Source organism: Gallinula chloropus (assembly GCF_964237585.1).
Source record: "Gallinula chloropus genome assembly, chromosome: 4".
NCBI lineage: Eukaryota > Metazoa > Chordata > Aves > Gruiformes > Rallidae > Gallinula > Gallinula chloropus.
In genome coordinates, this window is record NC_140088.1 from 3,762,357 (window position 1) to 3,885,894 (window position 123,538).

The following is a 123,538-nucleotide window of genomic DNA, read 5'->3' on the forward strand; positions in this document are numbered from 1 at the left end:
AAGAACAAATAGGAACTGGGAGCGTAACAACCTTGTTGGGTCCAGGCCATATGCCTTGAGAAAGGCCACAGGCATAGAGGAGGAGATGGGGCACCGTGGCCAGGCTGCATCGAAGCTTGCTGCCCTTGCTGATAGGAATCCAGTAGCTGCTATAAGATCATAGCAGCTCCAGGGCAGATACACAGAAAAGGGAAAGACATCTCTCTGAGATGTCAGATGTTCTATGGAAAACATCCACTAAACGATCTTGAAGGCAGTGATTCTCAACCAGGAATGGCTGATGATGAGGAAGAGATCAGTTAAATCCTGCACCTCTCTTCCCCAAGATGATAAGATAGAGCAAAACTAGGACTGAAAAGAGACTGTTCAGCTCCACAAGAGACTCTTAAAGCCATGGATAACAAACTTAAAGCCATGGATAACTCCCATCTCCAGTCATGATGGAGATGCACAATGGTCTTACCTTGAGGAGTGCAAGAGGCATATTTGGGGGTAAGAAACCATTTGGGAGGTACCAAAGAAAAAGGTCCTTATTTCTTGGTCTTTGAGTCTACGTCTTTTACTTGTTCCCCTCTTCACTCAGATTCATTCTTTGTCCAGCAGAAAGGACAGTGTATGTTGGAACCTTCTCCCTGCTTTAGTGTGGGCTATAACAGTGACCAACCCACTCGCACCTGAGAGCAATGAAGAAGGATTTATTCTGGGATTAGAAACATACCAGAGGAGAATGATCTCACCATGCCTTTAGGATGGGGCCTTAAGGTAAAGGATGGGATCCCATCTCTCCCCAAAAGTCCCTGGAGGTTCCCAGCTCTGGGGCCATCTGTCCCCCATGGGACCATGTGTTCCCAGTGAGCAACACCCCAGGAGAGCATGTTTATTAAGAGTAGCAGATTGAAGCTTGGCAGGGTCTGCAAGAAAGCAATAGGAGGCCTCTGAATGCAGACTTTCTATTTGCAGTACGTGAAGCGTGCATGCATGTGTTTCCTCCAACCACCCATATACCACAGGGGAAAGCATTCAAAACCAGCCCCAAAAATAGAAGAAATTGTGTGACTCACAGACCTGCCACCCTGAGTTGCAGGCTCACCAGCAACCCCAGGCAAAGCAGCCTTAGGTGCTACACCCCCTCCGCACTCACAGCTGCAAGTGACCCCAAAGGAAACCCTACACTATATACAGAGAACAATATATGTGCTAAAGGCATCTCACTCGGTGTGGTTACCTCTGAGTAGGCAGTGCTCCAACACCACACTCAGTAGGTTTGGTTCTGCTGGCTCCACAGGTCTTCTGGTAAGAAAGAGCTGAGAGAACCAGCTCCCTCTGGCGTGGAAAGCACAGGCTTGGCTGAGTGCAGGGATTAAAGCACGCCACGTTGCATCCTGTAAATGCAGAGGCAGTGACACCACTGTCCTTGGACACATTTCCATTTCCCCGGGGATTTTCAACTAAGAAACTTATTCTTTACTTCTGCTCTTAAAACCTGTTGTGTTCAATAGTTGCCATGCTCCTCTCACAGATATTCATATTTCAGAGGTCGCTGAATCGACTTTTTGTCCATAGAGACAAAAAGGTACATGAGAATTACCAGTTTTTAACCTGGGCAATATCCACTCTCCTGTCAGATCAACAGCAACTGGCTGAAACTTTTTCTCTAGAAAAACACTTCTCATAAAAAGGGTTTTGTCGAGTTTCTTGTTATTTTTTGCAAGGCTGCCCAATATTTGAGTATATTTTGGCCTCTACTGAAAGAACAAAACCCAATCACTTCTTTCTGTAAAGCAAGAATGAAAAAAATAAGCATCTTTCATTTTCAAAACCCTGAAGACTTGAAGACAAGTGTTGGTCAGAAAAGAAAAGTTAAAAATTTAGTGTGGGGGGAAAATGCTCATTTCATGATCAGCTCCAGCCATTGCCTTTTGCACCATGTTGGCCAGGTGGACTTGTGTGATACAAAGAGCAAACAGGTTTTCTGTGTGTACTCATGTCTCTCTCTAGTGGAAAGCCCTCATCACTACACAAATACAGATAAGAGGCATGGGATCTTCAGTTCAAGTAGGGCAGACCTGCTTCCCACCAATGCGCCGCATTTCGGGGGCTGATGCTGCCCCATGGTCAGGGCAGAGCTTTTCTGCCTTGCATGTGAACCCATTCCTTTTGCCCCTCTTCCCCAGGCAGGGCTATGCTATGGATTAATATAACCACAGCGTTTTGGAGAGAGGGAGACGCTCCTGTCACGCACAGAGCTAAAGCAGTACACAAAGAAGTGTTGGCACTTTGGGATTTGAGTCAGATCCATTTGCACTGTGAAGGACAATAATCAAGAAATATTTGCATGTTTGTTATGTGCATTTCCAGGTATGAGCTATCCCACAGAAAGAGAAAGGCATCGTTCACATTCCAATAGCATTGCCCTTAGAAATCATAGAATCACAGAACGACAGGGGTTGGAAGGGACCTGGAGAGCTCATGGGGTCCAACCCCCCTGCCAAAGCAGCTCCCCAGCTCATATTGCACAGGGCGGCGTCCAGACGGGGCTGGAATCTCTCCAGAGATGGAGACTCCACACCCCCTGGGCAGCCTGTCCCAGGGCTCCCTCACCCTCACTGGGGAAAAGTTCTTCCCCATGTTGCTGTGGAACTCCCTGTGCTCCAACTTGCAGCCATTGCCCCTTGTCCTGTCCCCACAGACACTGAAAAGGGGCTGCCCATTCCCCCTGCATCCCATACTTCAGATATTGATAAACATTCATAAGGTGCCCCCTTAGTCTTCTCGTCTCCAGGATGAACAGTCCCAGCTCACTCAGCCTTTCCTCACAGGGGAGATGCTCCAGGCCCTTCAGCATCTCTGTAGCCTCCTCTGGACTCTCTCCAGGAGATCCCTGTCTTAAATGCAGCAAAACACCTATCAGCTACCAGCCCCCTCTTCCCAAGTCCTCCTAACCCTTGACAGGGAGATGTGTCCTGGCAGAGCCCACCAGCCTCAGCTTGCCAGTCCCCCTGCTCACATGCCTACACAGCCACCCGAAGGCTTTGCTTTAGGCTGGAATGCAGCAGTTCTGAGCCCACTGTCGGGAGGCACACACACACACACACACACACACACACACACACACACACCCCTGACCTTTGTGGCCCTGTGGCTGCAAAGCACCCATGGCGAATGGCGTGGAGTCCAGCACGCTGTTGTGCTGCGAGCTGGCAACTGCCAAGCGCAGGCAGCCCGCCGAGCAGATGTCGTGCTTGCACATGGCTGGGTTTCCCATTCCGTGGTGACAATTCAGCACCATCACACCAGCGGAGACGGGAGCTGTACAGCTTCACCCTCTGCAGAGCCAGGGGAAACCAGGCACTATCTGCTTGCCAAGGAATTGCTCCCTGCATTGCCCTGGCCAGCTCAAACACGCTGCCCCCATTTATTCACCAAGGGGCAAGCAGCCCTGCGTTGCTTTTGCACAGGATGACTGTGGAGGGCTATTAATCTTGAAGACATAGAGGCTGCAAAAGGAGTTCAGGGCCCCTCTGGACAGCCTGCATTTGGACTGGTCACAGACTGCTTTCTAGCACTCAGGGACCCTCTCGACAGCAGCACCAGGGTCCATCCCTATGTTGTGCTGGTCCAGAGGGCATTACAGAAATCACGGTCTGGCTGGAGGCTGCAGGAAACTGCACGGGCTCAGCTGCACAGCTGGGATGAGCAGCCTGTGGTGACGCCCAAGACCCAGGTTTCCTTAGGAATACCAAGTTACCTAAAGTTTCCCTGCTGACATGTAGTGTCAACAGGCTGTCCTGGCCTGCAGGCTTCCCACTTGGCTGTTCATCTCCTGCAACGCTGCCCCCGTTTCACAGAGGTGGGAACTGAGAGGTGCTGAATACAGAAAGCCTCCGTTACAACGGTGAGATGCCTAACTAACTGCAAGCTGACTTGATGAGCAGATGTGCAGACCCTTGGCAGGTCCTACTGATGGAGGGGCGTCTGCAGGTGCTCCAGGCTTGGGTTATCACTAAAGAGACACTCCAAATAATGGGGCACTCTTGAAAAATCTGGCTTAAATGATGTGCTGGGATGGCAAAGTGTGTGCAAGGTATAGCTGGGAGCAGCGTCAGCCTTCAGGCAGTTTCCCAAGTCTACTCAGGAAACCTTGTTTTCCTGTGAACCCACCTTTGGCTGAAGACCTTGTTATCAGTTGGTTCCATGCTCACACTAACCTCTGGTTTAGTTCTATATGAATATATAAACACATATTACATGGCAGAGATTGGTATAGTGTTTCTAAGTAATTATATGTATTTCCAAGTATTTGATATATGGTGGGAACAGGGTGCAATGCATGGTACAGACATCAAATCCCTTGAGCTAAGCAGCACCCACAGTGCCCTCTGCTTACACTCAGCAAAACTGAAGACTAATATACTTTACATGGGAGAAACGACTACCACATATCAAACATAAGCTTTGCATCAGCGAGTAACAGGCATAAAGCTATTTACTCATTTCATTTGAGATACAACGTCAAGGGTCCACTCAAAACAAGACAAAAACATTTCAGAGAAGTCTTGAAACTCCCCTTGCCTCATCTGTCAAAAATTGGCAGAAAATCTAAGCGGTACCTTTGATTGCCTAATTTGTAATGTGCCTCTAACACAGGATGACAGCAGTGACTGCCAAGGCGAGTGCCTCCTTTTTTTGAATGCAATATTTGTCTCTTACTAATAAGCCAATTGATTGAGCTTGCCTGTTGGAAGCCCTGAGTTTTGTCCACAATGAACCCTGTTAATATCTATCAGCTAGAGGTCAAAAAAGAGAGGTGTTTTATCTCCTTTGCTTCCCAGTGAGAACAATGTTGAAGCGATGGGTTTCCTCAATCGCTTCCCCACATTCTTTCAGTTACACTTTACCTCCAGCAGGACCTAAGCTGCAGCCATCACGCCTGACTTTAAATCTCATCCAGCCCCAGCTTTCCCTGTGGCCACAGAGGGAAATCTTCAGTCCCAGCCGCTCTGCCACTTCACCTCCTGACACAATATTATTTCATCGTGACCTGTCCAGTGAGCAAATTGCCTCCTTGGCCCCCTCGCCGCCTCTGCACGAGGGCTGGGCTATTGATCGTGACAGCGCGCTGGTGCGTGCGGGGTGATTCCTGGAGAGGAGGGATCGATGGGAGCATAATTGCTGCCTCTACCTCGCCGGCAGCAGCGGGGGTGAAGCACAGCTCCGTGGCAGAAAAAAGCTGACGCTGCTTCTGGAGCATCTTCCTTCCAGCCCTGGGCTGCCCCATCGTGGGGTTGGGGAGACGGCGATGCTGCCGCCACGGGAACAGGCAGGGGTTGTTCCCACAGCAGTGGTTGTGCAGAACCTTGTGGAGAAGTAGGCATGTGGTTCTGTGAAAAAAAGAGTTGTTACTGAAAGAGTTGTCAGGGCTGGAACAGGCTGCTCAGGGAGGGGCTGAGTCACCTTCCCTGGATATGTTCAAAAAATGGGTAGATGAGGTACTCAGGGATATGGTTTAGCTTAGGATGGGGATGGTTGGACTTGATGGTCTTCAAAGGTCTCTTCCAACCTTGTGATTCTGTGAAGTAGAGAACTACAGACAAGGGGAGACAATGGATGAGGGCTTTGCATCTAGGAAGGAGGTACCAAGGGAAGGATTGGTGGAGAGAGTGCCGTGGAGCGGCAGGTCAGTTACTCCTACAAGGTGCATGTGCATTGCAGTCACAGAACACAGGTCTGGAAGGGTTGTGTAATCCATCCGCTTGCCCAAGACACAACCAACTATACTTACATCATTGTAAGGCTGCAACCCAAGCTCAGGACAGCACATAGTGTGTAGAGTGGACCAGAAATGAGCATTCTGATTTTTAATTACAAGACCATAAGCTTCAAAGACTTTTTGTGACCAAAATCATTGTAACATGTATGTGCTGGAGAGGTCCATTTTATAGGCAGCACCTCTACATTAAAGAAAACACAGGAATCTTATCCAATGGGTCCATCGGTCCATCTTATTTGTATCACCTTCCCTGGATGTGTTCAAAAAAAGGGTAGATGAGGTACTTAGGGATATGGTTTAGCTTAGGATGGAATGGTTGGACTTGATGATCTTCAAAGGTCTCTTGATTCTGTGATTCTGTGATCTTCCATGGTCATAAGTACCATATGCTTCAGATGAAACTTCAAACACCAAATAAAGAATAACTATCTAGAAACTTGACTATCAGGAAGATTCTTTCTTAACACCAAAAGAAAGCTAACCAATGCACAGCTTTAGTATAATGTGACTGCAAATATTTCCATGTATCCAGAAAGGCAACTGAAGCCTCGCTCAGGTCTTTGATAGCTAAACAGCTGCATGTCACTAACTCAAAACTGGCCTGGAGTATAAAATAAGGATTCAATTTCTGATGCCTTGGAAGGTGAAGAATCCACAGCGCTGATTAGAGTAGTGACAGGTCACAGGGGGTAATACTGAGGGCCTCATTTCTCCACTTTGTGCTTCAGTTTCCCCACCAAATAAATAGAAAAAAAACCCATGCTCATTGGTTAACTAGAGATGCCCAAATTCTTTAAGTTCTAAAAAACATAACAGACTGATTTTGTTTCCCATATTAATGTAAATAAGAACATCTTTTTTTTTCCAGAAAAGCCTAAGATAAGACATCAGCCAGAGGAGCTGATTTCATCCTGGCTATGGCAACACATCAGAAAGAAATTCTATTCAAGGAGAAGTGACTGGCCTTTGGAAAAGACTGCTTTCTCTTGTGTAGTAGGTATCATGAGCCAATTAAGTGAAAACGTTGGCTGGGTTTTAATTTCTCATTTATTGTCATATTTATCCTCTTAATTTTCATCCCTGCCTATCACCAGAAGATTCTCACTCACTAAATAACAATAAGGCTAAGCATTTAATATAGGACTCTCAAAGTCCTGCATACTAACAGACAGTGTCTTACTCTCACCATCAGACAAACAGGGAAACTAAGGCATGCACAGAGGGAAAACTCCCATTTCACAGCAGAGGCAAGCGTGGAGTCCAACAATGCAGGGAGATTTATTTGGGGAATATTTCTCAACTGCTATGAAGATGAAAAGTCCTAGATGTCATCCTTTTTCATATGATGTGTGGCTCATTGGCTTCAATTTCAAAGGCTCTTGAGAAGACAGGCTTGCAAGCAGTGGTTCCTGCCCTCTGCACCACTGCCACCTCTGCTGAGCTTTCCAAGCAAATGGGCAATCTCAGAACTGCCACACATGTCAAACTCTGGGGAAACTTAGCTGCAGCCAACTCTAGCATATTCCTCATGTTGGAGACACCAGCTACGACAGCCACAACTGATAGACTCTCCTCCCCATTTAGCACCTTTCCACATGTTGGCTTCAATGGGACTGCAGCTCAAGGAGAATCTTTGACATGGTGCCTCCCTATTTGTGGGTGACTCTCCATCACTGACACAGCCTGCTGTGGTACTTCCAGCTTTACAGACTCATCCAGGGAGTAAATGCAGTGATTTATGGTCTGACCACCTGCTGACAGCTGGGTGCTCTCAGGCACTTACACTGTCAGGGATGGAGTATTTTTTCTCACCTCCAATCAATCAACAAAAGCCTCCATTGCAGGCTCACACCCAGACAGGAACGATGGTGGTGGCAGAACAGGGCACCAAGGTACAAGCAGGACCATGAAAAATTAGTTCTTTGCACAGTGTAGTGCCACAGCAAGAAATGATTTGGGCCACAGTGTGGACTCAAAAGTGTCCTGCAGATTAGGTCTCCTGGGGCTGAAATACAGCAAAATTGAAACTTCTGCAGAGTACAGTGTTGGATCTGGAGAGCCAAACTTGACCTGGTTTAGTCAGCAGTTATAGTCATCGAATCTTTGACTGCAAACACCAGGGCATTTCCACAGCTGGAAATGCCTGCCCAGGCTCTGTATAAACTGCTGCTATTTTCAGTGCCTTAGTGGAATGTTTCCAGACTTTGCCTCCGAAATAGGTGTAAGCCCAGAAGAGCTTCCTCTGGAAATGAGGCCTTGCAGGAATCAAACCCTCCTTCAAAGGTCAGGTACAGCTGTGTAGGTTGCACACACATTCTTCTCAGTTTTTAATTCCATTGCAACGTCACAAATTAATTTCTGCCACGGTGATGATGCAAAATAATGGCATTAGTAGCATGATGCCAAAACTCTGAGGCTAGAGCATCACAGCAGCTCTCAAGCCCATGTTGAAAACCATGTCTTCAAAACTCAGCAGTGACCTCATGCCAGCAAGCAGACACCCAGCCAGCCAAGGGCCTGAGGTGACAGTCCTTTCTGCTCCCAGTGCACATTACTGCTTTCCTCACAAGCATCATCCCAGCTTTTCAGAGCTTCATGTACTGCAAAGGCCAGTGTTTGCACAAAGTATTGCCTTTGTCACCCTGGCAGGGACCAGAGGGGAAAGAGCCAACATATTGCTTGTATCTCCAGCTCCACCTGGAAGAGGCAGCACCAGAGGTCCTGCCATGGAGAATTAGGCTTGGCAGAGTGCAGGGAAGCAGCGTTGGGCTCTAACATCCCACTGCAGGAAACACAGAATAAGCTAAGCAAGGAAGGCCAGTATTGAAACAGCAGCAGTGGGCTGAAGGAAAGCACCAAAACTCATGTCTTATCCACCCAGCTTTTTTCCAGCCTGCTGTGCAGCAAGTAGAGAAGAAAACAAGAGGCAGCCAAACCTGAGCTCTGTCAATTCCCTGCTGGAGAGCCTGTGTGCAGGACAGCTTGCTCTGCACACACTGGAAAAGACAGAAACTGGACATGGTGGGTTGCATGAGGTTTAGAGGACTTTGGTCTCTTTACTTGTCACGTCACGTCATCCTAGGGGGTGGCACAACATAGATCCACTTGTGGAGATAGAGATGCAAAGTCACTTGCTAAAAAAGATTGGCTAACTCCCCAACTTCCCCCAGCTTCATCCAGGTCTGGCACAGACAACAGCAGGGAGGGGAAGGAGGCAGGCATGTCACTTCATGTTTTGATCAAAGATTCAAGTTTGTTATTGATTCATCCAAGCCCACTTACTCCCCTCCCGCCCCTGAATTCTTCCCAGCATCACCGACTCTGTCTCCGGTACTTAAACATCAAGCCAAAGAATTTCCTCCTCTCCTCAAAACTGTGTGCTGTGAGAAAGCAGAGGCAATGTATCGCCCTGAGAAACTCTGTCTTTTCCATCACACACTGGCCTCCTGCCTTCAGGCTCAGCTTGCAGCAGAGAACAACTTTGTCATCACTTGTAAACCAAGTGCTCCAACGTGGACATCCCCAAGGGAGAATAAACACGAACCACAATTCTGTTTCCCAGAGTTGCTTCTCTGATGTTCCCAACAATACGCAGCGCTTACCTGGCTCAGAAGAGCTCAAAGCAGCAGTCTTGCCATCAGCTTGATTGTGGAAAGGGTTTTCCCCCACACCTCAGATTAACAGCTTAGCAGAGACCAGATAAGGGCCATTGATGATGATGGACTGAAGGAGCTGATTTATAAGTTGAAATAAAACAAGCTTAAAATAGCTGTAAAGCTGGGTTGGTGTACCCAGGCTACAAGACATTGGTGACAGCAATTAAAAATATTACCATTAACAAACCATATATTGCATATATGATAGAATAAGAAGACAGTTATCTCCAAATCTTGGCAGACTCTCTGGAGAAGAGATAAAGTCTTACAGGAGGGTAAATCTAAATGGAAAAGAACAAAAAGACAGTCATAAAATAACCCTCGGATGACTATTTGCATACATTTGTTGGAAATTCATCTAGTACAGGAATCAGAACTGCAGCACTTAGTTCCTTTATTTGCTACAAGTTGTTATAGTTTCTGAAGCTAAATGCAGAGGAAGCTGCCCAGAGCAAAACAAGTCCCCAGGCTGGAGGGGACTGTGCGCTTCACCTATTAATAGGGTGACCAAGCTGGCTCGGTCTTCTAGCAAAACCAAGCCTAATTCTTCATGGAGATTTGGCAGTGATCTCACACTCAATATCACATCATGTTTAGGGGGAAAAAAAATCCAAATCGATTGCTATTCATATATCAGATGGGCAAACAGACACCAGCTGCAATGTCGCCCACTTACTCTGAATTAGCAACGACTGTATTGCAATTCAGCCTTTGAGCTTTTCTAAAACACAGGCAGGGAGAGACCATCATAATGTCTGTGATAATGACTGGGTGTGTGGAGCTGAAAATTATTTCTCCTAAACTCCTTTTTTTAGAAGAGGACATGTGTTCAGATTTGGCTGGCTGGTCTGAAACTGTGCCTGTGCTCATTCAGCTCTGCTACATATCCAGGACATATCACCACGCTGATTTCAGTTCGACAATATCACATCAAAGAGAGAAAAATCACACCACAACCTCAAACTAACCTTCCACTGCTGCCTTATTAAATAATTTAATAACATTAGAATCTTGACATTACAATTATACCGTGCAGAAGCCTGGATAAGAATGCCAATTTGATCACACAATCAAAATATCTCTGCTTTCCAGAAACACTAACAAGTTTCTACTAGAGATTCACATTATGGGCTGGATCCTCACCTAACAGAAACCAGCAACACCACCCTGCTGCACCCATTTACATCTGCTGCAGCAAATGCAGCCCAGCGGCTTTAACATCATCAGATCAGCAATCCCACCCAGGGCGCCTGGCAGAACCACACAGAGGTGTGTATTACATATGTCCACTCACTGTGGGTTACGTATTTATGGAGCAAGCCCACTGACAGGAGCTAGGATGGGGCACCGTGACACATTGTCCTGGTTTTGGTCAGGATGGAGTTAACTTCATTTGTAGCAGCGGATGGGATGCTGTGTTTGGGAGTTACAATGGGAGCAGTGCTGATAACACCCTGATGTTGTTAATTGCTGTCAGACAGTCAAGGACTTTCTCAGCTCTTCATGAGAAAGGAGGGGCGAAGCCAGGAGAGGTGACCAAGCTGCCCAAAGAGAGTATTCCAGCCAGTTACGTCCTGCCCAGGATATCAGGGGCTGATGGGAGGAAGGCCAAGGGCGGCCCCTGGACGTGCGGTTCTTGGGGGACAGTCGGGTTCTGGGGCGGCTCTGGGTGGCACGGCCTGAGTTGTGGGTTTGGTGAGAAACTGCATTGGGTATCAACAGCTTCATATATTTTTGCTCTAAAGTCCTGTTAGCATTGTTATATTTCATCTTTCTGTTATCTTAGTAAACTGTCCTTATCCCAACCCACGGGCCTCTTAGTTTCTTGGTTTTGAGGTTATTTTCCCCTTTCCCTTCCCTTCCCTTCCCTTCCCTTCCCTTCCCTTCCCTTCCCTTCCCTTCCCTTCCCTTCCCTTCCCTTCCCTTCCCTTCCCTTCCCTTCCCTTCCCTTCCCTTCCCTTCCCTTCCCTTCCCTTCCCTTCCCTTCCCTTCCCTCTCCCCCCCCTTCCCTCTCCCCCCCCTTCCCTCTTCCCCTGCTCTTTTTACCTTTAAGGAGCAGGCAGCTGCGTGGATCTCAGTTCTCAGCCGGGGTGAAACCACGACACACATTCAGCCCTTTGCTGTAGCAACAGGGAGGGTGGCGTTGTGGTGGGAATGGGGTATGAAGGCCCGAGCGCGCAGACGTGGCTGAGTGTGACAGCTGTGCGAATGCTCTGAGACTCACCCAGCCCAGGATGTGGGGGAATTTGTGGCTTTCTGGCACTAGGACCTTCATCAGCCTGAGCTGAAGGCTCTTGGTGGCCGAGGGCAGGGAATCACCACTCTGTGACCTGCATGTCCACCTGATGTCCTTCCTGCGGGTGCGGTGTGAAGTGGGGTGCATCCCCATAACCCCACAACGGCGGTTTTAATGGACACTGAGGCAAATGAAAAGGAAGAACTTGTTCTTCCACAGTCAGGAGAGAGCAACTGATTAGCATCCTGGCCTCACAGGAAAGCTACAGACACAGCAGGCAGTAACCTTTTGCTTGTGCAGTTAGGCGAGCTGAACAAGAGAAGCCCAAGTCTGCCTCAGCAAGAGCACACCTTGGCTCCAGCTCTTAGCCAGGCTCCCTCTCTCCCTTCCCATCCAGCACTCTAGCACCTACAAATACCTGCACAGGCAAACCCCACAGCTTGTAATGTTTGTGCAGGCTGCCTAACCCATTGAAACACCTGGCTGCTCCAAGAGCATGCTCAGGTGCAACTGGGAGTGCTGAGCTTTGTGGGTGCAACTGGGAGTGCTGAGCTTTGTGGGTATAGCTTTGCTTTTGCAAATAATTAACATGCAAAGTTCTACCTGCAGCAGAATGGGCCTAACATGACCCCCCTACTCCCCCCCACCCCCCAAAAAAAACCCCACCACCAAAAAAAATTGGCCTATTTTTTAATGCTCTTATTAACACTGAATGCCTTCCCTCCCTGCCCACACGCACGGCTGGGAGAGCAGGAGACAAGGGCTCTAGCCTTTGTGCATAATCAGGCAGGGCAAGCTTTCTGACCCATGCCTGCCTCCGCCTCCCCCCTTCCAGTTAGTGCTTTCGTCATGCTGAGCTCCTGCGCTGTGGTTTCCAGGCGAATTTCCACTCGGTGCTCAGAGAGCCGAAACCTTTAGATTAATCCCAGATCTGTCAGCCTCCATCATTTTCAAGCAGGGCTGTGAGCTCCAGGGCACTCTGTTACTTTCTCTAGCACTGAGAAGCCTTAAGCCTCTTGCTCTCGCTCGCCTGGAGAGTGGACAGCCCCATTCCTCTCCCTCCCCATCCTGAGATGACCCCAAGTCTGTGACCAGTCTGGTTGCAGCAGGATTCTCAATGAATCAGGTGATTAATTTGTTTCCTCTCCTTCAATGAATTTCAATTTGATCTGCAAAGTTCAAGCCACCCAGGGGCCAAACACTGCCAGCATGTACCTTGCTCCTTTACACATGGTTGCCCCAGCCCTCGAGCTGTAGCCACTCTGGCTGACACCATATCCCCCCCTTGTTTGCTGCAGGTGTGGAAATGAGTCTAAATATCCCACCCAAACTATTTAGCCATTTCACTGATATTATGGTATTCCTCATCAGCTCAGATCCGGCTTTGGTTAGACTGAACCTCTCTGATTTGTCTGTCAGTGATCAATAGCCATGAAAATGTCACCCCCTCCTCCCCCCAACTCCATCAGACCATCACTGCTACCCATCCAGCCCCCATCTCTAAAGCAACGTTCAGCAGTTGTTCAGAGAATTTGCATCCTTTCCTTCTGCTTACCTTCTGCCCTGTTCATTTTGCTGTACTCTAGGCAGCAGCAGTGGCTGCTGACCTGAGGCCACAGTGCCTAGGGCTAGTGCCCAGGACCATACAACATGGTACCCAAGCAGTTTTATGCTCACAAATCATGTATGAACTGTGGGAACCATAGAGAACACCTCCACTGAGCTCTTAACCTGCTGGAGATGCTGCACAGCTAATTCAGCACCAGCAGGACTCTTGTAAGTGGCAGGCATGGCCATCTGGAGGAAGCAGAAAAGAGAGAAGATTTGTAAAATTACTCACTAGTGACTAAATTCTGGGCTCAGCGCTGTACAAAGCACAGGCCAAGAACTGGTCTCTGCCCTGCTGACCTATAATTAGTCATGGCATTTCCTTCCAGCCCATCCCAGTCCATGGTAGTGGGGTACACTTACTCAACATGCAGCTGGCATTGCTGGATTTGCTTCCTTGTGCTCAAGCATGGCACAGGTATGGAAGCACCCTCTGGGAGGCTGAGTCCTGCAGAAGTCACCACTGGTAGAGCAAACCAGTCCTGGTGCTGGCTGCTCAGCACTCATCGTGGCCCACCATCATTCTGGCAGCTGGGAGGCTGGCACGAGGAGCTGGTCTGTACCAGAGCATGTGTGTCCCTGCATGTAATGCCCCCCAGACTACCTCAGTCTTGAGGACTGAGGCCTCACACATCTGTGACAGCCCCGTGCTCTGACCCTGCCATCAACAGGCAAGTGCTGGGCAAAGAGAAGAGCATGATGCCAATGCCCGTTGAGGAGGCAGGGAACGAAGTAGAACACAGTGAAGGGTTGAAAGGCCTGTGCCTGAGAAAAATCCTTGCAGATGCTAAAAAGGCAGATAATATGAGCAGAGAAGTGATGGTAGCTGCTGCCCAGGACTTTCCCTGGACTCCTTCCCTTCACACACACATGCTCTGAGACAGGCTAAGGAAACCTGGGAGAGACACCCCATGACGGGCACCAGGCCACAGCCCTGCCACCAGCACCCCTTGGAAGAAGAACAAACCTAACCAAGGGCCTTGACAGGGAATATGTGAAGGTCCAGACGCCACTGAGGAAGCCAAGACCTGTACATGCTTTGCAGGTTGCAGAGAAAGCCACAGTTTGCTCCGAGCACAGAGGAGCAGGTGACTACCCAGCACTGCAAGGAGGTCTCCAGCCCACAGCCCCTGCAAGCCAGCCCCAGTCCTGCCCTTGGCAGCCCAGCTGACCCAGGGACACCAGAGCTCCTCGAGGTGCCAGCTCTGCTGCTCAAACAATTATCCTTTCTGTGAACACCTCCTCCTTGTGTGTGGAAAGGGGAGATGCTCTGGTGCTGTGAAAAGAGTTTAACCCTTTGGCACGCAACAAATAAATCCCGTTATTCCAGCTCCCTGGCTCACGCTCCCTTCCAGCCTGCACTCCCCGAATCCCTTCCGAGAGCAGCTGAATCAATGTTTGACTTGTACAAACAGCCGCCTGACTGCAATTTGGAAGGGATTCAGATGGGGATTACGGCAAGGCAGTGGATAAAAATCTATTACATGGCAGTATTTATTCTAGATCCCTGTGGCACTCAGTGTGAACTCTGGCAGCGTCGCCTGTTCCTTATTCAGTGGCACATGTGCAGGGGGTTGAGAAGAATCACTTTCGGGAGAGCGTGCTGCAGAGCAGGCAGATGAGAGGACCAGGATCCGGACTGAGTACATATTTCTAAGCCAGACTGACTTGGCTTTGCAGTGCATCCTCACAGGGGTTGGGAACATCTTTAGTTTTGAGGAGAATCTGATACTGGTGAAATGGCACTGCTTTGATAATCCTAAGGACTGTGCCAGCCCTGCTTTATCAAAGACCAGTGGTTCTGGCTTGGTGCAGCTATATCTGGGATCAAAATCTGATCCTGCCTTCCCTCTTTGGGCATAGATCCAGAGTCAGCAGTAGGAGCTCCCTAGGCGTAGGGAGCCTGCCTGACCTCAGACCACAAGAGTGACATTTGCAGCAAGCCCCACTGTTGCTGCTTTCTACTTGTAGCCCAGCAATAAGGGGAACAGTTCAGGCAAGGGATGAGGGGGCTCCAGATGGCAATTTCTGAGACGAGGTGACCTGGGAACAGGACTGAAAACAACCCGCTCACTGCCCACAGGAGTCACCACCAAACCATCACTGTTGGGCCAGCCTGTCCAAGCTGGACAGGAATAGTCTCCCAGGACAGGCATCTGGCCTGAGTACCGTCCGTCCTTTTCCAGCACACACAGAGTCCGCCGGCATGAGGGAGCACGGGGGATGCCAGGGCAGCGCTGCAAGATGCTGCTGACTTAACAGGCTGTGACAGGGCTGTCCAGCAGCAAAGAGAGGCGGAGAAGCCACCGCTCTCAAAATAAAAGAGAGATGGAGGTAGGGGAGGGATCCAATGGGACTCAATTACCCATCCCCAGCTTTGCCTTCTCTGGTGTTGAAATTACCAAATCTTCATCTGCCAGAGGTACATCATGTGTCAAGGGAGAGACCAACCTCTACACTGGTGCTGCGATTTTTCTCCTCGGGGTGATAGTGCTAAGAGCAAAATGACCTCCAGCCAAGGTCCCCTTGCCTTGCTGCCACCACCAAGGCAGCACGCACAGGCACCCTGCTCCCTGGCAGCGGCATTTCTGGGCTGAGCGACGCAGAGATGACAGGAACAAATCGACTGGAGAAGGGCTGGAAGAGCCTCAGCCAGTTCGGGTGGCCCCAGCAATGAGGGACCTGCCCTGAGCACCGCCTCAGACCTCAAAGCCCAAAGTGGTTGTGTCCTAAACACTTAACAAGTCCCTCTGGGGACTGCTCACATGGCTGGATCTGTGCTGCAGTCGCCCTGCGCCCCTGAACGAAGCTCTCCAGCAAAACGTTGATGTGAATACAAGGTAGCTGTGCTTGCTAGCAGGGAGCACCATCAGCCTCCTTTTCCTCAGCTCTTCCTTGGGCTCTGCACAAGTCACTGTCCCCCCTCTACATCTCTACAGGTGACTGCCTGGACAGACAGACTTACAGTTAACCAGCACGGCCAGGGCCTGGGGTACCGGATCATTTTCTTGACTTAGCCATTTGAACTCCCAGTTTATGTTTTGTTATCTGTGAACCAGAGATAAGCCTGACCTACAAAGATCTTGGGAAACTGAATGAATGGAAAGTTTGCACCATGCTTTAAGATCACCAGGGAGAAGATACAAGAGACAGGCAAAATACTGCAATGCATGTAACATTTTATCAGACTGGAACAAATTGTGAAGTACTTCATGCACCAACCTTATATAAAGATGTGCTCTATCATACATTATTTCTTACAGGACCCGCACTGCATTAAAAATAACTACATTTCTGGAGGGAAATAAGGAACTCTCAGATTTCTGTCCCCTAGACTAATCCCCTCCACACCGTCTCTTTCCCTCCATTCCTTCCTCTTTTGCTACAACCCACGCTTCTGTTACCCCGTGTTTCACCCTGCCTTCCTCTGTCTGCTGTTGTGAAGTTATTGCTCACTGGGTTTTGTCTTCATGCAGAAGCCAAAAAGCATGAGAAGTAACATGGAGCCCCAGAGGCACCAACACCGGGACAGCAGCATTCACGTCTTTTCCTCCAGATGCACCGCCTGCCTTTGGGAATCACGACAGGGTTCTGAGTCTGGGACTCCCCCAGACCTGTGTGCTGCTTCTGTGGCTGCACAGGGGTTTTTGTAGGGACCAGGCTGAAGTTCCCCTCAAGGAGAGCTTTGCTTTCATGCCATGGGAGACCCTCCACCCCTGTGAGTGTACAAAGACCCATGCCAGTCCCAAGAGACATGGGTTTACCTGAGCAAACCAGGTTCTTCCACCCAAAGGGAGATGCTCGGGCATGGCCTTATGTGTTACTGCTAATGGAGTTGCTTCCTCTGTTCTGTTGCTTGGGTAAGTCAATGTCTCAAAATGCCTTTTATTAGTATCAGGCTTTGTTTATTAGGTATTTATTTTGCATGATAAGTGTGGATAAGGGGGGCCCTGCTGGGGTTCCTTCTAGAAGAAGAGTGCATCAAGGGTCCCAGAAGATAAAATGGGTATAGAGATCCTGGCTGGGTTCTTATCCAAACCAGCATACAGCACCCATCCTTTCTAGCAGTATAAAAGATAAACAGTTTCACCCTCCAAATTCTTAGGCTTTATCCCCAGCAGCCCAAAGAAAGTAGATCTGACAGGCTTAGGGGTCTTGCATGCTTCTTTGCCTGGGGTCTGACAATCCTTCCCTCCTCCTGGTGTAAAATGACTATGCTTCCCAAAACACTGAAAGGGAATCCTACAGGCTGCTAGATCATTCCTGCTGAGGCAGGAGGGCTTGACAGGGTGGGATGTGATTTTCCTGTGTGATTTAGTCTAGGTGATCCTGCTCTGGCAAGGAGGGGGGGTTGGACTAGATGATCTTTCAAGGTCCCTTCCAACTCCTAATGGTCTGTGATTCTGTGTGATGGCACCAGTACAGGAAGCCTTCAGGAGCAGTATGGAGGGAAGGTGAGAGGTGGAACAGTGTTGATAGAGCACAGCTAGGATTAGCCTGGTCACTGGTGAACCTGCAGGCTGCTCACACACCTGCTGAGCCTTTCTTTGGGTAAGCAAATGGGAACACAGATAAATGCAACAGGTTAAGCAGTTACGATTAGAAGTGAGCACTGTGAGCTGTCCTGAGTCTTTGCAGGGAAGTCAAGACAGCTTCCTAACTCCTCCCCAACAACGCTAACAGAGGTCAGTTGGTCCTGCAGTCAGTCTAAGACTCACTTAGAGGGGTTTTAGAAGTAACCTATCTGCTGCATCCCAATTCCTCTGCTCTGCCCCTGATGCCCAGATAAGAATGAGCAGGCTGGAAGTGGTGCTGATCTCTTGCACAGCCACGTTGTACAAGTCAGAGCGAAGATGCCATCTCCTCTCAGCCTGTGCACGTGGCTGGCATCTGAATCCAACCTTTCTGGTCAGAACCCACTGCAGCTGTTTGCAGCGAGAGGATCACCCCCATGGCATCCTTCTGCTGGTAGGACGACTTCCCTGGCCTCTCTCTCTCTCGGCTGGAAGCAGCTGTAAGGGAGGAATAGCCTTCCTGATGTGCATGGGAATAGAGCTGAGAGGGAGTGGTGTGGATTCAGCCTCCAGCCACCTGCTGTACGGGAACGGGCAGATCATTACCCAGAGAGCTCTGTAATTTTGCTTTGCAAACGCTTGCCCGCTGGCGCGGAGCCTGAGGAGGAGAAGGGGGAGAGGGAGGCTGCTCACAGCTCTGCATGCCAAAAAGGCATTTTACCACGCATGAGGCCACCAACGCTTCTGCAGCCCTGAGACCTGGCAGGCTTAACCCTCTCTGCTGCTCCCCAAGCCAGCTTTCCCTAAGAGGGGAGGAAAGAGCACCAAGAGCAGGTAGAGAGGGAAAGAAGAACCCTGGGGGTGTTGGAAGGAGAGAAGAAAGAGCAACAGGAAAGAGGATATGATGGCTAGGGGAGGGAGTGCATGGAGGCCATGGAGGTATGTTAAGGAGAGGAGTCCCTGCAAGGGTTCACAGCATGAAAGGGACAAGACTCCAGCCCCAAGATCTCCCAGGCAGGTAACCTGTAAGCACCCTCTAGGAACTAACAGTGAGGGTGGGGAAGAGCCTGCTCCGGAGCTTCTGCTAAAAGGAGTAAGCCTTTGCAGAGCCTGCTTCCTGGGGAAGGCTTGCAACAACAGGAATCCACCCTTCCTTCTGCCTCCCCCACCTCCCCATAGCATTTAAATTTGTGGACAAATTTCAGCTAAATCTTTGACACAGCTATATTTCCCTCTGGTATTACATTTTTACAAGTTTGATGAAGACAGGCAAATGGATAGCAGAGAAAAGCCAATTTTCTATGAAGGGACCTGCAAAATGTGTATTTCACAGTATTATCACCCAGCAGAGAACCCAAACAGGAGATTGCTTCAATTAATGAGCAACACAACATTGTTTCAACTCTCTGAAAAGTAGCTTTTCAACCAGCAGTTGTGCAAAACCACCGTGATTTGAGTAAGGTGGACCCCCAGGCTCCATTCCATGCTGGTACCTGCTCTCCTCCTGATTTTGTTTGAGCCCAGTCCCTGGAGATGTTGTCTTCAAGATGTACATCAGAAAAAGCAGCAAGCTGAACCTGCTGAGAGCAAGTGTAAACCCAAGTGCAAGTGTTAATCTTTAAAGAAGCTCTCCCTTCCCTGCAACCACCGAGCCCTCAACACACAGCCAGAGGATGGCTGCATCCTACAGAGGATCCCCACAGAGATCTGTGCAGAGCTTCCCAGGCCAGGCAGCACTGCACACTGTCTTGCATTGCACCAAGGATCTGCTGCAGCATACTGGAGAGGGAAGAGAGGGGCTCTGCTGCTTTCCACATCTCACAGCTAATCCTCTATCCTCTGCTGCTAGGCCTATGCCCAGACAGGGCAGACATTCCCAGTACCAAAGGGGAAGTAAGGCTCAACTGCTCACACCTGCATCCAGCAAGCTGGGAAAGGTGCTGGAAAGCACCTCTAGATGTTCCTTCTACACTCAGGTAGCTCCAAAAAGGGCGAGTTTCATGCTTTCCACATCCCATTCCCCAGCGTTGCCTTGAGGGCTCCAGCTAAAGTAAGCAACATGTCAACCTCAGAAACATCTGAGAACAAAAGGGTGTAAGCCATGAGGAAGCAGTTCTTTGGTATCCATGGCCAGATGCTCTCCTTTTTATAGCAGAACACCTGTTTTCAAAAATACTCTGAATTTTTAATAGGATAAACCACAAGAAAACTAGATCCACCATGACCACCTGATCTACTGCAGCAGCAAACATGCATCCCGATTCTCCTGGCTCTATTACATGCTCCAGTAGCACCCATGACTTAGAGGGTATTTCCAGGGCTGAAAAATCATTTCAAGGAGCAACAGGATAACAATTTTTAATGTAATTTGATGACATTTTCATGAGTCACACCGTTTTATCACAAATTTGCATCAGCCCTTATTTTTTCCTAATTATTTCTAAAAGTGTGCCACGAGTTTTTCAAGCATCTAATTAGGGAATTGTTGCCCTGAAAAGCTCCAATATGAGCCCCTTGATCCTACATGGAGGCTTGACTTTAGCATCAGGGCTTCAGGTATGAAAACGGACAAGGGACAAGGCAGGAAGGGGACAAAACCCAGAGTGACTAAGAGAGCATTCTACATGTTGGCTGTTATGATGAGGGTGGGGTGTTTTTTTTTCCTTCCCTTCTGAATTTTTCATCCAGCTCTCACCCACTCACAACATGGTGCAGTGACAGGTGAGCCTTTCCTTGGCAGAGCTGAGAAACTAAAAACCTTCACTTCAGAGCGAGAGAGTCCCTTCAGTCGTGCTAACGCTGCCCTGTGTGATGTTGGAATACAGCTGGGAATTAATGGGTCAGAACAGAAAATTCTCCCCAAACCAGAAAAAATTCTATATTGCTGTTGAGTGCTTCATTTCTTTCCTAAGTACTCAAGGCAGAGATCTCATCAATAAGATTGCAAGAAAAGGGGGAAAAAAAAAAATAAGAAAATATGCTGAGACTTTCTATATTTAGTAGCTGCTGCATTTTGGCACATTGGCTTGCTAAAAATACCTAAATGCACTTATTGGTGAGGTGGGGGAAATCAGTATTTCTGGGTTTTACCAGCCAATTATCCCAGCAACAAGGGAGGTAGACGATTGCAGTCTGAGATTCCCCCACAGTTGTCTGCCGAGCGTAGAGCACTTGAACGCCCCTGTTTGCAGAAGGTGAGGAACCCAAGCAGACAGGCTGCCCTTGGGGTTAGCACGTAGCTGAGGTGCTCAGCAGCACCCCCCGGGTGTGCTGATGCTCAGCACAGAGAGCCAGCAGCCTGGAGTTAAGTACCACTCCTCACTGGAGGCAGAGAGATACTGCACACATCCCCTTGGGCAAGGAAAGAGGACGGGGCCACAGGCCACCAAAGCCAGGAGCAGGGTAACAAGGACAGGCCAGGAGCAAGATGTCCAGACTCTCAGCCCAGGACACCTCAGCAACTGGGATGCACAACCTGGATGCCCATTCCTGGATCAGGATGCGAGGTATTTCTTTAGGGAATGTAGAACTATGCTTACTGTCCTTTTAAGTGCTGCCCCTACATACTGTCTGCTAGGTGCCCCCCAGTGCAGTTGGCCAGGGAGCTGAAGACCCAAGCTGTGAGCCTCTTCAGCCTCAGGAGGTTTGGTTGCCACATCCAACCCCGTTTGGTGGTTGTATCTCTGAAGGCATCTGCTGATGCTGCTGCAGAGTTACACTGCCCACACACGTTAGGATATGCATCCTGCCTCACCCAAATGACATTTCTGGACCAGGACCTAGGGACATGTTTCCCTGGATCAGTTCTTAGGTTCAAACTTCTTTGTGTGTGACTGATCATCAGGGTTTCATAGGACTCAGTCTTCCCTCCAGAATAAATAATACTCATAGTAAGTAACTACCTAGCGTGAAGGGGATTTTATGAGCATACAGGAAGCTGCTGAGAGCTGTCAGTTTAAAGTGCTAAGTGATATCCCTTCAATAACAGAGGCCCTGAACCTGAGGCAGAAATTATTCCTAAAGAGACACCTAACAGCCAGTGTAGACTTGCAAGAGCAGCTCTAGTCAGTGATCCAGCTTCTTTTTCTAACAGGGTACCAGGGCTAGGGAGGCAGCGAGTGCTATGTCTCAACTCTAGTGAAGCTTTTGACATTTTGACATGTGATTCACGATACTCAGGAAAAAAAAAAAGATTGTCTAGGTGAACCTCCTGTGGGATAATCACATTTGGTTAGAAAAACATTTCTTGAAAATAGCTATCATTATTTCATTGCCAGATGAAAGATGTATTGAGTGGATCCTACAGGTAGGTGTTTGTCGGAGGGTCCGGCACTAGTCAGTGTTTCCATTAATGACTTGGATAATGGAATAAAGAGTATACTTATTAAATCTGCAGATGACATCAAGCTGGGAGGGACTGAATACACTGGAGGACAGAAATAGAATGCGAGACAATCACAGCAAATTGGACAAATGATCCGAGATGAAATTCAACCAGGACATATTCGTGTAATTAGACTTAAGCAGGAATAATCAACTTCATAAATACAGAAAAAGGAACAGTCGTCTAGGTGGCAGTTCTACAAAAAGGAGCCTGGAGGCTACTGCACATCACAAGCTGAAAAGCAGTAAGAACCATGTCTCACCACCACAGGCCAAGCAAGTACCATACTGGGATACGAAGCTTAGTCTGACAAATCTATGATGCTGGAGGTCTTTCCCTAGAGGATTAAGCCCAGTGTTGGGCATCCCTTTCTGAGACAGGGGCTGATCGGAGAGAGCCCAGGAGAGAAGAGGAGGAAGGGTCAAAGGTTTAAGATTTGTGGCCAAAAAGAGTAGACAGGACAGAGGACGCCTAGATAAAGAACAGATGACTGAGGGATGACACCATAACTGTTTTCAAGTATCTGAACAGCTGCTCCAAGGAAAAGAATAATCTGTTTTCCATGCCCATGGTGAATAAGAGGCAATAAATTCAACTTCAGCATGAAAGATTTGGGTTAATCTGTTAAGAACAGGGAAGTGCTGGAATAGATTGCCCAGAGCTCAGCCAAAATATTGTTAAGGGCAAAAGAGGTGCAGCTGAACATGCCTGGGGCAAGGAGATGGACTAGATGATCTCTCAGTGCCCCTTCCAATCCTATTTCCTATAGCTTTTTTCATCAGTAGCAGCAAGTTTAAACAGAAGCCGTTCACAGAACTCTTCACGCCCCCTCCCTTGTATCAGATATTTTCTACAGTGAAAAGGGAGTTTTGAAGCTTTTACAGTTCAGCAAAACACACGCACCAGTCCCTACCCAGCTTCAGAAACTCTGTTTTCTAAATATGTCAGGCAAATATTGAGGTGCTCTCAACCCTTTGTGGAAGAGAGCTTGGGACATTAATCTTTCAGGAACAAAAGCACAGCCTTCTTCTAACAAGCCTGCAAAACTGTTCCTAGGGGCAACTATGGAGCCATAGAGCCCTGCGGATCCCTGCACATGCCTTCTTCACTCAGTAGCCCCGGCTAAGAAAAGTGTTTACATCACAGGCTCATTGATCTGTCCAGTCCCAAACATAAAGAGGGGTTTTTTTTGTTGGTTAGAGCTTTTTTTTTAACATTTCTCTGTGGAAACTTCTCATACATTTAAGTCTTATTGCACCCATCATGTCTAAAATGATGATTAAACTCTAAAACCAGTAGCAGCTTCCTACTCCAAGCACAAGCATAAGACCAATGGAAACTCCTCTTAGCAACATCTGTATTTGAAAGCAGTCCCCTACCTCTTTATGAGGGCAGGAGAAGACCTTTTGCCAAGCATTAGAGCTGTTTCACATCTTGCACAGGCAGATGCTGCACTGTAGCTCCCCACTGTCCTGCTGGAGGGCAGAGCTTGCCCTTGGAAGTGAGGAGGGAGCACTGTACCTGGGGCACAAGTTATGGATCTGCATCCTACCAAGAGGTAAAAAAGTGACCCTGGGAAAATAATTAACAGAAGTAGGGCAGACAAAGACACATCCCTTCCTTCTTAAGTGATCATAAAACTTTCCTGGTGTTAAGATGATGGGGAAACACCCCCTCCCATGCCTTCCATGCACATCAATATGGGCTCACAGCAACCCTCCCCATGCTCTCTATTCATTCTGCCAGCAATGAAGGTAATTAGCACCATTTCTTAGATCATCCATAAAGTCCCAGACCAGCACCTAGCAAAGTCAGTAAGTGTTTTGATGCTGAAGAGCTTCTCTCAGAAGCTGTCACCTGCCCCTATTGTCCCAGCTCCTCCTGCCAGGCCTCAGCTGCCACAGCTTCCCCTCCCCGCGCTTGGGCTCAGTCTCCCTGGCAAGGGGCTGGTCCTGCACCCCCTGCTCCAGGGAATCAACAGGAAAATGGGGGTTTAGGGGCTGCCCGAGGAGAGGATGGAGTAATTTCAGGGCGAGACAGAGCGAGCTCCTGCCGCCCCTCCTCTGGGGAGATGCAGGTCCCGCGGCCTGGCCGAGCCGCTCTGCCTCAGGGCACAGCCGCCTCAGCAAGGCGCCCCTGGGGCGGAGGACGATCTCCGCGGCCGGCCGTCCTGCCTCTCCCATCTCTCGCCCACGGCATCTCTGAGCGATGTTTCCATCGCTGGCTGTGCCCCTGCTGCTTGAGTTAATTACAGTAATTATACCTGCGCTCCTCAGCTCCAGCTCCCTTTTGTTGTCACTTCCCTGCCCGTTCATTTGCAAATCTAATCGCTCAGTGGATTTTTTTTTTTACAAAGAAAAAGGGGTAGAGAGGGCAAAGATACAAATGAGGGAAGAAAGTATGATTCCTGTAGCAACGGCACAACAGGAATTGAGGAACCATCGAGCAGCACCGGGGGTTTTATTTAGTGCCCCTGCCAAGGGCTGCGTGCTGCTCCCAGCCCTGCCAGATAGGCCTCTGCTAGGCCACAGCACCGGACCGGGGTGATGGGGAGAAAGAATGGCATCAGCTTCCCCAAGCACCTGCCAAATCACCCCGGTCAAGGCTCCCAGCAGAGCTCAAGATACTGCCTGGTGCTGCAGAGCTCACTTGCAAGAAGGGCGGGAAAGCCTCCCCAGCACCCAGTGTTCCCAGCATGGATGGATGGATGCCCACACAGGCACCACAAACCTCCAGCAACCCGCACTGGGTCTCCTACCCCTCTCTCAGGGAGGTTTCCCGGGGTGCTGCAGGACCAGCTGTGGGAACAGAAGTCTCTTTTCATGCCCAGGAGGCTTTCTGGCAGTGACCCTGGGAGAGATGTTGCTAGAGGTGAGCTGAGCTCAGATCCCCTGCCTGGTAAGGAGAGATTTGAGGTCAGTTCTCTGAACAGACTGGGAGAAAAGCGTAACCAGTATAAAATGGGCTGAAATGGTTTCCTAACTGTTTCCAGGTGCTCTAAAGAAGAGGAAGCCACTGTTGTGCCCTGCCAGCTAATACTGGGACCGGTGTCACACCACTGTCACGGGGCAGCGAAGCAGAGCAGTGGGTGTCGTTCCCCCAGTGCTGTGTTTACAGTTTGAAGGAGAAAAGTACCAAACAGTGTGATTTTTGTCTTTAAGGACCCACAGATAGAGAGGTGGTGAAATAGAGCAAGGGGCAAAGAGTTGCCCTGGATCCTTTGCCCTGAGCACAGCAGTTACGTTATACTGAACTGAAGGACCTTCACACCAACCCTTACACCAGCTGGACAGCGCAGCCACACACCTCTGAGCTTGTTCACATTATCATCCCAGACCCCAAAACTGCTCACTGTAATCCAGCTCTAGGGCTGGTTTCTCTCGTTGTCCATGCTGGAAGGGCTGCCCAGGTGGCTGCAGAAGTCCAGGAGTTTGAAGAAGTGAAGATTAAACTAAACCTCCCCAGAAAAGTATTAGAATTGTTGGGTTTGTTTTTTTTTTTAGAAGAATGAAAATAGATGTTTCTCATGATCAGAGTAGCTGTTTATCATCATCATATGTTTGTACACAACACATTTATTGTTTGCATATCTACATAGACAAGGAAGCACTTCCAGAGAACGGACAGGAGCAAGAGTTAAAAAGACCTTCTGAACATCATGGGCAGGCAGAGAGGTAGTCAAGGAAACAGGTCAGAACTGTAAAGCGTTCCTATTTTTGAGGTAATATCCAACTGGAATTTTTTTTAGTGAAGTAAGAGCAACAAACTCATTTTAATATAACTGAGGAAACAATGCAAACCCCCAAAAGTAATGTCCTGTTTCCAGGCAAAAAATAGGAAACAAGAGGGCTGCACAGATCTGAGCAACGTGTAACTGGAGCGTGGCAAACCAGAAAGTCTCCAAGTCCTTTGGATGACGTGCTCGAAAGGATTTTCCATCTCCCAGGAGGCTGATTGCTGAGGGAGGAGAGAAAGGACCTGCAATTAGGTTGATTAAAATAGTGGTCCCAGTATGGTCTGTTCTTCACTGTTGCCAGGAGACTAGAAGGCTGCAATGAACTGTTCAACCTTTTTGTAACAAAAATAGGTGTTTACTTCCACACCATAAGATCTTGGCCTTCTTCTGTGGGTTCTCTGTTAGTCCTCCAGAAAAAAATCCCAGCCCAGCCTCACTTTTAGACCCATGTTAGGATGGATTTCCCATGTCCAAAACCACGCCGATTCTTCCCTGTTTCCATCTTCCCAAACCAGTGCCCAACTCCAGGCTCCATGCTAACCATTCAGTGGTTGTTCTGTCACTTATTGCAATATTAACCCTGCCTCTCCCTCCTGAACTGGACCCTAGCCCCATATGGGCAGGTTAGCCAGCCTCACCACAGGATACATGTTGGAAGCTGTGTGGCTCAGCTGGTGGGTGAGGGCATCGAGATGGACAGCCTTTCACAGGTTAAGTGGACACACACTATTCAATGACTCATGCTGGGAAAGGCTACTATAACACCTTTACAATCTCCCTCCCTTTTCCCAGCTGATACAGAAGTGAAAGGAAACAGTATGATGGTGGGAGATGGTTACAGTCTGAAGTGAAGCCCTAGTTTTAACTCCAGGTCGCTTTGGGGAACCATCCTAAAGTCCACTGGGGTGGAAAAGCAAGACAAACCAGAACAAACCAGAACACACCCAAACAAATAAAAAACCCAAAGAAAAAGTCTGCAACAGCAGCTGTTCTGAAGTTAAAAGCCTGAAGACCTCCACGCGTCCGCAGTGTCTTTGCAGGCTGATGTAGGGCATTTGCTTCAATATAAGTTTCATCTTTCCTCAAGCCAAGTGCATTAACGGAGCTGAGCCCTTTTCTGTGGTGTTCCCTTCTTGTATCTGCTGCCACAAAAGCTGTGCCTGCCAGGCAATGCACTTGCCATTTAATGCCCCCGTGCCAGCACCCTGGGCAGGAGGCAAGGGACTGCGGTAGATGGACAGACAGCAGCAAGACACGGCTTTGGAAAGGAAGGGTAATGGTGACAGTGAAGGTGCAAGACTGCAAAACCAGCAGCAAAACTAGCTCAGAGCTCACAGCATTTGTAGCAACTCCTAGTGTACATGTGGGGGAAGGGAGTTTGAATGCCAAGAGAGGATCCTTGCTCCTGTTAACACAGCAGCAATCAGGCAATAGCTGGAAAGAGCCATTTAATCCTCCCTGTGTAGCTGTGTTGTAACACAGCACATAATTACTCATCGTGCTCCTTTCCACAGCCTGTGCAGGCTGCCTGCTGGAGGAGCAGTACTGCGCAGCCACCCCAGCACGGCTGGGCTGCCTGACTCCTGGGGTACCACCCAGACCAGGCAGAGGGGAATTGATCCAGCCTCCTGCCTAAATCACCTGAGCACGTGCAAGGCTTCTATCGCCGCCACACCACGCTCCCTACCTGCTCACGCCTGGGTGGAGGAATGGCACCATTCATGGTGAAACACAGCCAGAGGGTAAGGACAAGCAGCAGGAGGGATCTGAACAGGCTGGACTGATGGGCTGAGACCAATGGGATGAAGTTTAACATGGCAAAGTGCAGAGTGCTGCACATGGGACAGAACAACCCCAGGCAGCACTACAGGCTGGGGGAGACTGGCTGGAGAGCTGTCAGGCAGAGAAGGACCTGGGGGTGTTGGGTGACTGCAGGCTGAATATGAGCCAGCAGTGTGCCCAGGTGGCCAGGAAGGCCAATAGCATCCTGGCTTGTATCAAAACCAGTGTGGCCAGTAGGTCTAGGGAAGTGATTGTGCCTCTGTACTCAGCGTTGGTGAGGCTGCACCTCGAGTGCTGGGTCCAGTTCTGGGCTCCTCACCATAAGAAGGACATTGAGGTCCTTGAGCAAGTGCAGAGAAGGGCAACCAGGCTGGGGAAGGGGCTGGAGGGAAAATCCTATGAGGAGTGACTGAGGGAGCTGGGGGTGTTCAGCCTGGAGAAGAGGAGGCTGAGGGGAGACCTTATCACCACCTACAGCTACCTGAAGGGAGGTTGTAGAGAGGTGGGCAATGGTCTCTTCAGCCAAGGGACAGGAGATGGGACAAGGGGAAATGGCAAGAAGCTGCCCCAGGGCAGGGTCAGATTGGATATTAGGAAAACATTTTTTACTGAAAGAGTTGTCAGGGCTGGAACAGGCTGCCCAGGGAGGGGCTGAGTCACCTTCACTGGATGTGTTCAAAAAAAGGGTAGATGAGGTGCTCAGGGATATGGTTCAGCTTGGGATGGGAATGGTTGGACTTGATGATCTTCAAAGGTCTCTTCCAACCTTGTGATTCTGTGATTGAGTGCTACCAGGGAGTCTAGTTGGGTTCCTCATCTTCAGGCTCTTCACTGGCTGGGACTGGACACCCTGTTAGCCCCTCTCCTCTGTGTTTGTTCCAATTGTGAAGAAGGATCTCCAAAGAGGACACACACACACACACACACACACTGGGGGACTCCAAAGGGGCTCAAGAGGGAGCACAAAGCACAGCCACGTTAGCGAAAGGTACAAACTCACTGTTACTGGCACTAGAAAGAGACCCTCAGGTTTCCCCACCAGCATTTCAACTGAAGTGTTTCTGCTTCAAAACCACCTGGACTGGATGTCAGGGATACATTATGAAGGCTGGTCAATCCAGGGGTGAAGCAGTGTAGCATAGAGATAGCAGTTGGAAAGACGCCAGAAGCAAAAACACCTAAAAACACACCCAAGAACCTTACACCCAGCAAGCTCACTGTGGAATTGCTAAATAAATTGCTTCCTGCAACCTCAGATACTAATTACTTGTGTGTTTTAATTTTTGTGCTTAACATTCTTCTGTCCAAATTAAAGTAAATCTAATTTAATGCCCCAACACAAACAGACTCCAAGTGTCTTTTTCCTTGAGAGCTTCTCCTGCTAGCCAGAACCTAGACACCGTGTCAGAACAGCATCATTTTAACTCCTAAGTGGCATTTGTCTTACGTGTTGTGAACTGGGGAGAGAGAAAAACAATGCAAGAGGTAGAGAATGTGCCTTCAACCTTGTCTACCACAAAGGCTGCTGGGAGGGTTATACAGCCCAGAGGGAGGCACCACTATATGTTAACAGCATCCAGCAGATGCTTCTCAGGTTCATTTCTTGACTCTGCAGGAAGGGAGAGCCAGCCAGAGAGTCCAGAGTGCTTTCCTAGCTTAGCTTCAACACGTCCTGTCTGTTCACAAACTCCTCTTGGACAGCAGCCTCCCAGCTTTGCTTAGACTCCTGAAGCCTCCCTCCTGCCCTCAGCTGCTGTCACACACCATCCCAGACCCACAACCTACATACAAGAGAGGGGGAAGGACCCCTCACATACTCATTGCCAGACTTGCAAAGAAACCCAAGGAGAGAAACACTCTCACACATTCAAAAGCCACCACCATCTCCAGGAGCAAGACTTTCCCTAACCACCCTTCCCTTGGCTTTTTCCCAGCACAGAGAAGCAGGGAAATACTTGCCTTTCTCCCAGTCACTAGGCACAACTCCTTGGAGAGCCTCACTGCTCTTCCCTTCTCCTCTTCCTTCCCCACATCACCCACATGCCACACCAAATGAGCTACCAAAGCCTTCAGCAGATGCACTCGTTACCTCCAGCAAGAGGAAAAGCAACCCCAGCCCAGAGCTGCAACCTCGTTACAGTTTGTAACGAGCTGATGGGAAAATATTTCTGCCTGATTAGAATCCTTAACAAGCTCCTGATTATTATGAGTGCAAGCTGGCTGTCATCCCATTTTGTCCCATCTGTAATGGCAGGACAGCTTCTAGCATCCCCCAAGTACCTCTTCCCCTCAGCCCCTCCCCACCCCAGGAAGAGGGATAGTCACTCTTCACCAATCTGTACTGTACCCTGACAACAGCAAGAGAAATACTACTGGTATTAATGTATCAGCCCTTGCTGTAAATCAAGGATTAAGCTTTCTGCTGCTTGGGAAAAAACCCTTTAGTCACCAGCATGTCACTGGAGACGCCAGCCAAAGACACTGAGTCATGTTGTGCCCCAGAGACTGCTGTGGCTGTGGGTTTTCAGACCTTTTCACGAGTGCTTGGAACCTGTGTACTCCTCTTACGTTGTATTTTGCCTATCAAAAAATCATCCCCCTGGAGGACTGGGTGCTGCCAGGTGATCTCACTAGCAAAGAAAACCTGCAAAACACCCATTTGCAAAAGGGTGTGTAGTCAGTACTGCACAATTATTACAGGGATGGGGTCTGCCCAGGCAGGAACACAGAACAGGCACTGCCACGCTTTCCCCACATGTCCTTCCCTTTGGCAGCTTCAGGGGGAGGACAGAGAGGCTAGGATAGGGAATGTCCCATCCCAAAGAGAATGCCTACAGAGCAGGCTTGTGGTGCATCTGCAAGGCCACTGTCTGAATCACATAAAGAGTTTTCTTGCCTTCTTTCAGCTTGCACCACAGATGATCCACAGGACGCTGCCCCTCGGCAGCTCCATGTTCCCCCAGCACAGCAGTACCGATCAATAGGAGGAACCAACAGCTTCACCCCAACATCTGAATTCTGGGGTATTGTTCCACGAGGCAGTCCTTCACCTTCCTCTCCTGTCCACCTCAAGGCCTTCCAGCCTTCCCTCTCCAAATTCTTCTGCGAAAATCCTTGCAGGATTCTTGAAACCCTCTCCAAAAGCCACAACAGCCAGCAGCTCCTCTCATCAAGCTATTCTTTCTTCCCTAGTGACCAGCAATGTCTTTTCTCTGGCTTCCCAAAAGGCCATTCTACAGCCCAAAGTAAACCAGGCTAAGGTGTGGGAGGGGAAGAAGAAGTTCTCCAAGACCAGCTTACCTTATAAAACAACTTAGTATTGCAGTGCACAGATGGGACAGTCACAAGCAGCATCAGTTTGAGTGGAAGAAAACAAAGCCAAACATTCATTTCTCTGATTAAATATTGAAGATGGAGCATAATTTTTAAAGACCAGCTTTGGAGTTTCCTGAAGGAACTGAACTGATCTTGGGAACTGAGATGTCTCATGTGGTGTTGGTGATTCAACTCCAGCCCACATAACTCAAGTGCCCAAGATGATTTCGTTATGTGACAAAGCCAGGTGACTCATATGACCAGGAGGGCTTGGACAGGACACCCCAGTGACCACTGTGACTCAGTCTTTGGCACTGCTGTGTCACAAGGAATAGCTGGGCGCAGGTAGATCCTGACAATTGGTTGGTAACTATGCCCTGCACTGGTTATGAAGGCAAAAGTGTGAGGGTATTTGGTAATTACTGAAAACAGGCACAGTTGCATTCAATGTAAATAAATGCATACTGATATATATATATAATTTTAAGAAAAGAAACATAAACTTTCTTGGTAAAGGTTTAGACAGAAGTATGGAGTAGGAGGAAGCTTCTCCAGTTGGCAAGTGCAAGTGTTGTCCATTTGTGGGGCTTTTCCAGCTCCCTCTGGGCCAGCCAGGATGGAACTTCTGGACGCTGCAGTCTGGGTTAGATGCAGCATCAGTCTAATCTGGACTTTAGGATTCCAGTTTAGTGTTAGAAATGGTGGGTTTTAATCATGCCTAGTGTTAGTATTTTAATGAGTTGGTTCCATTCAGACATCACCATCACACCCTTCAGTCTGTGCAACACCCAATGTTCAGGGCATGTGGCTTGTCCCTCCAGCAAAGGAGAAGCAGGAGGTTTGTGCCTGGAAACACTCTATGTATTTTCCCTGTACGTGCAGCCCTGGAGCAGAGGTGGTGTAGACCCTGCAAGGGCTCTGTTGGGGACCTCAACCCAGGACCAGTGTGACTTTCCCCTCGAACCAACATTAATAAAAGCCCAAAGCAGGGAAGTGGTGCTTACAAGGCGCTCTCTTTAGGGCCCCTGGCTCTGCCCCAAAACTTGCAAAGCCCTCATGCTTCTCTGCATCTTTCCATGGCCAAACATAAGAAAAATAACTTGCAAGGCTGTGTGCAGTGGGATCAGCCACTGGCACGTGCCTTACCAATACAAACACAGCCTGTCTCTTGACACTAGTTAGGCCTCTTTTAGCTGAGGCATTAACACTCAGCACTTGGAACACTTTTAATCCATACGTATCAAAGCACTTCTGTGGGGAGAGAGGTACTGCATAGGCTGGTAGGAGCCTAGAGATAACCCATTAAGGTTTGGAAATAGTGGCTAATATACTCATTGACCCAGTTGAAGGTGCACAGAAAAGTGACCAAGCCCTGTGCCCAACGTGCAGTTGGTTTGGTGTGAAGCCCAGAGCAGCTTCCCTGGAGTAACCTTGTGTGGAGTTCAAAAACATCTCTCTGCAAATACTGGAACACAGAGCTGCCTTTGTAAGCTATCTTCTCCTGCTTCTAAGCATAGTCTCCAGAAGAATCTGTTCTTTGATTCTTTCAGGCATAAAATACCTGCCTGAGCACTTCTCACTGCCAGCCCCGCAGAGGCAATGGGGACAGAGGTTGGACAGCACTCCCTGCTAGCTGTTTCTAGCCATGTGCCATGTACATCTGGGCAGAGGCTGCTTTATCCAACCGTAGGGAGATCCTGGACATCTGTTCTCCATAAAACACATGAGAAATCAATGACAAAATGAGGGTGCTAGTGGAGCCTGAGTCCTGTCCTGCTGAAAAGCACCCATCCCTCCTAGCCAAGCAAGGGCCCTTGACTTTGTGCTGTATGCTTTTATTGTCCCTTTGTATGCTTTTATTGTCCCTTTTGCTTCCTCTTCCCCTCCAAACCACACTGCTCTCTCCCTTTCCAACTGCTCTCCATGCTCAAAGTGATTAACTGCCCCTTTCTCTGGGTCTCTTCCTCTAAACATTAGTGTGTCGTGTTTGGAATGGTTAATCCATCCCCCAAATGGCCAGTTGCCACCCAGGGGTCTGGCACAGTCCTTAGGTTGGTGTCAGAGGGTCTCTGGCTCCACAGAGGGTGAAGCATGGAGAATGCAGTGCTCTGGGAGCAACAGCAGCACAGGCTGGAGCTCAGTGTTCCAGCCAGCACGAGCAGGCATCAACATGAGCACACGTATGCATGCTCATACAAGCAGCTCCACAGCCTCAACTCTCAGGAGGTGGCCAGAAGAAAAGCCCAGAAATGCCTCCAAAAAGAAAACCAAGATGCCTCCAGCCTGACCACTCTTCTGTCCCAGCCACCCACCCAGGCCCAGCCCAGGGCTGAGTTACACCTCTATTGAACTTTGGTGTGATCTAGAACATACTGACCATCCCTCTGCGATAAGGACCATCGATGAGCAATACTGGCATCTTTTCAGTATGGCCCAACCCACAGCCAGGCCTCCTTCAGCCCACCAAAATGGCTTGAAGAGGCAAACCATGAGTGACAGAAACATCACCACAGAGCAGGCTTCGAAGGCAGGGCCCAGCAAGAACAGGAAGGCTGAAGAGAGGCTGAACAGCGTTGTGCAGCCTCCTTGCTGGGAGAGGGACTATGCTGGCCAGACTGGTGGAATGAATGGAGATCTTGCTGATATAACAAGCCATTCAAGAAGTTCATTTTCCTCTGCTTTTCACTATTTTTTCCTCTCTCTTCTTCCCTTTATGTTTCCCTTGTTAGTTTTTTAAGGGCAGACAGCTTGTCCCATCAGGCTGCCCTGGGAAGAGGGGCTGTGCTGTCTGACCCTCTACCAGTTCCCTACTGACAAGCATTTATTCAAATTCTTCTCAAGAATTTGAGAGAGAGAGAGAGAGAGGCACAGAGATCCCAGAGATAATGAAAGTCCTTTAGATTTAATGAAAATAGGTAGGTGGATAGAGGAGAGATGGCTCTCCGAGCATTCCCACCGCGGGAGAGCTTGCAGCGGGAGCTAAAATACCAAGCACCAGCAAACCTCCATGGGAGAAACCACCTAAACACCCCAGACCACTGGAATCACACCTGCCAGGGCCCCACACTCAGGAGGACACGTGCAGTGGGTCACTGAGCAGGCAGCCAGCAGGCACAGCCCGTGGCAGCGGGATCAGCGGCAGGTCTCTGCTCCTGTGGCCTCTGTGCAGATGGAGGGCATGGCTGGCTGGGAGCAGATCCATCTGTCACACCCGGACTGCCACCCTGGGGATTCCCTTCCTGGCATCACTGGCCAGCACTGCACTGTGCATTAATGCCTGGGGCTGCCAAAAGTGTTGGAAAGGCCGCTCCATCTCTTCCAAAGGAAAGAGCATCCTCATCCCTCTTTACACCTGCCCCAAGGAGACTGTATCCTCTATGAGAAGCCAGCTCCATGATGGGGCCAGGCTCGCATCCTCTGGGCACAAGGAGGCCAATGATCCTGCTCACTGTGCAAACCTTCCCACGCCCCCTCCACAAGGAAGCTCATGCCAGGCCACAGCCTGACTCCACAGCTGAGTTTGCTGGCACGTGAGCGCCCACCAGGTCCTTTGGAAGCTGCTGAACAATGTGAACAGCACTCATGAGGGCTGTGTCTCCTGCCTGCTCCCTGCCTATCTCCTGCACTATGCTTGGGAGATCCCATTTACCCCCACTGAAGGAAGGAGGCAGCAAATGGAAGGGCATTATCCCTCTTCTTCACACTGAACCAGTGGCAGTGCTGGCACATAAGAAATGGAAGGAGCCACATACGTTCCTCCTTTAAAAAATAGGAGGATGCTTTCCAAGCCTAGAAACGAACTTAAGGCCAAGGCTGACGTTTCAGGGATCATTGCCAATTAACTTAATGAATAAAATTCTCCTCTTCAGCCATGCTCTGTGCATGCAGGAGAGGAGCTGGATTGTTTTCCTGCCCCAGTTCTGGATAATAATTTTTGCTGCGTGCACTCAGAGACATCTGTCTGTTTTCATGCCTGCAGTGTAAGCTGGTGTTGAAGTTGCATCTGCCGAGGAGCCTCTCTGCTCCCTGTGCTGGGGGCTATTTCAGGGCAAAAATATCCATTAGCTGCTCACACTGAAGCACACACTTAACAAAAGCATGAGCAAAAAACCATAATGAAGCATCAAGCTCTGCATATAACTCATGGGCTGCGGCCATGCCCAGAGCGGCGGAGGGAGCCGTGGTGCAGAGCAGGGTGGCTGCTTGTGCCGTGGAGGCTGGGCTACGTGGGCTCCCCAGCATGGCACCTGAGCCATGGCTGGGGACAGCAGCTCACTGCCTGGGCATCACAATGCAACTGAAACTTCCAGCATGCATAGTGCCCCCATGCAGCCCCCGTTCCCACAGGCACCGGGCTCTCAAGGCGACTCTCCCCACCGCTGAGTGGGACACAGTGCCAGGAACCGCCACAGCCCTGTTCCTTCCCTGCAGACCCCAATCCACACGTGCACCCTCCTCCCACCACCAGCGAGGCCTGAGCAGCACTTCCCAGCCCGGCAAGCAGCTCTCCCACCAACCACAACGTGGAGACGCCGAATCAAACAGCAGCAAGCTCCCAAACCCACTAGAGAAAGAGAAAGGGAGAGAGAAAGGGCCGGCTGCCGTGTGTGTTTCAGGGTGCACGACTGACTGGAAACAAACCCCAAATCCCTGAAAACTCAGAGAAAACAGGAACAAAAGGTGGGAGAAAAACCACCCAAGCAAGGGGGAGGCGGCGAGGAGAGGGGCTCTGGGTATTGATGTTTGAAACAGGCTCTTTAAAATGGAAGATAATGACACTGAAAATTATTCTGAGCTTTTCAAAGGCATAAATGACCAAACTGCCTCCTGACTCCTGAATTACATTATCCAGAAAGAACTTAATAGCATGTTATTATCGCTTCTCCTCGCTGACAGGATTTCGGCACTGAAAAGACAAACAAGAAGTGCATTCGTAATCGCAGCTGCGCTCACCTCTGCAACGCGCTGGCCGCGGCTAATGCCAGGTAAGTGTCTCCGTGGCCGGGCCGGGGAGCTCGGCGGGGCTCATCGTGCTTGGCAGAGAGGTAATTGCCTTTGTCCCTGCTCGAGGGGGACCGGCTGGGTGTCCCCTGGGAGCAGCTGTTGGCAAAAAGCCTTTTGTGTGGGGGAGAAAGGCATGGCCTGAGCTGGATGGTGACAGGTGATGGGAGCTACGCCCCCAAAGGAACAGCTCTAGCGGGTCGTGGTGGGGATGTGCAGATGGCAGCAGGGTCCCCGTGTCTGCTGCAGCCGCAGCTCTCCTGGCCTGATGGGAGCTTAGAATAAAGGGAGCAAGACCAGAAAGGTGTTCCCAGGGGACACGGTGCTGGGGAGTGAGAGCCAACCTGGCCTGAGCCGTCCAGGGCCAGCCCCAGCCTTCAGCATCTGTCATTGCTCTTTGTGACCGGCAGCCCCGGAGACAGCGGTGCCGCTGGTTTCCGGGCCTGGGCTACCTGGTGAGCCTCTCCCCCTCTGCCCCCACCACCCCATCCTCATGCCCTATTTCAGAGGTTGAAAGGCAGCCCAGTCATGTTGTGCTCCAGACCCACACCGGTGCCCTGGCCGTGCCCTGGGGCAGGCATTGTCCTGGTGTAAGCATCACCTAGCGCCATTGTGCCACGGCCTGAGGAGCACCAACACAGCCGTTTGCTTCAGGCCATTCCTACACCCTTTCTTTACACTTTCCTGGTCGATACCATGTGCTACTGCAGTCTGAAACATCTCTCTGCCAGGAGGTGCCCCATCTCCTGAAAACCCCCAGCAGCCAGAGACTGGGCCCGCTGCAGCAGGGGCAGGGCAGCACAGGGGCCCAGCTCAGAGGGAAAGAGACAGGAGAGGGGAAGAGGCAGAGAGCCATTTTGTGGGCTCTGCTTGGCTGCCTCTGCCCCAGGACACCTTCACACAGGGCTGCCTGGGCAGTGGAGCATGACCCAGCCCCACAGCAGCCCCAGACAGGAGGCTGTCCCTGCTGTGATGCCAGTGTGACAAGGCCTAGCTAAACCCCAGGGGCAGCCCTCGCACTGCACTCTCTGGCCCACACGTGGTTTATGTCCCAGGTTTAACCACACTTCTTTCAGCAGCCATACTCCAACATCTGTGGACCCCTGAGGACGGGAAGGGGGTAACTGCCACTAGAACAGCCAGCGCTGTGCTCTGCCACCGGCTCGCTACACAGGGAGTTGTGATTCTTTCCCCCAGTAGCACGATATGGCAAATCAATAATCCTTCCCCAGTCCCAGCCAGAGACAGGCTGTGGAGAGAGCTAACACAGCGCACCCAGAGACACCAGAATGGGACTCCCCAGCCTTGGCAGGAGGCTCCAGGAAAAGGGCTGAAGGAGCACCCAGTCCCACAGCAAAATTCAGGTGCTGCTAGGGACAGGGTACAACAGGCCAGGATCACCTGAGCAGCTTTGCAGCCCTGTATTCTCTTGAAGAGCTCCTCCAGGGTCTATCTCTTGACTGGCAAGTACTCAGCAGAGTATAAATGCAGCCACCAAAGGAAACCATGGGGAGAAGCCCTCTCCCACAGAACCAACTGTTCAGCCTGCCACACAGTTAGCAGTGCTACCACGCTCTGAGCTGACTTCCCACACCGCATCAATCTGCTTTCTGTCCCCTGTCTTCCTCTGTCCAGCTCACACCAACGTGGATACCCCAAAGCAAATCCCCTTCCCACACCACCTCATTGCTCAGGTCTCTGCGCCAGCTGCTGCAGAACAGCTGTCTCCATGCTGACCTCCTGCTCCCGGGGGCCACGCTGACAGGATCACCCTGCTGTGATTTACCTGACGGTCCCACGATGCAGAGGACCAACTGCAGTCCCAGCGCAGACTGGGTGCAGCACAGGCTGCCACAGGACTGGCTGCCCTGTGATATATGCATCGTATATTGCTGAGTTTTCCTTTCAGCCTTATCAGCATGATGGATAGTTTAGCCACAGTGAAGTCCACGATAGCAATAACAATGCCTGTGATTATTATTCTTCATATTTTCTTTAAGAGCCATATGATCTTAGCAGCCTCTGTGCGTGTGGCTTTGTTTATTAGCTACCATTTAGCAATCTCTTCCATCTTTGCTTTATTAAAGTCAGAGGCACTGTCAGGCTGAGGGGAGAGCAGGGGGCTTTGCAGGGCAGCCACCCCAGGGAGATGCTTGCTCATGGGCATCCACACTGAGCTGCAGCCTTGCAACCCACCAGCAGCCAACATGCATTCTACATGCAAACGTGTCCTGCTAGGTCAGAGCCAAGTCTTGTTCTGCCTCTGCAGTGTTCCAGTGATAGGGAGAGGCTTTACGAGTGTTATTTATGCTGACATGGATCAGAGCAGGGAGAAGTAACCTCAGCAAAAAAGAATCTGGATCAAATGAAAATATAAGTGAAGTAAAATAAAAAACCATAGTAAAACACCAGAGCTCCTCCCTACTCCACGCTGCTTGTGCAGCCTGGGTGAGCAGCTTTTACCAGACAGACAGAAATCACAGAATCATAGAACATCCTGAGTTGGAAGGGACCTGTAAGGATCATCAAGTCCAACTCCTGGCTCCACACAGGGCCAGCAAGGTCAGAGCATGGGACTGAGCATCGTCCAGACGCTTCTAGAACTCAGCCAAGCTCAGTGCTGTGACTCCTTCCCTGGGGAGCCTGTTCCACTGCCTGACCAGCCTCTCAGCAAAGAACCTCTTCCCAGTATCCACCCTAAACCTCCCTGTCTCAGCTTCATACCGTTCCCTCAGGTTCTATCACCGGTCACCAAAGAGAGATCGGTGTCTGCCCCTTCGTTCCCCTCATCAGCAACCCACAGACCATGATAAGGTCTCTCCTCAGATGCCTTTTCTCCAGGCTGAGGGACAAACCAAGGTACTTCAGCCTCTCCTCAGAAGTCTTCCCCTCCAGACCCTTCCCCATCCCTGTTGCCCTCCTCTGGACACTCTCCAATAGTTTCATGTCCCTCTTGTACTGTGGCACCCAAACCTGCACCCAGTACTGGAGGTGCACTGCAGGACAGGGGAGAAGAGCCCTGCTGAGAAACGAGTGGCAAGGCAGCCCGGGGGACTGACCCAAGGAGAGTCCTGTGTGAGGGGAATGACTGTGGCACTGGTCAGGCTGGGTGCTGGCCGGGCTGGGTGCTGGTCGGGCTGGGTGCTGGTCCGGCTGGGTGCTGGCCGGGATGGGTGCTGGCCGGGATGGGTGCTGGCCGGGCTGGGTGCTGGCCGGGATGGGTGCTGGTCCGGCTGGGTGCTGGCCGGGCTGGGTGCTGGCCGGGCTGGGTGCTGGCCGGGCTGGGCGCTGGCCGGGCTGGGCGCTGGCCGGGCTGGGTGCTGGTCGGGCTGGGCGCTGGCCGGGCTGGGTGCTGGTCGGGCTGGGCGCTGGCCGGGCTGGGTGCTGGCCGGGCTGGGTGCTGGTCGGGCTGGGTGTTGGCCGGGCTGGGTGCTGGCCGGGCTGGGTGCTGGCCGGGCTGGGCGCTGGCCGGGCTGTGGGCTGGTCGGGCTGGGCGCTGGCCGGGCTGGGCGCTGGCCGGGCTGGGCGCTGGTCAGGCTGGGCGCTGGCCGGGCTGGGCGCTGGTCGGGCTGGGCGCTGGTCGGGCTGGGCGCTGGTCGGGCTGGGCGCTGGTCGGGCTGGGCGCTGGCCGGGATGGGTGCTGGCCGGGCTGCGTGCTGGCCGGGATGGGTGCTGGCCGGGCTGCGTGCTGGCCGGGCTGCGTGCTGGCCGGGCTGCGTGCTGGCCGGGCTGCGTGCTGGCCGGGCTGCGTGCTGGCCGGGCTGCGTGCTGGTCAGGGCTGGTTTGCTGTGGGAAGCAGGGAGTGATTCATTTGTCAAGCTTCTACCCTGCGCCTGCACGAGGTTCATACGCCCCTGTGAAATGGCAGAGGGCACCATGCAGCCCTGATCTGCCAATCTGTAAGCCACCCACTTGTCAGCACTGAAGTTCATTGGATGTGCTATGGTGGTGTTCAGCCTGGGCAGATGTGCTCCCTGGCTTTTTTTCTTCAGCTGGGTATGAAAAAAGCCCGTTCACTTCATTCCCTTAATTTCTGCAGTAGTTTTTCATGGCAGTGTCACCATCTACTACCTCAATTGCCCCATTTTCCACCTCCAGCCAGCCTAAAGACAGCACATTTAAATGCTAGCTGAAAGGACTGCTGGCTCCCCAGCATCTGAAAGCACTGAGAGCCTTTAGGATGGGAGCTGCTCTGAGGCTACAACACAGTATTTCCTATGACAGGAGCTAAAAGTTGCCTGTCAGTTCTGCAGCTCCAGCTCCAAGCCCCCACTCGTCGGTCCTAAGACAGAGTCGGTGGTCCCAGGGGTCTGCTGCAAGGCCGATGTTCAGCACCAAACTGCAGTCAGTTGGCTTGCAGCTGAAGCTGGGCAGGCAGCAGCCAGCTGCAGGCAGAGCAGCCAGGCCGTGCTTGCTGGTGGTGAAAACACCAGTAAATGCAGGTTGGAAGGAGAGGCCAAGTGCACAGAGCCCATCCAGGTTACTCATGTTTGACAACCATAAATTGGGATGAGAAAGTGTCTTTTCAAAACCCTTTTAACACATTCACCTTTCAGAGCTTTCAGCAAAAAGACAAGGCAGGAATGTTAAAGGGTCAAGCTCCGGGTGTTTGCTTGCTCTTTCCTCAGGCAAACCCTCATTGATTGACCGTGGGAAGGGTGAGAGCTGAGCACAACTGATGAGCAGTCCCACTGCTAACACTGAAGCACACAGCCTCGCAGCAGAGGCCTGTGTCAATGGACAAAGCTCTTCCAAATATACCCTGCTCTCTGCCTGCTGTATGCTGCCAAATCCGAGTGTGAGGGGCTGCTGGTTCCCTGACCCTTTTTGAGCCAGCACCTTGCTCAGGCAGCACGATTAGCACGGCGTGGCTACATTTGGGAGGGGTGAAAGAACAGGCAGGGGGCTGAGAGCAGGCTGGGGGCTCAGAAGTCACTGCCAACATCAGCTGCAGGAGCCTCTCTGTGACGTGGGATCCTCTTCGTGAGGCAGGATACTCTGGAAACCAGGGGTACAGCCAGGGTCTCACTGTGGAATGAGGTTTCACACACAGATATTGACGAGCCCCAGTCCGTGCTCTGGTTGGTATCTCCGGAGGCATTTGCAGGGGCAGCTACAGGATGAGGATGTGCAGTTGGGGACTGTTGCTCCTGGGCTTCACCACGCACAGCTGGGTCAGTTTTTTTGAACAGAACTCTACTTCTGATGAAAAGAAGACAGCCCACCCACACTGGCCATCCTACAAGCTGTTAAGTGCCTAAGCAAGACACTGATTCAGCCGGACTGCTCACATGAGCACAGATTACTCATGTACAGGCTGCAGGACCAATACTCTGGGGCCCTTATGACTCCTTGTCGACTCAGGAATCTCGTCACTGCAATTAACACCACTCCATTCCCTGACGCCACCACATGACCCAAAAGTCAGGGGAATCTCTGGCCTGTCAAGGCACAGCTTGGGGATAAGCTTTGCCAAGACAATCAGTCTTACCAGGGTTTCTTCTTTTTGGCTCTTAGCAAAGATGGGAGAGCAAATCACTCCTGCTGCTGTCCCCATAGTAGGAAGGGCTCAGAGAGCTAATGCCAGGGTCAGGTGATTGAAAGTACAGGAGACCAAACCCACCTTCCTTAACTCCTCACCCACAGCTCTGCAGATCACACACCACTTACGTCTCCACAGTCCTGAGCCAGCCAACTGTGCCCACACGCTTGTGCACACACAGCCACTGCCAGGAGCCACTAACTCATCGTGCCCAAGCACACCTGCAGTCAGGTACCTTTCCTGGATTACATCCCTTCCCTCTCCCAGTCAGCAAGAGAATCTGTTCCTGAAGCACAGACACACACCACATGTCCTCACCCACGCTCTGCCCCTGCTCCCCTCCCCATGCAAGTGGACTCACTGCAAGGTGGGGTCTCCCACTGTGCAAGCTGGGCAGCTGCCTGCAAATGGGAGGAGCAGTGCTCTTCGTGTGAGGAACAGCCCAGTACCTGAGTAATGACCCCAGCTTGGCAAGCTGGCTGAGAGTAGAGGGACGTTCCCATCCTGGCCTTCATGTTCCCTTTCACCAAGACAACTGATGAGAAAGCTGAAGTGATCTGAGCATCCAACTCCATCCACCCTTCCTGGCTTCAGGAATCCTCGCAAGCAGCAGACACATCTCCCAAAATCCCAAATATGTCTCACATTAAGCAGCCCTCTGGGTAAGACTTCCTGGTAGCTGTCCCACAGCTGCAGTCTGGGCAATCATCAAGCAAGTGGCAGGTTTTTGTCTGAGGCAGCAGCAGTGAAACATCACAAGCAGTGATGAGGTGAAAGGCTCCATCACTGGCACAGAGATGGTGACATCTCACAGACACCCTGCAGCGTGCTGCCACTGGCAGGGAGGAGGAAAGCTCAGCATGGATCTGGGTGGCAAGGAGTCATGCATCCTCCCAGCAGAACAAAGCCCACTTCTCCAGCCCAACATACATCTGACACAGCACCAGAGGGCCCAGATGTGGAACAAACCCCTTGGGAAGAGGAAAGACCAACAGGCCATTTCATTTGGCTTGCAAGGAGTTAACAGCCCTGCCTGGCATCACTCACCCAGTGGAGAAATGGAAACAGGCCTGAGGTTAGAGGCCCAAACTGCACCCTGAGCACACAGCCAGGCATCCCACCTCCAAAGGTCTTTGATACAACACATTTATTTTGCTGTGTGGCAGCACTGTACAACAGACATACGTTACCAGCAGTTTCAGAGCCCTGAGTTGTCACTCCTCCTGCCTTCCCTGAAATTTGGAGAAGAGGCAGGACCACTGTCCCTTTCCCCCATTTCACCTGCAAGGAAACGGTCCAGGAAAAGTCCAAATCCACTGAGGCACTTGCTGACAGGACCAGAGACAAACCTCAGAAAGCTGGACTCCCCAGCCACCGCTCTCAGCGTAAGGGTCCCCTTTCCCTGCTGCTGGGAGAGGAAGCCCTAGTGCCAGCTCTCCCCAAGGCCTCACTCCTCTGAGAGACTCTCTGCACATCTGAACAGAAATTAGACTACAAAGACAGAGGAACTGAAGAATATTTTGGGGCATTCTAGGCAGGGTGGGATTCTCTTAAATTCTGTAAGAAAGAGCCAATGAGAGCCTTTTGCTCGCAGTGCAGACCCACTGGAATCTGGGTGGAGTTTTCCCTGCTCAGATGGGGAAAGTACATACCCTGCCCTCCCTGACACACAGTATCCCACCCCTCCTTTTCCTAAACCACAAAACAAGCAGAGCTCCAGCACCAACCCCACCTCTCAGCGCCACACAGAAAGCTAATGCTGTAACAGGCAAGGACAGCACAACGTGTAACATGGTGTAACATGGAACAAGACCCCAAAACCAGCCCACAGAATAGACAGAAACAGTCAGAAAGGCAAATGTGCCACGGAGAGCAGAGGGGAGGGAGGGAACACCCAGGCCTCTCCCACCAGTTTATGTCAGTGCGCGGAATGGTGCATCCGGCTCAGGAGAGCGATGACCCAGCTCCCCAGCCGGGACCCCTTCAGCCACAGGAAGAGTTCATACAGGTTGATCTGCCACAGGCTCAGGGCTTCTGTGAGAGAGATCTGGGCCCTCCTGTAAAGCGAGTGGCTCTTGCTCCTCCGATACCTAGGAGGAGAGAAACAGCAGCATTAGACCCAGTGGGATGTGGCCTGGTGGGAGGAGGCCTGTCCTACATCTTCAGCACTGCTGATCTTCCCCAGGGCAGGGTGACGTCCCACCTCTGCACAGCCACCGTCAGTGGGGACCTGGGAGTAGGGATTTTCTCCAAGTAATGTTCCCCAGGAGCTGGGGACTGTGTTCCTAGCATGAACGTGGCAGAAAAGACAGCCTGCTCCTTTTGGAGCTCAACTCTCTCCATTGTGCATAGAGACCCTGGGCCGTGGCACCCTATACTTCTGTGCCCAAACTTCACTTTAGCTAAGCAGGACAGGTATGCAGCCCTCTAGCCCTTCCTGGTAGCACACTCATAAGAGTCCAGCAATTCTAACACCCTAATTCCAGGAAAACTAATTCTCCACCTTTCTTTAGAAGCGGAGGTTAACGGGCCTTGTAGGTCCCTCATCAGCCAGAGAAATAACTGTTATTTCTTCTGCAAGGAGGAGGGGTCTGAAGCAGAAGTGCATTGACTCATAAGACTCACAGATGGAAATCGCTTGCAGGATTCCTGTTCCTGGCTTTTAAGTGTCAGCCTGATCTTCACTGTCAGTCTCAGCCTCTCAATCAGGCTGCAGCAACTGGCAGCAGTGAACTTGGGAGATCTTTCCTACCCACAAATACTTCCTGTATGATGATGTGATGCCTGTAATAGTCAGGAAACCCCCTCCTCTCCTGTGGACAGGTCAAACCATAACCCCTTACCCTAAAAGCTCCAACTCCATCCCTGTCAGGGCAGACTTGTGCTCTGAAGAGGCTGATGGGCATAAGAATAGTACAGACAGAAGCCAAGATGTGTAACTGAGCAGGGGTAGGACTACGGCAGATCTGCTCATGATGGGGAGAGGTCCACAGCTAAGAGAAGAGATCAAGAGGTCAAGTTAGGCCTTGTCAGGGACTTGATTGAGGTGATCTAATAAGTCTTAATAACCCTGACTGGCCTGGGACCTCCCTCAACCTGGTGCTCACAGGCCCAGGAGCTCCAGTTAATCTCAGGCCTACACCTCCAGTCCCTGCCTGAGCTACACTGGAGGAGCAATGGTCCCCAGCTCATAATCTGCTGTGAAGCACCTTGACCTCAACTCACATACTGACCTCTTGGCTTGACCTCAGCCCTATCTTGTTACCATGGACCTGCCAGACAACCACCAGACCTGACCTACAGGCTGACTCTCTGTTTTGACCTTGGACCTGTGCTGCCACCATGATGTTGCATTATGATGGGGACTTTGGACTGGACCTGACCACCATCTCACTCTGTCCTGCTCGCCTTGCTCAGCTACTTTGAGACTGGACCCTGGCTGGTCTGCTGGCCCTGGGATGCCCCCAGCTCCTGGCCCTCAGGGACAACCAGCCCCCACTGCTCCACTTCTGGTGCCTGGAGAGGAGACTCACGTGGAAACAGCTCTGATGCAGCAGCGAGACATGTTGAGGAAGGAGCTGGCGTTGGCCCGTGTGTGCAGGGCTGACTCGATGCCCCGTAACAGGTCATTGGTCTTCAGCAGCAGCAGCATCTGGCGGGGGACGTTGTTGAGGAGCTGGGTGATCTGGGGTAGGTAAGCAGCAGCGTTGGACCGGATCTCCACATCCTGCAGCCAGCCAGGTCATGTCAGAGAGAAAGGAGAGAGAAGATAAGCATGCATGGAAACCCAGGTCCAGATACAGCTGAGGTCTGGCAGGAGGAGACATGTGTTTTTCAGACCATAACTCTAGGACAGAAGCTAAAGAGCTCTTTGTCCTGCTTTCCTGCAGACTCCTGGCCATCCTGAGCACTCACAGCACAGTCACAGATCGCTCTTGCCATATCTCACCTGCCTGTCAGTGAGATAAGGCCCTGTCCCCTCACTGGCAGGATTAATAGCCTCTCAGGAGAACAGGGCACTGATTGCTATCTCAGCTCTTGGCCCCAGGCAGCCCACAGCAGCCATGTCTCATTACTGCCCTTGCAGCCTTCTGAGTCTCACCTCACCCCAAAGCTGGCCAAGGCTGCAGGTAGCACAAGACCACTCTGGCAGGTAGAGGCAGGCTGCAGTGACAACCCTGTCTTGCTGTGCCATGCAACTGATGGCTTTATGCTACACTGATGAAGCTGTTTCCAAGGCCACATTTAGTCCTCTGTCCTCAACAGAGAAAGCATTATGCAGTTAAGTATCATGCTAATCCAAAAGATTCAAAACTGTCATCTGTCAGACTAAGGGTCTATCTAGATCCATATCCTGTCTGGCAGCAGCCAGTAGCAGACACTTCAGGGAAGAGTGTAAGACCAAGGCAGAGACAGAGTGATCCTTCATGTTCCTTGGTTCCCCAGCTTCCAACAAATACACCACCCATGGTAAGATCCCAGTGATAACTGGGCCTGACCCCACTTTGGGCTCCCCTCCAAACACGTGCCACCATAGCACACGAGACAGCCAGCTCCCACCCTGCTGCCTCTTTTTAGACAGGCGAGTTCCCCCACCATCCCAGTAAATATGGGACCATGTGGTGTGGAGCTGATCCCATACACACAATCATGTCCCTACATCCTCCCACAGAGGACATGGCATGAACTGGCAAATCCAAAATCTCCAGAATCCAGCAGGACACATGCAGAGGGCAGTAAATGACTTACAGGAGGCAGGCTCCTCTGTGGGAAAGGGGAAGGACAGCTCCCAAACCTTGTCTTCTCTGGAATGAGGGATGTCTGACCTATATATCATGATATGGGATCTCACATTCACTCTTTGTGAACTTCAGGCTTCTTACAAAGGAGCAGACCTGCACAAATCAAGTGTGCAGGTCATGATGCTCAGAGATGTATACAGCTCACATACCACCACAGTTGCTTTGCTGCTGACAAATAAATTTGTGTCCTGCCTCTGTCACTGAGCAGATACACAAAGCTTCAGCAAGAAGACACTGAGGTCTCCTAAGTGTCAAATCTTTTATTCCATTATTTGCTGGCAGAAAATTCCTCCCTGATTATCTCTTATCTCTTACCCTAGCCAGCATCACTGCAGAGCCTACTTTTTCTTCCCTACACATAGGTTTTCTTTTCTATTTCTTTTCTTTTTATTTTTAGCTCCAGCTGCTTGTCCACATCACAAAACAACTACATGATCTGTCATCAGAACTGTCATTTTCTGTCAAGGGCGAAGGCTGTGCGCAGAGGGAGAAGCGAGCTCTGCCACAGGACCTGAGAAAAGCCCTTTGGCTGCGATCGCTGAGGCTGCTGCAGGATGCAGCAAAACACACTCATAAAATCAGATGAGATGAGGCTAGCAGCCACCCTGAGCAGCCAGCTGCCTGGCCTCAGCTTACAGCAGGAACAATCCTCACACATTTGCCTAGCCTGCTCCTAAAACTCCCCAGGGATGTGACTCACAGCCTCCCCAGACCACCCACCCCAGCGTTTCACTGGCCTTGCTGTTAGATCCAGCTTTTCTCATGGTTAACCCCAATCTCCTTTGCTGAATTCAAACCCATTACTTCTTGTCCTGTTTGCAGTGCAGGCTTTAACAGGTTTTGGAAATCACTGCTACAACTCTTCCTGACCCACATTTTCCTTCACTTTTCCTGCCCTAACTTGCTCTGACTTCCCTCATGGGTTGCATCTGCTTGACCACTAGTCCTTGTAGCTTCCTACTGGACTCCCTCCAGTTTCAGCAGACCTTTCTCAAGACGCAGTGTTCCAGACTGGACACAGCACTACAGACAGGGTTTTGTTTCAGGAGGGCTGCTTCCTCATCTCACAAGCTACTCTCACATCCATAGGTCCACAAGTGTACTCTCTGGAGCTCTGAGGGTACCTGCCTACACAGCACTTGGCTCTTGCTGCTGATACTATCTTGCAAATTCACCTCTAAACTAAGGGCAAGGAGCTGCTCGTGTCCTAATGCTGCAGCAAATCTGCTCAGCTCCCCATTATCTGCTGCAGGATTAGCCAGTTTCAGCCTTGTGTCATGTAGGCAAAGACAACAAAACTGGCTACATACAGGCAATTCAACCCAACAAGGTTCATCAGCCCGCTCAAGGCCCCATGCAGCCACAGTTACACCTCTGGCATAACCTTCACAAGCCAGTTCAGGATAGACATTGCTTCCCAGCTCAGGTTCAACACCAGCCTTGTTGTACCATAGCCAGCTCTGTGTCGATTTGCTTCGGCACCTCTGAATTTTCTTCTGATTCTACCAGCTCCAGAACTCACTAGATCAAGCATAGATCTGCTAGAGAGTCACTGTATTATTTCTGATATGCAGAAAAATTAACTAAGGAAGGAAGCAATCAAATTACTGGAGGCAGGGGGGGTCCATTACCCGAGGTATCTGACCTACTCATTGCTATGGATAATGGCAAGCCACTGCAGCAAATTCCACCACATCCATCAAAACAAAAAGCCAACTCAAAGGAGTTTCCAGAAAATCATTTCACAGGACAGCATTATAACGCTACTTAACAGGTTTGATCCTCTCTACTACAAGTGTGTGCAGAGAAAAACAAACCAGAGGATACAACATCTTTCTACTTACACACCACTGGCTGAAATCACATCACTGTATGTCCATCTCTCAAAACAGCAGCAGAGTGGCAGGGGCTGCTACTGTTCTTGAGGTGGTGTGTGCGTGTCAGGAGTGCGAGGAGGTGTGAGAAGGTTCACAGCATGCGTGGATAGGAAAGGGTGGAGAATGTAAGTGGCAACTTCCTAGATTTGTAGTGATTGAGTTGACAGGATCTGCAGTTAAGCAACCTTGACTCTGAGTTAATAGGGTTTCTGATTGGGACGTAATTTCCAAGGGTTTTTAGGAGTTTGTATCGGTGCTGATAGTCATTTACATGAATAGTGATAATGTGTTATCCTTCTCATGTCTTCCCACTAAGCCTTTATGTCTCCTCTACCTTAACCTGTCCTCCTTGATGGTTCCCTGCACAGCTGCATTCAACACTTTTTAAAGAAAAGGCTGCTCTACAAATGATTCCAGTGTCAGAACTGGGGAAAACACTTAGCCATTAAGATATTATACAAAATTTAAGCAGCCCATGACAAGTGACATTGGGGAAATTAAGTTCAGCCACTATCAAATCCACTGCTGAAGGAGTCCTGGCTCTTTCTAGCTCAGTTATCAGTGCAGAATTATGCTACAGAGCTGACAGGGGTTGTCTGGCATGGCTGCAGTATCAGTGGTGCAAGTGGTTAACAACAAGGAAAGGTATCTGGTGAGGAGGAAGGGCAAGCAGGACCCACCTCACTGGCTGAGACTGGTGACCGGTCAATGCCCCTGTTGACAGACTCCCAGGACCTGGCGGTCAGCATGCAGGCGAAGAGAGGGTACAACTCCCCTGCCCCGAGCCGCTGGCTGTACTTCTGCACCCTCTTCATATCAGCCTTGATCAGAGCCTGCCAAAGGCAGCAGTAGTCCATGCGGAATGACTCGCTCAGCACCTGGGGAGGGAGATATGGCCCTGTAAGTCCAAGGAGGACAGGGAACTTGGGGGATGGGGGAAGCTTGTGCCCTATCCCCCATCCGTTTCAGAACCAGTAAATATCCTTGGAGGGCTATGGGAGTACTAGGAAGAATGTATTCATATGGGCTTAGGGGGACAAGGCTCAGGCTGGGTGTGCTCTTTCAGCCTGACACCCACAGGCAGCCTCATGAGGCCCCCACAGCTACGTACCTGGTAGAGTCCATGGTCCAGGAGGATAATGTGGGCCTTGCCTGACACAGGGCACTTCTTGACTAGCACGTTGCCTGGGTGTGGGTCACAGTGCACGAAGCCGTTCACAAAGATCATTTCGCTGTAGAGCTTCCCCAGATTGCGAGAGATCTGTGAGGGGACATGAGATGGTCACACGCTGCCACCCACAGCAGGGTGCCTGCCAGGGAGGCAGCCCCTGCGTGCCAACACCACAGGGAGGGAGGGTCTGCTCTGTGCCAACGTGCCCATGCAGAGCTCTTGCAGCTGCTCACACTGACAGACACACAGGGTGGCTGCTGGCATCTCCCGCAGGGTGACCCAGAGCACTCGGGGAAGGATCCGTGCAGGAGGCACCAATGAAGGTGTTTGTGGAGTCAGGGGTTACTTAAGGACACTTGCCTGACATAAAGAAAATAAAGTACCTGTGGATAGGAAAGGGGGATTCTGGTAATGAGCAGGAAAATCAGACAGCAGGTTGGGGCAGACAGCCATTCACAGGGAAGGCATGGAAAGAGCTGCTGGGCTGGGTGAGAGATGGCTTGGAGGAAGACTCAGGTGTTTCCATCCATGGATGACAGCAGGACGCAGTGGAGAAGGGGTGCAAGGAGACTCAGCCTGTCTATTTGCTTATCAGAATGAACACAGGTTTCCTCTCCCCTCCCTCCATCACACTGCCCCCCACTTTCTCCTTTCCCTTCCTCAGAACCATGATAATCTGATTTGCGATGTCTGTGAAGATGAAGCAACACAGAAAGGCTGTTTAAATCATCCTGTCACTCCTCTGTCCCTCCATGCCGCTGCTCCTTATCACCAAGAGACGTTATTAAAGTTAGAAACCCCCTAGGAGCAAGCAAACATCCCCAGGGCCCAGGATCAATCCCTTGCCATCCACTACACAGCAGCGTCACCCTGACACCCCACGGCTGGCCCCCCCTGCCATCAGAGAGCGGCATGGTGCTCCACAGTGGAGTGCTGAACAAGCAATTAAAAGACAATCATTATAAATGATTCTAAGCATGTCCCCAGACACACAGAGTAAGCAGCAAACAGGCAGCTGTCCCCATAAGAGCTAAGAGGGATGTTACCAACAGCTCGTCCTGCAGAACGCCAGGGAAAGGCTTGCTTTACCCACCTCTGAGGAAAGCGTTTGGTATGAAGAGTGCTCAAGTTGAGGAGAAAGATGAGGAGCAGATGAGGAGAAAGAAGGGGAACCCTTCCTGCAGCACACCAACAGGGATAGCAGCAAGGCTGGGTGGGACAGCCCTCTGCCTCTGGGGTGGGACCTGCAGCCACTGCTGAAACACCCACACAGGTGGTGCAGCACAGCCCTGCTGCTCCTGTAGCACAATTCCCCTGGTGCCACACAGGGGTTACACTAAGTACTGACTGAGGGGCATGGTGTTTCCCCTCTGAATCACCAGCAGCGATCACTGGAGCAATGAAGTGACCCTTGCAGGCCTCCTAGATCAAGAAGCTCTAAAAGTGGATGGGACTAACTGCTCTGACCTCCTAGAAGAGCTGAGAAACACTTGCTGACAGTCCAAGGACATGCCAGACAGTCTTTTAAACCAGTCACTCATTCATGCAGCCTCCCAGGGACCTGCACATCAGGGGGAATGGACTTGGACACCATGACTGATCTTAGCATCAGGCATGAAACCTGTGCACACACTGAGCAAACTCCATTTTTCAACCTCTGCCTCAGCTGTTTGCCCTCCAGGGACCTGGAAAAGCACAGAATTGCTGAAGATGAAGACTGGGACAATCTGGGCACAACATGATGCCTCATACCCATTAAACATATATCCAGTCAAGGGCTAGCAGTTCTCCAAATCTGGTGGTTGGTCATGGCTAAAGCCTGGAAAGTTACTAATATGGGTCACTGGAGTATGGGCTGCTTCAAAAAAGAGCAGACTCTCTTTCTATGCTTCAGTAATGGCATAGGTTGGCAAAGTCAAGCAGTGGCACAAGTGGCCCATAGGGGTTGTGTAATCTCCATTTTTGGTGGGCATAAAGATCTGAGTAGAAACAACCTTGAGTAAATTGGCCTGACCTCATAACTAACCCTGCCTTAGCAGGAGATTTGATAGGAGACCTCCTGAAGTCCCTTCCAGTCTCAAGTACCTTAGGATCCTACAAAAACACCTCTCATCAAGCTATCTGTGCCACCCTCATAATGGCATTTTATGGTATGGCTGTAGGCTCTAGGTGCAGAGAAAGTGTCACCACCAGCCAACAGGTTACTAAACAGATCTGTGGTCACAGCCTTTTGCAGCCCACAATGCGACACAAAACCAGCTCAAGATTCATCTTCTCATCTTACTGTGGAAACAGAGGGGTCACAGCCCTGTTCAGACCCACAGGCCAGGCTATGGGTAAAGGACAATCTTCACTGCAAGATCCCCTTCCTCCCTCCTTCTCTGCTGTACTCATACTTACCTCTTCCCCAGCACGCAGCCAGTGCATGCTGGAGTTGTTAATTCATTGAAACTAGACTTTATGGCTTCTTTCAGAAAGAGGAACACATTCTGTATAATTTAGTTAGCATACAGAAGGTATGTTACAGGGATTTATGATATAACCATATAAATAGTCTTTACTTTAGGAAAAAAACTACCCAACCTAAGAGATGGAGCCACGCTGAACACTAAAGCATTTTCACATATTTTTGCCTGCTGGTATACCTCTAAAATAGGATTAAAATCAAATTAAGATAGAAAGCACCAATACTGTCGAGTTCTAAACAAAAAAGGAAGGTTGTATTTCTAGGGTTTAGAGTATTATATGTGAACAGCAACCTATCATTATAATTCAGACAAAGGCAGTTCATGCTTCTAGAGAAAAAGTTTAGGGGAAAACTACAAAACCTTTATATGCATCAATTCTCCAGTACTGTGCCCCATCTCTGTGGGTCTTTATTCCACTCTTACTGAGAAGGCCACTGGATAAATGACATATACTGAGCTGAGTTTGGAAGAATTCAGTTAGGTGCAGTGAGAGAACAAATGTGTGAAAACGTCTGCTTAGGAGAAGGGAGGAATTCAGCACGCATTTAGGCTGTGCAAGACCTCAGGGTGAAGGTGCATTACAAATTAGACAAAAGGTTGCAGTGATTTATGGAAGCAGAGACCAAAGTAAGTACACAGGCATTTTCTTATAACACAGAGAGGTCATCATTCCTTTCCCTGTTTATCATCCCACACAATGAGGTTCTTATCATTACCAGGGTCCCCCAACACTGTTCTGGCCTCACATCATAAAAAAATAATAATCACCCCTAGAATCCTGCATTCACTTCCAGATACCTCATTAACAGAGAGATGGAGACTAGGAAGACTGAGTTCAGAGAAAGCAGATAAATGAGCAGGATGCAGGAGGAATTTACTTGGGCAAAAGATTAAAAGAGCTCAAGATACCAAAGCTGGCTAAGGAATGGCAGAGGAGGGACAGTCTACCAATGGTAATAGGTCTGAATAGCAAAAAAGCAGAAGCAGTTGTAGCACTGGATAAGCTACAAGAAATACCACCAGGCAGAAGAGGGCATGTAATCAAGAATTGCATGAATTAGGTATAACACATAAGGAAAAAACCCCAAACCCATGCCAGTCAGCAAGCAGAGCTGAGCTTGGGATTTCGAGGTGACACCAGACTCTGGCTCCAGCCAGAGGGATGTCCTTGCCTATTGCAAGAAGATGTATCATTGCCTAAAAGAAGTTCAATTTGTCTGCCTGTGCTGCAGCAGAACATGAGGACTTGTGCTGGGTTTGGCTGGGATAGAGTTAATTCTCTTCACAGCAGCTGGTGTGGGGCTGCAGACATGCGGCCGATGGGAAGTGGTGAAGGAATCCTTTGTCTTGCTTTGCACGACTTTTGCTCTGCCTGCTAAACCATCCTTACCTCAACCCACAAGCTTTCTTACTCCGACTTTTTGGATTCCCTCCCCATCCCACTGAGGGGAAAGGGAGAATGAGGGAGTGGCTGTGTGGTGCTGAGCTCATGCCCCCACCAGTCCATGCAAAGAGCAGCCTGCCATCACTCCACTCCCTGACACAACCATGACACTGTCTCAGGCAATGGGCACATTTTCAGCCCAAAGCTTTCATTTGGAAAAAAAAAACCCCATAGCTGAGGAATAAGCAGATTGGAGACAACAAAAATGGAGAGTCAGCAACCTGTGCAAAACCAATGGGGTGACAGACACACGTGTACCAGCAGGGCTTGGAGCAACTCTTCACCAAGCTAAGCACATAAAGCCCCCTTTAGCTACTCAATATGGCAAGGATGCTGCATATCACAAACTACCCTACATGAGTTACAAGCCAATGCAGAAGAAAGTAAGAATGCAGTGCAGATATTAAGGATTGTACAGTCACAGTCTCTCCATAAACTGGTCAAGTTCGCTGGAAAAAAAGACAAAGCATGATTTTGGAAGCTGTTCTAAAAATTCATGCTTTAGTTGGCCAGAACTTTTCCCCTAAGTCCCAGCCTAATTGTAATGATGTCCAGTTTAAATAGCAGAGCCCAAGAGTTCAATTAGTTCCTTCCCTCTCCAGTATTTACTACTCCAGTAAGAGAATTATCAGTATAAATACAGCATAAATAGTGCCCCGTTTCTACAGGATGCTCCTTTATCTGATGTGTCCTAGGAGCCACCCTGCCTTTTACACAGTCACACTGCACTGGAAATACACACTTAACTGTGACTGACTAATATCCCAAATTTAATTCTAATATGCCACTTCCCTCTGATAAACTCCCAGCATATTTAAGAAATTCTTATTATTAGTTTTTAAGTGCATGGCTTTCCACTTGCTATTGCTCATTTTTATCCCTCTCTATCACTTCAGTCCTCAAGGCCACAAGTGCTATTGCTACTGTGGCCCTCCTCTACAATGACAAGAGCCTCCCAACCTGGTGTCATCAACATCAACAACCTCCTTCACACCATTCTGTTTGTGTCGAGGTCATCACTGAAATTATTAAAGATCAGTTTAAAGAGCAAACCTCACAAAATCCCACTATGGTAATTTCTCTCCACCATTGCCTCTATGAGTTTTTTTACCTCATCTCCACCTTTTCTAGTTAACCAACTCATATCCAGCCTACCAAGCATCTTACCAAGTACACCTACTGCAGTTCTGTCATCTAACTCAGAGGACCCCAAATGTAGTACTGATAGCAGCAGTGATACATTTCTTCTTGTGTATGTCCACAGCACCAAATTGTTGCTGCCATCAGTTCTGAAAGCCTAGGACAACCCACCACCCTCACACAAATCCTCCAGGAGCTACTTCTGAGGAACCCATCACAAGTGAGTATCTTTCCAAACACTAATAGGTTAGCAAGAAACCTCTCAGAGAGGAAAGGCTGGCGTGCAAGCTTGAGCCTGCAAAGGCTCCCACAGTGAAAAGATGGCACGTAAACCATGCTGGTGGGTAGCTGCAATGGAACAAAGGAGCAAATTGTCCAGGGAAAGTCACTTTGTAAGCCAGCTGGAGTGCTCCTGGCTCCGTGCCTCCGACTGGCATGAAGAAAGGCAAAGAAAGAAATCCCGTGACATGGTCCTGTCGAGCTGATCTCACTGCCTGCCCCAGATAAGTCCCAGATGAAACTGCTTGATAGGGCACCATCCCTTTCTGTCCCACCTCCATCTGTGACTGTCTCTTTAGATCAGGAACAGATACCAGTCTCTGGCCTTAATTTGGCTGTAATATTTGCCAATTATTTTAAGAGATGGCGACACTAACTTCTATTGATCTCATTAAAAGTAAAGGTCGTTGTGCAGCTCATTTCTCAGGGCTCGATATTACCTCCTCAGGCCAAAATAATAGCATTGATTTTGGAACCTTAATCGAAGGTTAATTGGATTGAAGAGTGCATTGGGTTTTTGCTTTCCTTCGCCGTCGTTATTACAGCCATCATCTAAGGGCTTGCTTAATCCTGCCAGGGCAATCCTGCCCAATTAAACTGGTGTCCAATTAGCAAAGGGTATGGATGGAGTATAGCCACAGTTTGGACCCTGCTCCCTATCTCTGCTCCGAAGTGGCTCTTGTCCACAGCAGGTTACGATGGTCACACACAAGGGATCCGATTTCACACCCAGCCCTCTGCAATCCAGTTGTGAAGATCAAAACACAGTGCTCTGTAATGCAGTGGCTATCTCTATGTGCTATCCAGCATCATAGCAAGGTGATGTCTGGACACACACAATCTCAGTAATATACAGGAATAGTTTTTAGGGCTCCTGGAGTGTTCTCCTAGCATACCTCGTACTCTCTGTTGGGGACCAAGGAAATTGCTTTCCTGCTCAATGCCCCATCTTCCATGGCATTTAAGTGGGGAGAAATATTCTGACTCATCAACCCAGGGAACTGAGGGGCTACCTTGATAAGTTTCTATAGATTCTCAAAAGGACACAGGTAGAGAAAACCAATCATTGTCAGACCAAAAACGGCCATGGGGATCGTTCTTCCTTGGATTTAAAAGTAGTCCTATTTCCTTGGATTTAATGTAAAGCATCTTGCTGAGACTGCAGCAATTGATTGACAGCGATGCTTGAGACTGACTTTCAGTAAGAAACATGTTAATGTGTAGTTTTAACTCTTCCTCCTGGTGTCTCTGCACAGTTCAGAAGCTGGAAATGCTGGAGGTCACCACCCTTGCTTACCAGTGCCTTGTGAATTTTCATTAAGCTTCACACAGGACAGAATGCAGGAGAATCTGCAAGGAAACCTTTCCCCAGACTATAGCAGCAGGTGTAAGGAGCAAGAACAGCCATTTTCCCTAGAAACAGTGCTCTTCTCCATGCTCCATTTCATCTAACCCTTGAGTGTTACAAGCACAAATAGTTGTGACATGAGAGGTTCCCTCACTTGTGGCGACAAAGGGATCCCACCCTGGGAAATCCCACTTAAATTTTAGCAGCTACAAGGCAACAGCACCTGACTCTTGGCAGAAGGGTAAATCCCACACTGAAAGAGTATTTCAAGTTACAAAGCTGTCAACCATGAGAAGGTAGTTGGGCTCTTTATCGAGCTAAGAGACACTGTTCCAGTGCAGAACCCATTTAGCAAAAGGAGGAAGCAAAAAGCCACAGTAGGATAGGGTGACAGATGGCAATAATTGTGCACAGTAGCTCATCTTAAGTACCTGAGCTGTTTCCTTTCACTTCTCAGCTGGATAAAACACTTCCCTGACTTCTGAATCATCCATGGCTCATGACCAGGCTCTTAGGGAGCTGAAGTACATGGCATTGTTTCCTTTCCCTGACTCGAGTCCAAGCCAGGGAAATCATGGGGGACTCTCCACTTGGCTACCTGAGCTGGCTGGTTAGTTGGAGGCAATATGGCACATGCCACAAGTGCATCTGTAACTCCACAGCTCCACTGATGCAGCAGCCTCTACAGCGACAGGCAGAGCATCCACAAGAAGGGACAGGGAGGGCTCACAGAGCAGATCAGAGATAACAGTAAATTTGTATACAGCCAAGGTCTCTCTAAATGAATCAGGTAAAATCAGAACAGGTGCAAAAGGAGCATTTGTGCCATCTGGGAGCTTTAAAAGTCTATACTCTAAGTAACCTTGCTAACCTTCCTTCCCTCCTGCATACAGTATGCTACAAACATCTTGAGAGCCTCTGATTTCTCCTCCCCTTCTTCCTCTACCCACTTCTTCCAAATCTATCTTCCCAACCAAGACTGTAAGTGCTGTTGTGTCTTGTAACAGAAACAGCCCAGTTTCCAGGCAGCCTCCTTCTTAACCCTGCCATGGCCTGGTCTTCCCTCAAAACTCACTTCCTGGCAAGTCCCCTCTCCAGGCATCCCTCCCACTGCCAATATCTTAGCTGCACGCTCATCCTCAGCTACACTTGCACATGAATAAGTAACTGTTCCACAGGCAGATATTTCAGTGTTTGCACTTGTCTTTAGAAATCAAAGCCTTCTCTGATTAAATGCCATTACAATCCAGCGCTTGGACGGATCCAGAGAGATTAATGTGCTTTTGGGCAGCTTTAATGATAATCCTGCTACAGATGGTATTAAGTAAATGTCAGTAACCTGGTTTGAAGGGAGCTTTCACCTCAGGGATCCTTTCCATTTAGAGGAGAGAGGCTCAGCTTGCTTTTCAAGGCCGCACTGTCACACAAGAGAAATCCTGCTTAGTGAAAACTCCTCTTCCTCTGCCCAGCGAAACAAAATGGAGTAAGACAGAGGGGTTGATAGATAGATAGATTGAGGTGATTTATAGGAAGCTAGTGCATTTCTTGAAAGCTGCTGTGTATTATAAACCATGTCACAGTTTTAAAACCTGGGTTGCCACCTCCTCCTCGTGCTCCTTTCAGTGCTCCTGTCACCAGCATGACACGCAGCTCTTCACCCAGGGCATCAGCAGCCAACAACACACCTCAGGTCATACTTGTCCTCACCTGCTGCACCTTTGTCAGAGGAGTGGTCTGGGGTGTGCACTGCTTCTACCTCATCCCACTGGGTTGTAATAACAGACTTTGTTTCCCATCACTTGCTCCTGACAGACTTGGTACCCCCCTCACTCCTGTGCACTGTCGCTTCATTACCTATCAGTAAGAACTAACTTATTTTGAGGAGAGAAAAGGAAGAGAGAACAGCTCAGAGTAGGCACTGAGTTTGCAGAAACGTCTAGTTCTACCACTGAGCTGAGTAACATACCTGATAGATTGCCAGAAACCTCTGTGGCTTATCCTTTGCAATAGTAAAAGTCTACTGACACCTTTTTTTTCAAGTACATCTCATTTAGAGACCAGTTTGATTACCAGCAAAATATGTGGTTTTATTGCTGTATGGAACCTATTATGCCAAGAGGCCACAACACACCCTTCCCAAAGGGGCAGATGAACAGAAAAACTAAGCTGAATGTTCACCCTAAATCTCTCCTATCCCTAGCAAAAGGCTCTGCAACTTAAAAACCTGAAACCAGCTGCTTCTCTGCTTTATTTTCTCACATCCTGGCACAAAACATCCTATGGAAAGGCTGCAGTTATTGAATTTTCCACCCTGGATGACTGGAGAAAGCCATGGAAGACAGCAAAGAATGTTTTCCCCTGGGCTTCTCCAGACAGCTTGCTACCTCCAGAAGTTTAAGAAAATTTAAATAAGCAACCTAAGTTGCTTTATTATTTAAGTAAGTCCTAGGGAGCTACACGATGCTAACTAACTCGATCTCAGAATCGATCTGCTGTCCAAGAACTGTGAGGAAGCCCAGCTCAAAATCTGAATGTAAATACTGGTCAAGAGTCCTGCAAACGCCTCAAATGAAGCCTTTCTCACTATTTCAAGACTTGAGGAATACTCACTCTTGTATCTGAGTGCTATAGGCTAGATCTGACTTCTGGTGTTATTGCAAAAGGAAAGGGTAGGATAAACTGACTCAAAGAAATGACTCTCTCACTTTTGACCAGTTGCTTTGTCTGGGTCAAAGGAGCTGACTGGGTGACTAGGCTTTTAAAATCTCTCTTGATAGCAAAGTCCATGAGTTACCATGTTCTCATGAGTAACACTATGGTACTTTTTGCAGACAAGATGCACCTTTCAGACACTTGCCTTGGTAAATACAAAGGGAGATCATCAGAACAAAATAGACACAGAGGAGCTGCGTCTACCTCTGATCAGCTGACAATGACTTCTGTGATGCCCTGGTGGGAGGGAGGAGGAAAACCAGTGACCCAAAAGCTTTAAAGCCTTCCTTGATGGAGGCATGAAAGGAGAGAGACCACACTATTTATGGCTGAGGTTGTATTTAAGAAGTCCCTTGAATTAAAACAAACCAGACATCTTACAGGGAATAAAGCGTCACTCACTGTTGCCCATTGACCTTGGCTTGTTCATCACAATTACAATGGAAAAACAGTCTCAAAATCTACTTTAACCTCAGACCTTCCTTTCCTGTATTCCAGTGGAGAAACACATGAAAAGGTGCCTGCCTTTCTGCCTGCAGAAGTTGCTAGAAAATGTCTCGTGACTTCTCTTGGGTGCAAGAGCAGAGGAAGAGGTAAAGAGAAACAGGCAGGTTACTCAGTCCTCCACCAGTAACTCGGCTGAGCTCTTTAGGCTGAGAAAGAGCTGCATGCTAACTCAGGGAGGCAGCTGAGAAGATACTCTCAGCATTCTCCCCCTGAGGGGCATACCAAACTCACAACTCCCCTCCTTCGAGAGGTCTGTGTCATGTTCCTAACTGATGCTGCATGAACTTTGCCATGGATAGAAAGGGAGTGGAGAGGAGGAAGAGTGGCAGCAGTCAGATTTCAGAGGTGAGTGGACAGGCAGATTAAGCACAATTGATTTTATGCCGTAGCTCTTTGATAGCCAGTCAACCAAGTGCAGTCTGAGGCTCATCGACAGGGCACAGGGGAAAGGCAAGCAGCAGTGCCTCAGTCAGCAATCACTGACTGGGAGGGGTGGCTTGACACACTGTCCAACGGCTCAAAACCCTTTCCCCAGGCATCTCCTCAGCCATTCTGAGAACTTATACCTTCTTTTCCTCAAGAATCAATCAGCCACAGAGAATTCAAAGTGTTCTCCTGCCTTCACGTGACACAGCCAAATTATTTCACTCATAAGGGAAAGGCAGGCTCTCCAGGGATGAAATCTGGCAACTGTTTAATGAAGGACTGCAAAACTACACACTAACACAGGACCAGGAAGCAAAGAAGAAAACTGTTGCATCTGGAAGAAAAAGGGAGATTCTTGGCTGAGAGTCCAGCACTCTCATCGCTGTAATCATGTAAGACCTTTGATTTATGTCTTCATAAGGTGGCAGCTGTTGGGGTATAAAAGCTACATCCTATGCCCTTGCCCAGGAGAAAGTTAATGCAGAAAAAGCAGAGGAGAAGGGGGACAAAAAGAATCAGAAGCTGAAGTTGATCTTTATGGCAACAGGAACTGTACTCTTGGAACAAACCATGGGTGTAATATGACAGCATGGACATCTTTCACTACCTGTCTCCTTGAAGTTCTCTCTAGCTGTGCAGCCTACAGAAGACTGTTCCCTCCTGAGGTTTATGTGCTTTTTCCCAGAAGCACAAGAACTGAGATCTCTAAGACTGACAGCTCTATTCACACCTGGCTGTGCTCCCTTTTCTGCCCCATCCTGTCCTGTGAGCCTTATTTTGCATCAACATCAGCTGATGCCAACATCAGTCTTGCATTGCCCAGCATTCCCAGTTCAGAAACACCTGAGGAACTACCTCATTGACATCGATGCCATTCCTCTCCATGTAGGCCCTGTCATTCACCTGTCCCCCTTCCATGAACTCCATGAGAAGCACACGCCTTGTGGAGAGCTCCCAGTAGATCCTGGGGACCTGAAACAGGAACAGATGGGTTAGATCAAACAGGCTGGGAAAGGAAAGAGAATGTATCACACACAACCCAGGAAAGGAGGAAAAAGAAAGAGGCTGAAGCGAGGACTTGCTTTTTTCCTGAGCACAAGGGAAGTAAATCCACCTACAAGCCTCTTCCCCAGGACAGTGTTGGTGTGTGCAAGGACAACACACCAACTCAACAGCAGCAGGATCTGTGCTCGTGCAACACTTCAGAATCACAGAATCACAAGGTTGGAAAAGACCTTTGAAGATCATCAAGTCCAACCATTCCCATCCTAAGCTAAACCAGATCCCTAAGCACCTCATCTACCCTTTTTTTGAACATTCCCAGGGAAGGTGACTCAGCCCCTCCCTGGGCAGCCTGTTCCAGCCCTGACAACTCTTTCAGTGAAAAATTTCTTTCTAATGTCCAATCTAACCCTGCCCTGGGGCAGCTTCTTGCCATTTCCCCTTGTCCCATCTCCTGTCCCCTGGCTGAAGAGACCATCACCCACCTCTCTACAACCTCTCTTCAGTTGTAGGTGGTGAGAAGGTCTCCCCTCAGCCTCCTCTTCTCCAGGCTGAACACCCCCAGCTCCCCCAGCCGCTCCTCATAGGATTTGCCCTCCACCCTCTTCCCCAGCCTGGCTGCCCTTCTCTGCACATCATCAACATCAGCTTCAGGCCCCGCTTTACAAGACTTTGACCACCTCCCACTCCCACTGGTGTCTGAGGGCTTTCTTATCTGCTCTGGCTGGGCTGTTTAACTAGTACCTATTGCAAGATTCTGAATCATCCACTCAGCTCCTTCAGACAGGAACCACATCTCGCTTGCTACGCACAGGGCCCACTTATCCAGCTCTAAAAATGAGAAGCCGTCGTCACAAATTGTATCTCCACAGTGCCCCTTGGAACACAAATGCCTCTGAGCTGACAAACCCTGTGTACTTAGGCCATCTGCAATTGAACTGGGAGAGAAATCAAGTGTCACAAATAAGGGGCTTGTTACAGAAACCCTGGGAGACCCTTAACTATCTTCTTGCCAACGTGACACAGTAACGAGTGTAAAATGTCAAAGCACTTTTCGTTCAATACCCAGTAAATCAAGCTGAGTGAGGGACAAGGAGGAGGCCCCGTGTCACCCAGGGAGGCAGTGGCATAACCAGCTCTGGTTCCTCCTCTTCCAGCTTCTCTCTCCAGTCATATTCTTTCTGTGCTCAAGTCCCCTTTGGATATTCCTCATGTCACTGTGCTGGCCAGTCTCCCAAGCTGACTGGGTTTGCCCTTGCACACAGGTACGTTTTACCAGAGATATAAGGGAGCTCCACCCGCTCCCACTGCTGTGCCCCAGTGCAGACAGACACATTCTGGATCCTGTCAAGAGGGCACAGGCTGTGCAGCTCTTCTCTGCTGCCCCACTCATCTGTGTACTCAGGACCTCACACTGCAAGGGCCCAGCACCACAGGACAGAAGGAGGTAAGAGGTGGTGTCCACCTAGTGCAACCAAAGTCAGGGGAGCGTGTCAGTCCTCTATTGCTCCCAGTGTCAATCCATTTAACCTCACCATCTATGTGACATTTTAGCTCAAAGTCTCCTTTGCTGAGCAATTCCAGTGTCCCTCAATTCCCTCGTTCAAAGCAGTGGGCATACTTTGCATGTTAACCTTGCATAGACTTTGATGCCAGGATCCATTATTCCCTCTTTGCTCTGCCCTTGTGAGGCCCCAGCTGGAGTCCTGTGTCCAGAGCTGGGGCCCCCAATATAAGAAAGATGTGGGACTGTTGGAGAGGGGTCAGAGGAGCCACGAAGATGATCAGAGGGCTGGAGCAGCTCCCCTACGAAGAGAGGCTGGGGGAGCTGGGCTGGTTCAGCCTGGAGAAGAGAAGGCTGCAGGGGAACCTCATTGCAGCCTCCCAGTACCTGAAGGGAGCAGAGGAACAGGAGGGGAATCAACTTTTAAGAAGAGCAGACACTGGCAGGACAAGGGGGATGGATTAAAACTAAAAGGAAGATTTAGATTAGATATTAGGGGTAAATTTTTTACAGAGAGAGTGGTGAGGGGCTGGAACTGGCTGCCCGGAGAGGTGGTGGATGCCCCGTCCCTGGAGGTGTTCAAGACCAGGTTGGATGGGGCCCTGGGCAACCTTGTGTAGCTCCAGGCCTGGAGGTTGGTGCCCCTGCCTGTGGCAGGGGGGTTGGAGCTCTGTGATCCTTGGGGTCCCTTCCAACCCAGGCCAGTCTATGATTCTGTGATTCTATGATTATGTGCAAGGGGAATTCAGTTCCTCCCAGCTTATCTGGATGTCCACTCTTTGCAGAGTTAGACTGGTGAGAAAGCAAACCAACTCCAAAACTAACAGTTCCCCAGCCTACCTACCTCACTGATCCCTGCTGCCTTAGATCCCTTCAGATGACATTCATTCTTGCCTCCAGATTTACAGGGGCAAGTCAGCAGGCTTGTACAGCACGATCCGTGCTCTCAGAGGTGCCTGCCTCTCTCACAGCCAAATTCTTCAGTGATTTTTTTTAATTACTCACAGATGTTTGGCTGTAATGCTAGTGCATGGAAACAATTTATCTCTGGCTTTAAAAGCTCAAACAGGTTCACAGCACAAAATCCACTCCTCAGCTTTCTAGCGTGTTTAGGAAAATTAATGACACAGGAGCCCAATTCTTCCCTTGCCTTTGGGTGATGAACACGTCCCTGAATTGGCAGGTCAGACAGGAGAATCCATTATTTAGCCATCTCAAGCCATTTGTTATTGTTACACATATTGATATCAGGATAGCTCCTTAACCCAGCAAGGAGGCGATTGGCCGTCTCCATGGGGATTTACTTCACAGTATCCTAGTTACAGCTGCAAGAGATACAGCTCTCCAAGGTGCATCACTTCTGATAAGCACTCACTCAGCAAAATCACTGGCCTTTGGCCTTCTGTAGCCCTGCTGGCTTTTAGCTATGTGTGCCTACAAGAAGGTCACTGGTGCCACTGGGCTCCAAAAGGACTGCCCCAAACCTGGAATCGGGTGACAAGGAATTACAGCCCTCACAGGGAGGAAGCAAGTCAAAAATGGATGCATCAGCCTACAAAAGCTAACAAAAACTCACTTCATTTCAGGCATGCCACTCCTGGGCATGAACACAACTGTGTTATTACCAAAACACTCACAGTGGAGTCTTCTGCACAGAATCACAAGGTTGGAAGAGACCTTTGAAGATCATCAAGTCCAACCATTCCCATCCTAAGCTAAACCATATCCCTAAGTACCTCATCTACCCTTTTTTTGAACACATCCAGGGAAGGTGACTCAGCCCCTCCCTGGGCAGCCTGTTCCAGCCCTGACAACTCTTTCAGGAAAAGATTTTTGTCTAATGTCCAATCTAACCCTGCCCTGGGGCAGCTTCTTGCCATTTCCCCTTGTCCCATCTCCTGTCACCTGGCTGAAGAGACCATCGCCCACCTCTCTACAACCTCCCTTCAGGTAGTTGTAGGTGGTGATAAGGTCTCCCCTCAGCCTCCTCTTCTCCAGGCTGAACACCCCCAGCTCCCTCAGTCACTCCTCATAGGATTTGCCCTCCAGCCCCTTCCCCAGCCTGCACGTGTGAGTTTGAAGATGTGAGCTTGTGTCTTTCCAGGAATGAGATGTGTACGTGCCTGGTTGTACCTCAGATGTTTGTCAGTGACTTCAGAGTGTAGCAGGGAAGGTGAGGTAAGACTGTCAGTGGGGAAGAGCACAACATAGGTGCAGCTGACATGCATGCACCACCCCTGGATATGTATGAAGGATGTATGCTCAATCCCAGAGTGAGACTATGGGGTTTTGCAGGAAGAAGGATTTATGTGAACATGCTTCCTCCTGACATACACAGTGTCCTCAGTCCTACTTGGCATCATCAGCTTCAGCCTAACTTTTCTATTTTACATGTATTTCTTGCCCTCAGTTGAGATCAAGCCCAGGAAAAGGTATCATCAGATGTCTCAGCAAAGAATGGCAATTTCACAGGTCTCTAGACCAGTTTAGAAACAGTGTTTGGGAAAATGAGTAGCAGGCTCTGGAGACTCTTGGCTCCAACCCACCACTTCTCATCCAACATAGTGCCTACAGGAGGAAACAGACAAGGAGGAAGCATGTCTTGGAACAGTTCCTGGTCCATATCAGCAAAGACACAGAGGGAATGAACTCCATTCTCCCCCTGTACCTCCAGGTGGTAAATGAGGTGCACAAGTCATAAAGTGAGACTGTCAATGCACACACACACAGAGGAATATGTGCCCCCTCACCTTCAGGAAGTCAAAGTTCTTGAACATATGAGCAACCTTCTCAGCATTTCTGCCTTCATTGAGGAAATCCAGCTCCAAGGGCATATTCTTCTTAGCTTCTTCCACCAGCCACATGAACTCAAAATCTGGAAAGATCTGCTTCACAACCAAGAGGAGAATCTAAGAACAAGGAAACAGACAATCAGCTGCATCGCAGCTCCAAAGCCATGCACACACCATATACCTTACAGACAAAAAAACCCACCCCAGCCTGCACCCCAAGTGCTTGTAGGGTTCCTGCAGTATCATAATACAACACATGCATCATGCCATGGCCCTGCAACACAAATGTTGGCTTGCTGTTCCACACAGCATATCTGAATGCTGGCACTGGTACCAAAGGGAGCCCAACTGCCTGCTGCCCAGACCTAAGAGAGCAAAACCCCAGAGAAGATCTCACCAAGGTGATGGCCCAGGATTGACTCTCTTCTGAATCCTATAGTTCTGCAAGTCACTGGCTTCATGCAAACAGTCCTCAGATAATACAGAAGATTAACATCTAAAGTAAGACTTGTCACCTCTATGTTCCTTCTTCCACTGCTAAGCAAGAATTTTACTAGCACAGAAAATCCAGTGAGCAGGTCAGAGGAGACAGTGGAGTCAAGATACAGGTAGCAGGCTACATTAAAGGCCACTTCTGGTGAGGGTCAGAAGGAGACCTCCCACCCTAGTATCAGTTACAGCCATCCTCAGTGATGCTAAGGTGATCTTTTCTAAATATCATATCTCCACCATCTGGCATCCTCCTCTTCTTAATTAGGTATTCAGCTGCAAAGGGCCTTGAACAGCCCAGCTGAAAAGTTCCTGAAAATGGCTTTCAGCAACATTTAATAAAGGGACAAGTGACAATGCAGGCCTTCCTGAAGAAAATCAAGAATATGTGGTTGGATGGCATAACCAAAGCTGCACATTGAACATGGTTTCTCAACTGGTCCTTCCTTTGAGCAGAAACCATGCTCAATGTGCAGCTTTGGTTATTACATCCAACCAGTGTCACAAATTTGCACAAGCTGACAATTTAAACCACATCTTAAGGAAAACAACTCCTTGAGTCATAAAACAAGAACCAAACATAAACTGCAATCCATTTTGCTGTCTTTATCTTACTTGTTCTGTACATCCATCTGAAAACAAAACCAGACTTGTCAGTGTGTGTTCCTGGACAGTTTCTCTTTCTAGATCTCCCCCTGTTGAGATGGGGAATCCTGCACTGCAGGAGGAACACTCACAGGAAGCTGCTATCATGGAAATGTAATGTATGACAGAAAATAAATTTATGAGCCATCACTGCTCCTGTTCAGCTGTGTGAAAACGTTTGTTCCCCACCCCTGTCTCTACTTCTCTTATCTAAATGTCAGTTCCAAACTCAATGTTCCTTTAAAAATGTAATCACCAGGTTCCAGACACTATTGAATGATTTTTCTACTGTTATATCTAGAGGCATAAATCCTTTCAAATTTATGTCACCCAAATGAAATGTAACCAGCCATCTCCATGAACGTGTGTGTAAACTTTATAGGGGCTGCAGGATTATTTCACTGGTGCCTGATGTGAGAAAATTCACACATTGTTTTTTGCTTTCTCCAAATCTCTTTTGAATCAACTTGATCATCAGCAAGGACATACTTAAGTATTTGGCCTGTGCCTTTTCTGACATCTGTTTAACATATTGTCTTGAAAGAAGTATCCATATAAAAGCAGTGAGGTGTCTCTCTCTGGATTTATCAGATGCTGTACTGATTATTAAAGAGTCAGCACTAATGCTATGAAACCTCAAGTGAATTTAGTAATTTTCCATCTAGCTTTTCCCATTCAGATTCCTTCCCATCAAGTCTCTAAATAAGACCATCTCCATCAATATTTAAACCAACCTCCTATCCAGCTGCAGTGTCTGTCTGATTCTTAAAGAACCAGGACATCAGTGCCCATAACCTGGCTTCCAGTGCAGCCTACACAAAACCAGTCCCACCCAAGCCTCCAAGGATGCAGTTAAGCTCCACTACAAGTCTCCAAGGATGCATTTAAGCTCCACTACAAGTCTCCACAAGAGACCCTTTAAAAACAAGAACGCACATGTGATGTTTGAGACGCTTTCCCATAGCTGTGTGTACAAAACAGATCTCAAGGATGACAAACTAAACTGTCTGTAGAGAAAGGACAACACTAAATAACCAAAAGGTAACACACTGGTTTAGTTTCAAGTTTCCCAGGAGGTTTAGTCTAAAACCCACCAAAACAGGAATAATTTTTAAATTATTTGTTTAAATGTCTCTTACAAGTACAACCAGCAATCACAGCAACACAGTGTGAGGTTCTTCTGTTACACCCACTGTTAAAAGGGCAAATGTGCCAACATGGATCTAGGTATTAGCTCGTTCAATCCTCTGTTTGTCCTGGTCTCAGAGTCTTTCATTACCTCGCATGTCCTTCTTCCTTGACTGCTTAGTTTCTGTCCTGGGCAGGAGTGAAGGATGCCATAAGCTTCCTGTGATGGCTCCCATCAGACACACCACTGCAGTCAGTCCTGGAAAGGACCTGAACCAAATCTGAATCTGCAGCTGGACCCAAAGCAAGTTCAAACACTTCTCCGTTCTCAAACCAGCAATGAAACAGACAGAACCCATCTTACTGGGATATCTGTATTGAACCCAAAAATTTATTTCACTACAAGTTCAAAATCAATGTTCAGCTGCAAAATTATGTGCTCTAGCTGGAACCAGCTGTTTCTTTGCAGACTAGCCAAGATTGCTCAAAGCAGGGTGTTTCAGCTGCCTAAAGAAGCTTTAGTTGTGTGCTCCTTTGAGAGGGTGCTGGCAAGATCTTTGATTCCTGATCTCTTTTGATGGAGAACTGTATGTCATTGTATCAGCAGTACCCTCTCAATACTTAATAGACGTCCTCAGCTTAATCTTCCCCTCTTCAGTCCCATGGCCATATGGTAATATGCCATTGGATGTGCATATTACTCTGTGCACAGATACAGGCTTACTAGGAGAGCTGAAAGCTTTAGCATTACTGCTTACAAACCTAATCCTTCCCCTCTCCCTCCACCTCACCCCCATCTCCATTTCCTGTTCCCTGACAGACCACAGGCAGTGCCCCAGCTTTTCTCCAGTTCCTCCCTTCAGTCACCTAGATTTAGAAGCCTGGGAGAAACTATAGCATTGCACTGGGAATGAGTGGTATCAGCTATTCAGAAGAGGGACAGGATGCAGGCACTGAAACTTTTATCCTAGCAAAACCCCTCATTGGTGTGTCTGGACCTGTTAGATGACCTGCTCTGTATTTCAGTGGTTTTGTTTCCAGCATGAGTCAACTCAGTGTTAAGGTGTAGATCAAGAAACAGAACTAAGTAACAGCAAGCTCAGCCACTGTTGATTCCACAATGGAATTTAACTGGAAGAACACACTAATTATGAAGAATGAGTTTTCCTTGACCACACAGCCCTGAATGTCCAGCGACCTGAGACCAGTTTAATCTACCAGTTAATGGGCAAACAGGCAGAAAAGACACTCAGGACACACACTGTCTATTTTTTAAATCTCATATGGACTTGCTCAGATGTCATTCATGTTTATCTGTCTTCTCCTTCAACCTTCCTTCACTCTTACACTCTTTTTCAGCCTCTCCACCCACACAATTGCCCCTGCAGCAATCCCATAACACAGCATTTATCTCTGGGGGGTTTCAAAGCTACAGGACGGTGGCGTTATACCTGCTAACACCATGGGTGAACGTGGCCCCACACATTTCAAGGGCAAGTGCTCTGTAAGTCAAATCAACAGGTAGTTTTACCTCCATGAGCAAAATATCCTTGGAGCTCTGAGCTTGGACCTTCGGGTGCTGGATTTTCACTGCCACCGTTCTCCCATCCTGCAGCACTGCCTTGTGCACCTGGGCTAGTGATGCTGCTCCCAAAGGAGTGTCTTCAAAACTCAGGAAGAGCTCTTTTATCTGCCAGGAGAACAGAAAGAGGCATCAGCTTGGGGTGTCAGAGACTACCTACCCTAAGGAAACCCCTGCCAACAGCCCAGGGACATGGTGTGCCAAAGCTAGGCAGGCTTAGTCTTTTCTTCCTTCTTTCCACTGTTCCCTGCCTGGGCCTTGTCACCACTTGGCCTCCCAGAGAGACCTGCCAGGCACCAAAGTGCCCTGGAGATACTCTGGAGATACCCATGCCAGAGCCCCAGCAGCAGATATTATCTAGGGCATGGAGTAGCCAGGCAGCATGTGAGGGACAGCTCCAGGCTGTCCTGAAAACAGGTTGGAACGATTATGATCAACATCCTTGGCACTTATGGGTGCAGAAGCCACCAGCTGAACCTTTGCATGTAATTCCTTTGCAGATATTTAATACTACTCACCATCACACCCTGAAAACTAACAGTGTGTTCCCATGCTTGACAACAGCATTGGCCAGCTTACGTGGTGAGAGCCAGCACATGACAGTGTTACAGCTGGATTTGGGGCAGGGTGGACAAAAATTGCAGTTTGCATCTCTGATAATTTGGCCTGAAAACATGTTTTATGCAATGGACTTTCTCATGCCTCTAACAAAAATAGCTAGGGCTCTCACCTCAGAGAAAGAGCCAGGTGGGGACAGCAAAGCACTATGCAGGCAGGAAAGTATTATCAGCTCTGGGTATGAAATTCAGGACTAGGCAGATGAAGAAGTTAGATTCACCAGGAGGATGTCCAGGAAGCAAAAATTTAGCCCCAGGCAGCTCAGGCCCTGGAGACACTATTACCATGGCTTGTGGCATCAGCTTGGATGTCTAGCCATGCCCCTCCACAGAGGGAATCGGCTCAGAGGGAGTGCCCACATGCTCATGTGGCTGCCAGCACTGAGCTAGCTCGTGTAACCCTAGTCAAGGGTTACTGTCCTGCTCAGAGCAAGATGCAGACAAGCTCTGAGGTACCCAGCAGTCAGCAAAGGGAACCTGTCCCACCCCTCCAGCAGGCAGGGCTGAGCTGGGGGAGCAGCTGAAAAGCCTGTAATTTACACAGTAACAAAAAAGAAGGAATGTCAGTGCATTTTTATAACCTGCTTTTTAAAAGGTAATTAAAGATGGGAGCTGCAGCGAGCTAGTAATTAAATATGAATAAAGACCTTCTAAGCAAAGTCTTCATGCAAAGTGTTAAATGAATATTCTTTTTGCTGACAAGGAAGAAAAAATACTACACAAGGAGCAGCCTGTTCCCTCCTGCAGCTGCCGGGGAACCAGCCCCCTCCCACACCACCCTACCCCTTCTCTCCCATCCCCTTCCACAGAAAACTCTTGCTAGCAACAAACTACAGCATTTGTAGCAATTAGATTCCAACAGAGACTCAGCTGCCTCCAGTAATTCACTGGGAAGGTGCATTTTTATTTATTTATTTAATTCCCTCAGGTCCTGGCGGCAAAATCAATTAAGTAAAAACAACTGCATTTAAAAACAACTAGTTATGTGTTTTTTAATTACAGCAGGTCCATAATTCAAACCTATTGACATTCCTGTCTCAAGAGGAAAAAAAACAAAAAGGTTTTTCTCTCTCTTTCCACCCTGCCTGTTCTCTCTCACTGCTGGAGTTAGATTCTAGCTGCAGATTAGTATAAGGAAGAACATGCAGGGTGACAGAGGTCTCAAGGAACATGTGTTCAAGGCACACGGGGACTTTTACCTTCATGTGAAGTTTGTCAGGCAAAAAGAGGACCTGTTAAGAAGAGACTTAAGGTGGCCAGGACCATGTTGAAGCATGAGATACCATAAGGAGGAGGAAAATGCAAACTGAGAACTTGCCACACGAGGTCAAGCTGGGGCTTTCTTCAACTCTGTCACTACCCTACATCCTCATGTGAAGGGGATGTACCCTTCACAGAGTAGCTGCCAATATCTAGCTGTCGTAAGGCTGGTAACATCCTCCCAAAGGTTAAAGCACAGAATTGGAAGTTCACTGGCCTGAATCCAGTAAGGTACGTTTATAGTAAGCCCACATATAAATTGAATAAAATTCCATCTGCTCTGGATTTCAAAAGCTTTTAATTGCCTGCACTGCCAATCCAACCACGTTCACCAGCACTGAATGCGTGCGGAGGGGAGAGAGGAAAAAAGCTGCACATATTCCCTCTAGCAAGAACAATATATACTATATTCTTCTGAGGCTAAGCTTTCTAAGGAAACATCAGCTGAAAAAAAGCTGTCTCTAGGAGTTCTTTTGGGCAGAAGGATTGAATTTAAAAACTTATTTAGGACATGAAAGGCAGGCTAGCAGCCACGGCCATTAGAGCCAGCCCAAAGGCCCTGCGGCAGGTCAAGGGGGGACTGGGCCGCACCCACAGGCTGCGGGTGGGACAGCAAGGCCAAGGCCTGCACAGGGCCTCAGAATCGATGGCTCCTCCAGGAGCAGAACGCTGGAGTGTGTGGATGGGGGAGGGAGCAGATCACAGCCAGCTATTACACGAGCAGGTGTGAGGCTGAGATAAAGCAGCAGCACAATTATGGCGAGGCTCCAGGACCCCCCACTTAGCAAACCACCCTCATTCATTATGAAATTGTCCTTTTTGCAGCTTGCTGGAGGCAGCTAGTGCTGCTAATGCAGGCTGTGTCCCCCCCACACACACAGGCAAGAGCAAGCGAGAGGCTGTGTGACATGGAAGCAGAAAAGAGCTGAGCCGGGCTCCCATTCTGCCTGCTGGAAAGAGGGGTCCTTCCCAAGGGAGGGCAGCTGCACCCAGTTCATGCAGGCAGAGAGTTCTTGGAGCAGGCTGCAGGTTCTTACTGCTCACAAGCACACAGCTAACAAGCACCCTTAACAAAACCTCTCACCATCATTTCCAGGATGGATAATTAGCAAACAAAGGTCTAGGACGGTCTGGGAGCCCACCTGACATGGTGCTTAAGGACTGCTCAAGCTTCTTTCAGGCCACAGCTGGTCTCAAGGGGCTTTATCAAACTGGCTGTTACCATCTGTAATCCTGGCAGGAGATGAAACAAGCAGAATTTCCAGGCAGGTTTAATAAAGGTTTAAAAGAGAGAAAACGAACTTCAGGGCTGCTCTTCCAAAGGAGCAGGACAGCCAGCTGCAGGTTTACAGCTGTACAGGTGAGCGGCGTCCCAGCACGCAGTGGATTCCCTCACTAGCCTTCTGCCCAGCCAGCTCCCCATCCAGCATGTGCTCAACCAGCAGATGAATGTGTCACTGTACTTCACTGGCTGGAAACACAGCCCTGCTTCATTCTAAAGAATGAAGCTCGTTTCATTTTAAACATGCAAAATCTTGTCATGATTGTTGGTATTAGTATTCACACCTCAGGGAGCTGATATAAAAGCTCTTACAGGATCTATCTACTTAGAGACTTATTAGCATGTATTTTGTGCTGAGGTTGCACCTAGAGACCATCATTAAGCCCAGAGTGCCATTGTAGGAGGTGCTCAGCCACCGCAGGCCCTGCGCAGACTCACGCTTTCCAGGAGTCCCCAGCTGTCACCTACAGGCCTCCTCACAGGCTGGAGTACCTTCCCAAAGCACACACCACTCTTCCTGAGGTCTGCAGCACACACCAGCTGATGCTGCAACGCTGAGCATCAGAATGCCTCAGTAGTTTTTTATGAATCCTGCCCTTAAACACTTAGCAAGTTACTGGAAGTCAATTGGATTTAAGCTCCCAAATCCTGAGTCCTTTCTGAAAGTATTACCTTACCTGACCTGCCCAGCATGTTCTGAAAAGTCTTTGACAGAGCTGGGATTAAACCCAGATATCCCAAATTCTAGCCTGATGTCTTAATCTCCAAACCACATACGTTAAGTGTGCATGTCTTGCTAATTTCTTTTGAAATATACTGCCTCTTAATCCCACATTTTATATCCATATTACAATCACATATTACTGCCTGGTTTCAACCTGCCCACTCCACAGAAAGGTGATGTTTCCTTCCCTCTGCAGAAAGGATGCTAGCAAGGTACCCTGGAGCAGGAGCCTAAGTCATGGAGCCCCTTCCTAGCCCAGCACTATGTAACAACATCCCAAGTGGGATGTGGTGGCTCTACCCTGCCACAGTGACAGCAGATGAATGGCAGCCACGTGTCAGCAGTCTGTTCAGGACAGATTTAGCACATAGAAGGATGCAGAATCACCACCAGAAAGTCTGTCAACAGCCCAGCTTTGTTTAGCTCACAGGCTTGACCCCTTTTGGCATGGTGCTCCAGAACCCTGTATGTGGTACAGCCAGAATGAGTCCGCTAATGGGTCTGAGTTGGAATATTTTGCATTACAAGTCCTATCCAGAAGGTTTCCAGCAGTATTCAGGACAATTTGGGAAAATCCTCATTTCCCACTTACAAAGAACCTTTCCTCAAGTCTGCCAGAGCTGAGTCAGTCCAGTACAGGTGGTGTCAGGCTCATGGTTGCCACAACCTTTGGAATTCTCTTTATAAATACTAGGATCCTACTACTCACAAAAGTCTAAATGCCTTTCCTGGACTAGGTTTAAGGGGTGTGAACCTCACCCTAAGATGGTCATCTTTTCAAGAACATACACACAACCATCCATGTCACCCAGGACACACTGATCCCTACAAGTCTGCAAGACCAGAGCTCTAGGCTCGAGAAACTGTTACCTTGGAGTAGAGCAATCTGCTTCCCAGACACCAAACGAGGGTTTTTTCCATTGTCCCAGCCTTTCTATCCCCTCTCTATGAAAACAAAGTGTCACAGTGTTGCTCTAAGAATTATTAAGACAGCAAAAACTGAAAGATTAGATTTATCACAGCAGACAGTGGATTATGAAGAATAATTCATCAAGTGTCAGAACAAACAGCCCACAATTTATAGGTGGCTTTGTTGAATCAGTGAAATCTGATTGGACTTCTCCCCACCTAATGAATGCCAAACCTAATTGATGGTTCCTAAATGCATCTGTCAAGAACATGTATTTATTAACTCAGTATTTTTAATAATATTGTAGATACACACAGAATAGTGGTTTTCTTCTGAATGGGTTCCCTGGTGTTCATATTACATACACATATAGGTGCACACTGACCAAAACCAGGACAACACCCCATCCAGATGGGTGTGGGTAAAAGGTATGGATGTATTCTAGTGCATAGAAACAGCTGCATAGGGCTTACCACACAAAATCCCTGCATCTTTCAGTGCTGTATTAGAAGGGGAGTGGGTAGTAGGTCAAGGGAGGTCTTTCTCCCCCTCTACTCTGCCCTGGTGAGTCCACACCTGGAATGTTGTGTCCAGTTCTGGGCCCCTCAGGTCAAGAAGGACGTAGAACTCCTTGAAAGAGTCCAGCACAGGGCCACCAAGATGATTAAGGGAGTGGAACACCTTCCTTATGAGGAGAGGCTGAGGGAGCTGGGCCTCTTTAGCTTGGAGAAGGCTAAGAGATGACATTATTAATGTTTTTAAATATGTAAAGGGCAAGAATCAGGAGGATGGAGCCAGGTTCTTCTCAGTGCTGGCCAGCAATAGGACAAGGGGCAGTGGGTGCAGCTGGAGCAGAGGAAGTTCCATGGGAATATAAGGAGGAACTTTTTCACTGTGAGGGTGACAGAGCACTGGGACAGGCTGCCCAGAGAGGTTGTGGAGTCTCCTCTGGAGACACTCAAAACCCACCTGGACACATTCCAGTGTGACCTAATCTAGGTGATCCTGCTCTGGCAGGGGAGTTGGATGTGATGATCTTTCACAGTCCCTTCCAACTCCTAATGGTCTGTGATCAAAATGAAACCCCTCCCAAAATGCCACAGAGAACAAGTGTCACCAGGACAGGGTCAGCTGGCACATTAAGCAAGAAGGTGACGTGGAAGAAAGTACTCAGGAGCAAATGAACTTCCAAGGCTGTTCTGACTGCAGGCATAAACACACCTCTGCCACGCTCTGGCTGAAGCCTAAGGAGGAAAGGGTCAAGGGACCCACAACAAACAGGTTCCATGTGAGTCACAGCCTGGCAGAGGGAGGCTCTGCCAAGGACTGCAAAGATGCCCCAAGGGCCCTGTCAGCAGTAAGCCTGCACAACAGCAGCAGTCCTGTGAGAAATAACCAGCTGCCAGAGCCTGAGGATATACAGGGACCTTGGGGAACACACATCACCTGTGCCTCATCTCAGATGCCTCTGATTCAGCTTTGAAAGCCTGTGGGCTTTGAGAAGTGTATGGAAGAGGAGGTGGTGGGGGACAAATGTCTACAGGCAGCTTTATGGGACTGTACAGAGAGTAGCATGGGGATGTCTGGGGGTATGTATTTAGAAAAGGTGGGCTACAATCATCTGATTGGCAGGCAGAGCTGTGCCAGGGCTTGCACAGAGAGATAAGGAGGATCATGAGACAGAGGATTTGTGGGCACAGCTTGTGTGGGAAATGGTAGGGAAAATCCTCCATCCACAGAGATGCAAGTGAAAAACGGGGTCAGGGCTGGAGAGGTGTTTGTGTATGTGTGCAGGGGTACAGCACTGAGGGCAGTGGAGGGCTGCAGTACAGGATACAGCTACAGGCTGGGCAAAGAATGGATTGAGAGCAGCCCTGAGGCAGTGTTGGAGGATGTGAAGCTCAACATGAGCCAGTAATGTGTGCTTTCAGCCCAAAGAGCCAGCTGTTTCCTGGGCTGCATCAAAAGCAGCATGACCAGCCAGTCAAGGGAGGTGACTCCACTCCCATGAGACCCCCTCTGGAGTACTGCATCCAGCTCTGGGCTTCTCAGCACAGGAAAGACAGAGACCTGTCAGAGCAAGTCCTGAGGAGAGCCATGAAGATGATCAGAGGGCTGGAGCACCTCTCCTATGAAGAGAGGATGTGAGAGTTGGGCTTGTTCAGACCAAAGAAGAAAAGGCTCCAGGGAGACCTTACTGCAGCATTCCAGTACCTGAAGGGTCCTACAGGAAAGATGGAGAGGGGTGCTTTGTCAGGGAGCACAGTGACAGGACAAGGAATAATGGCCTTAAATGATGTAAAGCTCATAAGCCAGTTACTGGTGCTGACTGTGCCTTGACAGGATACTGAAACACTGGCACACCTGGCAGGTCAGTCAAGGCAAGAAGCACAGCTGTACAGCAGTCCACACCACAGAGAACAAGGTGCAGGGACTGGAGAGAATTCAAGGTAGAAGAACTTACAAAGAGATCTGGATGGGACCCTGGGGTTTGTATCCTTTGCAGCCTACTCTCAGAAAAAAAAAACAGTGATCCAGAAAAGTAATTTGAGAGAAACATCTGCACAGCAAATAAATCCATGTCTGACTCTGCCAACAGCACCACTGGCACCATGCTGGGTAAAGGGTTCCATACATCCCCTACTAGCCAGTCACACAAACCCTGGAGCCCAGAGCTCTCTGCACTGATCCACAGAGGAATGTCCTATGCTAAGCCAGCCACATAATTTCCTGCTTCCTTCTTGTCAATCTCTCCTCTGAATATCACCCTCTCCTTTCTTCTCCTGCCCATATTTCCCCTACTTTTGATGTCTCTGCTCTGATGCATCTGCTCCTTCTGTAGTTTATATATAATCAGTCTCTTCTTCCTCTTCCTCACATGTTTTTTCCCTTGCCCCCAGATCTTGTCAGGCTTTCAGGTCCCTGGTTCAGTGGTGTAAGTCAGCTAATTTACTCTCCTTAAAGCAGTGTCTTCTCTCATGTAAATCACTCTCCAAACCCAGCCTGTGAAATGGGCTTGTTCACTAAACTCTATGAATAGGAAAGTAGGCACAGCTGGCCTATTCATAATCAACATAAAAAATAGATTAGCACTTTACAGATTAAACATTATTGTTTCAACAGTTAACATAAATCAACTACACTTACAGGCCCCAGCATTGCTGCTGCCACTGCAGGGTGACAAGCATTGCAAAGGGAAGGGCTGCCAGTCCCAGCTCGTTTGTCTTCCAGCCTGAATGCAAGTTCTGCCCTGGCACCCCCAGGGTGTACTGACAGAGGTTGTTACAAGGAGAAAAGCAGGCTAAGGAAACAAGGGTAGGGGGTTAATTTTGATTAATTCACATGCATTTCTAAGCAATCCAGCAAGCCTCCCTCCATTGTAGAGCCAAAATCCATACAGCCCCTCCCTAAGGCTGATGCAGCTCAAAATCAGATGGAGCAACGGAGTCAGCTCCTGGAATAGGAACAGGACAAAGAGCCTCTACACACTGACTGGTATCCAGCTCTGATTCCTATAGTTCCAAATCACTGGGATCCCATGGATGAGGTACAGCAGTTTGGTGGATCCTGCATCATCTAAACAGAGGCACCCATCTCAAAAAAAACATGCCATAACCTGGGGAGCCACCTCACCAAAGAAGGGCTGAGGACTGAGATGCCCTGCAGACGTGCTCCAAGGAGACCCTCTTCATGGGGTACCAGACACCAAGTCACTGGAGATGTTTCATCCAACACACTCTCATCAGTGTGCTATGGATAAATAAGAGAAACAAGGCCCACAGAACCAGGAGAGCCCATACCCTCCTCTCCCTCTCTGCTCACTCACTGAGAACCACCCAGTATCCTAAATTACAAACTTGGAGCAGCCAGCTTGTAATTCCTGAGACAGCCCTGATGATTGATTAGCAAAGGCCTTTGACAAGATATCCCATTAAGAACCAGCCTCACAGCTCTTTCAAACAAAAACATGAAGAAATAAAGGAGAGAAAGAGGTTAGGTTACAGTCCAAAGGACAAAGAACAGCCTAGGACAGGATGTGTGGGCTTACAGGTTTTCTTGACAGGCAGGGCAAAGACACGAGCAGTTCACAAAGGACAAGGCAGCATAAGTTACATGGAGAGACTTCTTGTAGTAACACCTCTTAACAAGCCCTGGGAATTTTAATTGTTCCAACCTCCTTCTAGCCTTCCTTGATAAATGGGAATAACAGTTAATAGACCTGAACCAATCAGTTACATCCAATAAGGTGTTTGGCAAAATTAGCTTTTTTCTCCACTCACAACTGATACCATCTCAGTTTCATTCATTATCTGAAATGAGCCAAGTAATGTATATTTTCTACTAATCATCTGAAATTTGGAAGGGTTGGTGCTGAACAGCCTCCTCCAAGAACTTGCCAATTTGAGATGGAGTGGTTCTGTGAGCTTTGTAAGGGAGAAACTCAAGGGTTTGCTTCAGCTGAGTTCCCCTGGCATGAGCAATAGGTCACGTGAGTTTATTGCTTTAGTTGTCACAGACAGCTTCACAAGTCTGGCTCTGAACCACACATCCTGTAAAACCAGAGCACTGCAAAGCTTACAGAAAATTAGAGTGCAAAATGCACTTAAAGTTCACAAACATAACTTGATTTCCAAAGGGGACATGAAGAAACTTGCTCTCTCTTGGGCTGGGCTGCCTACGAGGCACTGACACACTTTGCTCACAAAAGCTAAAAAACAACAAAAAATTATCTTTTAGACCCTTTAGATCCCAATTTTTGCTTCAATTGTCTACACACAAAAGTATGTAGTGTGAGGCTTCCTACAAGGAGAAGTTCCAATGTTCTCATCCATAGCAGCTTTTTCCCAGGAAGGTTAACTGAAGTTATCCTGAACTGCTTTCTATAGCTCAGCATCCTTCCATGGAATCAGGAGCTGTCTCTCAGGCAGGTTCCACAAGTGCCATAAAACAGAGCTTACTAGATTACTCTACATCTTAAAAATACACTTAAATACTATGTGCCTATCCTGTGTGTTAGGAAAATGCAGGTATGACACAGTCCCTATTGGCCCTTGTTTCATTTTATGCCATTTCTTTCATCTACACATTGCCAGAAGTCCCCAGACTCACTGCATTGTGTTTTCATGTTCCCAGTGGGTCAAGAACCAAGTCACTGGGCAAACACAGATTTCTGAAATAAAACAGATGCTAACCAGGCAAAATCAAGTAGGACATTGAAAGATCAGTGGGGCAGGCAGCTGACAGTCCCAGCTCCCTCAGCCTTTCCTCACAGGGGAGATGCTCCAGGCCCTTCAGCATCTCTGTAGCCTCCTCTGGACTCTCTCCAGGAGATCCCTGTCTGTTTGATCCCAGGGAGCCCAGAACTGGACACAACACTCCAGGTGGGGCCTGACCAGGGCAGAGCAGAGGGGGAGGATCCCCTCCTGTGACCTGCTGGCCACACTCCTCCTGATGCCCCCAGGATCCCATTGTCTCTCTCAGCCCCCAGGGCACACTGCTGGCTCATGGCCACCCTGTCATCCACCAGGACCCCCAGGTCCTTCTCCACAGAGCTCTTCTCCAGCAGGTCACCCCCAGCCTGTCCTGATTCTACCACCTCCACAGGATGTGGGCTCTGAATGCAGCCCCACACAGCTGTACTGTGCATTGCCAGCCAAGATTTATTGGCATCAGAGCAACACTTTAGGTGTCATCAAAACTCTGAGAGAACTGTACTGAAGGGAGTTTACCATCTGCAGGCAAGACACTGTGACCCAACAAATACCAAGCAGGTATGTCATGCACTAACCCCCAGGCACCTGAAAAATCAGTTAATTAAAGAAAAAAAGCATCACTAAGGATGCAGAACTGAACTACTCCCTACCAGGCCATGCCCAGGGCATTTTCTGATCTCAAATCTTTCACTTCCTTGCAGAAGACCCTCCAAAAGATCCTTCAGAAAATCCACTGTCCAATCTCCTGTGTTGTAAATCTTATTAACTTGAAGGAAGCTAAAGGAGATTATCCTTTAATCTATCCACAAAACCTCCTTCTCTTAGGCAATGGGCCTTAAGAGCACCCAAGAAGAGGTTGCCATGATCAGGACTCAGGCAGATCCTCTCCCCAGGGGCTATGAACAGAGAGAAAACCCACAGAAAGAGGGAGTACCCTGTCCCAAAGCTCCCCTGGCAGTAAGGGACAGCAGGCTGCCCTTGGTGTCAGTAACACTGGAGCCTGGAGACAGAGAGAGAGAGGACATAAGGAGCAAAGCCCAGTGGACTACCTGAGCCACACAGAGCTCCCTGTTCACTCTCCCCATCTACCCCTGGCAGCAGAGCAGCAGTTCTGGGCAGCAACTGCCCACACAAGGGCTTGGTGTAGGGGCACCCACTGTTAGATCTGCCAGCAGCTGGGGCCTCTTACCAAGAGACAGGGCAGGGAGAGCACGGAGGAGGCTGCAGCAGCAGCAGGACCTGCACAGGCAGCTGCTCCTGCCTTTCAGTTGAGTAATGCAGGCCCATTTGTTCTGGGTGACATTAATGCTATTCCCCATCCATCTCAGACTCTTTAAATTACCTTTTTATGGCCAAAATCCTTTTCATAATTGATAAAAATCTCTTTTTTATATCCCAAGCTATTGAAAAAAAATGTGAAGTTTTCTTATTCCTCATTATGGTTTTAATACAAATGTGCTTTCTATTGACAGCTGCTTGGAAGCCCTGAGAAGCCTGCTGAGAGAGGCTCAGAGGGGTGGGAGAAGGGCCAAATCCTCCTGGCCCTCTTTCCAGCCCCTCACACTATCACAGCAACAGCCACCACAGCCCAGCTGACTCTCAGGTGGGTATTGGAGGGTAGGTAACTTCATGCAGGAAGAGGAGATTACCTGTGATGGACATAACACCCCCAGCAGGCAGCAGAGGCTCCTGCTGATTTAAACATATGGAGCCAGCTACAGAAAGTGTCTCCTTCCCTTGGGAACAACTTGGGTGCTGCAGGACATGCAGTGTAATACCCAACAGTCTGTTGAAGGCCTAGCTGCTCTCCCACAGGGCTGAGCACTGCTTCAGCAGTTCTGCAAATCAGGAGTAAGCTCTGTGTCTCACCACAGCTTAAAATGCCAACCAACACTTCCAAAAGGAAGGGAATCAGTCCATCCTTCTCCCTTTCACTGGCACAGCAAAACCTGCCAGGCTGTACCAAGAGTGCATACAGAAAGAGGAGTAAAAAGAGGAGTCTCTTCTATTCCCCTGTCTTTTTTCAGGCTCCACCAGTTCAAGGGCAGGAAAGTCTCTTGCTGTGGGGTTGGCACCTCACTGTGGTCTCATTATAAATCTTTCCCAAGGGCATATGTTTTTGTCCCTCCCTGTCAAAGGGCCGTGTGGCATTGCTGCACATCACTGCAGTGACCACACTCCCAGGTATATATGGGCTGTGGATGAATAAAGCTTGTGTACCCCACCTAGAACACCCTCTGGGAACCTTGGGACAAGTTAAGGGAGAGGGACAAAGGGCAGTGTCCTCCTGAGCCACAGTTTTGCTGCAAGGACAATGATTTCTCAGATGAGAAGTACCTGTTTCTTACTGCTCAGCTCTAGTGCCACACCAGGGAAAAGAGCAGGGATCCAGGGAAAGCAAAGCCCTTCAACAGAAGGCTGGGTCCCCCAAGCATTGCTGTCTCTAAACATGCATCCTGCTGCACAAACCACAGCACAGGAGGTTCCTCCACCACACATGCTTTGCTTACAAATCACAGTCAACTCGCTGACATATCCTGCCCTGCTCAATCAGGGAGCTCCATTATTGGATGGCTGCAGGAGGCTCCTTGCAAATGGCAAAATAGTCCTTGAACAACAGGTAAAAGCTGCAATTAACTGGGGATGAAAAGGATGGTCTCCTTGGAGGTGCTGGCTAATCAAGCAATTAGAAACTACTTCCCATTACCTGCACTCCCACAAAGCAGAGCTGGACTGACATCCTTCCAAATGACTGTCTTTCCATCAATTTAAGCCCTTTATACAATTTGGCTTCAGCAGAGACAAGTCTCAACCTCTGGGCTCTCCCCACACCTTTCTATCAGCTTGGAACAAAGCAAGGACTGGAAGCAGCACATTCAGTCACTGGTGTGTTGTAAAACAGAATGGAATAGAATGTGTTAGGTTGGAAGGGACCTTAAAGGTCATCTAATCCAACCCCCCTGCAGTAAGCAGAGACATCTTTACAAGATCAGGTTGCTCAGAGCCCCATCAAGCCTGACTTTAAATATCTCCAGGGATGGGGCCTTCACCAGCTCTCTGGGCAACCTGTTCCAGTGATTTACCACCCTCATACTGAAGAACTTTTTCCCAATATCCAACCTAAGCCTACCCCTTTCCAGTTTAAAACCATTACCCCTTGTGCTATTGCTGTGTGCCCCTGTGAACAGTTCTTCCCCAGCTTTCTTACAGGCACCTTTCAGGTACTGGAAGGCTGCTAGAAGGTGCCCCAGAGCCTTCTCTTCTCCAGGCTGATCAAGCCCAACTCTCTCAGCCTGTCTTCACAGGAGAGATGCTCCAGCCCTTGGATCATTTTTGTGGTTCTCCTCTAGATGTGCAGAGGTATTTTAGGAGTAGAAAGAGGCAAAGAGTGTGCTGGCATAGATGGGAGTACACAGCAAAGTCAGGAGATGTCACAGAATCTAAACTCATTATCACTGCACAGTGACACAGAGAAGTGAGACCCACAGACCCATGTTAGCAACTTGCACTGGACAGTGCTAGAGCCAGACAAAAGTGAGACAGCAGGGCTATTTCAAAGAACAGGGTTGTAAAAAACCTGCCAAGTCATTGTGCAGGCACTCAGTCCTGTAAGGAAGGATGCACAGCAATGGCCTTGATCAAAGCAGAGAGAAGCAGACAGACTTTCCAAGGGGAGGGGCAGGTTTGCAATAGTCTGGTCAGTCTTATCACTGAGTGAAAAGCTTCTCTGAGCACCTTTGCCCAAGAAAATCGTGCACAGGGAAAGTACAGGAAGCCCTTCTGACAGACACCAAAGGGCTTTCAAGTTTGACCAAAGGCCTTGGTCAAACTCAGAGATGCCCCTGGGTTCTGCACCTCTGCTCTGACACCAAACCAGCATCACCTCCTCACCCACCCCTGTATCCCATGGCCACAAGCCAGTCTCTCCCAACAGACCTGCCCCTACTCCCAGCACAGGCTAAACATTTCATCCATCCTTTCCAGTTTCCAGGCATGATTATTTTGCCCTTTTAAGGTGCAGTCACTCCAAAAGATTCATCTTCCAGAGCCTTTCATCAGTCTTTCTCCCTAAATGCCTGGTGCTCACATTTCACCAGCCATTGGTTGGGTTTGTTCTGCAGGCACCTTGTTGAGTTCAACAGCTGAACCAGCCTCTTCCCCTGTGTCACTAATAACCCTGCAGAGAAGATGACAATTGTAGGGTAGGGAACATACTAATTTCATGTTCATTTTCTGCATCTGGCACTTTTTCACTTTCAGAACCTTGTTCAAGCAGGGGAGATGAGAATAGAGGTAAGAGACTCTTTCATTGATATCTCATCACCCATTCTTACACACAGCTTTTCCCATCTGACACAAGAAACCCATCCAGAACAAGCCCCACCAGTGGTATCTCCCCTACCTCTCCAAAAGACTCTCAACTCTATGATCCTGATGGTGAGTGTTTCCAGGAGTCATGGTAAAGACTTCTTTGCACAGCCTCTCCCACTGCTACTACTCATGCTGCCCTGAGAATCCCACCCCCATCCCAACCTCTGGCATACAGCTCTCAAGAGAAGGATCACTTCACAAATCACAAAACCACAAGGTTGGAAAAGACCTTTGAAGATCATCAAGTGCAACACTTCCCACCATCCCTTAGTCAGACCACTGTGGCTGAGATTAGACAGCCAGAGTCTGCTCACTACCCATTATGTCCATCCTGATGATCCCTGCCAGGTACATTTAAACCAGAGCAAACCCCACCAGTCAGTATATATGTTGCTTTCCCTTCTTTGCCATGATCCTGGCCTAGAACAGGAGTTCCCTTAGCAGCAGAGTGTTACCCAAGTCTGCACAGTGACAACACAGCCATGCTGAACTGCTGGAAACCCACCTCATAAACCCTTTGCCCAAAAATCAGTTCCATTGGCACGCTCTCCATTTAGACCAGTTTTCCCACAAAACCACTCCATCTGTCAAACATCCATGCCCCTGGCAAGATTCTCAGGAGTGGATGACACCAGAAGACAGCCCATTTCTAAATGGCTGAAGACACACACAATGCTTCTATACACAAAACTGGCTTATTTGATCTTTGTGCCCTTTTGCAAGCTCGTGGCTAATTTGTCAGCTTGTCACGTTCCTCCCAAGGTATCTCTTTACTTGCAGTTGCTGTTTCCCCCATTTGTCCTGCACTGATCCAAACTTGAGATTCATCTGAGAAGCCTGCTCTTGTGCTTGATGGGGGATCTGGAAATCTTACCACTGAATTTGAGAGCAGTGGGATTAGGCCTATGCCCCTGAGAAGGTTCCCTCACTCTTTTCTCTTTTATTTGAATTTATTTGCAAGTTCCCATGTGATGCTGGCCCCAACTGGGAAGGTTTCAGGATCCTCCTTTGTGCTCCTCTCTGCTCTGACACTCCTCTTTGCCCTTCTGCCATCTATATTTCAGCAAAGTATATTGTATTTTAAATGTACTGAGAATGTAGCTACACTGGAATTAAATTTGCTCCTGAAGTAACCCTGTTAAATCCTCTGGGCTCCAGCAAGACAACTTTGGTGCATTAGGTTCCCCAAGCCCTTTTTTTTGCTTTTAAATATCTTGATTTGGTACTAATGTAACTAATGGAAATAGGCATTTACCTCTGCTTTTAATACTGCCCAGTTTAACCAGCTCCTTTATTTTTTATAAATGCCATTCTCTTCATTTCTTTTTTATCACTGCTCTCCTTCTCTCATTAGCATTTCCTTTCTATCCCTTTCTTCCCATTTCTAGCTTTTTTTTTTCCCCCTCCCTCTCTCTGTCTCTTTAACATTAAATATTGCCCAGCACAACCCAGGTGGGTGAAGTGAATGCTAAGAGGAAAGGCTGCTGTGGAGACTGGATTCGAGATGCCTCACTGGGAATCAATGAGGCATGGAGGGCTCATCTAGCTCCCAAAAAGCTCCAAGCAACCAGGGCACATCAGTGGCAGCTGAACACACACTCAAGAGAAAAGCTGAGGGTCCACCTGTGAGCACCTGGCTCAGCCTGAGAGACACCACACACACTGAGCCAGGGCTGTGCCCATCCAGTGAGGGGTAACCTCGGAGTGGCTTTCTGTGGCCTCTGCAGAGGAGAGATGGAGGCCCACGGAGCAGCAGGGCTCTGAAGGACACAGCCAGCCTGCCCTGCTCCATTGATCCACACATCCCAGGAAACCCAGGCACTCCTCAGCCTCCTGTCTTCCTCTCCCTCACACCCACATTCTCTTTCATTGCCTCTGCAGCCTCTTGCCTCCTGTCTCCCTCTCACCATGTCAGTTGTGATCATCGAAATGCCTCTCCTCAACCTAGGCTGGAGTGTGAGGGAAACTCTTCTCGTAAGGAGCAGGATACAGAAAATCCCCTACTTGCCTTATATCTAATGAACAGAGACACCCACCTATGATCCACCCCCCACTGTGGGCTGCTGAGGGTTAATGGTGACAGACTCCTGTGCTACTGTATTACCTGACAGCAAGCAACGCAGGTGATTTATGCTATTATTTTCTTTGGGGGTTAATTACGGGCTCAAGAAAGTAAAAGGCTGTCAGTGCTAGCTGGAATTGGTCTCATGCAGCCAGGGGAGAACAGTCATCCTTCACAGAGCCCTGCTAATATATCTTTGTCCTATACATCAGTATCTGTCTCTCACCCCTCAGTGCAGCAGATGGTCCTCCATCCTGACGTCCAGCAACCTGTTTGTCTTGGCATAACCTTTGAGCCCCTCCATTTCCACCAGGCAACCCTCACACCCTTAATCCTGCTATCTTCTCCTTTCCTAAGATGGCAAATAAAGTCCACCAACTGACAGGGAAAATTTGCATGGCATTCTCACATGGGCAAGGAGGAGATATGTCCCCTTGGTATGTCTTGTCTCTGAGAACCAACAGGTCATTGCTCCTGCGTTCCTTCTTCCAGCTGCCCAAGGCTTACTGAGACCTGAGAAGCCAACACAGGTGCCCCTACCTCTTTGCCCAGATCCTCACGGATCACTTGCTCAATCTCCTGCCTGGTGCTTTGTGGGGCCTGGCTGTGCAGCACTTTGAGGGTGCGGGTGTACTCCTCAGGCAGCAGGTAGTCAAGCGCTCCCAGGTGCTGTCCCACCTTGATGAAGGTGCCTCGGTTGGCGCAGCACAGCTCCCGCAGACGCTCAGCAGAGCGCAGGTGCACCTGTGGAGAGACCAGAACATCAGGCAAGCCCTTCTCCTGTCTGTTACATGCACACCTTTAACATGTCCTGTATTTAAACAGACCAGGGATTTCCTTTCTTGATTTGGGGCATCATCATCTAACGTGTCAGTGAAGTATTAGGACTGTGGCTTATTTAGAGGGGTTGAACCAGATGGGAACTGGATGCTCCAGAGCATAAGGAGCTTCAACGCTCGTTTGCACAGGCACCATGATCAGTGACAGCACATTAGTTTTTGGCTCTGTCCAGGGCTACATCCTTGCACAGAATAAGATGTCTAGCAGCATTGGTTTGTCACTGTGATCCACTGCTTCAATGCACAGTCTGGGAACCCCTTATCCAAAGACTGAAGTCAGGACCACAACCGTGTACGATCGATTCTTAAAGTGAGAGGAAAACCACAGATACCACCCCAGAAACCTCCTGGAACTTGTAAGAAGAATCTGTTAAAAATGAAAACTACAGATGTGTATTTGGCAGTGAGAACAGCGTGTGGGCAGTCCTTCATCCTTCCAGCTCAGTCTGACACACCACAAAGGGAAATTATATCCTTCGAGTCCAGCCAGGTCTTGGTCTTACTGCTTACACTGCCATTAGAGTCCACAGTGACAATGGGTTTAGAAACCAAGAATTAGAAGACTTGTCAGCTTTGCTCACATTGGCCAAAATGCAGCCATCAATCAACAAAATCCAACACCAACCACTTGCCTGGTCTAGATTTCAGCTCCTGAGGTTCATTCTGCCTCAAGAACAGACCAGTCACCACAATCTTCAGTGACAATGATTTATTCTGCCTTTATTACTCTCACTAAAAAATCCCCCTGCAAAGGACACAGTTAGACTCAATATTCTTTAATAAACTTCAGATAAGTTTACCCTGATACAGTAATAAAATCTAAGCAAATCAATGACAAAAAATAGCTCTGATTATCAGAGGGCTACAGCGCCTCTCCTATGAGGATGGAGTTGGGCTTGTTCAGCCTGGAGAAGAGAAAGCTCTGATACCTGGAAGGGCCTGCAGGAAGGCTGGAGAGGGACTGTTCACAAGAGCAGGGAGTGATAGGACAAGGGGTAGTGGTTTTAAACTCCAAGAGGGTAGATTTAGATTAGACATTAGGAAAAAATTGTTTACTATGAGGGTGATAAGACACTGGCACAGGCTGCCCAGAGCAGCTGCAGCTGCCCCCTCCCTGGCAGTGTTCAAGGCCAGGTTAGATGGGGCTTTGGGCAACCTGGGCTAGTGGAGGGTGTCCCTGCCCATGGCAGCAGGGGGTTGGAACTAGACAGTCCTTGAGGTCCCTCCCAGCCCAGATCATACTCTGATTTCCTCTCCTGTTCATGTCTGACACCTATCTGCACAGAGACTCCTAATTCCTCTGGCTTCTTTATCAGAAGTCATTGAAGGTCAAATCATGTGTCTGCAGACCACATCTGCCCAAGATCCTGTGGTGATGGACTCCACCAGAAGCCTTGAAGGATGTAACAGAAAGGAACACCACCACAAACATGCATGGACACCACACAACCACACACACACATCCTATTTACTGGCTATTGTTGGCCTCCATGTAAAGCAGTGCCACGTCCCATCACAGGGCAGGGCGAGAGTCTCACACTGGGGAATACATCAGGGGTGCTGAGCTGCAAGTGCATAAAACACAGGCCTAAGGGAGTGTGAGGAGAAGTCTAACATGCAAGTGTGAGACTTGACAGCGTGATGCACGCACACACCCCCCTCCTTTCCCAGCTGGGCACACACAGGCATACCTTGTGCCAGGAAAGAGCTCTCCCCCAGCACACTGCCTGCCCCAAGCACTCACACACACACAGGCAGAAAATACCATCCACAGGCATGCCTCAAGTCTCCCATGCTATTGTGCTGCCTTTTACATACCAGCTTCACAGCTCCTGCTGTTAAGAAGCAAGCCTCTGGCCTGGCTGCATGCCTGCTCCCCCTCCCTGTGTGCAGCAGGGGCAAAGGCAGGCCAAAAGGGGACAAGGAAAAGAAGCTGTGAAAGAGCACGAGAGCGCGAGAAAAGCAGCGAGGGAGTAATGGGATGAAAGAGAAAGGCAGTGGGAGGGAAGGAGCCAGAGCAGCTGGGTAGTTTGTCACAGCACTGGGAGTGCAGCCCATTACAGGGAAACAGCTTTCATACAGCTCTGATAATCGCTTTCTCCCAGCTGCCTCCAGCCATGGAGGAAACCCCCTGCGAGCAGCAAAGGGAAAGGGAAGCAGTGGCCAGCCACCCCCTGCCCTTCCCCACCATCCTCCCCCCAAGAGGTGTCAGGCAGCCACAGCACAGGGCACAGGCAGGAAACAGTGGTAAAGCTCCTTACCCCTGTTCCCCAAAAACCACATCACAGGGCCCTCTGATCCCCTATGGGTACAACAGGAGCCCATCAAATGACTCCACGCTGTGGCACGGCACACAGAGGAGTGGCAGCACCCCTGGGACTGTACTGCAGCTCTGGGCATGAAGGTGGGCAGCCAGCTTGGGGTAGAGGTACAGGCTCCAACATACCAACAAGCCCCATACAGATTGCCAAGGGACATGGGAAAAACAGGATGGAAGACTCACGTAGCTGAAAATGCAACTGGTTGCAGGCTGGGATGTATCTTCATGTCAGCCACTGCTGAGGAGGCAGGAATAGCCCCTCTCTCCTCTAGCACAAGGAAAGAGGAAATTTTGTTCTTCTCAAACTTATCCACCCTGTAGATGACCCAATTGGGTTCAAGGACACAGAAATCCTGGCCAAGAGAGACAAGAGTATCCTTACAGAGGGCTCCAGGAAGAAAAAAGAACAAAACCCCTATGGCAGAGCATCTTCCACCATGCTCTCACAACTGGCTCAGCTAAAGCTCCAAAGCTACCTTGGATTGCCTTCTGGACCAGGAAATGCCAGCTCCTGACCTCACTAGACATAAGATGGCCAGGCAGCTTCCCTCAGGGGAAGGCAATGTATCTGTAGCCCTAAATTTTTAAAAACTCCAATCTGCATTAGAAGTACAGTGAGAATGAAGCAGGACTGTGAATGGAGCTTCCAAGGTCTCTTATCAACCATGTAAGGAATTTCAGGGGAAAAATGTTCATAATGCTATCTATTAATTGCCTGGATCTCCCCAAGCCAGGTCAGTACAGATGCAGCACTTCTTTCTCCAACAGATGACCTCCTAATGATAGGCAAAGTGGAATGCCACGTTCCCACTACTGTGTCCTATACTGTTGACCCACATTTCTGTCCTACCTTGAAGTACCTGCAGGATAAATGGAAACCCCCACAATGGCTCACAGATTTTCTCAAAAAAAATCTCACAAGATGCTGCTCTTTGTTGCACAAGCAGTACCTTGAAGACTCTTCTTATCCTGGAAAAGAGCTGGGAACAACAGTTTGTTAGACAGGGAGCCACTTGTGCACATCATGCCTAAGAGCACACTGCAGAGGAAAGAAGCATTTCAGGTACCACGGGTTACCAAGAGAAAGCCTCCCTCAGGAAGCCCTTTAGATCCTAGAATCACAGAATCACAGACTCACAGGGGTTGGAAGGGACCTGGAGAGCTCATGGGGTCCAACCCCCCTGCCAAAGCAGCTCCCCAGCTCATATTGCACAGGGCGGCGTCCAGACGGGGCTGGAATCTCTCCAGAGATGGAGACTCCACACCCCCTGGGCAGCCTGTCCCAGGGCTCCCTCACCCTCACTGGGGAAAAGGTCTTCCCCATGTTGGGGTGGAACTCCCTGTGCTCCAACTTGCAGCCATTGCCCCTTGTCTTGTCCCCCCAGACACTGAAAAGGGGCTGCCCATTCCCCCTGCATCCCATACTTCAGATATTGATAAACATTCATAAGGTCCCCCCTTAGTCTTCTCGTCTTCAGGCTGAACAGCCCCAGCTCACTCAGCCTTTCCTCACAGGGGAGATGCTCCAGGCCCTTCATCATCTCTGTAGCCTCCTCTAGACTCTCTCCAGGAAATCCCTGGTTTTTTTATCCCAGGGAGCCCAGAACTGGACACAACACTCCAGTTGGGGCCTGACCAGGGCAGAGCAGAGGGCATGGGCATCTCTGCCTCACCCCCCTTTCTGAAACTTCCACAGGACTCTGTTGGCTCACAGCATGCCAATCAGACACAGGAGACTTATCCAAACACTGGATAGATTGAGATTCACACTGATTATTAAAATTGTTCCATACATACCACAATGGAAGTAATAACTGTCAGGTATGGAGAACAGCCACCTCTGGGATGAAACAAGCAGAGGTGCAAAGGGACATTTTGGAATTTACCCTGGATGTACAAGCAGACCTGACTTCTCAATCATTTCAGTTCTTTTGAAGGAGCCTTTACTCACAGAGACCTTGTCAAAGAACAGATCTTCAGAGCACTGGATGTGCAAGGTGTCCCAAACTGACAGAAGCTAATCTGGTCTTAAAAATAAAGGATATTAATTTGGCAGAAAATAAATACCCAAGTTAAAAAATACTTGTGAAAACTTGAGCATCTGGTGACAGACATGGTGGCAAAAGGTCTCAGAAAGGCCACTAAAGACAGTAAGTGATGGAAACCACTCCTCACATGAAAAATCCTTCAGAAAAGTCATTCCAGCCCTGAAGGGCATCCTCAGAGCTGGCAACACGTGAAATGAGGATTAGGAATGCAGAGAGAAAATTTGAAATGCAATTAGTCAAAGACATAACAAACAATTCACCAGAAATTCCTGGTGATGAGTGCTGCCTCAAGGAACACTGTGAGCACAGACATCTCACAAAGGACACCAGGCTTGCTTTTACCCAGAGGACAGTGCTGGAAAGGCTGTGCCTCCTCTCACCTCCATACCAGAAAGCACTCTTGTACAGGTGAGCAGGAACACCTCACAGTCCACCTACTCCCATCCTGAGCAAAGGAAAGGAGGTGCTTCTTGTGCTGCTGGCTTGGGGGATGATGGTGAGGAGAAGCCTGCCCATCACTGCTTGCAACGGAGACACGCTCCCCAGGACAGCAGTTCAAGAAAGATGGCTCCAGAAAATACCTGGACAAATTCAATCATATATAAATTACAGACTAAGTCAAAAAGTAGCTGAGATGCTAGTAATCAGAATAAAAAGAGAGTTGCACATTAAAAACATTACCTTCCAGAGGATGGAAGGGGAACAAACACTGCCCTGTTTTTAAGAAAAATCCAGAGTAATCTGAGAAATTATAGTCCCACAAGCTTTTACTCTGTAGCAACTACATTACTTGAGACAATAATTATAGAGAGTACTAAAAACCATGTAGCATGTGATATGACTTAAAAAAGCCAACAGGGATTCTTAGAGGAAGAGAAATCATTCTTCATCAGCCCACTAAAATACTCTGAGCATGTTAATGCAATGGTCAATAGAAGAGAAAAGGGAGATATTTATTAGGACTTTCAGGTGGCATACAATATATTCCCTCACAAAGACTTAAAAGGAAACAGGGTAATTATTGGAGAAGATGCAAGAACATCCCATTCCCAGCTCAGAATTCCCTCTGTGCAACACCAAGCCCAGCACCACAGACAGCAGCAGTGGGGGACTCTAGTTAAGACAAGGCTGCAACATTTAGTGATGTTTTTACCACAGCTTCATTTCAGCCTCCTCTGAGCTCTTTTAGGTGAGGTGGCACTGCAGAAACTGCCTACATTAGCACCTGCAATGTTGTTACTTCCACTGAGGCTGAACCAGCACTGGAAACACTGAGAAATGTGATGAAAGGGGAAACAGGTCCAGGCAGCACCCACAAGGCAGAAGGGGCACTCTACTATAAATGGGTTGATCTGCATCCCTGTCAAAAACAAACAGCAGGGTGCCCTGTTACACCCATTCTGACACCAGTTTTATTCCCCTGCTAGACATCTGGCAAAGGAGAGAACAGTGCAGTGACAAAAACGCCACGAGATGCAACAGAAATGCTTCACCACTGTGGGGAAAATAAGCCCTGCCAGGACCCTACCAAAGTTGGTGAACAATAAATGAACTGGCAGATCACCCCCAGCAAACACAGCAGCAAGGTTACAGCTACTGAAGGCGTGATTTATCCTGTCCTCACACACTGATGAGCTCTAAATTAACTGTAACCACCCAGCACTTGCATCACGTTGCCGTGGACGGCTCAGTGAAGGCACCTGCTCAGTGCACAGTGGGGGTCAGGAAAACCTAAACAAGCTGTTTGGCTGTGTTAAGAAAGGAAAGGAGAAAAAAAACACATTGGAAATATCAAAATGCCATTGTATAAAAATTGAAAATACAACCTCACCTGGGATCCTGGGCATCCCATCACAAAAAAAGGTACAGGACACAGAAGGACAGGAAAGATGATGATGGACTTTAGAAGTCTATAAAAAAAGACACCTGAAATGTTGGGAGACTGTTCAGATTAGAAACAGTTGATGCACAGGAGAGAAGAGTTCTATGAAATAATAAAATCTCCCATTCCTATTCCCATTAGCTCTCACAAAACAGCAAATAATAAGGCATTCCACAAAACAGCCAGTAATATGGCATTCCACAAAACAGCCTTTTTCAAGGTGTGTTTTTTTTTTAACATCCCATTTTGCACAGTAGAGCATTAACCAGTGGCACTCACTGTCAAAGACAGAGAAGCCAAGAGCTTAATGGAATTCAGAAAGGCTTTAGACATTTATGATAAAATAACCATACCTGATTTTAAATGAATCTTCTGATCTCTAGAAGTGCTTTTACAAATCTCTTTACAAAAGTCAGGATTGTTATTCCCCATTTTACAGACTCATAAGACCAATACAAGTAATTGTGCTGGGTTTGGCTGGATAGAGTTAATTTTCTTCACAGCAGCTGGCACAGGGCTGTGGTTTGGATGTGTGCTGAAGACAGTGCTGATAGCACAGGGATGTTTTCGTTGCTGCTGAGCAGCACTTGCACAGAGCCAGGGGCTTTTCTGCTTCTCACAACACCCCACCTGCAAGCAGGCTGGGGGTGCACAAGGAGTTGGGAGGGGACACAGCCAGGACAGCTGACCCCAACTGACCAAAGGGATACCCCACACCATATGATGTCATGCTCAGCATATAAAGGGGCTGGGGGAAGAAGAGGGAAGGAGGAGATGTTCACAGTGATGGCATTTGTTTTCCCAAGTAACTGTTAATGTGTGATGGAGCCTTGCTGTCCTGGGGATGGCTGAACACCTGCATGCCAATCAGAAGCACTGAATGAATTCATTGTCTTGCTTTGCTTCTGTGCATGCCTTTTGCTTTGCCTGTTAAACTGTCTTTATCTCAACCCATGAGTTTCCTCACTTTCACTCTTCTGATTATCTCCCCCAACCCATCAGGGGAGAGTGAGCAGGCAGTTGTGTGGTGCTTAGCTGACAGCTGACCATTACAGTAGTAGAATGTCTAAAGTGTTTAAACACTTGCTCAAGGCATCAAGATCAAAATTACTGTACTGATTGTCCACAGTGAGAGACAGGATGCAAACAGGGTGCCACTGATGATCCCAGTATTGTTAAAATCTGTAAAGAACCTATTTTGCATATCCAACTCCCACAGTCTAGTTAAACTGGTCACCCCTTCTGCTGGGTTCAACCAGCTTCCAAGGATCTTCTGGATTTACTAACCTGCCATTGCCAGGACTTAGGGCAGTGGTGATGGGCTCTTGCTTTCTTCCCACATTAAGCCCTTTGAATCATAGAACATCCTGAGTTAGAAGGGACCTGTAAGGATCATCAAGTCCAACTCCTGGCTCCACACAGGGCCAGCAAGGTCAGAGCATGGGACTGAGAGCATCGTCCAGACGCTTCTAGAACTCAGCCAAGCTCAGTGCTGTGACCCCTTCCCTGGGAAGCCTGTGCCAGTGCCTGACCAGCCTCTCAGTAAAGAACCTCTTACTAATATCCAGCCTAAACCTCCCTGTCTCAGCTTCATACCGTTCCCTCAGGTTCTACCACTGGTCACCAAAGGGAGATCAGTGTCTGCCCCTTCGTTCCCCTCATCAGCAACCCACAGACCATGATAAGGTCTCTCCTCAGACACCTTTTCTCCAGGCTGAGGGACAAACCAAGGTACCTCAGCCTCTCCTCAGAAGTCTTCCCCTCCAGACCCTTCCCCATCCCTGTTGCCCTCCTCTGGACACACTCCAATAGTTTTGTGTCCCTCTTGCACTGTGGCACCCAAACCTGCACCCAGTACTGGAGGTGAGGCCGCACCAGCACAGCACAGAGCAGGACAAAACCCTCCCTGGACCGGCTGGCCATGCCGTGCTTGATGCAGGATACAGTTGGTCGTCCCAGCTGCCTGGGCACACTGCTGGCTCACATTTCACTTGCTGACAACCAAGACCCCCAAATCCCTCTCAGCGTGGCTGGCCTGCAGCATCTGACCCCCCAGTCTGTGTGTGTAGCCAGGGCTGCCCCTTCCCAGGTGCAAAATCCAGCAACTGAAATCAAAGCCAATATGGTTTGTGATTTGTGCAAAACTTCCCTGGGGATCACAAGGGGTTTTTTCAAACCTAGGCCAGCCCACTTCACACTGCAGAGACATGCAAGCTCCCCCCACCCTCTGAGCCATCACACACACAAGCAGACACAGGCATTGACCTCCTACTTGGGCTACAGACGCTGCCACGCTCTTCCTGCTAACACCCTGACTCACAACACCCTTCCTGACAACCCCTACAGCTGATTAAGGGGTGGCCTAGCAACAAACCCTCAGTTTGAGATGCCACCTAGTTCAGGAAACATTTATACTGGGTTGAGGGTCCACGTTTTCAGCCAGTCATTTCCCAAGCTGCTGTGGAGAGGAGGAAGAAGAGTTGCTCACCCACACCACAGAGCAGCAGCAGTCACCTTGCTGAACCCTGCCCTTGCTGGCTGGTGCATACAAAGCCAGCCCCGATGGCCTGCCTGTGTTCCATCTTCATTTTGCTCCAAGCTCGGTCATTTGTGTTCTGATTATCTCTCATTACTGACGACCTTGCTGTAATGAGTTTTAATCTGCCTCGTATTAATTAGAAACATTTTCATTAGCCAGCTCAATTTTAGGTAAATAGCTAATAGAAGCAACTGAGCTGCAATTAGTTATCTGTGGGGCAGTTCAGGAGAAGAATCAGAAGGGAGCAGCTGCTTCCCCTCTAGACACCTCTGTGATATAATGCAGTATTTTGTCTGAGTCTCTTGAGCAGGAAGAACAATTTGCACAGGGAAGGGATGGTCAGAGACAAGGGGAAAATAACATGCCAAAATAACTGGGAATTAGCACTTCTATGCCTATAGCATTACCTGTCTGTTCTCTCCCACTAACAGTTCCAAATCAAACTGCTGCATACAGGAATGAGAGTCAAGCTGACTCCTTCACATCTACAGGTATCACCTCCAGTGAATAAGGTTCTGCTCTGTGACTGGTACAACAGGTCCTTCACTCAGTCTCTTTCAGGGTACCTACATGATGTGAATGGTACTTAGACATGAGGATCAGATCAGATGTGCACAAGAAGGAAGGATCACACCTCTGTATAGAGAGATGTACAACACTTGCCAAGTCAGCCAGTTCCCAAAAGGGCCCTCGGTGCTTTGTTGCCTTGATAGGGTTGGTATACAGAGAGATCTGCCCTGTGTTTTGTTGCAGAGGGCCTACAGAGGATAGAAGGTAATTCAACAGCATGGCTGTGGAAGGCACAGAAACATTTACAGAAGCTGCAGTGAAATTAGACACGTGTCTCGATCCATTGATCACAGTGCCTGCAGCTCCTGCTACAGAGGCAGGTGAAATGATAATAAATTTGACACAGCATCTCTCAAAATCTTGCTAGGAAAATTAATTCAGCTCAGCTTGGATCAGACCATGAGGGACGGCAGTGAAAACAAGCAGAGGGCTGTAAAGGCACATCTTATATGGCCTTGTCAGTTCTATTAAGCCCTGGTTTATTTGCTATTTTCTGATGCTATATATAAGGAGCAAGATCAACCAGCATGTGTTCAGTAGTGTTCCCACAGCAGGAATTAGCTGTCACTGAAGCTCATACAGTTATTGCTACGCATAGGGAGGCTTTACATCGGGGAGAGGGGTGTAGAGACCCTTTAATTAAAAAAAAATAATAATCATCTGAAGTCCCAGAGAGAGTTGAGAGAGCAAACAAACAAGGATGGCACATCAGGAGCCACTGCAAGACAGATGGACCAGTATGGCATAAAAAAGAAAGTATTTAATGCTTTGTCCTCAGTAATAAAATGAGATGGTGCCAAGAAGGCTGACCTGCTAACATTTTCCAACCACTCAAGAGGCCAGATGCTGCAAATGGGAAGGGAAACATACAGGGTGTTCCTAAGGTTGGTGAAAGGGTAGAAGATGAGAAGATAGAGTATCAAGGGAATCTGTTCAAAGCTGAATATTCCTGGTCTTCAAAGCAAAGTGAAGGATCCTAGCAGCAGGGATGAGGATGGATATCTGACAGCCTCTTCCCTTAGTCCCCACACCCCAGCCTGCACTAAAATGGAGCTGTACAAGCCATGAACTCCATCGGTGAGGTTTATCAGGATAGATGGCTCAAGCACCACAGGAAAGATGGAGAAAGCTCAGCTAAATCTCACGTAGTTCAGCAGCTGAGGGTCAAGACAGGGTAGCTTCACACAGTCTGCTCTCCTAGCGTGGGTGTGCAGGAGGGAGCGCAGAGGCAGCCGCTGCAGCTGGAGGGGAGAAGTGGTCACATCCACTTTGTCAACGCCAAAGGATCTGGGCTGACATTTTTCTGTTCCCAACAGTCGAATCCCACCCTACCAGCTGCACGTCACAGCTGACCTCCAGTCAGGACCCATCTGAGTCAACCTTGGCAGGCGATTAAACCCTGCAATAGCAGCTTCTCCCCCTCGTGCACATGCAACTCCTCTCCTGGCAGGCCAGGGGGAGCAGAGCAGGCAGGCTCCCTCTCTCTTTCAGCCATGCAGATGGGCAGCAGCTTGCTCACAGAACCCAGAGAACAGGGTTTCTTCTGCAGTCTCTGTAGAGATCTCAATACAGTCCCTTACCAAACTGACAGAGGCAGATTCCTTTCCCCTTCTTTAATCTGAGAAGCTCTGACCTTTGAAGTACAGACCACTTCCTACAGGAACAGGATGGGTGAAGGGGAGAGAGACAGTAACACATGAAATATCCAGAAGTGATTAAATTGGATTGACGAGGAAGTCAGGAAAGATAACAACCATGGGATTACACTGTCAATTCCAAACAACTGCAGTGACTGTCACAGCACTGCATCCAACAGAGTGGCTGCAGTACCAGTAAGTCACCATCGATGGCAAAGTACAGTTCTACTTTTAAAAGTGACAATGTTGAAAAGCAAAATCAAACAAAAAAAAACCCCCAAGAAACGCCCCCCTGTTACTTAGCTGGTCTGTTGCACTCTGGGTATCAGAGTTGCTGATTTCACTGAAAAAAAAAAATATATATATATAAATTATTCCAGCTTGTTCATCCAGTTAATACCACACAGCTCCACACCCAGAAAGGCAGCCACTGTCTATCAGCATCCCAGCAATGTCACCACTGCGGGAGACTGAGCTGGTGTCTCTTCTGATTCAATAGACTTGTTAAACGGTCATTATAAGGTCAGATCCTTCCTTGCAGCCACTCCTCTGCTTTCCCACTGAAAACAATAGGTCTGTGGAGGTGCCACTAGAAGCAGAATTTGGAAAATGTGGGCTTACCACTGAAGGTAGCATGTGATCTACTGAATCCTTACAGCTACTAGGAACACAAGCAACAGAGAAAACCAATACTGGCTTTGAGAGTACAACCTGAAATAACATGAGACAGCAGTTTAATGAAGTAAAACATATGAATATTTGACATGGCCCCAAACTGAGATGAACAAAAGGAGAGCTCAGGTGAGGCTGCATGTTGGTTATTCATTATCTAGGATAGATTACTTTTGCTCCCATAATAAGCAGAAGGAATCACCCCCAGCAGTACCAGAGGCAATTGCCTTTACTGCAGCTGGTATCACAACAAACGATACTGTATGTCTCCCCTGCACTTGGCTGTGGCTCACTAAGGCTGCAAAGGGAATAAAACTGAGCTCATCTTTATCCACAATTACATATTCCACATTTTGCCCTTTCCGTTGCCAGTTGTTGAGTTTTCCCCTCTCATCTGAGAGAGGAATGAGCATCCAGGAGGCAGGGATGCTGCATTTGTAAATGTCAAACACATTATAAGAACCTCGAGTAAAATAGTGAAACTGCTGGATGTCTTGTCCCATTCTAATTTTAAGAAAACAGTGTCCCTCCACCTGCAGACTTACTGTCAGCCATTATTTTATTTGTAAGGAATTGGGTACAACAGGAAACATCATCAGTGTATGGGGAGCTGGGCACACACACAATAAGCAAAGAGCAGAAAACCTCCATCTCCAGGTTACCTATCTCATCCAGGATCAAAGCAACTGGTCATTATTTTAGAGTGGTTAGTCCTACAAGGTTATAAAACAGATTTCTGCACAACTGCTTCTGAAGGAATTACTCCCATCCTTCCAGAGAAGCACCTACAAATAGCAGGGAATGGCCTTTATCATGTGGAAACCTAAGGTGTGTTTCTTCTTGATGTAGAAGATGCTGATTACCACAGATCACCTGCACAAGTAGCCCAAGGGGCAGGGTAAGGGAAGCCTGGTCCATCAGTACCCAGTTACAACTCCTCTGTGGAGAGGGCAGCAAATTGGGCAGCTTTTGCCACAGTTTAAAAAAAGAAAGCACCAGCTGAGAATCCAGAGGTTTCAGTCTGAACCTCACACAAGCAAAAGCTGAGGTTAAAGGTGGGAGAATTTTATAATAGGCAATAAAAACCCAAGGATGACACTGCAGCACAGATAACAGGCAAGAGGCAATCTCCATCAGCTGATTAGTTAAAGATAACTGATTCCTGACCTTGGCTAGAAGGTAAATAGTGAATTTAAGACAAAAGGCCTATCACAGCAACAATTGGTACAAAACCAACAAAGATCCTCTGAAGAATCAGACCATGCTGGCAAAGTACAACCACTGTGGAGAGACACCAAGATAAAATTTGCATGCCAGAAAGGACCATAGGGAATCAGCACTGCACAAGATGGACATGAAGCAAAGCAATGAACTCAGATGCTCATTGAAGTGATCATAGCACAAAGGAGGGTTGTGCATTGATTGCCACTGAAGATTTGTTCCTTTCCTGGGCAGGGAGAGTGTGCTGTAGGTACAAGCACTTGGCTGGAGGTGGCAAGAAGGGATTCCAGTCACAACTAGAGAGGTCCTTTGCTGAGTCACTACTGCCTGAAGACTTCAGTAAGACATCAAAGGTGGCAAAGCAGAGCACTTGAAAAGGCCTCCTCCAGGAGCTTTTTAAAAGTCTACATTATGCTTATTCTGAGGCCTGAAACAGGCTTTTTTAAATTGTGTGCTCATCAGCACCAGGGATGCACTAGCATCCCATAGTAGCCCACCACCTCTAAGATACATATTTAACTGCCTCTTTGAAAGCAGTTACCAAGTCTACATGAAATCCTGTCCTGACTACACATAAATTGGGTGAGCTTCTATACACAGCCATGAGCAATCCTGGTATTTCAAATTCCTCCTCCACTGGGCTTTGACAGAACTGTTCAGTCACAGGGTGCCTCAAACACCTCCACCACAGGAAGGCAGCCATCTATGGGCCACATCACATCAGTCCCCAGAGAGCATCCCACAGAAACGATTTGGGGCAGGTAGTCTGTAACTTCCAGGGAGACACAGGCAGACAGAACATCATTAGTGAATTGGAACTCAACCAGCACATCAGATCTGATCTCTCTGACACAGGGAAACCTTAATGGCAATAAATCAGCCCAGATAATGACCTTAAGTCTTGTTTTAAAATCCACCAATACTCAAGTGCAGCATTCCTCACTTCTGAGCCTTCATGATGCTGCTCAACCATAACCCTGGCAAAAGACACTGGTCCAATGCAAACCATGAAGACCTCCCCTCCATATGGCAACGCCCAGACTCAAGCTCATTTTGGCACATGACATTGGGAAACCAACAGTTCAATAAAAGCAAGCTTGGAAACCCTCTCTATACTCCAGCCCTGTTTTCACAAATTCCCCATCTCCAACAAAGTATGTGTTGGCTTACAGAGAAGCACATGTTTCCAGCAGTTATGCAGGAGCTGTTAGATTTTACTATTCAGTTGCCTGAAAGAAGAAAAAGAAATCTCCTCTCTTGGCCTATTAATCTGTCATAACGAGATTCTTCATAATTAATTTGTCCCTAACAGTTGCTTTGTAATGTTAGCAAGAGAAAAATTTCAGGAATGGCAATTACCTCTGGTGTCAAAATGATGAGGAAAACAAACGTTCAAAGCATCAACAAGATGCAGTGCCTTCTCCACTCCCCCCCCGCTGGCGGGTGGCAGCGCCGCGCACCAGCACCGCAGCGCGGTTCATTACCGGGCACGGCGCAACTGAGACTCCAGTTCCTCTCTTGAGATGGGATTTGTTGAGTGATGCTGGTGGAAGGAGGGGCACCTGCCACTGGGATAAGGGTTGTGTGGGTAAGGGGTCTTGTTATTGCTTCTTCCATTGACTACACAGGTCCAACAGCTATAGACAATGACCACTTACTCACAGGAACTTCCCTTCATTCGCTACACGTCAGTCCCACCATCCCATAGTTTTTGTGAAGGGACAGCATTTGGCTTATTGTTGCTTTATTTAAATTTAGAATCCTTTAAATAAAAGCCACATGCTTCCATCAGCCTTTCAATATGAACATGAACCACGGTGGTTTTCTAGGCTGTTGGTAAATGGAAGAGTTTCTTGGGCTGTAAGCTCACTGGATTTCAGGAAGCTACAGAAGCTGACACCTCACTGCTTCTGGACTGAGATTTCCAGGAACACCAAGACACACACAGTGTGGAGCTCATCTCTCCAGGTGAGGACCAAGCTCTGCCAGTGCTGGAAACTGTACTCCAGAAAGGCAGTGGGAAGGGGAAACCTGCTGGCTTGGCTGCCAATGGGGGTGTACAAAGCTGAAGCCTGGGAGCATTGTCCTCCCTGGGGCTGGTGATGAATCCACCCAGGTCTCTGTTTTCTCAGGGAACAAAGACTGTGGCAAATCTTCACTGCATGAGTTGCTATGAGCATAAAACCTGGTAGGGTAAGTCTGGACCAAATCTGACAGCAGCACAGTGAGGGCCTGGGAGGTGGCAGCCAGGACTGAGGTGTCAGTGGGAAGAGGTAAGAGCAGAGATGGGGCAGGCTTCAGGAGAAACAGGGGAGCTGGAAGGAGATGCAGACCTGGTACAGGATGGCAGTGCAAGTGAACACAGAGGTCAGCTGTGCAGGGCTATTGAGGGAAGCTGCATGAGTTCAGACAGGGATACAGCAGAAGAGGTATATATGTGAAGCTGCTTCTGCTTGCATTGTGCTCAGTCCTAAGCCACATTGCCAAGCACTTGCTACCCTAAAATCAAAACACAGGTTTAGAGGAATACAAAAAGTCCCCCTTGTTCCTGCTACAGACTCAGTCCATAGCCTGGGGCCAGTGGAGGGAGAGGGAAGTTGCAGTTGATCTAACCCTGCCAGTCAGGGGGACAGAAGCTTTTGGGAGCCCTACACATTGTGGATCTCTCTTGTCTTCAAGCACACAGCCTGGTACAAGGACCAGCTGAGGGTGAGGAAAGCACAGCTAACAGACTGGCTACTTCTCACTCCCCAGTGCTCACGAGCCATCATTTCATCAACATTCACAATGCTCCCCAGCCAAGGATCACCACTCCATATATTGGCAGTGAATAACTCCCCATTCATTCAGACTGCTACAGCAAAACCTCAGCTTACTGCAAGAAACAGAAGCAGGGAAAGTGTCCTGGAGAGGAAGAGAAGAGATGGAACAGGTGATACCAGAGCACTCCAGAGACTAAAGAGTTCCTGCTGGCCTCAAAATGCCCAGCTGTGCTGCCTGACTGTGAACACAAAAGAAAGGACCCAAGGAGGAAAAGTGTTCTCTTCCCCACCTCTCTTCACTCAACAGCCCTGTGACAAACAAACCTGAGTGCAAAGCCTCCTGCCCTGCAGTGATCCTGCACAGACCAGCTTGTGTTCAGAGCAACCCTACAATGACAAACAGGCTGCACAATTACAGAGTTCACAGGCAACTCAAAACAAGTCTATTTTCAGAGAGTGCAGGGGCAGTAAAGACATTTTAGGAACTGTGGGTTGGTTGTGGGTTGTTGTTAGTCAATTCTGCTAGATGACCTTTTTCAGTGAATTTACCTCTACATCCAGAGAAGCTGGCAAGACAGTAAAGGGGTCCAGGCTTGGCAGGGGGCATTTCCTAAAGCACTGTGCATGTGTGTGTATGTGCAGGCTGACATGCAAATCCACTGTTAAGAGTGGAGCCAGGAACAGAGGGGAGGCTGTACAAAGACGACCCTTGTCACTGAGTTTATCTGCTCCCTCTGGGCCTCTTCCAAGTCACATCAGCTCAGTAGGCTGACAAAAACAAGTTGTTGCTGGTGTCAGACCTGCCAAGATGATGCTGCTGCAGGAGGAGGAGGAACAGGAAGATGCTCTGAATGGTGCACCATCAGCAGAATTTGTAGCCACTGAGACAGGACTCTCAAGGTAAAGAAAACAATAAAAAAAAAAAGAAACCCCACACCAGTTCAAGTAGCCTTAACCAGAGTAGCAGTGAATGTGATGACTGTCTTGGATTCCCTCCCCCAAACATCTTTGACCCTTTGACTCAGTCTTGGAAGTAGCTATTTCAAGAGCAGCACTCACACCCTCACCACACAGGCACACATCCACAGGCAGACAGAGGTGCCTGTCCAGCTGTACAGGCAGCAGACACATACTCACATCAGCAGAATTCTAGGCAGGGCATCTGAACACCCTAGCCAATAAAGAGTAGCTTCCAAACCCAGCACTGAACTTCACACTTTGTCTTATTCCTAGACTAAATCAGCAACTGCTCCAACTCAAGAGCAACACAGCTTCATTCTTCCCAGTCCCCAGGGCACCCTGGCAGAGTCCTGACGGGCCCTGGGGTACCAGGTGGAGGAAGATGGCAAAGTTCCCTTCAGAATCACCTTTCCCTCAAGTATGCAAACAGGATGGTCACAACACCGGTCAAAGGGTTTGCCTAGAACCCACTAAGATGCCTTCAGTGTTGTCAAGAAGTCCAGAGAAGCATTTGCAAGACACCACCCATCACAACAATTCCCTCAACACTGACTGAAGAGCCTAAATGAAGAGCCTGGCTTGACAGGTAAGATAATCATGTGCTACCCTCCAGAACAGCTTTTTTTTTAATCAGATACACTGTGGGGAGAATGTGATAAGGTCACTGGTTTAGCAGAGCAAGTCTACAGTATTCAGTCCTGCTCTGAAGTTCCAGCCTGACCTGATACATGAAGGATCTGCATGCTACAACAGCCTTTTCACTCCTGTTTTTACATCTCTCTACTCATAACTTGGGGGCCTTAAAGCTGGTGTTTCATTGCATGCTGACTGCAGCAATCTTAGAAAAGGGAACAAAACCCACAATATGGGTCCTGCTGAGGACTTAAAGGACAAACAAAACATCTGAGAAGCTCAGTTTGCCATGACGAATACTGATGTGTTTCTCTCCCTAAATGAATCTTTTAGGTATCTATTTTTCCTAGTGTCAGGTAAGATGATTTAAATTCTCAAGCCAACTGCCTTCCTATGTTTAGAACAGGTAACACACTGGCTACCTGCCAGCTCTACTGATTTTTTTGGTGGCCTCCAACAACAAAGTGATAGGAACTGCCAGTAGTTCAAGTCTTCCATTAAGAAAACATCCCAACTTAGGGCCTGATCCAAAGTCAATGGGACCAGCCTCAAGTGACTTACAGTGGCATCCTAAGGAATTCCTGCTTTCTTTTTGTTTCACTTCCCTCTTCACACAGGTTTTCAGCCCTCTGAGAAATCTTATGTTTGTATGTGTTTGCCCCACCCACATCCAGGGTAAAAATCCAGGCAAATGAATAAATAAATCTCAACCAGGAACTCTAAAAGGAAGATCCCATCTCTTGCCATGCCTCTTGCCTTTGGGCTGTTGGGTGTTCATTGGGACTCAAGGTATATAGTCCAAATACTGAACAGAACAAGATTGTTTCTTCACTTTCCATTTGCTTTTTTCATAGTGCTGCTCCTAGTGCAGGCTTCTTGCAGCCTACATCCTTCAAGGGCTTTCTAAGGGTTTCCTCAGTGCACTGGTTGAGATGTTCTTCAGATACTCCTCTGCCTATTATGTACCTCTTCAGCAGCTATAAGGAAGCAAAGTAATGAGGTCTTCAGGGATTCAAGTGAAAAGGGATAGCCCCACCTGGAGGAGAGAAGGCTAAATGCTCCCGAGGCACAGAGTTTCACTCCTGCTGGGGTGTAAGAAAGATGTGGGACCACTTAGGCAAATGGTGTACCTGATACCTCACCTTCCCCCTTGGAGGGAAACACCTGGTGCACAGCTGGGACAAAAGTGCTCCGAGACACTGCTCCTTTCCCCTCACTTCTCTCCCCCTTCCTCCTCCAAAAATGTCACAGTGAGATGGCCCATCTCACTGAACACATCACTGCAGAGGACTGAAGAACATCCTCTTTTATAGGCATATATTCCTCAAAAAATGGACCTTCCTAAGGCTACAAACCTACAACCCAGAGATGCTGTGGCCATCATTTTCAGCTGACACCACTCTAGAAAGCAGAAGGAGAAAAACTGTCTTACAATTATAAGATTTATTTTACAACTTATGTGTTTTCAGTGCAAAGCTTTCATGGTTTGTATGTTTGCAGGAAGGTTGCTAGACAGCAATACTCAAATGTAGAGTCATCAAGCCACCAGCTGGCCTTGCTAGTAGCTTTTTTAGACTGCATTAGTGTCAACCATGTCTTTTAGATGAAGAGATATCCTGGGGAGTACATAATAGGGCAACCTAACACAATCAGCTCAGGGACTGGATGGGCCACGAAGCTCTTCACCTCTATGGCTGGTTCCCATTGAGCTTGGTGACAGAAAGTCACTGCCACCTAATGGCTATTCCATGTCTCCTAAAGAAGTCTATTTGCATCTTATCTCAGATCATCACAGGTCAAAGCAAAGAGCCATCACCACAACCAACAGCTGTTGTGTGTAACAGCCCACAGTCCCCATTCACCATTTCCTTTTTGAAGGAATGCCATGGGAAGCTCCTGGGGATTTCTCTCTGCAGATGCAGCTCAAGTCCATCACGAAGAAACTATTTTAGGACACAGAATCATAGAATCACAGAATCCCAGGGGTTGGAAGGGACCTGGAGAGCTCATGGGGTCCAACCCCCCTGCCAAAGCAGCTCCCCAGCTCATATTGCACAGGGCGGCGTCCAGACGGGGCTGGAATCTCTCCAGAGAAGGAGACTCCACACCCCCTGGGCAGCCTGTCCCAGGGCTCCCTCACCCTCACTGGGGAAAAGTTCTTCCCCATGTTGCTGTGGAACTCCCTGTGCTCCAACTTGCAGCCATTGCCCCTTGTCCTGTCCCCACAGACACTGAAAAGGGGCTGCCCATTCCCCCTGCATCCCATACTTCAGATATTGATAAACATTCATAAGGTCCCCCCTTAGTCTTCTTTTCTCCAGGCTGAACAGTCCCAGCTCACTCAGCCTTTCTTCACAGGGGAGATGCTCCAGGCCCTTCATCATCTCTGTAGCCTCCTCTGGACTCTCTCCAGGAGATCCCTGTCTGTTTGATCCCAGGGAGCCCAGAACTGGACACAACACTCCAGGTGGGGCCTGACCAGGGCAGAGCAGATGGGGAGGATCCCCTCCTGTGACCTGCTGGCCACACTCCTCCTGATGCCCCCCAGGATCCCATTGTCTCTCTCAGCCCCCAGGGCACACTGCTGGCTCATGGCCACCCTGTCACCCACCAGGACCCCCAGGTCCTTCTCCACAGAGCTCCTCTCCAGCAGGTCACCCCCAGCCTGTACTGATTCCAGCAGTTATTCCTTCCCAGGTGCCAGACTCTCCACTTGCTTTTGTTGAACCTCATCTGGTCTCTCCCTGCCCAGCTCTCCAGCCTGTCCAGGTCTCTCTGGATGGCAGCTCAGTGTCCTGTGTGTCAGCCACTCCTCCCAGCTCTGTATCATCAGCACTTGCTGAGGGTGGGTGCTGTTCCCTCATCAGGGTCATCAATGAAGATATTAAACAGGACTGGAGATACTAAACAGAGCTTCCTATTGTTTAAGGCACACAAGTGTTACACAGGGAAGTCCACACAGGCTATTTCTTTGGTGTGAAATATCCAGAAACTGTAAGTTTATAAGCAGATACACACACACCCCTACTTATTTTCTTTCCAGGATTCTTCAGTCAGGCAACCTCACCATGAAACACAGCTCGTTTTGAAAACACCCACCCCACTGTGAGAAGCAAACACAACAAACGCCAGGAACAGGCTCCAAGGAGCAAGAAATCATTCTGTAGAATGATGGCACAAGGTTACACCTTCCCAATATTTGCCCAGATACTGACAGCCCAATAACCAGGAGTTTGAGTGAGAACATCCTCTTCCTGCTCTCAAAAGGAAGAAAGTTAATTAACCTCCCCAAATGGCTTTTTCCCTGACAAAGCAATTATGTAGCCAACAAAGTTAATTCAAGAATGTTATTCCCACTGTCTCCCAGGACACCTTGACCACAGATCCTTTCTCTCCTTGCTATCTCCTCTCCATTAAAAATCCCAAACAAATCCACATTCACAGCAACAATCTTGCCTTGAGTAGGCAAACAGCAAAAAAGGCCAGGCTCAAGATACTCTTGAGTGCTGAAACCTGCAAGATGACCAACCAACTGCAATCCTCTTACTACTCTGACAACTCAGAAACCCATAAACAAACTGCCAGCCCTTAAACAAACTGCATGTTGTAAGATACCTCCTGACTGACAGCAGAATCAAGAGAAATTGATGCCAGCAATACAGGAAGTGTCAACCAGCATACCCAGGTGCCACGATGAGAGGCACACTGGAAATGTCACAGTGTAGGCTGACCTGAAATGGAAAAGACACTCAAGGACACAAACACTCACAGAGGTGGAATAACGTCAGAGAAATGCAGCCCTCTGCAGAACAAAATGGTCTGTTGAGAAAGAGGTGTTTTAAGATCTGGCAAAGGAAAACAGCTCATGAAGAAGTGACAGAGAACCCCATTTCCCAGTCCCTGCCCCTCCCTGTGCCACGATCTGGGGGGGGAAGAAGGGAGCAAGATCATGGCTAAAGGGAAGTCTGCTGAGAATGGAGGGGTGGGGGGGAAGGTGCTACTGAGAACCCCATTTCCCCAGTCCCTGCCCTCCCCCATGCCACAATGGGAGGGAATAAGGGAGCAAAATCCTGACTAAAGTCTGCTGGGAAGGGAGGGGTGGGGGGGAAGGTGTTTTAAGACCTGGTTGCACTTCTCATTACCCAACTCTGGTTTCACCATGTGCAGTGCAGTGTCATAAATTAGACTTTTCTTTCCTTCACTGTGTGTTGAGTCTGCTTTGCCCATGTCATTGATGACAGGATGATCTCTCCCTGTCCTTACATTGACTCCTCAGCCTCTCAATATATATTTTCTCCCCTCTCCAACTACAAAGGGGAGTGATAGACCAACTTCAGTGGGCATCTGGCCTCCAGCCAGGGCTAAACCACCACAAGGTTTATTGTGCAATTGCCCAGGACCAAAAAATTCTCTGATGCCAAGCTAATTCTTTGCTAGCATAAGCCTTGCAGAGATGTCACAGCCAGGCTCTGTGGTGGCCATCTGTAACACCTGCCAAGAGCAGAACAGGCCTCCACAGGTCAACAGGTTTTGCTAACTCATGCTATGCCTGTACCTGCTTCCTCCTCTCTCTCTCTCTCCCAGCTTATTCTTGTTTGCACAGCCAAAGGGTAGTGCTGGCCATGCCACAGACTCCTCTTGTGTCATGCTGACACGCTGCACTTGCCACTGGCTCTCTCACATGCAGAGGCTGACTCAGCTGGTCTTGGCTGCCAAGCAAGGAGAGCACAGCTCTGCGCAGCACCAGCAAGCACAGCCCTTCCTGGCTGCCTGGGGCACAAATTGACAGACCATCAAAACCTGCATGACAGAGGTTAATGAAGCCATGGAGAGAAATGGCAAAAGGTCAGGAATTTGCAAGTGCTGCTGCAAACCACTGGTGAGTGAAAAGCTGTCCACAGCACTGCTAACTCCATAACTTGGGTGTCGCTCAAGAAAGCTCCGAGCAACCTTTCTGCAAACCAGGTTTGAAAGCATGGGGCTGAGACATGGGCAGATGGAAGGTGAAGCTCCAGACTCCCAACACTTCTATCTCTAGTTTAGGCTAGAGTGTTAGTGCCACTCACCTAGGATAAGGAACTACACCAGAATAGCTTAGCATCTTTAGACAGCAGAGGATGAGAACAAGCCCAGGGGAGCCTCCCTGCAAACTATCCCCAATACTCTAAGACCATACTGATGATGTGGATTTTCTGCCAGAGGAATACTAAAGCATGCTGGAGTCCAATGCCATTGACTTCTACCTGGCCCACTGCTGTTTCCAGCTTTAGAATCCCTCCAGTCTGAGAGTCCCTGGAAACCACCACCCCATGTACTGACACCACTCCAGTGGCCTAAATCCTACATGTGCTAAGAAGAAAAATAAGATTAAAAGACCTCACTTCAAACATACTATGCTGACTGGCCTAATTCGGCACAAGCTATATTTCCAACTCCTTGGAGGCCCTGAGATGGAATAGAGGGACCCTGGCTACAGACACCACATACACTCAACTAAAACTCAGTGTCACTCACAGCTCAAGGTTTGTAGGTTGGAAGTGAAAGGTGCAGCACAGGACTGAGAGGTGCAATAGGGATGCCTGTCTTCTCACTACAAGTGCTTTTTCATTCATGTTAATGACACCAAAACACAACAATAAGTTTTGCAATGAGATATACATTTCTTTACCTGCTTTTGGTACCTTCAGAGTTTTGCAAACCTGGTTCGTCTTTTTTCTCCTCCAACACCAGTCTTTTATTACTTAAATCTCTCAAGTCTTCATATTATGAAGCAAATTAAGAAACCCCTGCTGGTCCCCTCCCAGCAGCTGACCTCTACACAATCAGGGTGGGCAGCAGAGAACCAGTGACAGAGCACAAACTCATCTTATCCCATACACAAAGAACTTCAAAGGATCCAAGTTAGGACAAGCTGCATGAGGCTACTCTTGATGAAGGATCTTCTCTATCAGGTGACGTAGGTCCTGCAAGAATCTTACATCACGTGCAGCAGTTTGCTGTTACCAGCTTGGTAGGAGGCATAGAACTGGTAAGCTGACAGCCTGATGGCATGCTTTGCAGCAATAGCTCTGGCAGCACAGTTTGAGCAACACAACCCATTTCTTTGGCCTACCTGTGATTTGAGCAAGTCATACTCCTCTGATCCATGTGGGACGCTCCGAAGGGAGGTGAGGTAGTCATAGCTGATAACTGCCGTCTACAAATGAAACCACAAACATTCAGCAAGGTCTGCAGCATCTCAGACCACAACCACCAACCCTCCACATGAGGGACACATCTGTGTACCTTAGGTTCCCAAGTTTTGGCTCCACAGTGGAGTTTATGGTAACAGACACATAATAAGTTAAAAGATTTAAGTTTCAGTGAACATTTACAGAAAGCAGTGTGGGGACCTCACTGACATTTAGCTATTAAAAACAACAAACACTTGGCACTCCTATACTATATATTCCATTTGAAAAGCTTAAAGCACTTTTAGAATCTACATACAGCAGACTCCCATTCTCTCTCAGCTTTCACAATATGATCTGCTGCTAGAAATAGAGGCTACAAAGACCCTGTCTGTGCCCCATGAGTTATCCCGTAGTTCATCTTCACACCTCCAACCTGCCTAAGCCTAAGTGAGCTCAGTCTGAGAAGATGGCTCAGCAGGGATCCGAGTGGCTGAAGACAAGCTCACCAATTAGCACAGGCAGCAGTATTTTGGGGGATATCCAACCACACAAAGGACTACAGTGCTGAAGGGTCAGATACCCAATTACAAAACAATATGAGAATCCAGCTAAAGCTTATTAACTAGCAAGAGCCACTGACAATGGAGTTAGATTCTTAAGTGCCTTAATGATCTCTGAAAGTGGATCACAATTTCATCCTACAACTGAAGTTCCTCTCTGCAGAGTCAGCAAACAGAACTGAAATATACTGGCCACATTCATAAAGTTTACTTGAAGAGAGAGCAGGGAATGCATTCCTAGATGAACCTGCCCACTAACCTGTCATTTGAACTTCAAGATCTTTGCCATAAAGAACCATTGGCATAACTCAGGTCTTAAGTCAGATTTCACCAAACCTCCCTACTGAAGGCACAGCATCCCATTCTAAGACAGAACACCATCACCCACCCTTCTGCACACACACCTAGCAGGGATATAAAGCCATCATAGCTTTGCATGGCTGGGTTCTGATAGAGAAGGGGGGGCTGCAGGGGTGGCTGCTGCAAGGACCTGCCAGCAGCTTTCTGTGGGCCTGAGAGAGTAAACACCACCTGGCTCAAGGCTGGAGTCATCGTTGACCAAGGCCAAGCCCATCAGCGATGGTCACAGCGCCTCTGGGAGTCACATTTAGCAGGAAAAAACCCACAAGTGGCCACTTTTTGCCACCAGAGACGGGAGTGAGAAGATGTAGGGAGCTGTGCAGACACCAAGGCCAGGGAAGGGCAGGGGGGATGCTCCAGGTGCCAGAGAGAATGATGCCCCTGCAGCCCCTGGAGAAACGCATGGTGGAACGGGTTCCCCTCACAGCCCATGGAGAAGGGTGAGGTCCCACCTGCAGCCCATGGAGAGGCCCAACGATGGATCAGGTGGACACATAGAGAAGACACTGTGACCCATGTTGGAGCAAGCCCCTGCCAGCACTTGCAGCCCATGGAGAGAGACAGAGACACAAAGATGAGCGAGAGAGAGACCCATGCTAGAGCAGGTTTGCTGGGGGAAGAGCCTCATGACCCCATGGAGGACCAGGCTGGAGAAGTTTGGGCTTGAGAGGCTGAGAGACATTCTGTGATTGATGACTGCACCCATAGCAGTGACCCACACCAGGGCAGCTGGGGAAGAGCTGAAGCCCTGTGGGAAAGGACTCACGTTGGAGAGGTTCATGGAGGACTGTCTGCTGTGGCTGGGACCCCACGGTGCAGCAGGGGAAGGGTGAGGAATGGCCCCCCCCGCCAAGAATGAAAACAGCTCGCAAGGAACTGACTGACCTCCCCTTTCCCTGACCCTCCCTATGCCACAAGGGGAAGGTGGGGGTGAAGAAGGGAGTACAATCATGACTAAAGTGAAGTCTGCTGAGAAGTGGGGGGGGGGGCAGGTGCTTTAAGACCTGGGCACACTTCTCATTACCCAACTCTGGTTTCCCTGTGTGCAGTGTAATCAATTAGAGAGTTTTCTTTCCTTTATCCTGTGTTGAGTCTGTTTTGCCCATGACACTGATTGCAGGATGATCTCTCCCTGTCTTTATCTTGACTCCTAAGCCTCTCAATATAGATTTTCTCCCCTGTCCAACTGAAAAGGGGAGTGATAGAGCGACTTTGGTGGGCATCTGACCTCCAGACAGGGCTAAACCACAACAGTCGATGCAATGTGAAAGCCAAGAAGGCACAGGAATCAAATCTGTTTTGAGACAAAGTTGTTGGAACTGACAGGAGGGAAGCAGTCAAAAGCTCAGAGATGCATCAAAGAGGGGATCAATCTGGAAATCAGTTACAGACACACTCCTTCCTCGTGGAGGTTAGGTTTCTCACATTTCCTGTTTTCCAGGTTAGAAATTGAGCTTTTCAGGCTCTCTTGCTCAACAGATACAGAGTCATATTCAGAAGAAAAATTTTCAAAGCATCTTCCCAACCTCAAAGAACAACTTTAAAGTGTAGTGAAGTTCAAATCAGCCTTGCATAAAGGCTTGAGTTGGTTCATATTTTATCTCTGGTCCACGAGGGTAATTATCACCTCCAACTTGAAAAGCAGCAGCTAACAGATTGGCCTGCGTTACAGAGGAAGAGGGAATTAATTAAGCAATTGCTAATTACATCATAATCTTAAACACTACATTAGTATTATGATGATCCTGATAGGCAACTCTGACATTGCCAGATCCTTGTTAGTGTCTGAGACGGATTCCAGCTGCTGCACAGAGCATTCCTTCCACACACCCCAAACAGCTGGGACACCCTCAAAGAAGTATGGCAAATGCACAGCTGCCCTGCCAGGCTTCTAGTTTTACTAGAACACAGAAACTGTCTCAAATATGATGCTGTCCAGGCCACTGATTCTGTTCTCAACTAAAACTACTGCTGCCAGTCATGTTACAGTGTGAGACTGAATCTCAGGGACATAAAAAGGCCTACCAGGTCAACCAATCCCTCCACACACAAATGCCAGATTACTTCTTTAACTGATTTTGTCTTCAGTCTCATGTTAAAGCAGCCCAAAGATTGGGGCTTCCACTTTGTATAAGTGAATTCTCAACACCTTAACCCTCTTCACCTCACCTAAACTATCCTCAGATCTCACCAGGCCACAACACAATGTTCCTTCTGAATAGCTGTCTACCCACACTTAAGCAAGAGGCTCAAGAAGAATTGTTTCTGCTGATGCACTTCATCAAGTTTCTTAGGAAAATCTCTAAGACTAGTGACCCAGTATGCTTAAAATACAAGCAGACTTGGATCTTTCTACTCAGACAACATCTGTCCAGAGTCCTGTAGTTCTAGATCAGTTTTCTTGACCACCTTGTCTTGGTTTGGGGTTTTTTTTCCTCCAGATTTTTTTGTTCCCCACACTATAGCTTGGCTTAACTTTTTGTGTCTGCTGCTGCTGAACTTCCTTCTTAAGGATTGCAGCCTCTTAATTACAGCCTCTTTTTGCCTGGCTACGGTCCAATAATTGACTCAAGCATCCAGATAAGCAGCCTGGGCAGGGCTAAATGAAGTCCAGTTGTTGTAGGTCCATGTACATGCCACTGACATCCAAAGTCTCTTTTGCTACAAAGGCTCAGCTTTCACTTATGAAAAGAGCCAACCCTAGAAGCTGAGCTGTGTAGAAATGAACATGTCAAATTGCTCTATTGGCTTCACCCAGTCTGTGGCTAAGGAGTGAGAGGAGTCTGGGCTGCCAGTGCTTGAATTAAAGCTGACCTCTGCCTTTCCAACAGAGAGCAGGCTCCAAACTGGGAAGGCAGAGGTCACTGGTGTAGCAGGAGTAAAGGAGCAACCTGAGCAAATGCAGTCCAGTGTAGTAGAGGGAACAGAGAATTCAGAGAGACAGCAAATTCATGTTTAAAAGCATACAGACACATTCTTCCATCACCTAAAGAACACAGAACACTGTCAGCATATTCTGGGGGGTTACTGCTTGCAGCTGTGTGTGCAGAGCCTCTAAGGCATTTAAGAGCAGGCCCAGTGAAGTGCTTTCCAGCCCATGACTTGTGACTTCCCTGAAGGCAGAGGATGTGAAAGTCAAGCATGTCTTTAAACTCACCAGCACCTCAAGCAGAGAAAATCTCCTTTCCCCTACTCCCTAATAATGGGGAAAGTAATCTCACACCATTACTCAAAACACAGACCAACCACACAGCTTCATTACTGCAGAGCTCTCACTTTTGTCTTAAACAGAAGATAGCCATAAAAACCACTGCCTTCAAGTAAGATGGAGAAACACTGGTCAAGCAGACAGAACTCAAGGGCAGACTGAAGATCCCAAACAGCCTCTCCAGCCACATCAAGCTGTGTTCCCTCTCAATGCCCATTTCCCATGCAGTAGAAGGGAGAGAGCTGCTCACTGCCACGAGGAAGCACTGCCTTATGGTCTGAAACTGAGCAGGAAGCTTAGCACTTAACAGCTAAGGAGGAAAGATTCCAGTTTGTCTTTCCACCCTCACTCTTTCAAAACAAACACCCCATCTTTCACAATAGCTCACATGTGCAAGCTGCACCATAAACGGCACGACACCTGAGCAAAGCCACAGAGCTTGTTTCTTATTGCATCTGCCCTCAGGAGCTGACTCCCTGTAAAACTCCCTTAATGAAGTGCTTAAAAGTCATAGAATATGCAGGCAGACAGCTGCTTACCACTGGGGGTCTGTAAATGATGGAGATCATGGCCTGAAGTGACAGATGTATAATGCAAGTGAGGTACAGGGAGACTGATACGCCCTCCAGAGTCTCTGCTCTCCTTGTTCTTGGCTGCTCTTGGATTCATCAGTGAATATCCTCAAGGAGAAGGCAGCAACCTGTTTGGCTGGCAGTCTCCATTCTCAGGTTTTCTGGAGCAGTGATCAACACAAGGATCAAATAGCAGCGATGCTAGACAGATGTAGCTTTTATTGTACAAGTCTGGAAACCAATCCAATCTCAGATGTCCATCAGCTACCATCCTCACTTCACACTTGCCTTGAGAATGATCCTCTACACACCTGCCCTGCTCTCCTCAAATCTCTTATACTAGGGTCACAGGGCAATGGCTACCATAGCCTATCAATACAACCACCACAATTCTTACAACAAAGTGTTCCAGTGTAACAAAGCAGCATATGCAGACAGGATGGTTTGAACTAGGTCACCATTAAAGGCAGCAGGATACCTTATATGAGTGACTGATCTTGATGGGTGGCTGATGAATACACGGGCTGGAAGTTAGCCCTTGCTCTGAAGGTCCCACCCTATCCAGGAAAGTTCAGACAGTTCTCTGCAGCCCAGTATCTGTTTGTTGAGTCCATGATGTGCAAGCAACAGCTCTATTTCTTCTATGCTTTCTCCCCTCTTTTCTCCACATCATGTCAACCTATTGACCATCTGATTTTGAAAGCTAGCTGCCAACTGGAAATGCAGAGAGAGGGAATTCAGGAAGCCCCAAGTTCTTGTGAACTCTAATTTCCTTACCCACCTAGGAACCTCCCTGGCACATTACTAGGATGAAACTTACTGTGGCAATGGCTCGGCCCACACGAACAACTCCAAAATCATTGGGATCCAGGAACTTGTTGCCATACAGAATGATGCCAGAAGTGGCTGTTGCCAACGTGGCAAGTTTCAAGGCCCTTCGTGCCATGACTGATGAACCCTGCCAAGACACAAAACAGCAACTGTAACATCTGAGAAGGACCTAGCCCACCTAGCCCATGCCCCAGCACAGCTGGGGAGACCACGCTCTCCCAGGGAGCAGCATGGAGCACTGATCACCCCAACAGCTGCCATAAAACCTTGGAGCCTGCAGCTCCAAGGGACCTGAAAACCCAAGTTTTAATTGCTCCTTTCCTAATGAGGTACTGCTAGCACTGCTCCCAGCCAAAAGCTCAAGCGATCACACCACAACCCACCACAACATCTAACTCCACTCTTACTTCTAAGTAGCTTCTCCAGGCCACAAACCCCATGGTAACTCACCATGGCAGACCTTGGGCACCCACAACAAAACATTTGTTCATGGTCCCAAAGGCTTTACAAGGAGAAAAAAAATCAAACAGGTGGTCAGAGAAAAGGGAGCTGGTGTTCACCAAAACTCAATTCTGTTCACAGCCTCTTCACTGCAAGCAAGTGGCATTTTGCCAGATTGCAAGGGGATAACAGAAGGTAAAAACAAGCAGTGTTTGAAACAAGCTCTTGCCACACCAAGAGCACCCAAACCTCACTGGAAACTCACAGACTAGTTGTGAAAGTGCCTGACTGCTGACAGGAGAAGGGGTGATTCATCCCTGCTGGCCGCATGCAACTGCAGTGGCCAGGGGCAGACAGAGCCACATACAACCCGTTCCAAGTGCCAGGCAGGGACTGCAGGGGCAGAACGGGCATCTGCAAGAATCCACAGCCTAATGCTGGCTCTGGCAGAGGTCTGGGGAGAGGCACTGCTGTCCTTGCTCACGTTCTCTGGAAGGCAGAGGTGGGGAAGGAACGCACGTCCCACACTAAGCACTTCACAGCGCTGCTGTACGAAGCAACCGTGTCATCTGTGACACGTGACACACGTATTGCAGCTCTTCACGCCACTTCAGAGGATCCAGACCTCAAGCAAATTACAAGTCAGGTATATTTTTCCTTCCTTTCCCTTTAAAAAATACAACTGAACATTCTTTCTGCTTCCACAAACCTAGAAGAACGGTTCACCCACTCTGCTCAAGAGTGCCCTGTAAAAAGCACAGGCTTTCACACCACCAAGGTAAGAGCCCACCAACCCTCCTACTTTTAGACTTGCCTGAGAAACTTTCCTACTTCTGTCCACCTTTGGTGGGGTCGGTCTGTCTCATGCCTTTTCTTTTGGATGCCTTGTAACCAAAAAAAACCACAGGCAGTGACACAGGTCAAGCCTTTCAAAAACAGTTCACAAGAACACAATCAGCGAAACAGGCTAATACAACACAGGAGACCTCTGCACATGAACCTCAGCTAAACTTTATTATTTCCTTTTATTTCCTTACAAGCCCTAGGCAACTTGGAGGCTGAAAAGCCAAGATGTATTCTGCTAGTGCCTGTCAGAGCTGCCTGCAGCACCTCGACTTCTTCTGTCAGAAGGGGTGGCTGGTTGATCAGGACTCTGAATCTATGATCAAACCCAAGAGAAAATAAACCTGCTCCTTTGCAGCCAAACAAGCACACACTTCCCTCAAAAAAAACCCAAGCTGCCCTCCTCCCCCTGCTTCGATGAGGTTCTAGAACTTTTGGAGCTTATTCTGGGAGGACTCATACCTTCCACACAGAAATTTCTGGTGCCTTTTGTCACCTTCAAAAAACCATTTCCTGCAAAGTGTTTTAATTAAACCATTTCTGCTCCTTGCATGTTTTTGTAAAATTGAATTTATTGGAAAGGTACAACGACATTTTAATACAGTAACAATGCCTCTCCTGCTCATTGTTTCCTCCTTCACCTTCTTTATTACTAAAGGAAGGTTTGCTTGAAAGCAGGGTGCAAGTCCATCTGTCCTCGCATCTTATTCCTACCTGAAGCTATAATCTGCAGCTGGTGACATCACATCTATTGCCATACCCACCAGCTGCACATCACGAACCCAAGATGGGAACTTCAGGTAGCAAATAAACAGGCAGAGCAGCCGAGTTCCTGCTTTCACGCTCCATGCACTGTACCAACAAACAGTGAATAATTAAAACCCCTTCAAAACAAGGTACGGAAACGGAATTGGATTTCAAAGCTTTGCTTAAGGCGTCCAGGAGCTTCTTCCACTCAAGGGAGCCGTTACAAGACCCCAGGGGCATCTCAACGACCCCGACAGCTGTGAAATACACCTCCTCCCCGTGTCACTGCCTCACCTCGTTAGGGCCCGCGTTGATGAAGCGCCTCCCGCTCCCCTTTCCCCTAGGTGGGCTGGCTCCTTTGACGCTCACCCGACTTCCTCGCAGCCGGGCGCCTCCCCCAAGCCCGCTCGGGCTGCCGGGGCGGACGGGAGTTACCGGGTGTCTCCCGGGTGACTCCCTGGAGGCCCCGGGCACCTCCAGCGGCCCGGGCCCGGGCCCGTGCCCCGGCGCGGCAGCACCGCCAGCGAGACCGCGCTCTGCCGAGGCCCGGAGCGCTCACCGCCCCAACGGCCGCCGCGAAACCGAACGGGGCCGCTTCCCTCCCCCAGCCCGCCGCCTCAGCGGCGCAGCCCGAGGTGTCCCTGTGAAGGACGCGAGGGGGCTGGCTCCGGCTGCCCTCGGTTCTCCTTTCAGGCGTGTCTCCCGGAGCAGCGCCCGCACCCGCCGCCAGGCACGGCCCCGGCCCCGCCGAGCCCTGCGGGGACCCAGGCCCCGCTCCCGAGGCACCCCACCGGCGCCTGGGCCCGGGCCCCCCGCCCCACAGCAGCCAGCCAGGACACGGAGGGGCGAACCGACGCGAGGCGCCCGAAGCCGCAGCGGGGGTGGAGGGAGGGCGGCGGGAGGGCAGCGAGAGCCCTGGTCCGTCCCCGCCGGGCCCTCCTCAGGCTCCAGCACGGCGTCACGGGAGCCGGCACTTACCGCCCCGCCGGGACCGTGCCGCTTCAAGTCTCGCGCTCCCAGCCGCCTGCTCCCCCCCGTCTCTCGCACATGGCACGGTCCAGCCCCGCGCGGCATGCTGGGACAGAGAGTCTCCGGCTGCCGCCGCTCGCAGCGGCTGGGGCGCAGCGGGACTGCGGCGGGCGGCCCCTGGGTCAGCCCACCGGCCCGGGAGGGGGGTGAGCGCGCAGCACACCGGCGGTGCCCGGGCTGCTCCAACGCCTCGGCCCCAGCTGCGGAGGTGTGCGCTGCTCCCAGTGTAGTTCATAGAGTCACAGACTGGCATGGGTTGGAAGGGACCCCAAGGGTCACAGAGCTCCAACCCCCCTGCCACAGGCAGGGACACCAACCTCCAGGCCTGGAGCTGCACAAGGCTGCCCAGGGCCCCATCCAGCCTGGCCTTGAACACCTCCAGGGACGGGGCATCCACCACCTCTCTGGGCAGCCTGTTCCAGCCCCTCACCACTCTCTCTGGAAAGAACTTCCCCCTAATATTTAATCTAAACCTTCCTTCCTTTAGTTTTAATCCATCCCCCTTGTCCTGCCAGTCTCTGCCCTTCAACAAGCTGATTACCCTCCTGTTCCTCTGCTCCCTTCAGGTACTGGGAGGCTGCAGTGAGGTCCCCCCACAGCCTTCTCTTCTCCAGGCTGAACCAGCCCAGCTCCCCCAGCCTCTCTTTGTAGGGGAGCTGCTCCATCCCTCTAACCATCTTTGTGGCTCCTCTGACCCCTCTCCAACAGTTCTACATCTTTCTTGTATTGGGGCCCCAGCTCTGGACACAGGACTCCAGATGGGGCCTCACAAGGGCAGAGCAGAGAGGGACTAATCCTCTATATATTAAAAGGATGCCAGAGACCCAAAGCAGAATGAGGCCAAAAAGATCGTAATGATTCTTTGAGTGTTAAGCTTCCCAAGAGGATTCAGGAAACACTGAAGCAAACCCAGGAAAGCATCACCACACTGTGCTTTCCTTCATATTTGCAGGGATACAGTTGCATCCCAAAAGATAGAGACAGTGCAAAAAGTGATATAGAAACAGATCACGAAGCAAAAGCTTCTCAGCTTCTAAAAGAGAATAGTAAGCCAGGACATTATTCCCAAGGAAAGGTCCTGATGACCAGCCAGGTTTTTCACCCAAGGCCCTAGGGAAAGTGCTCTAAAGGTAACCTGTCCCTGGCTGTGTGATAGTGGTATATTAAAGCTTTTCCTAAAAGATCAAAATAACATTGGGAATATTTGCTAGGTATCCCTTCTGAAATGAGGTTGGATGACAAGAGTTGTGTTTTCCCTACTCACCCCCCGCAGCCAACATTAACACAAACGCCAGCGCAGGGGGGACTTCTTGACAAAGCAGCTACCATTTATGAAGGGCAGAGTTCAGGGTGATTACCCTGCCAGCACACTGAGGATGCAGGGCCCACATGGCCAGTTGCTGCACCAGCCATAAGATGGCAAAACTCACTACAGTCTAAGTGTCTTCTTCGACAGATGGGAGCTTTTGAACTGATGGGGTGCAGTGAAGCATCCCCACTTCGTCTTGGACCATTACAAACTGTGTAGGAAAGAATATTCATTGGAAGGAACCTTTACAGTTTCAAGAGTAATGTTAAGAGAGGATGGAACTAAAAATTGAAGGAGGCGTGCGTATGATGTGCTACTGAGAAAAGGAGAGAGAGGAATGAGTGCAGGGTGAATACAAAGTAACCACTCCAAAGCACAGAATAAAATCGGCTTAGAAATACAGTAAAACACTATCTGCTACAGCTATACTTCTGCTATACGTTTTTGTGTTTGCAAATCCATGACCCCCATGGCTCAGGCTGCTGCTGCACATAATAGTGGGGTATCTGCTTTAAAGCTACTGGATATAAAAGCCCAAAATAGAGACTGTCACCTCAGCACAACCACCGACTCCTGATCACAGCTCACTGCTACCCAGGGTGCTGAAGACTGCTGCCCAGGGTATCAATCCCCTGCTTCAGCTGCTAGATCATACACGTTGGCAAAGCTCCCAGCAAAGGGAGTGGGTCAGTATCTGATTTTTGCTGGCCTCTCCAAAATAAGCTATGGGAGGCTGCTTCAGATTAATCCTGTTCCTTGCAGCTCTCAGTTAAACAAGCTGATGCTGAGTTTGCTACGGAAAGGGGAGAGAGAGGGTGGGGGGGGGGGGGGGGAAAGAAGAGGCTTTTGTAGTATAACAATGCCCTGTGCAATATGCAGTGGGCAATTATGTAACCAACGCTAAATCTTTCTATAATTAGAACAAGCACCTAGTTAGAGTGATCAGAGCTCTTTTGTGTGAGCCTGCACGGGGGTAGGCAAGAAAGCTTGGCTCAAAAGAAAGATGCTGGCTTGATTTCCCTTTTGCTTTCAACTGGTGAATGAATTAAATCTCAGATTACCCTAAACTGCTGGGAAAGATGAAAAGCAAAATGCTTCCTTTTCATTCTTGTTGAAGACATTTGCATCCCAGGTGTGAGTCTCATGAAAACGCAGAAACAAACCCCAAGACTCAGGCCTGTCTGTCCCCAGCACCAGAGCAGGAAGAGCAGCCAGACCGCCTGACTAGAGGACAGGAGAGGTCAGTACCAGCCCTTCCTACTGGGAACCCACTTCTTTTTTAGATTCCTTTTGATGAAAGCCACAGAAAGAGATCTAGAAATTCTCACTGGTATCAGCTTCCTCAATTATTTTCTGATTAGCTGAGATCACCAGAAGAAACATGAAAAATACCTCTGTATAAGGCTTCAGAGGTATGCAAAACCACCATGGAACAGAAGCAGCCAACCTACCTGATGCTAATTCCAGAAAACAGCTTAACATGCTCCAGAGGCCTCCTGCTAAGCCAAACCCACCCACATTCTTGGTCCAGTTTAAAATGGCGATTAACAAATTTTGTCTTTCTATCAGCAATAGAAAGCTCAGAGCTGATTCCAGAAGACATCTAGTTCCAGAATAGGATCTTCTTACCAATCTGTGGTGGTTCAGCCCAAACCAGCAGCCAAGCACTACACACCACTCACTTGCTCCCAGAGGAGAGAAACTGAGCCTCCATGGGTTGGGATAAAGACAGCTTACTGACAAAAACACCATGAAAGCAGAACAGTAACAGCCAATTACACTCACACCCAGTGATAACCCAATGGTTACAGACTGCTGCACAATGCAAGGACCAAGACAATACTGCACTCTGACTGCCCTGGAGGCACCCAGGAGCACCCTTCCCAAACCAGCCCCTTTTATGGGGGAGTGATGTCAGGTGGTGTGGAAACAGCCCAGGCTGACTCAGCTCACCTGGGCTGACTCAGCTCACCTGGGCTCACTGCTTAGGGAGGCTGACTCTGGCCTGGCCAGAACCAGGACACGATCATACTGCCAAGAGCCAGTATGTGAATAAGACAGCTCTCAAAAGGAACATGCTTCAGGTCAGCCCTTGCCTTTGAGTCAGTAGTGACCAATGTCTGAACGTGCCAACAGAAAGTGATGTGCTGCTTGAAGAGCTGTGAGCTGCAAAATCCATTTCCACTACTGTTTTGTCCCTTTAAAGCCCTTGCTCAACCTTGTTGCCCAGTATCAGTTTAGACAACCAAGTGGCACCTCCATACCTCTCAATTTCTGTTGGGAAAAGAAGTTCCCCTTCACTTTGTTTGCTAAAGCTGTTAGTGGCTAAAGGATACTTCACTTGCAGATCACTGGGAAGTATCAGTGGGCCACCGTGTCCTGTGGTAAAAGATGTTTATCAGCCAGGTGTGAAATGCTTCCAGAAAAATGTTTGCAAAGCACCCTGGAGTACGGAAGGTCTTACAGAAGTACAGGAGATGGTTTTTTGCCTCTCTGAGGAAGTTTACTTTCCTACAGAGTGTAACAAATAATACAAATTAAACCAGCCTCCCTTTCAGTCATTCCAGGTAATACAGATGTGGCTTGGAGAATTTCAGGGTTTTGCAAAAGCACTAATAGACCTTCTGAGCTTTCCCCCAGCTATAATTACTCCTCCTGAACACTGCCTGTAACCCCTAAGGGAATGTGAAGTGAAGGGGTTCTGAAGTGGCTGAACCTTTCCACCTAGATAAATCTCCCCCTTTATGCCACAGGTAAGCATCTTACATGTGGCATAATTTATCCCTTGAGTTAAGAAGTGTCATTTGATCATTTTTATCCCACAATGTGCAGCGACTGTTAGGCATACAGATACCTGATATTAACAATAGATTATTCCATTACTTTGTATCCTCATCTTCTTGTGCTACAATATATTTCATGAACCATTTAATTCTGCATTTGCAAATGTGAAAAGTGCTGAAGGAGATAAAAAAGGTGGAGAGGATTTAACAGCCTCAATCTACCCCAAAAGACTCCTTGGGATGCATAAGAAATTCTCAAAACTAGTTGTGGTATTTGCAGAAAACTAGAATGTGCCTGCTGGCAGCCCTGCCATGGATTAACTCCTCTGCAGAGCCTGAACTCCCAACTCCCAGAGGATCATTTTGTGAGGAGTGATGTATGTGGAGGCCTGGTAGCGTTACTATCCAGAAATGTTAAGCAAAGAAAATCACAATAAACATAAAAAAACCATTAAAAACTCATCCTTCCTTCCTAGAGGCAGATTTATATTTGGGGGACGTGTGTTTAAAGATCTCAGAACCATTCCTTGCCCAACGTTTCCTCTTATCACAGCTCTGCCACAGCTGGCATCTTTCAACCAGGTCCAGTTCAGAAAAAGTCCAGATCTAGAAGATACATGAAGATGCAGAGAGATGATCAATTCACATTAACTCTTCTTGCCTGATGCTGTATGTATTGTGGGACATTAAGTTTCACCTGGTTATTCCTATAAAGGCCCTGGTTGCTCAGTCTTGTAAAAAAGAAAGCTTGGATTAGAAGATAACAAAGGATGGAAAAATCACTACCCCCCATGGCTTTCCAAAGGTCAATCACTCCATCTTTAAATATTTCTGCCTAATTTTTCATTTGAATGCCCAGAACTTCCATTTCCAGTCACTGGTTCTTGTTTTGCCTTTCTCTGTGAGATTAAAGAGTAATTTCAGGTCTTGCATTTCTAACTTGTGAAAGTACACATATGTGATGATCAAATCTATTCTCAATCTTTTAATAATGTGCAAAACATGCTAAATGTTTTCATTTACCCACTCACGTAGTTTGTCCTTGTAATGTAATGACAGTAAGTATAGATAAATTGAGTTTACATCATTCTAGTCTGGCAAGATAACATTTACCTCTTAAAAGTCCACCACAAAAGTCTAATTACTCCATTTCCCCTACACTTCCAGTTCAGACAAGCTTTATATTACCTTTGTAGTCTTCTAATCCTCTCCAGTCTTTCAGCAGTGTTTTATTAAAGCTTGAATGCAAGGACCATGCATACAGTTCACCATGTCTCTACTTCTACATCCAGGGGCTGCA

General features: G+C 48.8%; 1 protein-coding gene across 1 annotated transcript; it reads right to left on the minus strand.

Moving 5' to 3' along the window:
• Positions 1–43,257: 43,257 nt before the first annotated feature.
• Positions 43,258–115,201, minus strand: ADCK1 (aarF domain containing kinase 1; the record flags this gene model as incomplete). Its single annotated transcript, XM_084264057.1, has 10 exons — positions 43,258–43,634; positions 45,078–45,271; positions 48,904–49,101; positions 49,335–49,484; positions 60,574–60,690; positions 64,975–65,133; positions 68,810–68,968; positions 85,840–86,043; positions 109,495–109,578; positions 115,076–115,201. The coding sequence occupies 10 exons, from the start codon at positions 115,199–115,201 to the stop codon at positions 43,463–43,465; spliced, it is 1,563 nt and encodes a 520-aa protein (XP_084120183.1). The 3' UTR covers positions 43,258–43,462.
• Between the last annotated feature and the right edge of the window lie 8,337 nt (positions 115,202–123,538).